Source organism: Cetorhinus maximus, chromosome 29 (genome assembly GCF_964194155.1).
Source record: "Cetorhinus maximus chromosome 29, sCetMax3.hap1.1, whole genome shotgun sequence".
Classification (NCBI taxonomy): domain Eukaryota; kingdom Metazoa; phylum Chordata; class Chondrichthyes; order Lamniformes; family Cetorhinidae; genus Cetorhinus; species Cetorhinus maximus.
Window position 1 is genome coordinate 12,763,119 of NC_135907.1, and position 144,179 is coordinate 12,907,297.

The 144,179-nt window shown below is 47.9% G+C and overlaps 1 protein-coding gene across 1 annotated transcript; it reads right to left on the reverse strand.

The window, feature by feature from the left end:
* Positions 1-11,044: 11,044 nt before the first annotated feature.
* On the reverse strand, positions 11,045-73,195 carry LOC144669266 (cytokine receptor common subunit beta-like). Its single transcript, XM_078531592.1, has 14 exons — positions 72,803-73,195; positions 50,383-50,538; positions 48,802-48,949; positions 46,818-46,987; positions 45,108-45,265; positions 42,322-42,517; positions 39,839-39,977; positions 36,649-36,806; positions 33,990-34,126; positions 32,173-32,356; positions 22,574-22,658; positions 21,332-21,401; positions 19,610-19,722; positions 11,045-14,520 (listed from the first exon to the last, which is right to left on the reverse strand). The coding sequence occupies exons 2-14, from the start codon at positions 50,453-50,455 to the stop codon at positions 13,383-13,385; spliced, it is 2,769 nt and encodes a 922-aa protein (XP_078387718.1). The 5' UTR covers positions 50,456-50,538; positions 72,803-73,195; the 3' UTR covers positions 11,045-13,382.
* Positions 73,196-144,179: the final 70,984 nt, after the last annotated feature.

Genomic DNA, 144,179 nt, shown 5'->3' on the forward strand with positions numbered 1-144,179 from the left:
TTAGCTACTCTCTTTCCTTTTATATACTTGTAGAAGCTTTTGCTATCAGTTTTTACATTTTGCGCTAGTTTTCTTTCATAATTTACCTTTGCTTTTTAAATTTTTTTTTAGTAACCCTTTGTTGATCTTTAAAAGTTTCCCAATCTTCCAGCCTGCCACTGACCTTTGCAATTTGGCATGCCTTAGATTTTGCCTTTAAGTTATCTTTAACTTCCTTGCTTAGCCATGGATGCTTTTTCCCCCTCTTACCATCTTTCTTCCTCTTTAGAATTTATTTTACTTGGGAGGAATTGAATATCTCTTGAAATATCTGCCACTGTTCATCAACTGTCCTACCTTGTAGTCTTCCTGCCCAGTCCACTAGGGTAAAATCTGCCCTCATGCCTATGTAGTTACCTTTGTTTAACTCCAGAACACTAATATGGGACTCAAATTTCTCGCTTTCAAACTGAACTTGAAATTCTAGCATGCTATGATCACTCTTCCCTGGTGGATCCTTTACTATAAGGTCATTAATTAATCCCATCTCATTACACAAAACCAAATCCAGAATAGCCTGCTCCCTGGTTGGTTTCACAACATATTGCACCAAGAAACAATCTCTAATACACTCTATGAACTCTCCCTCGAGGTTACCATTGCCAATTTGATTAGTCCAGTCTATATGCATATTAAAATCACCCATGATTATTGCTGTGCTTTTCTTACATGCTCCCAGTATTTCCTGGTTTATACGCTGCCCTACTGCTGATCTACTGTTTGGGGACCTATAGATTACTCCCACCAGGAACTTCCTTCCCTTGCTATTTCTTATTTTTACCCAGACTGACTCTACATCTTGCTCTCCAGTGCCTATATCATTTCTCACTATAGCACTGATCTACATCACCTCCTTTTCCTTCCTGCCTATCCTTCCGAAACATTGAGTACCCTTGGATATTCAACTCCCAAACCTGTTCTCCCTGTAACCACGTCTCAGTAATCGCCACCAAATCATACCTATTTATCTCTATTTGTGCTGTTAACTCATTAGTTTTATTCTGAATGCTACGCGCATTCAGATACAAAGCCTTTAAGTTTGCCCTATTGTCAATTTTCCCTACTCTTATATGATTCTTCGGTGCAATATGGCGTTCACACACTCTGTCCCTCCCTTTCACTTTTTGGTAACAATCAGCCTCGTCACTAACCTGCACTCTTACCCTCTCCTTAAACTTTGATTTTTTATATTTCCATGCAATTGAACCTTCCCCCCCACCCCCACTATTTAGTTTAAAGCCCTATCTACAACCCTAGTTATGCAATTCGCCAGGACACTGGTCCCAGCCTGATTCAAGTGGAGCCAGTCCGAACGGAATAGCTCCCTCTTTCCCCAGTACTGGTGCCAGTGTCCCATTAATTTGAACCCATTTCTCCCACATCAACCTTTACCTCTTTAATCTTATTGACACTGTGCCAATTAACTCTCGGCTCAGGTAGTAATCTGGAGATTATTACCTTTTTGGTTCTGCTTTTTAATTTAGCCCCTAGCTGCTCGTATTCCCTCAGCAGAACCTCTTTCCTCGTTCTACCTATATCGTTGGTACCTACGTGGACCATGACAACTGGATCTTTCCCCTCCCACTTCAAATTCCTCTGCAGCCCAGATGAAATATCCTTAACCATGGCACCAGGTAGGCAACACAGCCTTCGGGACTCTCGATCCTGGCTACAGAGAACAGTATCTATTCCCCTAACTATACTATCCCTGATTACAACTACATTTCTCTTTTCTCCTCCCACTTGAATGGCTCCCTGTACCACAGTGCTATGGTCAGTTTGCTCATCCTCCCTACAGTCTCCGCTCTCGTCCACACAGGGAGCAAGAATCTCGAACCTGTTGGATAAGGGCAAGGGCTGAGGCTCCTGCAGTGCTACTTCCTGGATCCCTCTATCTGCCTCACTCATAATCACACCCTCCTGTCCCTGACCACTGGCCGAATTTAAGATAGTTAATCTAAGGGGTGTGACTGTCTCCTGAAACACAGCGTCCAGGTGACTCTCCCCCTCCCTGATGTGTCACAGTGTCCGAAGCTCAGATTCCAGCTCATCAACTCTGAGCCGGAGTTCCTCGAGCAGCCAACATTTGCTACGGGTGTGGTCACCAGGGAGCACAATGGGGTCCACCAGCTCCCACATCATGCAGCTACAACACATCGCCTGGCCCTGCATCTCTATTTTATTTAATTAGTTTTTCAATTTGTTTTTAAATTTCCTACTGGTCTTTAGATTATCGATCTGTAAAATATTTCTCCTATTTACCTTTAATCAGAAAGCAAGTTAGAATAGAGATTCAAAATACACTTTCTAAAATCAACTGGAACTCGCTCTCTCTGCTGAGTTGAAGCTGACGTGTTAGGCCTCCGATCCTGGGCCCCAGTAGTCACCTTTAATCTGAAATCAATTTAGAATGGGTAGTTCAAACTAGCAGTTACTTACCAACCAATGAACTTACGATTTTCCTGTGATATCACTCTGTATTCTTTCACTCGGCAGCAGTGACTGCAGAGGACACTCTTCCCAGATTGGGCTGGATAACTCTTTTACAGCCAGCACAGACACGATGGGCTGAATGGCCTCCTTCTGCACCATAAATTTTTGATGTTCTATGTTTCCTCATGAGTAGGGAGTAAAGTGAACATCGAGAACACAAGTGCCAGTGGTTTCAGATGAGCTGAAGATTACGGAGAGCTGGAAATGGGAGGCCATCCAGGGGAGTACTGGGGTAATTGAACCTGGAGTTGACAAAGGCAAGAATGAGGGTTTCACTGGCTGGTGGACCGAGGCAGGGTGGAGGCGGGCGATGTTCTGGAGGTGGAAATAACTGGCCTCTGCAACGAAGAGAAGATGGAGCTGTAAGCTCAACTCAGGTCCAATAGGATGACTTTTTCTCAGCCAGGAATAGAGTATGGAATTGTTTATGGAGCCGCAGTGGAGCCAACAATTGACAGCTTTGGTCTTCCATTTTTATCTGGAAATTGTTGCCTATCCCAGAGCAACGAACGACCTTAACTCTGACGCACAAATCTACCACGAAACAAATTCAGGACCTCAGTCAGTGTAGTCAAGTCTTTCATGTGTTTTACGTCTCATTGCCATCCTACCTCATCTCCATCACCTCTTCCATCCAGGCCCTCCTGATCGTTAAGAACAATTTCTGTCTCTTATGGGAGAATTCTCCTTTGAGGAAGCCATCCCTCCTGAGGATTGGCAGTCTTCAACTACATACCTCTCAGGCACCAACACAGAGAGTGGAACTCCACATGGCAACAGAGTAGCAGGAACATCAAGGAAAGGTTTGAGAACCGCTGAAAAAAAGAGACCTGCTGTGGAAAAGTTTTGCCTTGCACTTACCAGGACAGCTGCAGGAATACCAAATTTCAAAGGGACCAACAATTCATACTGTATGAGAAAAAGAGTGCTGATTGGTTGGCAGGCGGACTCTGGTTGGTTGAGGCATTGCCATGGAGAATGCACTAGGGACCAGTTATTTCCCCAAGCTTTTGTTTAAATTCAAAAAAGGCAAGTTGACTCTGGTCGAAATGTTGCCATGGGGAATGCACCTGTGCTCCAAGCTTTTCTTTAATTAAAAAAGGCGCAATACCTAGGTATATTCCTTTTGCCTGCAGAGGACAAGCCTCTCTGTATGAATTGTACAGATTCCCTTAAAGCTTTTCATAGCAGGTGAAAAGTCTTTCGAGGAGTTTAACTCGAAGCAAATTAGCTCGAGTGGCAATCAAGCACTCCAGCACCCGGCAATGTTCACCCTCTCCCCTCCCGGCAATGTTCACCCTCCCCCCTCCCAGCAATGTTCACCCAAGTGGCGGCAAAGCTTCATTAAGGGGAAAGGTGTCATCACTCAGCTAGGCTTCCGTCAAGGTCACAATGCCAATGCAATCACCCAAAGTAAACTCCCTCCCGGCAATGTTCACCCTCCCCCTCCGACAATATCCACCCCCACTTCCCGGCAATGTTCATCCTTCCCCTCCTGGCAATGCTCACCCTCCCTGTCCCAGCAATGTCCATGCTTCCTTCCCGGCAGTGTCCAGGGGAGCTGAGGGAGGGAGGTGAACATTGATGGGGACGAGGGGGTGAACATTGTCCGGGAGTAAGTGAAGTCGGTGAGGGGAGTTTGTGCAGTGTTGGGGTTGACTGTCCCATTCCAAACAGTGTAAGTCAATGAAACGCAGACAGACCTTAAGGGGTGTGTCTTCAGTTCATGAGGAGAAAAGTGGGTGTGGCAGCACTGGAATTACAAACGCTACTCGGTTGTCCGACTCTGTTCGTCCCTGAACCCCCACTGGAGACGGCATCGGAAGGTACAAAGGCTCTAGGGTAAAATGCTAAGGGGGCAGGTTTAATCACAGTCAGCCTCAGACGCACATTCACCAATGCTGATTGGAAGATCTGGGCCAAAAAATGCGCTGCCACCTTGAAGTCAAATCTCGGTCAAAACCAGGTTGCCAATAACAATAACCCACAATCAAGGCACATATGGGAAGGACCACGGTTGTGTGTGAAGACATTCAGGAGGGGAATGTGGAGAGTGGTGGTGATTTTCAATCTCTTGTCAGTCCAAGGAGGCAGTAGTGGGTGAAGTGAGTGCGATTTGGAAAGAAACTGGCATGTCAGCCCTGGCCCCAACCCACTGATTCTCTCACGGGATGTGGGCATTGTTGGCAAGGCCAACATTTGCTGCCCATCCCTAATTACCCTTGAACTGAGTGACTTGCTAGGCCAACTGAGCGACTTTTTCAGAGGGCTGTTAAGAATTAACCACGTTGCTGTTGAGATCTGGAGTCACATGTTAAACCAATTAAAGGCCCTGCCCGTCCAACCTTAAGGTTGGCGGGCAGGCCAGGAGCCCCGGTTGGCTTCAGAAAAAACATGAAACCTCATCCACTGGCGGGATGAGGTTTCATGTCGGTTTTAAAAAAACTTTAATAAAGTTTTTGTGATATTTATTAACATGTCCCATCTCGTGTGACATTGTCACATGAGGGGGACATGTTAATAATTTTTTTATTTTCCTATTTTTAAAGTTTTAAACACTGTCAGCGATCTCCCTGAGGCAGCACTTAGCCTCAGGGAGATGTGCACTCTATCGCGCGCATGTGCAAAAGAGCGCACTCTGACAGTGGGGAATCCTCCCCTCGCCCGCACAGGGAGCGCATCCCTTAATTGGCCCTCCCACTTAAAATGGCGGCGGGCCCCGTTCTGGCGGCAGCGATCAGCTGCCCGTCAAGGGCAAAATTCTGCCCAGTGTGTTTATTTCTCCCAAAGATTACTGGTAAAATTGGTACTATGATAGATTTTTATTATTAGAGAGGTAAAGTCCAAAGACATGGGGCAGAATTTTGCCCTTGGTGGGTGTGCAGGCCCCAAAGGCTCGGTGGCGGGTGGGCAGCTGACCCCTGCCGCCGAAACGGGGCCCACCGCCATTTTGAGTGGGCGGGCCCAGCAGCCTGCCCGATGGGAAGCGCTATGCGCTTCCTGTGCAAGGGGGGAAGGGAATCCCCAACTGTCAAAGTGCGCTCTTTCGCGCATGCTCACTGCTCCCTGCGACTAAGTGCTGTCTCGGGGAGATTACTGACAGGTTAAAAAACTCTAAAAATAGAAAAATAAAAACATTATTAACATGTCCCCCGCATGTGACAATGTCACACGAGATGGGACATGTTAATAAGAAGCACTGAAACTTTATTAAAGTTTTTAAAAACGGACATGAAACCTCATCCCGCCAGTGGATGAGGTTTCATGTATTATCTGGAGCCCGCTGGGGCTCCTGGCCTGCCCGCCAGCCTTCAGGTTGGATGGGCAGGGTCTTTAATGATCTTAATTGATCCTGTCAATGGTCTCAATTGGCCATTGACAGGTCGGCGGGCGGACAGCTGATTGCGCTGTCCGCCCGCCTTCCTAAAAATTTAAAGGGACTGGGATGACGTCGGGGGTTCCTCCCAATGTCATCCCGCGTTATTTTCCCGTCGGCGAGCGGGCCCCGCCCCCAAATCGCCAAGGGGGAAAATTCTGGCCATAGCGAAACAATGGGAATTTGCATTCAAAGGGGGATTCTGTATAAAGGAGACGAGGTTGTGTGTAGGAAAGAAGGCATTCTGACATCTAACAAGTGTGAAAAGCCTCCAGCACCTAAGCCTCAAGCTGCTGTCTAAAGAAACCGAAGTTAAGAAAACTCACTTTGAATTTGTTATTTTGCCCGGGACTTTTGAAAACGTATGTTTTTACTGTTGCCTTAATGGAGGTGTAACTGAGAGTTAGATTAATCAGGGGAACTAGAAGTATTATAATAGTAATTTGTAAACCAATGTATGTGCTTAAAATCATTTTTTTTTATTTAATAAAGGTTTAATTTAGTTTTTTTAAGAAACCTATAAGACTTGGTGGCCTTCTTTTACTGAATTTAAAGCCCACATCATGAAATAAGTACAAATTGAAAAAAGTTGTGGCAGCTGCTTCAAGTTTCCCTCCGGGATTTGGGCAGCTTGGCATTTACCATCCACCTTCCATAACAAGCTTTAACAACGTGATCCAGTCACTCCTAGGGGCCAGGGAACACTAAGTAGTGGGAGACAGTAGAAAACGGCAAAAGAATGTTCCTGAATAGACTTCCAAAGAGGAGCTCAGGAGGGAATTGCCTGCTCGAGAGCTCAAAATCCTGGAAGTCCCTCCCTAACAGCACGGTGGGTGTACCCACATCACAGGGACTGCAGCGGTTCAAGAAGGCAACTCACCACCCACTTCTCAAGGGCAATTAGGGATGGGCAATAAATGCTGGCCTAGCCAGTGACGCCCACATCCCATGAACGTATTATTAAAAAAGCACACCATGGAGAGCACAAAACCTGAAAATTATATCTACTAGCAGCCTCTGCATTACTTGTATACCTTTGGCAATCAGTGTAGAAATCACCTTAGGCTCCTGTGCTGAACATATACACACATTGCACCTGTTTCAGCTAAACAGAATAAGTGTCAGCCACTCACTGACTCATTCCTCAGTGCAATGCCTTGACCAATCAGAGTCAAACTACCTTGTTTAAATTTCAACCAATGCTTGACAGTTAACTGTCAGTCACCATCACTGATGCATTCTTCACGGCAATACCTGTACCAGAGTCCACTTGCCAACCAATCAACACTCTCTACACACAGAGTATAAATTGTTGTTTTCCACTTATATTGACATTCTTGCCAAGTGTCCTGATGAGTGCAAGACAAAAAGCTTTTACATGTCTCTTTTTTTCAGCAATACTCAAGCTCTGTGCTACCAAATGACTAATTCAATCTTTACTATGACACAACCCTAATACAGGTGAAAGGACCAGGTTGGATAGGTAACCCTTGACATTGGGCTGAATTTTATGGGCTCCCTGGGGACAGGGATGACAGGTGGGGTCATGGGAGATAACCATAAAATTGGGGACCATACCAGCAATGCCAACTCAAGTGTCTACCCACGCACCATGCCCTGGCTGTAATTTTACCAGTGGCAGGGGAGGGTAGCCTGTCCATCGGCCAATTAAAGTCCTTAAATGGCCAATTATTATCCACACCAGGCCTCCTCCCACTGCTGCTGAGATTCCACATGTGCCTGAGGAGGCTGGTACCAATTGTCCAGCTCGTCCAGTGAAATGGGTCGGGCTGATGAGCAGGCAGGGAGTTTGCCTCCATTGCAGTCCCACATGCCAATTGGAAAACCACCCAAGCTTTTCCCCACCTCAAGTTTCTATTTGCCCCCTGCTCTCATTCACTCTGACCCCCCAATCCCCACTTAGGGCATGCCTGCCTTGCCCTTATGTGACCCTGGGCTTACCTTTGTTGGCCAGGGGCTGCAGCTGAACTGCTGACACAGGGAAAAGCAACTTTTGACCTCAAGTAACCTGAGTCCAGTCACTGGCCTGAGCCGGTTTGAAGTAGCTGAGTTTCTTGAAGAACAAAGGGAATGAGATAAGAAACAAGTCCTTATTTAGGAAAGGAGGAATGAGGTAATGCTACCTAAGTCTTGGAACAAAGCCAATGAGAATATGCCACAGGCTAGGCAAGCAGGCCTAAACCAACGGGAGAGAGACAGCACAGCTTGAAGAGATAAGATTCAGTATAAGACTGGAGGATTTTGGGCGTGGAGCAGCGAGACTCCGGAGACCAACCATCGCAGAAGCGGAAGAACCTACATCAGCAACGTAGAGACACAAGAGAGAGAGAACGGAACGCCTGGCCAGGGTCAGCTCTCCTTTTCGGGTATTAGCTTTTATATTCTGTGGCCCCTCAGGGAGTGTCAGAGAAACCTAGTGGGTGTGCGTTTAGATCCTAGTTTTGGGTATAAGACTGTATAACCTGCTGTAAACTGCATGTCTATATTTAACCAGACGCATAAGCTATATGTAGATGATCTAACGACGCGAATAAAGCGAATTTAGAGTTAAGAGAGAATTGACTCTTCTCCTCTTTGTACTAAGCCAACAACCGTTGCCGGTGACCTCCGGCAACACCTTGAAGTTTGGCTCCATTGCAGCACGTTTACCTCGGGGACCGCCGCAGTCCCAGCAGTGGCCATTTCTCCCGGTGGCGCTATTGGGACCAGAGAGCTTCTGGCCATTTGATTGGTGGGGGGTGGGTGGGGGGGAGGGTTCAGCGTTCCCGCCAATGGGGTTAGAAGTCATGCCCCAAGCCAATTAACGGCTTCATGACTATTAAAAAGCTGTGGGGCGAACTAAGCAATTGGGGAAGGGGGCTGGGGGCGGAGTTGGGGGAGGTGGTCCTTCGACCATGAATGTTACACCTGTCGGCCGGAGGGGTGACCCTCCCCCTCCCCCTCCCCCAGCAGAAAATTCGGCCTATTCTCTCCACTCCTGTAACGACCCAACAATTAACCTCTTTCCCCTTGAACTCTGCTGGCTTCAAAAAGCAACTATACAAGGTGTGTGAGGTTGTGCATTTTGGACCTGAACGTTTACAAATGGTGAAAGCATTCAAGCAGTGGAGGTCCAAAGGGACTTAGGGGCCCATGTACAGGATTGTTAAACTGAGATGGACAGGTACAATCATTAAAAAGGCTACAGCTATGCTGGGCTTTATATCTACAGGACTAGAATTCACAAGTTGGAAGTCATGCTTCAGGTATACAGAGCCTTGGTTAGATGTGAACAGTTCTGGGCGCCACATCTTGGGATATATTCACCTAGGAGTGAGTGCAGTGTAGATTTACCAGGATGATACTTGGACTCCAAGGATTAAACTGAGGCGATATTAAACAAACAAGGGCTGTATTCCCCGGAATTTAGGAGGTTTAGGGATGGTTTGATCAAAGCTTTCAAGATATTAAGGGGGACAGAGAGAGAGAATCTTCTTCTGTTGGTTGGAGAGTATAAGACTAGGGTCTAAAAAACCTGGCTGTGCCCTTCAGCAGTGAAATTGGGAAACATGGGGCGGGAGCGTCCCAGATTTGCACTGTGAGGTAGCTGGTGGGAAAACAATGTTTTTCCTTCCGGTTGCAATGGCTGTGTGGTCCCAAACCCGCCGCATTAATCAGGCATTCCCGGGATACACGCTGTTTCGATGGCGGGCAGGCTCCGATTCGCCTGCCATGCCACCACCTCGCCACTTCATTACGCCAGGCACCACATTTAAAGTGCAGCCGCGCTCAGTGCTTCCAGCCCAGGACTGCAGCAAAGAAGACATGGCCCCGAAAGGCAAGAAGGCAGCACCCCTCGAGCGCCCTTTGGATGCCGTGGAGGCTCCGCTGTGATGTCCTGTATCCCCGCTCTGGCCATAGGAGGGGCAGCTACATTACCACTCTGGCTTGGTAGGTGATGGCATTGGTGATCAGTGCCAATGCTGCACAGAAGAGGTTGGCCATCCAATGCAGATAGAAGATGAATGATCTCATCTGTGCAGCCAGGGCATGGAAACCATCTCATCACTCTAAACTCACACACTCAAAACCACCACACATTCACTGGCATCTCACTCACTGCCAGCTCAAGGGACATCACCACTCACTCTCTCTCGCACACCCTCACATCTCCATCTGGCCTCATCTCCTCTGGAGACTGCCTCCTTAGCCCTTACCCTCTTGAGCCACTTGCACAGATCAACATGTGCCCCCAGGCACACCCTACAATACCCACCTTCCCCAGCACAGCCCTCGTCCTGCAACCTCTTTTCTTGCCTGAGGCCACTTCTCCCCCTTCCCCAAGCAAGCCCTAGCCCTGCAGCCATTGACACATATGGTTGATCTGGTAGGTAGAGACCTGCCCATGAGCCCCGCATAAGTGACGTGGCGCTGCCTGTGAAGTCTGGCGCTGATGACTCCAAGCGCTGACCGAAGCAAGGTAGACAAACAAACCTTGAAGTCCCGAGTGAAGTGCAGCCCGCCAGGTGCACGCCTATTATATGTTGTTTTGAAGCACGTTGGCAAGTTTTCCTGCTGATGTGAGTGGATGATCCAGTGGGGGTGGGACGATTCCAGGGGGCTGGCCTTATAATGATATGCTGATGTATTACAATGAGGTTCCTGATGTCCAATGGCGGGGGAACGTGTCCCGCCATCGACGAGCTGAGCGAAAGATTGCAAACTGGTTTCACGACGTCATGAAACTGATTTCTGGCCTTCTCGCAATATCGTCCGCCCACGCCTCTGAACGCGCCCGATGCCAGCGGGCATGGAGAATCCCGGCCTTAGTGTGTCATAATTTGTGGAATTCCCTTCCACAAATGGCAATTGATGCTAAGGCAATTTGTTCAATTTAGATCTGGGATTGGTAGATTTTGGTTAACCAAAAGGTTATTCGGCCTAAAGCGATATTTGGAGTTTCGACCACAGATCAGTGATGATCTCATTGAATGTTTGAACTAGCTCGAGGGACTAAATAGCCTACTCCTGCTCCTATGTCCAGGAGAGAAACAAATATCCTTGGATCATCCAGTGCTCAACAAATTGGTTCAAATGTTATTGCCAATAAGTGAAATGAGATATCAAGAGTCCTGCTGAGAATATCACTTCGCTCCTTTTAATTTATACTTTTGTCACAACAGAAAAAGCGTACATCTTTTCATGGTTACCCAATAAGTTTACAAACTATTTTTGATCGAATTACATGCATGTTCAGTAATGCATATTGCCCAATGGTTTATTGACCTTGGTACCAAGAGGGTAGGTGTGGCCTCTCTTCATGATTCCTCGCAAGAATTCCTCATGTTCATTCCCAATATATGGAATCCCTGCTTGCCTGGATGAGTGTGGCGTGAACAACACTTAAGAATTGCTGAAAAAAGAGACCTTTTTTGGTCGAAGGTTTTGTCTTGCACTCATCAGGGCAATTCCCAAGAAAATACCAACGACAATACCATTGACAACTGCCAATTGTCCTGATGAGTGCAAGATGAAAAGCTTCAATAAACACTGTTTCTTTTTTTTCAGCAATACTCAAGTTCTGTAGTACCAAATGACCATTTGAACACTTAAGAAGCTCGGTATCATCCAGGATAAAGCAGCCTGCTTGACTGGCACCCCACCCACCACCTTAAACATGCACCTTTCAGTGCAGTACTGAGGGAACGCGGCACCGTCAGAGGTGCTGCCTTTCAGATGAGACATTAAACTGAGGTCTCATCCGTCCACTCAGGTAGATGTAAAAGATCCCTTGGCCTTATCCTGTAGAAGAGGTTCTCCCTGGTGTACTGAGCAACATTTATCCCTCAACCAATACTATAAAAAACAGATTATCTGGTCATTATCACAATGCTGTTTGTGGGAGTTTGCTGTGTGTAAATTAGCTGTCATTTTTCCTATAGTACCGCAGTGACTGTAGCCGGAATTTTTCGGCCCCTCCAGCTAGTGGGATCTTCCAGTCCTGCCGAAGTCAATGGACGTTTGAACGGCTTGGCACATCTGTCGCGGGGGAACCCACCATTGTGGGGCCAGAAATTCTGGCCTACATTTCCAAAAGTACTTTCGTGGCTGTGAAATGCTTTGGGACATCCTGAGGCATGACAAGTGCCCTATAAATGCAAGTCTTTCTTTCTTAGAGGCCCGTCTGTATTGACGTTCACCTACCAATGACCCACCCACGTACTTAATTTATCCAGTACATTGTGTCACTTCTTAGCTGCCTCCTCTGATTCACCTTGTGTGGGAAGGGGTCTCTCTTTCTTTGGCGGGTCCTCTACCCACCAGCGTCTGCAATGGGTGACACTGAAAATCAGATAGATGTCCTTGATAGGCGAATGAACAAGTCAGAAGGATGGACATGCATTTAGAATTGAACGATGGCATCAGAATGGATGCCTAGCTGCCTCGGGCACTGGTGGGCATGGCATGAGTTCATTGACTTCCAGTTGATAAATGGTGCATATTTTATTCCAACTATATTGCTGGGAGAAAGGTGGAAATTTGGGGCATCGTAATTCAACTAGAAGCTTTGATAAATACATTTTCACAGCTTGCAAAACAGAAATATCCAATTTCATCTTATAATGGTTTTAAAACAATGAAAACCTTCATGTCTACAAAATGTATATCGCTAACTTTAGCTGACATCATGACTAGAACTAACCGTGTTCAGTGAATTGCAAAGCTTGCAAGAACAATGTCACCTCTGCAATTTCAGAAATAATCCATCTGAAGAACTCGGAGCCACTGCCGTGTTGCATAGTTGGAGATTGTTATTGTTTATAAAACTCGGGCTCGTAAAAGAATTGTGAAGTAGCATTTGTCTTTATCACAGGTAGAGTGTCAGCATTCAGCTCAATCAACTGTCCGTGTTCTTGGCATCAATAACCTGGGTATTGAACCAAACAGCAGGCAAGGGTGGCATGGTGTCAGGGCCATGCATGGCCCATGCCATCTGGAAGAAGGAAGGTAAAGTGCAGGAGGTCCGACCTGCTGAGCAACTTTGAACGGTTGGGATGCTTTGCTACGTCAAGTGGAGTTAGCATTTGGAGTATCACAGAGAAGTACAGTGCAGCAGGAGGCCATTCAGCCCATCGTGATTGTGCTGGCTCTTCAGTTGAGTTATGCAACTAATTCTGGTGGCTGTTTACCAGCTGCCATCAGAAAGAAAATGCTTCCGTTGCTGTTTCACCTCTTCCTTTGCTTAATAAATAATACGCAATTGGTTTTTCAAGGCGGTTTTCAGTCAGAATACAGACTGTATGGTCTAAGGTGGACTCACGTTGTTACCTGTGGTATAGGTAGATTGAAATGATGGCATCACCTTTAAATCCTCATGAGGGCCTGAAGAGTTCATGGAATGCTGGTTAGCTGGTTCAGTATCTGCCAATGATGGTGGTGGCTGGCATTTGGTGAATCCATTTGCATTTGTAGGTCAGGATCTAGGAATGAAGCAATAATCTCCGATCTGCTGCAGAAGTAGTGGCTTAGCTCCTTGCTGGTAAAGGATTACATTTGGGGTTTCATTCTGCATGTTTGCAAGTGACAGTGCTTCCTCTTTAGTTATAGGTTTCTGTGGGTCAACTTGGAGCTTAGGCGGGTAAGGGTGTTCAGGGCCATGAATGGGCACCCTCCAGTTCAAAGGGTCAGAGACTCCACCCTGTTGACACTCAGCTGAAAGGCCATGATCTTTGTTTGTGATCAGTGTCGCCTGCTTGGGAGGACTGCTCCAGTGGGCCAATTGTTCCCCAGGCGGAGTTAACACATAGTTAACACTGTCGTCTGGTTGCCAAGGCGTAACTAGGGGCTTTTCTTGTGAGACGTCAGGCCAGCTTGGCGGTCTTTGTGTATTTCCCTCATCCACTATTGGAGCACCGGCCTCCGCCAGCGTCTCTGCTCCGCAGTTGGAAACCACTGGCCGCTGACCAGCCGTAGAGTTTGCAGTTGCGTCGGAACCTGGAACTGGGTGGCTGGAACTGGAAATATCTGCGCCTTTTGTGTGAACGTAGCCGCTATTAGCCCCTGGCGAGGAGGTTGGGTTAGAATTTGTCAATGGTGGACACAGGACATAACTGGAAACGGAAACGGTTGGTTGTTCCGGCATTGACTGCTTTAAGCAAGTTCTTGCAGTGTTATCCGTGTGAACGTGATAACCGGTTGCACTTGGTGAACTGGACATAGGCTGCGAAGGATCCAGAACATAAGCGGAAGTAGGCAGAGGCGGTGTTTGTTCATCATGTGCCTGATCCGGCACCTGTTGACTTTCAGAGGCATTCTCTGGGAGTTTCACATATCCAGGAGCCCCTTGACCACATTTGAAAGAGCTTTCATTTTGGTTAAATCCATTCTTTAATTCCAAACAGGGCTTTGACAAAGCTTGATAGTTGAATAAATACGGACCATTGTAATCAGATGGATCGCTCTGTATCACTGGAACGTTGAAAGGTGCTTCTCCAAAAGGCTCTGCTGTTCCAGTCTCACGATATAATTGCCCTTGACCAACTTGATCTCCAGTCATCGGAGGGGAAGACATGCCTCGTTCCTTCTTGATCTGGGTGAATTCTGCTTCTTCCCTGTTGTAGGAACAGGAACAAGCACACACAAGGGTAAATTTTACAAATGCATACAATCCATCATTTTCTATTTCCATTAATTTGAATGCAGGGACAATTGGCAGGTGCTCATCCAGGCTAATTTTAGCCTCCCGCATATTGGCGGCCACGTTTCCTACATTACAATGGTGACTGCATTTCATAAGCATCTAATTGGCTGGAAAGGACTTTTAAACAATTGGTGGTTGTGAAAAGCACTGTAGAAATGAAGGTTTTCCTTGGTTTTTAATCTTTGGAATTCCCTCCTTAAAGCTCTCTGCCTCTATCTTTCCTCCTTTAACACAGTCCTTAAAACCTCCCTCTCTGACTAAGCATCATCTGTCCTAATGTCTCCTTATGTGGCTTGACGTCAAATTTTGTCTGATTACATTCTTGTGCAGAGCGTTATGTTAAAGGTACTATATAATTTTAAAAAAATTCATTCATGGGACCTGGGCATCTCTGGCTGGGCCAGCATTTATAGCCCATCCCTAATTGCCCTTGAGAAGGTGGTGGTGAGCCGCCTTCTTGAACCGCTGCAGTCCATGTGGTGTAGGTACATGCACGATGCTGTTAGGGAGTTAGTTCTAGGCTTGTGACCCATTGACTGTGAAGGAACGGCCGATATATTTCCAAGTCAGGATGGTGAGTGGCTTGGAGGGGAATTTGCAGGTGGTGGTGTTCCCATGTGTCTGCTGCCCTTGTCCTTCCAGGTGGTAGAGGTCATGGGTTTGGAAGGTGCTGTCGATGGACACTGGGTGATTTCCTGCAGTGCATCTTGTAGATAGTACACACTGCTGACACTGTGTATCGTGAGTGATGGAGGGAGTGAATGTTGAAGGTGGTGGATGGGTTGCCAGTCAAGCGGGCAGCTTTGTCCTGGATAGTGTCAAGCTTCTTGAGTGTTGTGGGAGCTGCACTCATCCAGGCAAGTGGGGAGTATTCCATCACACTCCTGACTTGTGCCTTGTAGATACTGAGCAGGTTTTGGGGAGTCGGGAGGTGAGTTACTCACCGCAGAATTCCCAGTCTCTGACCTGCTCTTGTAGCCACAGTATTTATATGGCTGGTCCAGTTCAGTTTCTGGTCAACCCCCCAGGATGTTGATAGTGGGGAAGTCAGCAATGGTATTGCCATTGAATGTTAAGGGGGCATGGTTGGATTCTCTCTTGTTGGAGATGGTCATTGCCTGGCACGAATGTTATTTGCCTAAGCTGTTGTTGCAAGGCATTGTTGTTGCTAACTAAGGTCTGCCATGGGAGAATGCCTTGTGAAACTTATCTTTAAGAAAGATGAGGGTGACATCCTAACCTTGAGGCTTAGACAGTATATGTATATGTCCAAGCTGAGCTCTTACGGTTTTTAATTTCTACACCTGTTAGTGAATTGTGAAGGATATCAGTGATAGAGTGCACTCAGGGTTAGGTATAGGGTTAGGGTTTGGGTTAGGGTTATATATGACACAGCTTATCAGTGAAGCAGGGATTACATCTCACTGCTTTTGCAGTGTGCTTTGACCCCAGTCTCAAAAGTGTATCCAGCACTGGAGATTTGAGGCTTGTAGCCACTGGAGTTTAGAAAAGTAAGAGGCAACTTGGTTGAAACATATAAGATCTTCAGGGGTCTTGACAGGGTGGATGCGGAGAGGATATTTCCTCTTGTCGGAGTATCTAGTACTATAGGCCGCTGTTTAAAAATAAGGGATCGCCCATTTAGGACAGAGATGAGGAGAATTTTTTTCTCTCAGAGGATGGTGAGTCTTTGGAACTCTCTTCCTCAAAAGCTGGTGGAAGCAGAGTCTTTGACTATTTTTAAGGCAGAGGTAGATAGACTCTTCATAAGCAAAGGGGGTGAAAAGTTATCGGGGGTGGTTGGGAATGTGGTGTTGAGGTTACAATCAGATCAGCTATGGTCTTATTGAATGGCAGAGCAGGCTCAAGGGGCCGAGTGGTCTACTCCTGCTCCTAATTCGTATGTTTGTGTTTATGGCCTGAATCTTCAGCTCGGTGAGCAGGGGCGGGGCCCGCTTGCCGAGGCGTAAAATGATGTGGGGGTGACATCGGGCGGGCGTCCTGACATTACCGCGCATCGTTTAGATTTTCTGTTTGGCGGGCGCCCAGCTGACTTGGCTGCGCACCCACCGAACTGCCAGAGGCCTATTAAGGCCATTTAAATATCAATTAAACTAGTAAACTGAGCTGCCCGTCCAACCTTACGGTTGGCGGGGGTGGGGGGGCAGGCGAAGAGCCCAGGCGGCCTTCACATTTTTCATGGAACCTCATCCACGGGCGGGATGAGGTTTCATGAAGGGTTTATTAGCTCGATAAATTTTTTCATTAAAGTTCATTGACATGTCCCAGCTCATGTGACACTGTCACATGAGGAGACACGTTTTAACATTTTTTTTCCTTTCTTTATTAAAATGTTGGTAACTTAAACAAATCTCCCTGAGGCAGCCCTGTGCCTCAGGAAGATCTCCGTGCTCTTTCCTGCGCCATGCATGGAAGAGCACAGACCCCGACTCAGGGAATCCCCCCCACCTGCACAGGGAGCGCTCAGCGCTTCTGGGCGCACGTCATGCTGGGCGGGCCTTAATTGACCCATCCACGTAAAATGGCGGCGTGGTTTGTGCCCGCCCCCTGCACAACCTCCCCCCTATAGGGGGAAAATTCTCCCCCATATTTCTGTCACTTGCTGATTCTGGTGCTTTCATGAATAAGGTTAGCAACCTAGTACCCCAATGTATCATGGCCAATTCTGATCTGTGTACTCAAGAGTGTGTCTACATAAACCCATTGCACTGAGAGTCCTATAAAATGCAGAGTGACTGACAGCTTCACCTCACTAATTGGCAACATAAATGCAAAATCAGAAGTGAAAGGACTGTGTTTTCTGTGGAATTCAGATAAGAAACGACAACCTACATTTATATAGCACCTTCAATGTAGTGAACTATCTCAAGGCAGTTCACTCAGAGCGCAATCGGATAAAAATCGACACTGAGCCAAAGTGGGAGACACCAGTGCAGGTGGCAAGAGCTTGGTGAGAGACTTAGGTTTTAAGGACAATCTTAAAATGAGCAGAGTCGGAAGAGCAGATTTTTAGGGAAGGAATTCCAGGACTTGGACCTGTGAGACAGCTAAAGGCACAGCCTCCAATGATGGGATGAAGGAAGGCCGTGATGGACAAGAATCCAGTGTGGGAGGGTTGCAGAATTCCTGGAGGATTGAGGGACTGAAGGTTGTAGAGAAAGTGAAGAGCGAGTGTAAGAAATCTCTTTTTATTAGTAAAATGATTCCTCGCAGTTCAGGCTCGAATGTGTTGTCCAAATATCCAAGTGTTTCACTCAGACACAAAAATGCAGCGATTATTATAGCAATGAACACATGTCATCTGATTTTCTTTTAGACACAATCAGGTTCAGTTTCTGCAGGTATTTTAAGGCTGATTGTTGATGAGTTCTTCCCCTGTTCCAGGGAAACTCTGCCTATCCCTTGCTCAATGGCTTAATTGTTCTGTGTTCAATTATCTGAGTCTGCTTGACTGATCTATGCTCACTGTGCTTGATTGGTTAAGCCTGGGCGTGGACTCAGAGCTAAAGTAAACAGCAAGTCCTAGAAGCTGAGCTGTAAGCATGGGTGCAGACGTTTTGTGATTGCAGAGGTATTTTAAAGCACAGTAAATAAAACCTATTGCACACTTAGGAACTGGTGTCATCTCTGAATTGCTCTGAGGTAAATCCATTATATAAAATATAGAACAAACCAGCAAAAGGGAACATCCCTCCCTGCGAGTCCAGAACCTTCATTTTTGATGTCAAGTCAGGTCACCTGATGCTCAGAAATGTGTAAGAGAAAGATTTCTCTATGTAAGCTCCAGGCTCTGATATAATGGCTCTTTCTATGATACCAAGGAACAGAAGGCATTCTGCCTATTTATCCATTGACTTCCCCATATCCCTCCCTCCTTGTTACAGCCAAACAGTTATTCTAGCTTAACAAGTTCTGAGGAACAAAGGGACCTTGGCGTGTGTGTCCATAGATCTCTGAAGGTGGAGGGGCATGTTAGTGGGGTAGTGAAAAAGGCATATGGGACACTTGCCTTTATCAATCGAGGCATAGATTACAAAAGTAGGGAGGTCGTGTTGGAATTGTATAGAACCTTGGTGAGGACACAGCTGGAACACTGTGTGCAGTTCTGGTTGCCACATTATAGGAAGGATGTGATTGCACTGGAGGGGGTGCAGAGGAGATTCACCAGCATGTTGCCTGGGATGAAACATTTAAGTTATGAAGAGAGGTTGGATTGACTTGGGTTGTTTTCGTTGGAGCAGAGAAGATTGAGGGGCGACCTGATGGAGGTGTACAAGATTATGAGGGGCATGGACAGGGTGGATAGGGAGCAGCTGCTCCCCTTAGTTGAAGGGTCAGTCACAAGGGGACATAAGTGAGGGGCAGGAGGTTCAGGGGGGATGTGAGGAAAAACCTTTTTACCCAGAGGGTGGTGATGGTCTGGAATGCGCTGCCTGGGAGGGTGGTAGAGGCGGGTTGCCTCACATCCTTTAAAAAGTACCTGGATGAGCACTTGGCACGTCATAACATTCAAGGCTAATGGCCAAGTGCTGGTAAATGGGATTAGGTTGGTAGGTCAGGTGTCTCTCATGTGTTGGTGCAGACCTGATGGGCCGAAGGGCCTCTTCTGCACTGTGTGATTCTGTGTGATTCTTTGAACAAGGTCTCAGGGCATGAACAAATTGAAATGGATGATGGCTCAAAGTTGAGAATGATTGATTGGGAAGAATAACAAGGCTGATTCTAATAACGACCTAGCAGTGCTGGACAGTCATTTCCATGGTGCTGTAACATGGTTTATGTATTGAGGGGTTGTCTTAGATCCACTGACATCAACCTATAAGTGCTGATGTCCTCTGGCTTGTTGGCAATGGCAGTTTGTGGGGGGAGAAGAAACCTTAAGAGGAGCAAGTCAAACTCCATCTTGCTCTCGTACTTCCCAGTGAGGCGATTAGCAAGAAACAATAGCAGGAGCCTGGAGTTAAAAAAAAAGGACTTACTTTGAAATGAACTGGGGAGATGTATCCAATGATTCATCAGCCACAACTTGGCAGATGTTGCTTTCTTCCGGTGCTATGGTTTCTGCAGGGAACCAATACCCCAGCAGCCCTCTCTAAAAAGGGAAAGAAACATATGCATAGGTTACCAGGGAGCCCAGACTGAATTAAGCTGGTATTGCCAATGTGCCGTATGGTACATGCAGTGTCTGCCATCATGATGCAACCCAGATGATACGGCACAGTGTTTCAGGAGTGACTGTGCTTAGTGAGCAGGTTAGATCACAAGGAACCAAATGGCTTCCGCTTTGATGGTCAAGTCAGTTGGTGTCATTTGGAACAATGCAACTGGTCTTTGTCACGCTGCAGTTGATATGGGGCAAGCGGATATGGTCAATTGTCTTTGATTCATTCATCCATGGGCCGTGGGTGTCACTGGCAAGATCAGCATTTATTGCCCATTCCTAATTTCCCTTGAGAAGGTGATGGTGCTGACCTGCTTCCTTGGGCTGGCTGCAGTCCGGCATCATTTTCGAGACAGCTGACTGGCTTGCTAGGCCATTTAAAAGGTCGGTTAAGAGTCACCCACGTTGCCATGGATCCCGAGTTACACATAAAGCAGCTTCGGAAAGGCTGACAGATTTTCTTCAATAAAGGGCATCAGTGAACCAGATACAACAACCTGGTAGGTTGGTCAATATGATGATGCATTGTAAATTTATTTGATGAGCTGAATTTAAATTCTCCACCCGTCACAGCGGCATTTGAACTCTTGCCTTGGATTATTAGTCCAGGGCTGGGATTTTCAGGTCCCGCCAGAGGCGGGCATCGTCGCCAAGTCAATCTTTTGGCTGCTTTCCAAATCTTTCCATCCTGCCCGGGACGGTACCTGCCCCTGGAAAATCCCGGCCCCCTGACTCTGGATGAATGGTCCGCTATGTAATCACTGTGGGCAGGACGTTTAGTTCGTGGGGACGTAGGCGGGCCTGGGTGTGGCCGGGGAATAGGCCTCCAACCACGATCGGCCGCCGATCGCGATTTCACGCTGGGGTTGGCCAATTAGCGGGCAGCCAGTGTGAAACGTGCGCTGATATACTCGGCCCGGGAGGAGTGCGGGCGCTGACAGAAGCCTGGGTGTAGACCAGCGTGCAATGAAAGCTCCCCGAAGGAGCTTATTTGATTCAATTGGATGACGGAAACCCTCATCTCGCCCTTGGACGAGGTCTCATCGAAAATGCAAAGTCCGCCTGGAGGCCGCTGCCAACCGTGAGGTCGGACGGGCCATGAACAGTCGGAGTCAATTGGAACTTTACAGGGCTTAACTGTCCTCTTAATTGTCGGTGGGCGCGCTCCTGACTTCCGCGTCTGCCCGCCGGCCGCAATACCGGGCGAGCGGGGGATGACTGTTGGGATGGGACGCTCGCCGGACGTCATCACGGTGCCCTTTTACACTTGAGCAGGCCGGGCACATTGAGTTAAAAATTCTGCCCTGTGATACAGTGCCCAAGCCTATTGATGGTATAAAGCCAGAAGATGTATTGGATCAATGCTTCAGGTCCTGAAAGGCGTTCGAAATTCGTGAAACAGGCTGGGTGGTATCACCAGGTTAAATTTTACATGGATTTCACTGCCCTGACATCTGCGCATAGGGGTGTCCATGACTATGCCTTTACCGTATAAACCAGTAGAGGTCGCACTAGAGCAATGAAACAAGGAAACAATGACCTGGCTCTCTTTGAGGAAAAGTTTGCTCTTTGCTGGGTCCGGGATACTATCCAACCAGGATCTCTTCTTCCTTTAACACGTAGAACAGACGGACAAAAACAAAACAATCATGATTGAAGTTAGAAGATTGGAGGTGGTCAAAGTTCCGACAATACGTAGAATTGCTTTGAACGTACACCACAGAAACAGGCCATGTCGCCCAACAGGTCTATATCGATGGTTATGCTCCACATGAGTCTCCTTTCACCCAACTTCGTCTAACCCCTGACCTTTCTAATCCTTTCTGCCTCGTTTAATTATCTAGCTTTCACTTCAATGCATCTGGGCTATTCACCTCTACTGCTCCATGTGCTAGCGAGTTCCACGGCCTCACCGTTCCCTGGCTCAAGGGGTTTCTCCTGGATCCCTTATTCAATTTATAGTGATGACCCCTGGTTTTTACCACCCAAAAAGTGACCACGTTCGTCACTTAAAGTGCACAGCAGAGACTTGGGCCGGGATTTTCCAGCCCTGCTACTGAGCCATTCAAAGTTCCATTGACTTTGGCGGGATCGGAAGCTCCCACTGTTGGAAGGGGCTGGATAATCCCCTCCGCCCCCACCCCCCCTCCCCGGAAACTGTTTACATCCTCCAGATGCTTGCAAGGCGTTCCCTTTTTACCAAGGATTCCAGATGTTTCACTTGTAAGATGTTGGATACCTGAGAATTTCCGAAGAACTCGAACTGAGAGCTCACAAATCTATGTATAGGACAAAGGACACACTGACTGGAATCTAAGTGAGGAGCCTGGATGGTTTATTTATAACAGAAGGATACTTTGGAGTGAATTAGGCTCTTGAGTACTTTTTGTTTTTCCCCAGGATTTGGGTGTCACTGGCATTTATTGCCCATCCCTAATTGCCCTTGGGAAGGTGGTGGTGAGCTGCCTTCTTGAACCGCTGCAGCCCATGTGGTGTAGGTACACCCACAGTGCTGTTAGGGAAGGAGTTCCAGGATTTTGACCCAGCGACAGTGAAGGAACGGCCGATATATTTCCAAGTCAGGATGGTTAGTGACTTGGAGGGGAACTTGCAGGTGGTGGTGTTCCCATGTGTCTGCTGCCCTTGTCCTTCGAGTCAAGGTTTAATCAAGGCATTTAAATATTTTATGTGCTAAGTGTCAGAGATCTATTAGTGAGTTCCAATTGGAAATCTCATTGAGGGGACCCAGGCAGTTTAAAACATAAGGAATAATATACTTTACCTTTTTATTAGGCAGAAGAAGGGGCGAATTAAGATGATTAAAATCATCAGTATTACAACTGCTGCAATAACAATCGGCTTATGATCTAAATAAAACAAAAATAAAGAATAACAAAACTTTCATTAAATTGTTTCTTTGTTGCTTTTCTAAGAGAATCGTACTACAGTGTGGTCCTCAAAGCGCCCACTGAGGTCTGGTTCGTGCCATGATTATACTGAACAGGAGTGCTGTGTTTGGCTGCAGTAGAGAGCTTCAATTAGAGATGGGTGACTGAGGGAGTTTAAGGGTTAAGTTAAGGGATAAGTTCTATCTAAAGTCTCGTCTTTCTTTAACTTAGCAATTGATTAAAAGTTGCTGTTGGGGTTGGAAGAAGGTGAGTTTTAGAGCAGAGAGGAAAGGCCAGCGAGAGCGGGATAAAAGGGTGCGTGAAACAGAGGCCGAGATCGGAGAGGAGAGGCATACCCTCAGGACCTTCAGGCGGTGGAGTTTGAAGTGACGTCATGATTCAAAAAGTGACACGACGCAGGGGAGGCAGCTGATTGGCAAGTAGGGTCAGGTGAGCACTTCTACTTCCACTTTTTCTATTAATTAAACTGCTGCAGTCCATTAGCTTAAACAAAATAAGGTGAGGACTTTGGGCTGTAACGGGAGTGTCTGGAGCAGAATAAGGCCCCTAGCATAGTTAGTATTCTTTAAAGGGGGTAACTAATGAGCTTAATCTGAAGGGAAATCATGTCAGCAGAGCTCGTACCTGTGATATGCTCCTCCTGCGCTCTGTGGGAAGTCATGGACACTTCCAGTGTCCCTGGCGACCATGTGTACAGGAAATGTGTGCAGCTGCAGCTACTGGCTAACCGAACTTTGGAGCTGGAGCTGTGGGTGGATTCACTGTGGAGCATCCACGATGCTGAGATTGTCGTGGACAGCGCATTCAGTGAGGTGGTCACACCGCAGGTAGAGACTGAACAGGCAGAAAGGGGATGGGTGACCACCAGGCAGAGTAGGGGAAGGCAGGTAGTGCAGGAATCCCCAGCCGGGGCCGGCCCTCTAACAGATGTACCATCTTGGATGCAATTGAGGGAGATGACTTCTCAGGGGAAAGTAGCAGGAGCCAAGTCCATGGCACCACGGGTGGCTCCTGCTGCTCAAGAGGGGAGGAAGAAGAGTGACAGGGCTATAGTGATCGTGGATTCAATAGAAAGGGGAACAGACATGCATTTCTGCAGCTGCAAAAGAAACTTCCGGATGGTATGTTACCTCCCTGGTGCCATGGTCAAGGATGTCTTGGACAGGCTGCAGGGCATTCTGAAGGGGGAGGGCAAACAGCCAGTGGTTGTGGTACATATCGGTACCAACAACATGGATTAAAAGAGGGATGAGGTCCTACAAGCTGAATATAGGGAGTTAGGACATAAATTAAAAAGTAGGACCTCAAAGGTAGTAACCTGAGGACTACTACCAGTGCCACGTGCTAGTGAGAGTAGAAGTAACAGGATATATCAGATGAATACGTGGCTGAAGAAATGGTGTAGAGGGGAGGGATTCAGATTACTGGGACATTGTACTTGTCCCACCTTCCCCAGAACTGGTCCCAAACAGTACGGGTTGCATCTGGGCAGGACTGGGACTAATGTCCTTGGGGGGGACTGTTTGCTAGCGCTGTCTGGGAGGATTTAAACTAGAATGGCAGGGAGATGGGAACCTGAGCAGGGAGACAGAGGAGGGGGAAGCACGGATAGAAATGAAAGACAGAAAAGTAAGAAGCAAAAGTGGAAGGCAGAAAAAACGAGGGCGAAATGCAAAATAAAGCTAAGATGACTAACGAGGTTAAAAAGACAAGTCTAAAGGCATTGTATCTTAATGTGCAGAGCATTCACAATAAAGTAGATGAATTAACAGTGGAAATAGATATAAATGGTTATGATATAGTTGCAATTATGGAGATATGGCTGCAGGGTGACCAAGGATGGGAACTGAACATCCAGGGGTATTCAATATTTAGGAAGGACAGACAAATAGGGAAAGGAGGTGGGGTAGCATTGTTAGTAAAGGAGGAAATCAATGCAATAGTGAGGAAGGATATTGGCTTGGAAAATCAAGATGTGGAATCTGTTTGGGTAGAGATAAGAAACATCAAGGGGCAGAAAACATTGGTGGGGGTTGACTATAGGCACACAAACAGTAACGGAGATGTAAGGGAAGACATTAAACAGGAAATTAGAAATGCATGCAATAAGGGTACAACTGTAATCATGGGTGACTTTGATCTACATATAGATTGGATAAACCAAACTAGCAATACTACTGTGGAGAAGGATTTCCTGGAGTGTGTACATGATTTTCTTTAGACCAATATGTTGAGGAACCAATTGGAGAGCAGGCTATCCTAAACTGGGTAATGTGCAATGAGAAAGGATTAATTAACAATCTTGTTGTGCGGGATCCCTTGGGGAAGAGTGATCATAAAATTATGGAATTGTTCATTAAGATAGAGAGTGAAGAAGTTGAATCTGAAACTAGGGTCCTGAATCTAAATAAAGGGAACTACGAGGGTATGAGGCACGGGTTGGCAACCTTACTAAAAGGGTCGACGATGGATAGGCAATGTCTAATATTTAAGGAAAATATGCGTGAATTACAACAATTATTCATTCCTGTCTGGCGCAAAAATAAAACAGGAAAGGTGGCTCAACCATGGATTTCAAAAGGAATTAGATATAGTATTAGATCCAAAGAGGAGACATATAAAATTGTCTATAAAAAGAAGCAAACCTGAGGATTAGGAGCAGTTTAGAATTCAGCAAAAGTGAACAAAAAGATTGATCAAGAAGGGGAAAATGAAGGGCAAGTTTTTTACGCAGAGGGTAGTGAGGGTCTGGAAGTCGCTGCCAGAGGAGGTGGTGGAAGCAGGTATGATAGTGTTGTTTAAGAGGCAGCTTGACAAATACATGAATAGGATGGGAATAGAGGGATACGGGCCCTGGAAGTGCAAAATGTTTTAGTTGACGGGCAATATGATCGGCGCAGGCTTGGAGGGCTGAAGGGCCTGTTCCTGTGCTGTACTTTTCTTTGTTCTTTGAAGTATGAGAGTAAACTTGCAGGGAACATAAAAAAATGACTGTAAAAGCTTCTATAAATATGTGAAGAGAAAAAGATTAGTGAAGACAAATGTGGGTCCCTTACAATCAGAAACGGGGAAAATTATGATGGGGAAAAAAGAAATGGCAGAAGAATTGAACACATATTTTGGTTCTGGCTTCACATAAAGAGGACACAAATAATTTCCCAGAAATGTTAGGGAACCAAGGTTCTAGTGCGAGGGGGGAATTAAAGAACATCAGTATTAGTAAAAAAATGGTGCTCGAGAAATTAATGGGGCTAAAGGCTGAAAAATTCCCAGGGCCTGATAATCTACATCCCAGATTACTAAAGGAAGTGGCCCTGGAAATACTGGATGCATTGGTGGTCATCTTCCAAAATTCTATAGACTCTGGAGCAGTTCCTACAGTTTGGAGGGTGGCAAATGTAACCCCACTATTTAAAAAAGGAGAGAGAGAAAAAACAGAGAATTACAGACCAGTTAGCCTAACACCAGTAATGGGGAACATTCTAGAGTCTATTATAAAAGACGTGGTAACAGAACACTTGGAAAGCATTAACGGGATTAGACAAAGTCAGCATGAGTTTATGAAAGGGAAATCATGCTTAACTAATCTACTGGAGTTTTTTGAGGATTTAACTAATGGAATAGATAAGGGAGAACCAGTGGATGTGATGTATTTAGATTTCAAGAAGGCTTTTGATAAGGTCCCACATAAGAGGCTAGTGGGCAAAATTAAAGCACATGGGATCGGTGGTAATATACTGGCGTAAATTGAGAATTGGACAGACAGGGAATGGAGAGTGGGAATAAATGGGTCTGTTACTGGGTGGCAGGTGGTGACCAGTGGTGTACCGTAAGGATCAGTGCTTGGGCCCCAGCTATTCACAATATATATAAGTGACTTGGATGAGGAAACCAAATGCAATATTTCCAAGTTTGCTGATGACACAAAACTGGGCGGGGTTGTGAGTTGTGAAGAGGATGCAAGGAGGCTTCAGGGCAATTTAGACAAGTTGTGTGTGTGGGCAAACACATGGAAGATGCAATATAACATGGATAAATGACAAGTTATATGCTTTGGTGTGAAAAACAGAAAGGCAGAGTATTATTTAAATGGTGATATGTTGGGAAATGTGGATGTACAGAGGGATCTGGATGTCCTTGTACACCAGTCAACGAAAGTGAACAGGCAGGTGCAGCAAGCAATTAGGAAGGCAAATGGTATGTTGACCTTCATTGCAAAAAGATTTGAGTTCAGAAGTAGGGATGTCTTACTGCAGTTATACAAGGCCTTGGCGAGACCACACCTGGAGTATTATGTGCAGTTTTGGTCTCCCTACCTAAGAAAGGATATAGAGGGAGTGCAGCGAAGATTCACTAGGCTGATACCGGGGATGGCAGGACTGTTGTATGAGAAGAAATTGGTTTGACTGGGCTTGTATTCATTAGAGTTTAGAAGAATAAGAGGAGACCTGATTGAAATGTATAAAATCCTAACAGGGCTAGACAGAGTAGATGAAGGGCGGATGTTTCCCCTGGTTAGGGAGTCTAGAACCAGGGGACACAGTCTCAGGATACGGGGCAGGCCATTTAGGACTGAGGTGAGAAAAAATTTCTTCACTCAAGGGTCGTCAACATGTGGAATTCTCTACGATAGAACGCTGTGGAGGCCAAGTCACTGAGTATATTCAAGAAAGAAATTGATCATTTTTTGGATATTAGGGGCATATTAGGGGTATGGAGAGAAAGCGGGAATATGGTGTTGAGATAGAGGATCAGCCATGATTATATTGAATGGTGGAGCAGGCTCGAAGGGCCGAATGGCCTACTCCTGCTTCTAGTTTCTATGTTAACAATGTTTTAGGAACAACTGTCTAGATGATGTTTATAATTGTGTAGGTTAAAATGAACAATTTGCATTAAATTGCATTTTATGTGTGAATACACTGTGCATTAGAATGGTATTGAGGTGTTTTATATGCATGAGGTGGGAGGACCATTTTAACTTTTGGTGTACCTGACCATTTGGACTTTGCTGTCTGGATCCCAACTGGCACCCAATCCTGTTCACTCCTCACCCCTGTGTTGGCTGACCCCCATTGGTTCCCGCTCCACCAATGCTTCATTTTAAAAATTAACATCGATGTCTTCAAATCCTTCCACGGCTTCACCCCTCTTTACCTCTGTAGCCTCCTCCAACCCGACAAACCTTCCGAGATCTCTGCATTACTCCAATGCTGGCCTCTTGCACATTCCTGATTTGCACTGCTCCACCATGGCAGCTGTGCCTTTAACTGCCTCGACCGCCAAGCTCTGGAATTCCCCCCTAAACCTTGTTGAATTCTACCTCTATCTCCTCTTTTACTACGCTCCTTCAAGCCTAGTTCTTTGACCACCCCTGTCCTAACATCTCTTTATGACACCTCCCTCAGTGTCAAAATTGCCTACACTGCAATAAATGAAACATAAAAAGTGGAATATTTTTCAGTATTCTCAGAGTAAATTATCCTACACTTGTTGCATAAAGAGGAAAGACTTTGAGGGCCTTGTGTTTTTTTTCTATTATTCGTTCATGAGATGTGGGCATTGCAGGCAAGGCCATCATTTATTGCCCACCCCTTATTGCCCTTGAGAAGATGGGGTTGAGCTGCCTTCTTGAACCACTGCAGTCCATGTGGTGTAGGTACACTCACTGTTAGGGAGTAAGTTCCAGGATTTACCTAATTTATTCCATACGACTTTGAAAGTTATCAATTTTCACATTGCTTATTTACTTTGATGTGAAGAACCTTCATACATGTCTTCATTATCTCTAGACTCATCTGGTTCCAATGCACTCCTGGCTAGCCTCCCACACTCCATGCTCCATAAACTTGAGGTCATCCAAAACTCTGCTCTCTATGCCCAAACTAGCACCGAGGCCCGCTCCCCTGTGCTAACTGACCTACATTTGCTCCTGGTCAAGCAAGGTCTTCCTCATCTTTAATTTCAAATCCCTTCATGGCCTTGTTGCTCCACATGTTATTCAGCCCCACAATACTCCAAGATACCTGCGCTCCTCTAATTCTGGCCTCTTGTGCTGATGTATTTAATCGAGCCACCATTTGTCACCTTCAGTTGCCTGGGCCCAAAGCTCTGGAATTCCCTCCCTCCACCTTTCTGCCTCTCGACCTCACTTTAAGAATCCCCTTAACGCCTATCTCTTTGACCATTCTTATCTGACATCTTATGTTGTTCATTGTTATATTTTGGTTTATAATGCTGCTTTGAATCACTTTGGTACATTTTATCACATTAATGGTGCTATATAAATTTAAGTAGTAGGAGTTATTGTTATTGATAACTCGTTCATGGGATGTGGGCATCACTGGCTGGGCCAGCATTTATTGTCCATCCCTAATTGCCCTTGAGAAGCTGGTGGTGAGATACCTTCTTGAACCGCTGCAGTCCCTGTGGTGTAGGTACACCCACAGTGCTGTTAGGGAGGGAGTTCCAGGATTTCCCAGCGACAGTGGAAGAACGGCTGATATATTTCCAAGTCAGGATGACGAGTGGCTTGGAGGGGAACTTGCAGGTGGTGGTGTTCCCCATGTGTTTGTTGCCCTTGTCCTTCTAGATGGTAGTGGTCGTGGGTTTGGAGTGTGCTGTATAAGGGGGCTTGGTGAGTTCCTGCAGTGCATCTTGTAGATGGTACACATACCTCCACCGTGCGACGGTGGTGAATGTTTGTGGATGGGGTGCCAATCAAGCTTTATCCTGGATGGTGTCAAGCTTCTTGAGTGTTGTTGGAGCTGCACTCATCCAGGCAAGTGGGGAGAATTCCATCACACCCCTGAATTGTGCCTTGTTGATGCTGGACAGGATTTGGGGAGTCAGGAGGTGAGTTACTCGCCACAGGATTCCCAGCCTCTGGCCTGCTCTTGTAGCCACAGTATTTATATGGCTAGTCCAATTCAGTTTCTGGTCATGGTAACTCCCTGGACTTTGATAGTGGGAGACTCAGCGATGGTAATGACATTGAATGTCAAGGGGTGATGGTTAGATCCTCTCTTGTTGGAGGTGGTCATTGATTGGCACTTGTGTGGCATGAATGTTGCTTGCCACTTGTCAGCCCAAACCTGGATATTGTCCATGTCTTGCTGCATTTGGACATGGACTGCTTAAGTATCTGAGGAGTCGTGAATGGTGCTGAATATTGTGCAATCATCAGCGAACATCCCCACTTCTGACCTTATGATGGAAGGAAGGTCATTGATGAAGCAGCTGAAGATGGTTGGGCCTAGGACACTACCCTGAGGAACTCCTGCAGTGATGTCCTGGAGCTGAGATGATTGACCTCCAACAACCACAACCATCTTCCTTTGTGCTCGGTATGACTCCAACCAGTGGAGAGTTTTCCCCCTGATTCCCATTGACCCTATTTTTGTTAGGGCTCCTTGATACCACACTCGGTCAAATGCTGCCTTGATGTCAAGAGCAGTCACTCACCTTGCCTCTGGAGTTCAGCTCTTTTGTTCATGTTTGAACCAAGACTGTAATGAGGTCAGGGGCTGAGTGACCCTGGTGGAACCCAAACTGAACACCAGTGAGCAGATTATTGCCAAGCATGTGCCGCTTGATAGCACTGTTGATGATCCCTTCCATTACTTTACTGATGATCGAGAGTAGACTGATGGGCAGTAATTGGCTGGGTTGGATTTTTGTACAGGACATACCTGGGTAGATGCCAGTGTTGTAGCTATACTGGAACAACTTGGCTAGGGGCGTGGCAAGTTCTGGAGCACAAGTCTTCAGTACTATTGCCAGAATATTGTCAGGGCCCATAGTCTTTGTGGTATCCAGTGCCTTCAGCTGTCTCTTGATGTCACGTGGAGTGAATCAAATTGGCTGAAGACTGGCATCTGTGATGTTGGGGAACTCTGGAGGAGGCTAAGGTGGACCATCCACTTGGCACTTCTGGCTGAAGATTGTTGCAACTGTTTCAGCCTTATCTTTTGCACTAATGTGCTGAGCTCCTCCATCATTGAGGATGAGAATATTTGTGGAGCCTCCTCCTCCAGTGAGTTGTTCAATTGTCCACCCACCATTCACGGCTGGATTTGGGAGGACTGCAGAGGTTAGGTCTGACCCGTTGGTTGTGGAATCGCTTAGCTCTGTCTATCACTTGCTGCTTATGCTGTTTGGCATGCAAGTAGTCCTGTGTTGTAGCTTCACTAGGTTGACACCTCATTTTTAGGTATGCCTGGTGCTGCTCCTGGCATGCCCTCCTGCACTCTTCATTGAATCAGGCGTGATGGTAATGGTAGAGTGGGGGATATGCCGGGCCATGAGATTACAGATTGTGTTTGAGTATAGTTCTGCTGCTGCTGTTGGCCCACAGCACCTCATGGTTGCCCAGCCTTGAGCTGCTAGATCTGTTCAAAATCTATCCCATTTAGTGGTAGTGCCACACAACATGATGGAGGGTATCCTCAATGTGAAAACAGGACTTCATCTCCACACGGACAGTGTGGTAGCCACTCCTACTGATTCTGTCATGGACAGATGCATCTGCATCTGGTGAGGATGAGGTCAAGTTTGTTTTCCTCTCTTGTTGGTTCCCTTACTTCCTGCCGCAGACCCAGTCCAGAGCAATATCCTTTAGGACTTGGCCAGCTCGGTCTGTGGTGGTGCTACCGAGCCAATCTTGGTGCTGCACATTGAAGTCCCCCACCTAGAGCGCATTCTGCACCATTGCCACATTCAATGCTTTCTCTAAGTGGTATTTAACACGGAGGAGTAATGATTCATCAACTGAGGGAGGGTTGGGGGGGGTGGTGCGGGGGATACATGGTAATAAGCAGGAGGTTTCCTTGTCCATGCTTGACATGATTCCATGAGACTTCTTGGGGTCCAGAGTCGATGTTGAGGACTCCCAGGGCAACTCCCTCCCGACTGTATACCACTGTGCTGCCACCTCTGCTGGGCCTGTCCTGCTGGTGAGACAGGATATACCCAGGGATGTTAATGGTGGTGTCTGGGACATTATGTGACATGACTATGTCAAGCTGTTGCTTGACTAACCTGTGAGGGAACTCTCCCAATTTTGGCACAAGCCGAGGAGGACTTTGCAGGGTTGACAGGGCTGAGTTTGCCATTGTCGTTTCTAGTGCCTAGGCCGATGCTGGGTGTTTAGTCCGGTTTCAGTCCTTTTCAACTTCCTAGTGGTTTGATACAACTGAGTGGCTTGCTAAGGCCATTTCAGAGGGCAGTTAAGAGTCAACCACATTGCTGTGGGTCTGGAGTCACATGTAGGCCAGGCCGGGTAAGGGCAGCAGATTTCCTTTCCTAAAGGGATTAGTGACCCAGATGGGTTTTTACAACAATCGACAATGGTTCACGGTCATTATCAGAGTTTTAATTCCCGATTTTTACATTGAATTCAAATTGAGCTTGTTGATCTTGACCAGTGCAAGAAGAAACTCTATGGGGATTCAGTTGTATTTTGCCTACATACCAGGATCAGTTTCCAATGAGATCTCTTCACTCCAGTCACTCCATGGTCCACAGTAGGTAAAGGGACCTTGTCCACATTTCACCTTTGCTCTGATTCTTATTCTATACCTGCTGGAAAAGTCCAATAAATGCTTTGGGAGTTGGCAGGATTTGGTGTCTTGGGGAATCGCCTTCACTTCAGAATTCTGGCACAAGAGAATACAAAGGTTACTATATGTTGCAATGTGCCCTTGGTTTGAAATGCTGTTTGAATCTATCACCAACTTCTTTCAGAGCAATAATAGGACTTCCGATGTTTCAGGCTAACCACAGCTATGGGTAATCCTATATTACACTTGAAATTTCATGGGCCTAATTATTTGAACTGTAACCCAATCTTTCAATGGAAAACAAGCAATGATGCTGTGCTAGTATTTAATAACCATCTGCTCTTGTGATGCTATCAGGGCCCTTACTCTCTAATACACTCTCTGACACATACACATGCACACACAAATACACACACACACATGCACGCAAACACACTAGCTAAAACACACAGCTCATATATACAAATGTGCACACACACCTCACACACAAACACACACACTTTATATGTACATCTTGCATATGTGCACACCTCACACATACAAACACTTTACACATACACATGGACATTAAACACACATCATACCCAAACATACATGCGCTTTAGAGAAACCTCATACATATGCACATATGTACACACCTTTGGTGACCTATGTGCTGGAAAAAGCCTGCATTTCTTTTGTGTGATACCCCTTTAAGACCAAAGTTGTGGGGGAAGTGGGAGGGAGGGTGGGGTGGGGGTTATATTCTGAAAGCAGGTTAATTGGTTTCCTGATTATGATATCATTAGGTTCCAAGAAATGCCGATTTCAGCTGAGGTTGCTCAGGGAATGAACAGCTAAGAAGCAAAAGGTAAATAGAAAGCTAATTGTAGTGGGGTTGGGTCAGCCAGTGATTTTCTGTTTGGCAGTTCAGAACATACTGAGAATTCACGCAAGGTTGTCTCTGAATGGAATAGTTTGGCAATCTTCGAACAGATCTTGATGTTGAAGCAGGTCTTTGAGAATAGAGCAGAGATTGTGTTACTGTGTGTGTTATCCAGTTGGAAAAAATGGAGAGCTGAAGATAGGAGGGGAAGGGGGCTGTGGATTGCTGCAGTTTCACTGTTGCCAGAGATCACCAGACATTTGAAGGAGTTCGAGGAGAGTGTCTCAGAGGAATCTGTGCCATCAGGCCTGCCATGACCCTAGTGAGAGAGGGTTCGTAGACATGCACCTTATCGGTGGTGACTGTATCTGGGGACATTGGATGGAATCGTTGCTGGTAAATGTGACTGTAGGGCTGAAATGATTGAGTGTGAAGCGAACGACCCTACATAGCAGAGGTTGAGTTGGAAAGGCTGAGACTGTGTGGTATGTAGTGCCTCATTTGTGCAGGAAGTAAATGTGAGTGCTTGTAACTATGAGGTTTATGTTTGTTGTATCAAGTATTTAATGTGAAACTCACCTTTTTATTTTCACTATCCTTCACCCTTCATTAAATGTTTGAATTCTGTTGATTTTAGTTGATTTGTTACAGTAAAAGTTTTAAAAAGTGAAATCCTGTCTGTTGGTTTTCTTTCTGTTGGATTTGTGGGGATTACTTTCTTTACTGGTCTCTACAGGGAACATAACCAGTCTCACACAGATATACACACACACACACACACCTCACGCAGGAACTGACACATATGCACACGGGGTAGGCTGTCTGAAGACCTGCCCGTGTCACTGATGTAAGATCGCAACTGACCTCCCAAGAGTCTTCAGCCTTCTTGTAATGAATTTCATATTCTGACTGGCCATCGGTGTTCTTAGTAAGCCAGTTCAGTTGGTAATTGTAATCAGGCAGCTGTTTTATGGTCAGGTTGAAAGGGGCCTTGAATTTTACTAATAAGAAAAAGACAAAGAAATGAAATCATTTCACGATATGCTACGTTTTGAATTAAAACATGGGAGCGTAGGAAATAGGAGCAGGAGAAGGCCATTCAGCCCCTCCAACCTGCTGCACCATTCAATTGGATCATGGCTGATCTTTTACCTCAGTGTAATTTTTACATTTAATGGCATGATTATGATAAATATTAGCATGACTCCAAGCTCCAAGCTGTCTTCTCCAACATCCCCTCCCCCCGCCATCTTAGGTTCTAAATCAATTCCACAATATGGAAACTAAACACATCTGTTAATGGCACTTAAGTGGCCAGCAGGGGGCCTTTCCTGGGATCAGGAGCCCTGGGGGAGGGCAGAAGTGTTGCCCCACCACCCCCCTCCCCTTCCAGTGGGTTTCTGGCCAATCAGAAGCCAGCAGCTCTTCATTGCAGGCAGCCACTGGGGATGTGGAGGTTGGGGGGAGGAGGGGGTGGTGGGGGTGGGGGGGTGGGGGGGGGGTTGCTGGTGGGCAGGTGAGGGGCCAGTGGGGCGTGGTGGCAGCTGCTGGTAATGCACCCACTGGAGGCCCAGGAGCAGCGAAGGGACCCAGGCCGCAGGTGAGTGAGGGTAGGATGTGGGTGGTGGGATGGGAGCTGTGGGGGAGGGAGGGGTAGGGGGTTTGGAGGCAAGGGCGGGGAGGTGAATGTCAGCGGACCCCCCCCACCCCTTCACGTTAGCAGGTCCCTTTATTGGGGACTGAGTGCCTGACGCACTGAACCCCCTCCCCACCCCCTCCTTCACCCCCACCCCCAGCCCACCAATCGGGAGCCCACAAGTAAACATGCCAGGGATTGCCTTTTGGATTGCTCGACATGGAGCCTCCCCTGCCTGATGCTGTTTGAATACCAGCAACAGCAGGATGAGGCCCTTAAGTGGGCATCATATTCCAACCTTCATATGTCAGCCTGGACAATTAGTGTTGGCGAGCTATTCAAACATGGAGACCATCAGAGCCAATGCTTATCCTTTCCTTAGCCAAAGTCCACACCACTGGGCGGCCACCGAGAATTGGGGTTTTATATCCTTTATCCAGTGTAAAAGCGCTGAGGGTAAGTGTGGTGGTGGGTTCCATGGCTCATTTGTAACCTGCATTCGTAAAATGAGCCCTCAAAAGACCTCAGGCCCTTGATTATTGCTGTACATGGGTGAGGTGATTTGTATTTCTCCAGAGGAGTAGAAGTAAAGTGGGAGAATGCATCAAAGGAGACAACGTTAATATGGTCAGCCTTCTCTGGGCTTTGTTTGTTCCTTTAAAGCTCCGATCACATACAGCCATTACTCCTTAGGTGTGGCTCAGTGGGGAGCACTCTCGCCTCTTGGTTGGAAGGTAGTGAGGGTTCAAGCCCCACCCTAGAGCATTGAGTACAAAATCTATGCTGATACTCCCAGTGCAGGACTGAGGGTGCACCACATTGTTGGTGGTGCTGTCCTTCAAATCAGATGGTAGGCCAAAGCCTTGACCAACTCCAAACAGTTCTGATCGAGCTTAAAAGATCTTAAGCCATTATTCGAAGATGAGGGAAGTCTCTAAGTGTCCCGTGCTATGTCTCTCCCATTATCAACATCATCATAAACAGACCTCTTGCTTCTGGACTCGGGATCTTGCTGATTGAAAAATGGCGATTGTATTTATCTCCCTCGCAACATAGGGCTGTGAGAATCGATGAAATCACATCAACCGCAAACCTGCACCTTCAGGAAAAGAGGGGTGACGAGAATGGAAGGAATTTGGGATCCAAAATTCTGGCATCCTTGCTCGATCACTGAAAGTGCGGGTTGGAGGGAGGGACTTCCTGTTTCCACCGTGTCTTGGGGTTGACCCCATCCCAAATTAGTGGAAATGGGGTCGTTTAGTCAGTCAGGTGTGGGTGGCTCGTGTTTGTATAACCACTATTGAGTGGGGGGAATACCAGAGCTCTTTAACAAGTGAAGAGGTTCTCTCCCAGAGAGCAGCAAAGCTGGGCATCGATTCCCTCTGAAACTGGCTATCTTTTCTCTTCTGGACCTTTGATGTCTTTTTAACTCTCAGTGTGGAATATACACCTGCTCTCAGCAGGCCCGAGTTCTGGTGGGCCTAAGAAGGACATGGCGATGGGGTATACATGAACATGCAAAAATGATAGGCAGGAAGGGGAAGCAATTGCCCCGTCAAGCTTGCTGCATGCTCATGACTAAATACTCCCTTCGTCTCCCGCCTCAGCCCCTCCTCTTCCCTTCCCGCAGCCATCAAAATCTCCTCGGAGAGACCAGGCCCCAAAACCAAGGAAAGGCCCAGGACCAGTAAGAGGGAAAAAATTAGTCCAGAAAATTTCTGCTTAACCCCGTTCTCAGGCGATCCACACCAGTCAAGGGGATCACCTGAATCAAGTATTATCCATGAAGATAACCCAGGAATGGTTAAGACATCACGCCAACTGACAAATTCATTGGTACAATAAACGTGAAAACTGTGCTAAAGCAGCCCTAGTGGGTGAACTCACTGTTTCTATATGGTTCAAATATTATTGTTGGCTCTACGAGCTTCAGGAACACGTTATAGTCATTCAGGTCCTCCTCATCATCCACAGGTATGTTACAGCGATGAACGATGAGATGTGGAAAAGTGTGGAGTATCACCGATTGCTCACATACTTTGGTCCTGCAAAGTGAAAACGATTAATGAAAGGATAGTCATCATTAATGAACAGAGTCACATAGCAACAAAACAAAAAAATTGCATTTGCATAGCACCTTCCTCGAGCTCAGGACACCCCAAAGCACTCTGCAGCCAATGAAGTACTTTTGAGGGGTGATCACTGGTGTACAGCAGGGAACATGGCAGCCAATCTGTGCATAGCAAGCTCCCACAATTAGCAACGTGATAATGGCAAGATAACCTGCTTAGTGATGACTGAGGGATAAATATTGCCCAGGACTTGGGGAAAACTCCTGGTCTTTTTCTGGCTAGTGTGATCTTTTACCTCCACCTGTGACAGCAGACAGTGCCTCGGCTTAATAATCAAAAGACAGGACACTTAATAGTTCAGCAGTCCCTCAGTACTGCACCAGAGTGTCAGCCTAGATGTTTCACTCAAGCCTCTGGGGCAAAACTTGAATCCACAACCTTCTGACTCAATGATGTTCTCAGAGAGTGCTACCCATCAAGCCAGGTCTGACACTTTGTAAAGGAGGGTGAGGAGTGGAGGAATGAAAAAAGCTGATTTAACCCATCCAACTTATCAGCAACTTTGAGGCCCCTGCTGAAGTCCAACTGCACCCAGTAGAGCGTGAAGGTGTACACTTTCAGTTCCTACTCTGTGCTGAATTTGCTATTTTCTGAATGTCTACTTCCTTCAAGTATTCACAAGGGAAAGTAGAACCAGTGGCTTCAATATATGGCGTAGCATAGAGGAAATGTTACTGCGTCACTAATCTAGAGGCCCTGACTGATATTCCAGAGACATGAGCTCAAATCCCACCACAGCAACAAATCTGGAATGAAAAGCTAGTCTCTGTGGTGGTGACCATGACATAAGCTGTATAGACCAACCTGGTTAATAGCCTTCAGGGAAGGAAGTCTGCTGCCCTCACTCAGTCTGGCCTACATGTAATTTCAGACCCACAGAAATTTTGCTTGCTCTGAATTGAGCATGCCATTCAGCCGTAGGTAACAGCCACAGAAAAAATCAATAGCTCTGTGGGTGCTGCCGGCACCACATGGGTTTCAGTGGGTTCAAGAAATTGGCCCACCACCACCTTCTGAATGGCAATGAGGGTTGAGCCGGCCTTGCCAGTGACACTCATCCCATGATAAAAGGGACAACTGGGGAAAGCTTTCTGAGGAGTCAGGGACATTTTGTGTGAAATGTAAAATATCACAATTAGATGCTGTATTGTAATGTAGATGTGTTTTTAATGCAGCGATACATCATAGGGATCTATCCTGATAAGGTTAGTTGACCCTTAAAAAAACAATTGGTGATTGGTGATCACCAATGTGCAAGTACTGTCATGCATTACAGTATTTTTTTTCCATTAAGAATGTGCCAAAATGCATTAAAAATGTGAAAGAAATATCCAGTCAGCATCTACTGTCATGTTTTATGCTGTGATTTAAATTGACTGACAGCTCTGATTGTTCAAAAAAACCTGCCTTTGAAAGATGGAAAAAAAATCTCTGCACCTGGCCTCTCCATTGATTGATTCTGGTTTGAAATTGACATGGGACACCCTTTTGCTCTATTAATTTCTGGCAATGTAGCTGGAAGATTTTGTTATGGGGCAGCTGCAGTCATCATGAATGTTTGGCTGGCTTTCAAATGCTAATAATGGCTTCAAGTTAGCAGGTAATCTATTGATCCAAGAATGATGGGCCCTTTTAAGAAGCTGTAGTAACAGAATATGCCTTTGATATGGCTTCTTGTTTGTTTACAAACCTAATAGGGCTTAAAGGATTACAATTTTTCTAACACTGGAGTAGGTTTTCTTCAGTATCAATGATATTGGGTTTGAATTCAGGGTTTTATAAGATTGTTAGAGGTTTAATTTCTCCCCAGTTATGTTAAAATAATTTCCAATGCTATTGCATGGTCCCTGAAGACTATACCTAGTCCAGTGACTATGGAGGGTAGATGGGGAGGCATGGGGGTGACATGGGTGGGTTGGGTGGGGGAGGGTGAGGTTTAGGGGTCCTTTAAATGAGGTTGGGAGTTGGACTGCTGTGTTGGAGAACAGAGGTGGGCCTTCTAACAGGTCTGCCCCCTGCACCCACACTCCTCACACACTTCATCGTGGCCTGCAACATGCACTGTTTACCCTGATCCCCGTGTGAAAAGACAAAAGCCCCGGCCGCATGTCCGTTTCAGAACACGGCCCCCTGCTCCCCGACACCGGGTACACTTAAGACCTGAAGATGATGTACGACAGAGCCAGGAGGATGACAGCCCTGTCCCAGGGGTCTTAATGATAAAGAGAGGGTGAAGAGAGTTGAGCCCCTTTGCCTTTGGAAGGAGGTTATCTGGGAAGTAATCTTGTACAAGGTAAACAAGATCATAGGCAGCAACGAAATGGTTAATCTGGAAAGTTGCTCGAGATAACACGGTGAAAGCAGGGCAAGCGGTGGGGGTGTGGTTACAGTTGCAAAGATAAATTTAGGACCATAATAAGGGTATTTTTCTTTGTGCACACTGGGTAATCTTAACTTCTGTTGACAGTTTAAGGTGGCCAATTTTGGATCACTCGCCCACAATATACTTCTTTCCAGAAGTCAAAATTATCCTCAAATAGTGATAAATATATAGAAAAGGCTTTTTCTTAAATATTTCGCAGGATGTGGGTGTCCCTGGCTAGGCCAGCATTTGTTGCCCACCCCTAATTGTCCCTGAGAAGGTGGTGGTGAGCTGCCCTCTTGAACCGCTGCAATCCATGTGGTGCAGGTACACCCAAGTGCTGTTAGGGAGGGAGTTCCAAGTTAGGATGGCTTGTGGCTTGGAGGGGAACTTGCAGGTGGTAGCTCCTGGATTGGGTAGTTCAGGTAACACCCCAAAATTTGTTAAGAACAATTGGGATGTTGCATTGGAAGTACCTGAAAAGCAACATGGATGAATGAACTAAGATGGGCTGATGCATAATGGTCTTCAGATCTTCTACAATCAAGGTGGGGTTAGGGGCTATTTCAGTTAGGTTACTTACTTAACGCTATAGGCTTTTCCATAGTGGAGGTTGAATTTGAAATATTTACTGGACTCCCTTGTTACTTCCCAGGTACATTCAATCTCCTGGATGCCATCGTAGGTACACTGCAGATTTCGAGGCATCACCTCAGCTTCAGCTGTGAATGTTGAAGGCAGACAGTTAGCATTGAAATATAGAGCAAGAGTCTTAGCTCACGGCAGCATGGGTGCTGTTCAATGAGCTTGCTTTGATTATCAGCAACACGAGTTCACCTTTGGCACCATAGGGAAGGACTGAATGGAAACTAACCAATTGACCATAGAATTTACAGAACAGAAACAGGCCATTCGGCCCAGCAGGACCATTCCAGTTCTTATGCTCCCCATGAGCCTCCTCCTACCCTTTCTCACCTAACCCCATCAGCATATCCTTCTATTCCTTTCTCCCTCATATGGCCTCCCCTTCAATGCTCCTTATGGTAGCAAGTTCCACACATTCTCTTCAGCCTTTTGGCAGAGAGGGTTCTGCAAAATTCCGTGTTGGGTTTCTCCATGTTCAATGGAGTATTGGAAGCCCATCTGGCGAAATTGCTGCCAAACTCCGCTGGATGGTGCGTTCCACTAAGCCAAAATGATGGAGGTTGCAGGGACGCCTGAAGGAGGCAACGTTCCTTCAAGGGAAGCCTCACCATTAAGCACAGGCTAACTGCGGTGCAGCTTAGCTTTGGGAGGTTGATTCTATTTTTGAAACACGAGAAACCTTGAGTATGGAATATTGAGGGGAAGATGGAGAGGTGAGCAGGTTGAGGCGTTTGAAATGTTTAAAGAGTCTGAGAGGGTGAATACAGAGAAGCTATTCCCTCCTGAGAGTGACTTGAGAACATGGGGACATAGTCTCAAAATGACAGCAAAGCCACTCAGGAGCAAACTCAGGAAGGACTCTCTCATAGAAAGACTGGTAAATATTGTTGTAATATGCGTTGAAGAGATAGCAGCATGACATCACTAGAAGGGAAGTGTGTCATGTGACCCAGTCTTAGTTTCACTTTTGCTTTTGAGCAGAACACACACAGCTCTGCTGCTAATGCCTTCAAGCTTTCCACATGCAGAGTCTTAATAAATGAAACCACAACATGTTTACCCATTCCTTAGAAGTGATTTGTGCCTGTATATCATTATCACAGCATAGCATGGTGCTGGTCAAACAGCCTGGCAGCAAGATTAAGTACAAGTGCAACATGATGAACAGCCTGAAATCGTGCTACAAGACATGAGGTGACCCTTGACGTTTTGGCCAGACAGCTATGAAGCGGCAGTGTTGGGGAGTGTCGCAAGTGCAGTGCCCTGACTGCGCAGAAAAGCTTGAAGACATCAGCAGCAGAGCTATGGGTGTGCGTGTGTGCCCTGCTCAAAAAGCAAAAGTGAAACTAAGACTGGATTGCATGACACACTTCCCCTCTAAGTCATGCTGCCATTCCTTAAAAGCATATTACAACAAGTGTCTGCAATCTCTCTACCAAAAGGTGCTGGGACAATTGAAGCTTTCAAGACTGGGATTGGTCAACCTTTGTTAAGAAGAGATATGGAGCAAAAGCAGATAATCAATAATTAATAAATAATAAAGCAGGTCTTCGAAAAGGGAATTAGATTGCTACCTGAAAAGAGACAATATTCATGGTTACAGGGATAAGGCAGGGGAGTGGGACTAGGTGAAATGCTCTTTCAGAGAGATAGTGCAGACTCGATGGGCCAAATGGCCTCCTCCTGCACTGTAAAGATATTGTGATACTGCAATTGGCCTTGAAGTATGGATCAGCCCTGATCCAATTGAACAGTGAAGCAGGCTCGAGGAGATGAATGACCTACTCCTAGTCCTCTGTCCATATCAAGAAATCAACAATTGCATTTATATAGCTACTGATCAAGATCCCTCAGAAATATCTCAAAATGCTTCAGACACAATCAGCCACTCCCAGGTGTAGCCACTGCTGTTTTGTAGGCAAACAAAGCAGCCATTTCATTCGGAATAAATGACCCAGAAACACTTGACAGACAGCAATGGGGTGACTGAACAGTGAACCTGCTCTTGGTGCAGGGCAGAATGTTGGGCAAGACATCAGGAAAACACACCACTTCAATTCTTTCTCAGTTCGTGAGATATGGGCATTGCTAGAGAGGTCAGAATTTATTGCCCATTTTTAATTGTTGTGCCTTGGGCTACCTTGGCTCTAAGCTCTGGAATCCCCTCCTTAAACCTCCCCACCTCTTTTGCCTGTCTGTCTCTCTCTATCCTCCTTTACGACATTCCTTCAAATCTACAATTTTGACCAAGCCTGCCCTGATATTTCCTCACGTAGCTAGATGTCCAGTTTTGCTTGATAAACAGTTCTCCGACGTTGTTGCTATGCTAAGGGCGCTTTTTAGATGGGAGTTAAAATTGGAGCTCGGATTCCCCCGCCTGTTGCCTCCAGCTCCTCGTTAAACGTTTTCCGTGACAATTACCTGTTTGAGAGTGATTGGCATTTTCAGTGACGTCCCATTGGACCTCTGAGCTCCACTCGCTCCAGTGACCTCCGTAACCGTCCTGCTGCAGTGGCTTTGCCCGCACACACGCGACGTATGTTTCTGAAGTCACCAATGATGACTTGTTGATGTGAAACGGCCGATCGTCGCTTTGCACAGTCTCTGAAACCGAATTCTGCAGGGAGAGAGGATTCATCAGCTCGCACGCTATAGTCAGCTTCAAGCCTGCAACTTACTAACACGTGTAGGAAAATCTCTGCTAAAATTCATGCTTTTAAAAATATTTTACGATGAATTGCAAACATAAGAAAATAAGAACATAGGAAATAGGAGCAGGAGTGGGGGAGATGGTCAATGGCGTTGTGACAATATCACTGGTCTAGTAATCCAGAGGCCCAGATTAATGGTCTGGAGATTTGGGTTCAAATCCCACCGAGAGAGCTGTTGGAATTTAGATTTAATTAATAAATCTGAAATATAAAGCTAGTCTCAGCATTAATGGCCATGAAACTATCATTGATTGTTGTAAAAAAAGATCCACCTGGTTCACTAAACTAATGCCCTTTAAGGGGAGGAAATCTGCCATCCTTAACTGGTCTGGCCTACGTGTGGCTCCAGACCCACAGCAATGAGGTTGATTCTTAACTGCCCCCCGAAATGGCTGAGCAAGCGACTCAGTTCAAGGGCAATTAGGGACGGGCAACAAATGCTGGCCTTGCCAGCAAACGCCCGCATCTCACGAAAGAATAAATAGCCACTCTAGCCTGCTCCGCCATTTCAATCGGATGGTGGCCGATCTTCTGCCTAAACTCCACTTTCTTGCCCGTTCCCCAAATCCCTTGATTCCCTGAGAGACCAAAAAATGTTTATTCATCAATTCCCGAAACCCTTTGAGCAAAGAAATTTCCCCTCATCCCAGTCCTAAGTGATCTGCCCCTTATCCTGAGACTGTTTCACACCCTCCCACCATGTTTAGATTTCCTTACCAGCGGAAGGAGGCTCTCAGTGTCTACCTTGGTAAACCCCTTCAGAATCTTGTATGTGTCTGTGAGATTACCTCTCATTCTTCTAAACGTCAGCCAGTGCAGGCCCAGCTTGCTATAGAGGTACTAATAGAGTAAAAAGGTCTTAGCATTCCTACGCAACCCCAGAGAAGCTCAATTGAGGTTCGAGGAACAGGGCCTCAGTTTTCGATTTGGCACTACAAAGCCTCCCGGACTCAACATACGGTTCAACAAGTTCAACCACAGTTGCTACTTTTTTGGTGACGGTACTGCTGTTGCCATTTGCAATTCCTTCAGACCCATCTTTGTTTCTTTACTTGTTCCATTACCGCCGCTTAAATCACTTCTGCCTTCCGCCCTGTCTCGGGTTATCCCTTTAGCTCCTTACTCCTCCCTTCCTGGCGTCTGCACTTGCTTAAACACCTGGTAAGTGTTAAATTTATCTGGGACTGAATTTTTTAGCCCATTGGGCAGGCGGGCGTGCGCCCGACCCCACCGAGTGTAAGATGGCATCGGGGGGCGAGCATCCCGACCTCATCGCGCACTCGCGCGATATTTCGGTTGGCAGGGCGGGCGCCCGAGTCGGCAGCGTGCCCGCCAACAATTAAAAGGTAACAAAGGCAATTAAAAGAATCTTTTCGCTGCCCATCCAACCTTACGGTTGGCGGGTAGGTGAGAACGCCGATCGGCCTTTAGATTTTCCTTTTTTTGGGAAACCTCATCCACGGGCGGGATGAGGTTTCCGACAGCAAACGAAAAGGAGAATAAAAATTTTAAAATTTAATTAATAACATGTCCCCTGCTCAGAGTCACATGAGGAGGGACACGTTTGATGACATTTTGAACATCTTTATTTTTTTATTTTGAAAGCTCTTCATCTCCCTGAGGCAGCTCTGTGCCTGAGGGAGATTGTTTGAGCGCACACTCGCGCGCATGCATGAGGTTCGTGCTCGCTTCCTCCACCACCCCACCCCAACCCCACCCCCCCGCCCACCCCCCCACCCCTCCGACAAGGGCAAAATTCTGCCCCCCCGGAGTTCATACGCGGGTCAGCTGTAATCTCACTGAAGGGCCAGGACAGGCTCGAGGTGCCCTGGCTTCCTATACTTTCATTTCAAATCTCCAACTTCCTCCAGCTCTGATTAAAAAGCCATCGACCTGAAACCTTAGCTCTGTTTCTCTCTCCACAGATGCTGCCCTGAACTGCTGAGGTTTTTTTCCCCGCACTTTCCATTTTTAATCTCCGCTTTCCAGCGTCTGCCTTAGTTTGCTTGTGTTAGGATTAAAAGGCCTCCCTGGCAAAGGTTCCTGTCCCGGCACGCGAGGAGGTGGCACAAATTGCCTCAAAGGACACCACCACCCTGGCGCTGTGGCTTTGCCCGTATAAATGGCCAACTGCACTGAGCTGTGCTTCATGTTTCTGCGTACGGGAAGCTGGTGAATTGAGAACGCGTTGCATTACATTGCACTCACATCGCAGCGAGAGGCCAACCTCGCCCCCCACTTCCCCTTAGCCTCCCCTTCACCAGAGAAAAATGTGCCCAGTCTTTCCTGACGCTCATAACCCCTCCTTTCCCGATATAACCCCTTGTGGATCTTCCTCACATCTTCTGCACCGTTAGTCGCTTCAAACCGTGATTGTGTTACCAGCCTCCCAGCTTAGAGGCAGCCCAAGTCCCTCGCAATACTCCCGCGCGCCCCCCGAGCCAGGCGATTTTGCTCATTCATTAAAACTTTAAGAACGACATAACCAGTCTGTACCTCCCATGGCTGCCAGCTTCGTTTGTACTTAATGTCATACTGTAACTTTCCGAAGAGCTTATTGGACGAATTTGCCGTGTAGATTGTCTTCCAGGACAGTAAGTAATCCCCTTCCTCTGTGACAGCGACGCTCAGGTTGAACGGAGGTTGGGGTTTGACTGAGAATTGAAGCAGCAAATGAGAAAGAAGGTTAGCCGCGTCTATCGGAAGGGCAAGTCTTGCCTCTATTTCAGAAGGTAGCGATTCTTATTCAGTTCCCTCCCCGCCGAAAGGCAGGTCCGACTCACAACGCCACCCCCCCCGACCTCTACCATGGGCAGGGTAAGGAGGCAGGCCCTGTATCCACTCCAGCCAGAGTAGGGAAATCAAACACCAGGCTGTTAACATCAATCTGACCCACGCTGGCCGTCCAGTCAACTGAGCCAACCGGGCCCTCAATGAGCCCGAGTTGCCGTGGCAACATGCCCCTTTTCCATGCATGTTGTAGCCTGGCGCTGTGGATGCTGATGGTAGAGGCTCCAGTTTTCATTCCACCACAGGGCTGACCAGGAATCTCTCCCACTCTTACAGAATCGCAGAATCACAGAATCACACAGTGCAGAAGAGGCCCTTCGGCCCATTGAGTCTGCACCGACACGTGAGAAACACCTGACCTACCTACCTAATCCCATTTACCAGCACTTGGCCCATAGCCTTATTAGTTATGACGTGCCAAATGCTCATCCAGGTACTTTTTAAAGGATGTGAGGCAACCCGCCTCCACCATCCTCCCAGGCAGCGCATTCCAGACCGTCACCACCCTCTGGGTAAAAACGTTTTTTCCTCACATCCCCCCTAAACCTCCTGCCCCTCACCTTGAACTTATGTCCCCTTGTGACTGACCCTTCAACTAAGGGGAACAGCTGCTCCTTATCCACCCTGTCCATGCCCCTCATAATCTTGTACACCTCCATCAGGTCGCCCCTCAGTCTTCTCTGCTCCAACGAAAACAACCCAAGTCTATCCAACCTCTCGTCATAACTTAAATGTTTCATCTCAGGCAACATCCTGATGAATCTCCTCTGCACCCCCTCCAGTGCAATCACATCCTTCCCATAATGTGGCGACCAGAACTGCACACAGTACTCCAGCTGTGGCCTCACCAATGTTCTATACAACTCCAACATGACCTCCCGACTTTTGTAATCTATGCCTCGATTGATAAAGGCAAGTGTCTCATATGCCTTTCTCACTACTCCACTAATATGCCCCTCCGCCTTCAGAGATCTATGGACACACACGCCAAGGTCCATTTGTTCCTCAGAACTTCCTAATGTCATGCCGTTCATTGAATACTTCCTTGTCAAATTACTCCTTCCAAAGTGTATCACCTCACAATTTTCAGGGTTAAATTTCATCTGTCACTTATCTGCCCATTTGACCATCCCGTCTATATCTTCCTGACATAGCCCAAGACACTCAGCCTCTGGCCACCTGCCATTGCTGTGTGTTGGAAGGGTCTATGTTGACACTCAACCTGTTTGGCCGCGTTATGAGCGCATCTTCCTTGGCCATCAAGTGCTGGAGCGGGACTCAAACCCAGAGCTTCTGGCTCAGAGGCACGGCGCCACAAGACCTCCCCAAGATAGCAATAATGAATAATATAATAAGTGAGGAACTCCACCAGGAGAAGAAAACTGAAAGATTTAACATTGTTCAAACCCAACTTACTGTTTTCCAAAAGTCTGACGCGTTTGTTTAGCTTGACTGGTCTTTCTGGTTTAAAGACATAATTATATGTAAACGAGATAGCATGACTGGTATCCATTATGGTACACCTCCAATGAAGATCAGAGCTGGAAGTATTTTCTGGTGATCTTCTTGAGTTGCATTTCTGCAGCCTGAAAGCATAAAAATAACTTTTCGTTTTGATGCTTTGCTCCTATAGGCTAGATCAGTGGTTCTCAAGCTTTTTCGTCTGTGGCCTACGTAGAAGGAGGCAAAAGGTCACCTGGCAATCCATCACCACCCTCCCCCCTCCCCCTCCCCCCACAACGCCGCTTTTGCTTGCCACCCCAAAAACCCAATCAGAATTTATGGGAAAGAATGGCACTACTTTACCGTGAGACTCCAAGGTGGAGGGGTTCAGCAAACATGTCCGGCTCAGCACTCAGCCAGCTCCTCTTGGTTTTCAGTCCAACAAGTGTTGATAAACTGATCGCACGGTTGAATATTGTTGCTGCTTCAGAGCTGAGCCAATGAGCCCAGAACCCTTGGGCCAGATGCAAATGTCCGCCCGTCAAGTACCAGCTTCAGTGACTTGTATTCTGGACAAGCCGTGGGCCACCTGGAGGACCCTCGTGGACCACCTGTGGTCTGTGGACCATACGTTGAGAACCACTAGGCTAGATTAGCCGGGCTAGATTGCTACTTGTGTTAATATCCCAATGTGACTGAGCCACATTCCCTGTGCGCTAGCTTCATTTCTGGCCTTGCATCTTCTTGCCTGCCCTTTGCTAGCAATCAGGCTCAAAATGTTTCTCCAAGTCTTTGGACCTTTCTTAGGTGACACCGCAGGAGACCTGAGCAACCCTCATGAGGAGGTCCTATTGCCCTTGAAGTACTGTGTTTTCTGGGGACATCGACACAAAAGGGAATTTTTCTGTTTAGAATGGTCAACACCAAACTAACGAATGCATCTTGTGTTTCTGAGCCCACCCTAACCTCAGACTCGCATTGGAGGCTGATTTTTCTGATCGCAGCCAGCATGGTGGTGGGGTGTCGTGTTTGACCTCACGTTGACCTTTATCTTCTAATTCCCACCCTTTCTCCTCCGGTTTCCCTGGGCTCAAAGGGGCTGAAAATGCAAGTCCTTGGTGTCTACCTGCCCCATGTCGTGTTTTGGGCTTCAGCAGCGAGCTCACATTTGTGTAGCGCCTTTCACAACCTCAGGATGCCCTAAAGCGGTTCACAACAGCCAAATGAAGAATAGTCACTGTTGTCATGTAAGAAATGGGGGAGGCGGTGGCATAGCGGCATTGTCACTGGACTAGAAACCCAGGGTAATGCTCTGGGGGGGCCTGAGTTCAAATCCCACCATGGAAGATGGTGAAATTTGAATTCAATAAAAATATGTTGATGACCATTGGTGATTGTCGTACAAACCCACCTGGTTCACTCATGCCCCCTCTAGGGAAGAAAATCTGCTGTTCTTGCCTCTTAAAAAATGCCCCCTGAACAAGGGCAGTCAGGGGTGGGTAATAAATGCTGGCCTAGCCAGTAATGCCCACACCTCATGAGCAAATAAAAAAAAAAAGTACAGCAGCCAGTTTACACTAAGTGAACATCTACAAACAGCAACATGATAATGACCAGGCGATTTGTTCTAGTGGTGTTGGTAAAGGATATATATTGGCTCAGAACCCTGCTCTTCTTCAAATTAGTACCCATTGGAAGAACTGCACTGACCTGGGAGGGCAGACGTGTACGTGCCCAGGTCTCACCTGAAAGACAGCACCTCCAACAGTGCCGTACTCCCTCAGCGCTGGGAGTACCAGCCTAGTTGTGTTCAAGTCTCCACCGTAGGGACTGAACTCACGGCTTTCCGATCTTGAGGCAAGAGTGGTCCCCACCACTATCAGTAGGAGTCAGTAACTTCAGGACAAGGTAAAAAAGACTTGATTTATCATGCGCCAAAGAATGATGTAATACTAACGTGTAATTTCTCATCGTTCCTTGTATTTCCTTCTTGTAATATAAATCCATTGGAATGTATTGCCTGGCCATTGGGTCTTCAGCCCATTGGCACTCTATCTCCGAGCTGTAGTCGGTGTAACACTGCAAACTGTTGACAACATCGTATACTAAAAGCAAAAGCAAAATCAACTATCAGGAACAGAAGGGGAAATACCTCCTTGTCTAATTAAAAGCCTAAAGAGAAAGGTTCGCTTCTCTAAAGTGCCCTTCGTGACCACCGGACGTCCCCAAGTACTTTACAGCCAGTGAAGCACCTTTGAAGTGTCTTCGCTGTTGTAATGTCGGAAACCCAGCAGCCAATCTGCACACAGCAAGATCCCGCCAGCAGCAATGTGGTAATGACCGGGCCACCTGCTTTTTCGGCCACGTCGGCGTTGAGGGGTAAATATTGGCCAGGACACTGGGGCGAACTTCCCTGCTCTTCTTCAGAATAGTGTGGTGTGATATTTTACCTGGGAGGGCAGATGGCTCTGGATAGGGCACCTGACAAAGAGGGGCACTTAGATCACACTTGAGATTCTAAATGGGTTTTCTACGAAGTAATCATAAATCTTATTTGTGTTTTTTCTTTTGAGATGGCGAGGAGGGAACTAAATTGAGCATTCATCAAAACATGGGCCTGTCGGTGTTGACTTAACTGCAGGACAACTTGATTGAAACATTTTAGATCCAGAGGGGTCTTGACAGGGTGGATGTGAAGAGGATGTTTCCTCTTGTGGGAGAATCTAGAACTAGGGGTCACAGTTTCAAAATAAGGGATCTCCATCTAATGGTCTCCAGAAGAGGCCACATACACCCAGTCTGACATCCCCATTTCTGGTGCTTCTGTATCGCCTTAAGGCACAAAGCCCAGCTAGTGCTGTGCCCATGGCCATGGGCAGTTCAGTTGACTCTACCCAGCTCAATGAGGAACTCTTAATCTCTCCAAAGAAGAGACTCACCGCATCAATATGAGACAACCTCAGACCCATTTACACAAGGTAAGGTGTTATTCTCCCTAGCTCTGTACTGGCTAGAGAAGGGAAAGGGTGACCTGACAGATTGAGGGATTTAAGATTATGAAAGGGTTCGATAGAGTAGATGTACAGAAGATGTGGGTGGGTTGGAAACCAGGAACCGTCAATATAACTTAGTCACAAATGAATTCAACAGAGAATTCAGGGAGAAACCTCTTTACCCAGAGAGTGGTGAGAATGTGGACCTCGCTATCACAAAGGAGCAGCTGAGGAAAATAGCGTAGATCCATTTAAGGGGAATTGAGATAAATTTATGAGGAAGAAAGCAATAGGCGGATGTACTGATAGGGCGTGACAAAGTAGACGGGAGGAGGAGCATAAACCCTAACACGGACCGGTTGGGCCAAATGGTCTGTTTCTTTGCTGTACATTCCACGTAAGATGGCACCTTTACTCATTGTCTTGACAGAGTGGAACGGTAAGTGGAAGACAGACTTTGTGTAGTGCCTTTTCTCAAGCAATTTACACTCCAATCTACATTCAGGGAAAAAAGGATTATCTTTGAAAGAGGAGGACTTGCTTACCTGCACAGTGAGCAATGGTGAGGGCCAAAATGGAAATCGAGCACAAAAAGCTTGTTCTTTCTTTTCCAAACATGTTGAGACTTCCTTTAAGTTCTTTTTCCACAAATCACTTCTCCGAGGGGGCTTCAGCCTTTTGGTTTCACGTCCTCATTATCTCTAGTGATAGGAAAAAAAACAAGAAAATATCAATTCACCACTCTCCAAGTATCAATGAAGTCGGAGGTGGTCTGTGTTGATTGTGACCAGGGCGCGTTATCCCTTCTCACCCTCTTTTCAGCCCTTGACATAGTCGACCACATCTCCCTTCTGCAGTGCCTCTCCTCCACAGTCTAGCTCAATGGAATTTGCCTCATTTTTCCCCAGTCTTACCTGTCGCATCTTGGCACAGCATTTTAAAAAAAAAATATTCTTTCATGGGATGTGGGCACCACTGGCTGGGCCAGCATTTATTGGCTATCCCTCATTGACCTTGAGAAGGTGGTGGTGAGCTGCCTTCTTGAACCGCTGCAGTCCATGTGGTGTAGGTGCACCCACAGTGCTGTTAGTGTAGCAATGTCTAGCAATAACTTCTCTTCCCGTCCCTGTAGGATTAGCTCTGGAGTCCCCCGAGGATTCGTCCTTGGCTCCCTCTTTGTTCTCATCTATGTGTTGCCCTTTGGCAATGCCATCTACTGAAAAAGGGCATGCCTCCATATGTGTGCATGCAGGAGGCTGTGTGCACGTGTTTTGGGGTTAGGGGTGCTCTGTGTTTGGCTTGGGGGTGTTTGTGGCTCTACTTATCACAGGTGATAGGAATGTGTGTGCCTGTGAGAGAGTGGCTGTGTTTGGGATAGGGAAGTGCACATTTGGAGTACGTGACTGTGCACATGAAGGTATGAGCTTATTTCTGTTTACAGTGAATTTCCTTGGGCCTTCTCTTGATGTAACTTTGGTAGAAGTCCAAAAGAAATGTGATTATCCACATAAACTGCTGGACATCCACCAAAGCTACAGGCTGAACACAGCCTGTCTAGAGGCCTTTTGGAATAGTGATGGCGTGCACAGGTGTGTAGGTCAGTGTTTGGGTGCGTGGATGGGTCAGTGTATGAGAGTGTGTGAGTGTGATGTGCATGTGTATGCATGCGTGTGCACTAATATCTGTGTCTGAGTGTGTGTACGCATGACTGTGTGCATGTGTGTGCATGTGTACATGTGTGTGCTCATTTGTGTCTTTGTAGGCGTGTCTGTGTTTACATGTGTGTGAGCATGTGTCTGTATAGACCTGTGTGAGTGTGACTCTGTGGGTAGGTGTGTGCATGTGCGTGTACTCATGTACTCATGTATGCATTAGTATGTATATAGGAGTGTGTACACGCTCACATGCATGTGGAGCATGCTTAAGGTATATCTAGATGCGTTCACTGTACTTATGGTAGATGTGGGCGTTCTTTATATAAGTTCCTCTGCTGATGGACATAGGTAGATAACCATATCCATATGTGTATACAACTGGAATTTGTGATAACACCGTAAATAAAACAAATATTCTTAAAGGTGCTAAACAAACAATCGCATGGCCTGTACCCATGGCATCATGAGGAGAGCATGGGCGGAGTCATCCAAGATTTGCATTAAGTGCTGTAGCGGATGGGAAAAAGAACGTTTTACCCAATGGTTGCACTGGCAGCTTTTCACGCTGTATTTTCCTGATCCCGCCTCATTAATCATGCATTCCCGGGAACCACACTGTTTCGATGGTGGGTGGGCTCTCATTTGCCCACCACGAGATCACCTCACTGTTTGCTCATGCCGGGCGCCATATTTAAACTGCAGCCGCGTGCGCACATCTCAGTGCTTCCAGCCCAGGATTGCTGCACGGAAAACATGGCCCCGAAAGACAAGGGGACTGCAGCCACCCCCCACCCCGATTCAGTGATGCGTCCCTGGAATGCCTTTTGGATGCTGTGGAGGCCCACCGTGATGTCCTCTACCCCCACTCAGGCCGCAGGAGGGGCAGCGGCATCACCAGTCCAGCATGGTAGGCGATGGCAGTGGTGGTCAGTGCCAATGCTGCACTGAAGAGGTTGGCCATCCAATGCAGATAGAGGATGAATGATCTCTTACCTTCAGCCAGGGTAAGGCAACCATCTCATCACTCTAAATTCACACACTCAAGCCCATCAGACATTCACTGGCATCTCACTCACTGCCAGCTTAAGGGGCATTACCGCTCACTCTCTCACACATACCATCACATCTCCATCTGGCCTCATCTCCTCTGGAGGCTGCCTCCTCAGCCCGCACCATCTTGAGGCCACTTGCACAGATCAATGTGTTTCCCCACACACACCCTGGGATACCCCCTTTCCCCAGTACAGCCCTCGCCCTGCAGGCTCCTCCCTTGCTTGAGGCCACTTATCCCCCTTGCCCAAGCAAGCCCTAGCCATGCAGCCATTGAAAGGCCACCCCCGGCCTTACTGGCTGGTCTGGTAGGTAGAGACCTGCCCGTGAAAACTCCCCTAAAAGTGATGTGGTGCTACCTGTGAAGCCTGGCGCTGATGACTGTGAGTGTTGACCGAAGCAAGGTAGGCAAACAAACCTCAAAGTCCCGAGAGAAGTGCAGCTCACCAGGTACACGTCGCTCATGTACAGTTGTGAAACACGTCGGTGTCCAACCACGCCTATGTGCTCGGATGATCCAGTGTGGGGGGGATGATTCCAGAGCTGGACTTATAATGATACGAAGATGTATTACAATGAAATTTCCAACGCCCGATGGCGGGAAAGGCAGCCTGCCATTGATGGGCAGAGAGGGGCGATTGCAAACTGGCTTCATGACGTCGTGAAACCGATCTTTGGCCTCCTCGCCATATTGTCTGCTCAGGCCGCCAAACACGCTCGCCACCAACAGGCACGGAAAATTCCACCCAACATCACTGAAAGGGGCTGAAATAACTTTTGTGTAAGTTAGAATCTGCAGTTAGAGACACATTTAGGTCTCTAACTGCAGAATGGGAGGCCAGTGGCCAGAGATAAGTTTGCACTGCGAGGACGAGACCCTGGAAAATGGTCAGAAGTAAGGCACTGATAAAAAGTAGAAACTTGCTGTGGTATTGTTTGATGAATGTCTTGCCAACTTGCGGAAGCTCCTCGATTTGGGAGCAGAGACCACAATGACAGCAGAGGTAACAGATTAGCTGCATGGCTGCTTGCTGAAGTGGACATAGGAAACAGGGTAGGCTATTCAGCCCCCCCCAAGCCTGTTCTGCTATTCCAGTAGATCATACAGAAATAACTTGCATTTATACAGTGCCTTTTGTGACCTCAGGACATTCCAATGCATTTTACAACCAATGAAATACTTTTGAGTTGTAACTACAATTGTGATGTAGGAAATGCAGCAGCCAATCTGTGCACAGCAAGCTCCCACAAACAGCAATGTGAAAATTACCTGATTAATCTGTTTTGTGATGTTGACTGGGGGATAAATATTGGACTGGCCACTCAGAATAACTCCCCTGTTCTCCTTAGAATAGTGCTTTGGGATATTTCCAGCATTTTCTATTACTCATTTGGCATCTTATTGAAATATAAATTACTTTGTTTTAAATATAAGACATTTATTTATGTCAGTCAGGGTAATAAGGATTACGGATGCAAAGCAGGTGGATGAAATTAAGATACTAAACTGTTGTGACCTAATTAAGTAAAGGCTTGAGGGGCTGAATGGCCTCCTTCTGTTCCTACACAAGTCTTTTTCTTCCTTGGTACTCTGTTTCTTCCTGGCCATTTCAAATCACTCAGGTGGCAGTGATGGCATAGTGGTAATGTCACTAGGCTAGTGTTCTAGAGACCCAGGTAATTTTCTGGGGACCCGGTTTGAATCCCACCATGGCAGATAGTGAAATTTGAATCCAATAAAAATCTGGAGTTAAAAGTCTAATGATGGCCATGAAACCATTGCTGATTGTTGTAAAAACCCATCCCAATCACTAAGGAAATCTGCCATCCTTACCTGGTCTGACCTACATGTGACTTCATAGCCACAGTAATGTGGTTGACTCTTAAATGCCCTCTGAACAAGGGCAATAAATGCTGGCCTAGCCAGTAACACCCACATCCCATGAGTGAATAATGTTGATCAATGGTAAATTCTCACGGTATTATTCTTTTTTGTATATTACACATTTGCATCTGAACATTTTGAACGGAATTTTCTGTATCGGAACCCCTATTTCCAACCATTAACAGAGGGTGATCTTCCACCCTGAAGAACTCAACCAGTGCAGGAAACCTCGGAGAATGCAGCGGAGAGAATCCATGCGGAAGACACGCCCCCTTTTTACAGCACTAGCTGTGCCATATTCTGTAAGTAAAGAGTTTAACTGTTCCAAAGCTTCTTTGATAGCCATTACAGAGACACGACTGCAGGAGGACATGGATTGGGACCTGGATGTTATAGGGTATAGGACATTTCGGAAGGACTGGAAGCAAGAAAAAGGTGGAGGGGGTGGCTCTGTTAGTTAACGATGACATTAGCACAATAGAAAGGGATGACCTAAGTTCAGGAAACCAGGATGTGGAAAGGTTTGGGTAGAGATGAGAAATAGTAAAGGCAAGAAGTCACTTGTGGAAGCTGCGTACTAATTGTTAAAATTGTGTACTTTCCTACCTATCTCTGTGTCATCAGCAAATTTGGCAACCATCCCGTTCATCCCTTCATCCAAGTTATTTATATAAATTGTAAACATTGAGGTTCCGGCTTTGATCCTTGTGGCACATCACTTGTTATATCTTGCCAACCTGAAAAAGATCTACTCTATGTTTCCTGTTAGCTGGCCAATCTTTTATCCATACCAATATGTTACTCCCTACACCATGAGCTTTTATTTTACACAATAACCTTTGATGTGGCACCTTATCAAATGCTTTCTGGAAATCTAAGTGCAATACATCCATCAGTTCCCATTTATCCAGAACTCCAATAAATTGGTTAAACATGATTTCCCTTTCACAAAACCATGTTGACTGTGCCTGATTACCTGGAATTTATCCAAATGCTCTGCTATAGCTTCTTTAATAATAGCTTCTAACATTTTCCCTATGACACACGTTAAGCTAACTGGCCTAATTTTAACAACACGGTAGAATGGAACGTAAAGGAAGAAATAATGAGAGCTTGTCAGAAAGGTACGGCAATAACCATGGGGGATTTTAATCTACATATAGACTGGAAAAGTCAGATGGGCAAAGGTAGCCTAGATGAGGCATTCACAGAATGTTTCTGGGATAGCTTCTTAGAACAGCATGCTCTGGAGCCAACCAGAGAGCAGGCTATACTAGACCTGGTATTGTGCAAAGAGATGGGATCAATTAATGACCTTATAGTGAAGGCACCCCTAGGTAGCAGTGACCATAACATGCTCGAGTTTTACATTCAGTTTGAGGGAGAGAGGAGTGGGTCCGATAATATGTTTTTAAACTTAAATAAGGGCAATTATGAGGGCATGAAATCAGAGCTGGCTAAAGTGAATAATTGGCAAATTAGGTTAACAGAGATGCAGTGGCTAACATTCAAGGGGGTATTTCAGAATACACAGAATAGATACATTCAAACAAGTTAGAAAAAGTCCAAGGAACGGATAGACCATCCGTGGTTAAGTAGAAAGATTAAAGATAGTATCAAACTTAAAGAAAAAATATATAATTGTGCAAAGATAGTTGGAAGGCCAGAAGATTGGACAGAATATAAGGAACAGCAAAGGATGACTAAAAGATTAATAAGGAGGGATAAATTAGAGTGTGAGAGAAAGCTAGCCAGAAATATAAAAACAGATGGTAAAGAGTTTCCATAAATATTTTAAAAAGAAACGAGTTAACAAAGTGATTATTGATTGTATAGAAAGTGAGTCTGGAGAATTGATAATGGAAAACAAGGAAATGGCAGATGAATTGAATAGGTATTTTGTATCAGCCTTCACTATAGAGGATACAAGTAACATCACAGAGGCAGCTATAAATCAGGAAATGGAAGGGAGGGAGGAACTCAGGAAAATTACAATCACCAGAGAAGCGGTACTGAGTAAATTGCTGGAGCTCTGGGCTGACAAGTGCTTGGATCCTGATGGACTTCATCTTAGGCTCTTAAAAAAAGTGGCTAGCGAGATTGTTGATGCATTGGTTTTAATTTTCCAAAACTCTCTAGATTCAGGGAAGGTCCCATTCGATTGGAAGATAGCAAATGTAATTCCATTATTCAAAAAGGGAGGGAGACAGGAAGTGGGAAACTACAGGCCAGTTAGCTTAACTTGTGTCATAGGGAAAATGTTAGAAGCTATTATTAAAGAAGCTATAGCAGAGCATTTGGATAAATTCCAGGTAATCAGGCACAGTCAACATGGTTTTGTGAAAGGGAAATCATGTTTAACCAATTTATTGGAGTTCTGGGTAAATGGGAACTGATGGATGTACTGCACTTAGATTTCCAGAAAGCATTTGATAAGGTGCCACATCAAAGGTTATTGTGTAAAATAAAAGCTCATGGTGTAGGGAGTAACATATTGGTATGGATAGAAGATTGGCTAGCTAACAGGAAACACAGAGTAGATCTTTTTCAGGTTGGCAACGAGTGATGTGCCACAAGGATCAAAGCCGGAACCTCAACTGTTTACAATTTATATAAATAAGACCATAAGACCATAAGACATAGGAGCAGAAATTAGGCCATTCGGCACATCGAGTCTGCTCTGCCATTCAATCATGGCTGATAAGTTTCTCAACCCCATTCTCCCGCCTTCTCCCCGTAACTTTTGATCCCCTTACCAATCAAGAACCTATCTATCTCGGTCTTGAATACACTCAATGACCTGGCCTCCACAGCCTTCTGTGGCAATGAATTCCATAGATTCACCACTCCCTGGCTAAAGAAGTTTCTCCTCATCTCTGTTCTAAAAGGTCTTCCCTTTACTCTGAGGCTGTGCCCTCGGGTCCTAGTCTCTCCTACTAATGGAAACATCTTCCCCACGTCCGCTCTATCCAGGCCTTTCGGTATTCTGTAAGTTTCAATCAGATCCCCCCTCATCCTTCTAAACTCCATCGAGTATAGACCCAGAGTCCTCAAACGTGCCTTGGATGAAGGGATGAACGGGATGGTTGCCAAATTTGCTGATGACACAAAGATAGGTAGGAAAGTAAGTTGTGAAGAGGACTTATAGAGGCTATAAACAGATATGGATAGGTTAAGTGAGTGGGGAAAGATCTGGCAAATGGAGTAAAATTGTGGGAAAATGCAAAATTTTCCACTTTGGTGGGAAGAATAAAAGTGAAGCATATTATCTAAATGGTGAGAGATTGCAGATCTCTGAGATGCAGAGGGATCTGGGTGTCTTACAGCTGAATCACTGAAGGCTAGTATCCAGGTACAGCAAGTTATTAGGAAAACTAATAGAATGTTATCATTTATTGCGAGGGGAAATTAATATAATAGTAGGGAGGTTATGCTCCTATCACAACAAAGATATATCCCAATGAGGAAGAAGGATTCAAGGAATGGGATAAACCAACCATGGTTAACCAAGGAAGTTAAGGATAGTATCAAACTAAAAGAAAAGACATACAATGTGGCAAAGATTAGTGGTAAACCAGAGGATTGGGAACATTTAAAAAACCAACCACAGATGACTAAAAAAAAAGAGAGAGAAAATAAGCTTTGAGGGTAAACTAGCAAGTGATATTAAAACTGACAGTAAGAGCTTCTTTTAATATATGAAAAGGAAGAGAGAGACCAAAGTGAACATAGACCCCTTACATAATGAGGCTGGGGAAATAATGGGGAACCAGGAAATGGCAGAGGAGTTAAATAAAAACTTTGCTTCAGTCTTCATGGTAGAGGATACTAATAGCATTCAAAAGGTACTAAATAATCAAGGGGCAAAAGGGGGAGAGGAAATAAATACAATAACTATCGCTAGAGAAAATATACCAGGAAAACTAATGGGGCCAAAAGCCAATAAGTCCTCTGGACCTGATGGGTTGCATCTGCGGGCATTAAAGGAAGTAGCTGTAGAGATAGTGGATGTACCAGTAGTAATCTTCCAAGAATCCTTAGATTCTGGAAAAGTCCCAGACGATTGGAAAACTTCCAATGTAACACCCTTATTCAAAAAGGGAGGAAGACAAAAAAGCAGCTAGGTATAGGCCAGTTAGCTTAATATCTGTCATTGGGAAAGTGTTGGAGTCTATTATAAAAGATATAATAGCAGAGCATTTAGAATTACATAATCTAATCAAGCAGAGTCAACATGGCTTCATGAAGGGGAAATCATGCCTGATAAATTTATTAGAATTCTTTGAGGAGGTAACAAGTAAAATAGATAAAGGAGAACCAGTAGATGTAATATATTTAGATTTCCATAAGGCATTCGATAAGGTACCACTCATAAGGCTACTTAATAAGATAAGAGCCCATGGTGTTGGGGGTAGTATATTAGCATGGATAGAGGATTGGCTAACTAATAGAAGACAGAGAGTTGGGATAAGTGGGGCATTTTTGGGATGACAACTTGTAACTAGTGGAGAGCCACAGGGATCAGTGCTGGGCCTCAATTATTTATAGTATAAATGACTTAGATGAGGGAAGTGAATGTACTATCGCCAAATTTGTGGATGATACAAAAATAGATGGGAAGGCAAGTGGTGAGGATGACACAAGGAGTCTACAGAGGGATATAGACAGGTTAAGCGAGTGGGTAAAAAAGTGGCAGATGGAATATAATGTGGGAAAATGTGAGGATATGCACTTTGGCAGAAAGAATAGAGGAGCTGAATATTATTTAAATGGAAAAAAAACTGCAGAAGGCTGCAATACAAAGGGATTTGGGTGTCCTCATGCATGAATCCCAAAAAGCTAACATACAAGTTCAACAGGTAATAGGGAAGGCAAATGGAATGCTGGCCTTTATTTCAAAGGGAATGGAGTATAAAAATATGGAAATCTTGCTAAAACTATACAAGGCACTAATTAGACCTCAGCTAGAATACTGTGAACGGTTTTGGTCCCCCTATCTAAGGAAAGATATACTGACATTGGAGGCAGTCCAGAGAAGGTTCACTAGGTTGATTCAGGGTATGGAGGGATTTTCTTATTAGGAGAGGTTGAGTAGGTTGGGCCTGTACTCATTGGAGTTTAGAAGAATGAGAGGCGACCTTATTGCAACATATAAGATTCTTAGGGGGCTTGACAGGGTAGATGCGGAGAGGTTGTTTCCCCTTGTGAGAGAGTCTAGGACCAGAGGGGCATAATCTCAGAGTAAGGGGGTGCCCATTTAAAACAGAGATGAGGAGGAATTTCTTCTCTCAGAGGGTGGTTAATCTGTGGAATTCTTTACCGCAGAGGGCTGTAGAAGCTGGGTCGATAAGTATATCCAAGGCGGAGATTGACAGATTTTTCATCAGTAAGGGAATCGAGGGTAATGGGGAAAGGTCAGGATAGTGGAGTTGAGGATTATCAGATCAGCCATGATCTCATTGAATGCTGGAGCAGACTTGATGGGCCAAATGGCCTACTTCTGCTCCTACGTCTTATGCTTCAGTTATACAGAGCATTAGTGAGACCACATCTGGAGTGCTCTGTACAGTACTGGCAACTTTATTTGAGGGAGGATGTAAATGCATTGGAAGCGGTTTAGAGAAGATTTACCAGACTAATACCTGGAATGGGTGGTCTTATGAGGTAAGGCTTGTATCCGCTGGAGTTTAGAAGAGTAAGAGGCGATTTGATTGAAGCATATATTCCTGAGGGGACTTGATAGGGCGGATGTGGGGAGGATGTTTCCTCTTCTGGGAGAATCTAGAACTAGGGGTCACTGTTTAAAAATAAGGGGTCATCCATTTAAAACAGAGATGAGGTGAAATTTTTTCTCTCAGAGGGCCGTGAGTCTTTGGAACTCTCTTCCTGAAAAGGTGGTGGAAGCAGAGTCTTTGAATATTTTTAAGGCAGAGGTGGATAGACTCTTGGTAACCAAGGGGGTGATAGGTTATTGGGGGTAGGTGGGAGGCCGATTTGAGGTAACTATTAGATCAGCCACGATCTTATTAAATGGTGGAGCTGAGGGGTGAGTGGCCTACAACTATTCCTTGTTCATGGGTAAGGTGGTAGGGTGAGTAAGGAGATAGGGTGGATACAGTAAGTTGAGGGTGTCAGTGTGAGTGATTAGGTGGGGGTGGGTGCGGGGGTGCATCAGTTGTATAGTTATCCAGCTGTTAGGCTAGGTTTTATCTGTCCAATATTTTCTGGGTGGCGATCCAGGTAAGGAAGTTGGAACTGCCTGAAGTCTCCGACTCTAACTTAGAATCATTCTTTGTAGGGTTCCGGGGAGTTGGGGAATTGTCCATTGGAAATTCAAACTTCCCGGGCAATTCCCAAGGAGCCCTTGCATTTTGGCTTCTGAGGGGTCCTATAGCGCAACTTGGGGTGTACATCTGGTCTCCGACTATCTAGAGACTGGAAGATCTGGGCCTTTGTTGCCCTTTCTGCCCTCTCTGTTGGAGAGATTATAAGTTCATCGATTAATGGCTACCTGAGTTGTGAGTCCACATGTTAAGTCCCACTCAGTGCAATACACAACAATCGTGAAGGCAATTTGACATAATTCTGGAGTTAATGCTGGTTATTATGAGCATTTAGGGAGATTTTTTTCACTCGTTGTTGACAACAACACACTTCTCTTCTCAGACTGGTGTGGGGACAGGCTCTATGTATTAATGTCTATCCCTGGAGAATTGCCTCGACCCACCCCCTCTGAGCTTTGGGTTACTTGTCCCTGATGTAAACTCTGGCTCAGTAGGTCTCTGAGTCAGAAGGTCGAGGGCTCAAGTCTGATTCAAAGGTTTCAGTACAGAAGTCAATGACTCTGTTGCAGGAGGGTGGAGGTGCTGTATTTCAGTTAAAACTGGGTCCACCTACTCGCTCAGTGGATGTAAAGAGATCCTGTGGTACTATTTTGGAAGAAGAGAAGGGGCGACATCCCCAGTGTCCTGTCCAATATTCACCTCTCAATCAACACCACAAAAGCTGATTATCTGACCATTCTCCTATTGCTGTTCCTGGGAGCTTGCTGTGCACAAACTGGCTGTCTAGTTTCCTACATTGAAGTGTATCATTGGCACTGAAGCAATTTGGGATCTTCTGTGGTTGTGAAAGGCACTATATAAATGCAAGTCTTTAAGTGGCATTTACTAGTCCATCGGTGGAGGGCAGGGAGCGGTTAGCTTAGGTGGGGAGCATGTCATCCAGAGTAACACCGTACAGCGCAGGTGGAATTCCTTTTCCGGCTGTAGTAGACTTGGGACCTACCTCCTTGCCCTGACCCTTAGATTGGAAGGCAACCCATCAGTGACAAAAGCCACCAAGAAAACAGCTCAGGGTGAAGCATTAAGCAGAGGCATTGACGTAGTGGTAGTGTCATTGTACGAGTAATCCAGAGGCCCAGGCTAATGCTCTAGTGACATGGGTTCAAATCCCAACACGGCAGCTGGTGGAAGTTAAAATTCAATTAATAAAATCTGGAATATAAAGCTAGTCTCAGTAATGGTGCCCATGAAACTATCATCGATTGTTGTAAAGACACAACTGGTTCACTAATGTCCTTCAGGGAAGGAGATCTGCCATCCTTACCTGGTCTGGCCTACATGTGACTCCAGACCCACAGCAATGTGGTTGACTCTTAACTGAAATGGCCTAGCAAGCCACACAGTTCAAGGGCAATTAGGGATGGGCAACAAATGCTGACCTTGCCAGCGACACCCACATCCCATGAAAGAATACATTTGAAAAATCAGCAGACACTCATCACGTCACTAGTCTTTGCTATTGTCTACTCTTAACATGCAATTAAAATAATATTAACAGTTTCATAACCTTTAAGGTTTAAAAATGACCCGGGTTTCTGTTCTTTCTTTTCTACTAATAACAAGGAATGGAAAAATAATATCTCCCCCAATATTTGGACACGCATCACAGCCGGGATTGGTTGGAAAACGTGGAAAGGGAACTTGGGCTAGGAGCAACTCCTGATGCAAACCGGGTTAACACATGTCCTCAGCAATGTTGCTGTGGACTGGAATCAAGTGCAAAGTTCAACTATTCATAACTCTGACAAACAAATGAGTTCAAATTGGATTTCCCTGTGCTTCACTGACCTTTGTAAAGTCAAGCCTCAGTGGTTATGCAAATGAGGGGATGGTAGAATGTGCAAAGATAAATCAGTAGCAGTTGTTCAGGGACCTCCTAAACTCTCAGTGTTGGGTGTATTCACCCAAGGAGGAAACATTGGCTTAACCTCAAAATCAACACAGGCTCCTGACGCTATGAAACTGTTTGTGTAAATATTTTAATAACGACGCCGTGAATATCCAAATGACCTAATATTTTCAGTTTTATGTTATTTGTTTATCCCACAATATGTATTAAAAGTATTTTAATCTGATATGTGCTCAATTAATTCCCCCCCCCGGCATTGGTCTGACTCTTTAACTTATGTTTCTCCCTCCACAAACGCTGCCTGGTCTGCTGAGCATTTCCAGCATTTTCTGTCTTTATTCTGGAGTTCCGTCACCTGTGATGTTTAGCTTTTGGGCGACTCAATTAATCAGCCCACTGCACCATCAGGACCTTTCTCCTTTTTGTTCATCTGCTAGTTTAACGTCTAATTCTCAAAAGGTAGGGTTATGGCTTGGCGGGGAGTGGTGGGGTGGGGCTGGAGCTGGAATAATTGGACAGCCCTTTCAAAGAACCAGCACAGGCATGATAGGCAGAATGGCCTCCTTCTGTGGTGTAAGATGCTAAGTAAATTTGTTGACCTTCAAGGTCAAGTTGCGAGTAAACTGCTCTTCGCCATTGGCTAGTTCAGTAAACCAGGGGTGAAACAGTTAATATCTGAATTGACAGGAAACACATTTACTTGGTGATGGTACAAACACACTGGGGCAGAACTTCCTCAGAGATCCTTCCAGTTAACTTTGATGGAAGTGTGATGGAAACTCCGATTAACTGCAGTTCCACCGAAATGGCATCAGCTGGTGGAACTCCGAGGAAACTCCGCTGTAGTGAGCGTGCATTCCCCTTTGCGCAATGATTGGGAATGTCACAAAAGCTGATAGCCCCTGCTCTTGGCAAGGTGGACTTTAAAATCTCCACTTTACAGCAGTGTTCAACAGGAGGGATTGACTCGCAAATGAGAAAACTGATAGTAGCCCACATTTAGCGGAGATGAGACAAAATCCACTTTCAATAGCAACGAGGACTGGTAAATGGAGGAAGACACCAACTGCAAGAGGTCACAAAGATGGACGACAACATAGGTCAGTCATCGAACGGCCTGGGCTAATGAAACATGAACTCAAATCCTACCAGGGTAGGTGGGGGATTTCACAGAATCACAGAGTCACACAGTGCAGAAGAGGCCCTTCGGCCCATCGAGTCTGCACCGACACTTGAGAAAAACATGACCTACCTACCTAATCCCATTTACTAGCACTTGGCCCATAGCCTTGAATGTTATGACGTGCCAAGTGCTCATCCAGGTACTTTTTAAAGGATGTGAGACAACACCCTCCCAGGCAGCGCATTCCAGACCTCTGGGTAAAAAAGCATTTCCTCACATCCCCCCTAAACCTCCTGCCCCTCACCTTGAATTTATGTCCCCTTGTGTCTGACCCTTCAACTAAGGGGAACAGCTGCTCCCTATCCACCCTGTCCATGCCCCTCATAATCTTGTACACCTCGATCAGGTTGCCCCTCAGTCTTCTCTGCTCCAACGAAAACAACCCAAATCTATCCATCCTCTCATGTTTCATCCCAGGCAACATCCTGGTGAATCTCCACTGCACCCCCTCCAGTGCAATCACATCCTTCCTATAATGTGGTGACCAGAACTGCACACAGTACTCCAGCTGTGGCCTCACCAAAGTTCTATAAATTTAATCAGCTGAATAAACAGCTAACGTCATTAATGGTGGCCACAAGCTACTAGATCTAGTTCACTGATGTCTTTTAGACCAGGAAACTTGCTGTTGGGTAGCAATATGGTTAACCCTTAACAAAATTCTGAAATGGCCCAGCAAGTCACTCAGTTGCCTTTGAGGAGGTGCCACCACCTTCTCAAGGACAATTAGGGGTGGGCAATAAATGCTGGCCTAGCCAGCGACGCCCACATTCTAAGACACGACACAGACGAATAAAGCAATGAAGGATTTATAGTTGGAGCAAGCCAGACTTTAAGTGACTTTAAAGGAATAAAAACTGTGCAGGGCACAATAGAAGCAGCTGACCCACTGTCACCTGATTTGCTCTACTCCCCAAGTCAAATTTCTCACCCAGTAACACAATAATATTACTTTTAAAATGAATTGCCTTTTCTCTTTCAGTCCAGCTTACGTAGCAATCTAGGGCAGCAGTAGCTTGTGTCAGCAGCACAGCCTCATCTCTTGGACATCCCAGGTCTCCCACAAAGGTGTTTGAAAGACCCTGAGGCGACTTTCTCAACACTCACACTCTCTCCCAGTCAAACCTCTGTCTCATTCCTTTCACCATTATTTTATCTTCCCCTGCCTCACCCTCTCTCCTTGGCTCGTCAGCCTTGCTGTCTAAGTTTTTCCATTGAATACGAGTTGCCCACTGTCTAGTTGGTCAGTTGAATTTACCAGACCTCTCGTCCAGGCGCTGACCAAGGAGGACGGAGAATGCTTTCCTACAATTGGTATGCATTAAGGCCATTGTCTAGATCTCCACTTACTATTAAATGTAAAATATGAAAATCTTTCTGCTATATTTAAAAATGTTACTAATATATCGCAGGCAGAGGTAATCATATCTCCTAGTCACACCCCTTTAAGGACCAAACAATCAGAGAGCACAAATACAGAGGGCATCAAATAATGAGGATCACATTGAATTACATAGAATTTTACAGTACAGAAACAGGCCATTTGGCCCATCTGGTCAATGCCTGTATTTATGCCCCACACGGTCCTTCTTCCATCTTATTTCACCTCACCCAATCAACACCTCCTTCAATTCCTTTCCCCCTCATGGCAATAGTTCTAGATTGAAAGCAACACACAACAATTGGGTGACTATCTGAAGGGACAATAGTTGGAGGGCTAGAGGGAAAGGGAGAGCGGGACTAGCAGAGTTACTCCTGCAGACAGCCAGCATGGACACAATGGGCCAAATGGCCTCCTGCTGCGCTGTAACCACTCTAGGATTCAATGATAATTGCTTAGGCAATTAGAACAGTTCGGAAGAATGGAATGAATAAAAAGGAATCACTTACTTGAAATGATTGCGTACATACCCCAAAGACTGATGGCCAATTTCCCGTCATGAAGAGACTTAAAAGGCTATTCCTGCATAACCAACGAGGGAGAATGTTGACAGGGAGCATGGGGCTCACAGCATATGCAAGCGCCAAAGTTCCCAATCCCTCTTAGGCCATCTGAGATCGTGGGATCACCACGATCCATTTCCATTGCCAACACTAAATATAAGATTGGAGTCGTTCTTACCGTTCTGATGTTGTGTTGCTGTCACACAATGTGGGAACAGGGTAAGATTGATGTTATGACGTGCCCTTTTAGGTGCATCGAACTTTGCAGCTGGCACACCAACAGGCTTTCTCGAAGATTTATTGCAGTTAGCTGACGTAACTCTGCTCGGAAGAACAAATATTCCCTGGAAAGAGCAATTAAAACTGATACACTCCCAATACTCTTCTCCACTTCACTAACACCTCCTCAGCTCTGACTTACAAAGAAATTGTGCTCAGGGGATGGGGAGGGGCATTGCGTGGAGCAAAATTATTACAACACGATCCTTCCTTGAAAACTGGCATAAATCCAGAACACAAACACTCTGAGACTGTCCCAATTGCAGCACCTCCCCTTTCTCTACTGTCTTAACTCTTAAATGTGTGCCTGAGAATTATTTTTGATCCCCCTGCTCTAGGTATCAAGTCATAGAATCACAGAAGCACACAGTGCAGAAGAGGCCCTTCGGCCCATCGATCTGCACCGACACGTGAGAAACACCTGACCTCCTACCTAATCCCATTTACCAGCACTTGGCCCATAGCCTTGAATGTTATGACATGCCAAGTGCTCATCCAGGTACTTTTTAAAGGATGTGAGGCAACCCGCCTCCACCACCCTCCCAGGCAGTGCATTCCAGACCATCACCACCCTCTGGGGAAAAAAGTATTTCCTCACATCCCCCCCCAAACCTCCTGCCCCTCACCTTGAATTTATGTCCCCTCGTGTCTGACCCTTCAACTAAGGGGAACAGCTGCTCCCTATCCACCCCATCCATGCCCCTCATAATCTTGTACACCTCCATCAGGTCACCCCTCAGTCTTCTCTGCTCCAGCGAAAGCAACCCAAGTCTATCCAACCTCTCTTCATAACTTAAATGTTTAATCCCAGGCAACATCCTGGTGAATCTCCTCTGCACCCCCTCCAGTGCAATCACATCCTTCCCATAATGTGGTGACCAGAACTGCACACAGTACTCCAGCTGTGGCCTCACCAAGGTTCTATACAACTCCAACATGACCTCCCTACTTTTGTAATCTATGACCCGATCGATAAAGGCAAGTGTCCCGTATGCCTTTTTCACCACCCCACTAACATGCCCCTCCGCCTTCAGAGATCTATGGACACACACGCCAAGGTCCCTTTGTTCCTCAGAACTTCCTAGTGTCATGCTGTTCATTGAATACTTCCTTGTCAAATTACTCCTTCCAAAGTGTATCACCTCACACTTTTCAGGGTTAAATTCCATTGGCCACTTATCTGCCCATTTGACCATCCCATAACTCATGTTAGAATACAGGACCAATACACACTTGTTGCCTTTCAGCACCCTTTCTCTCCCTGGTAGTCTCTCAAAATGATGAGGACGCTCGCCCCAGATTGCAAGGGCCTGCATGTGGTGGCTGTCACACTGCAGTAATCTCACGGTTCTGGCTGACCAGGAAACTCTCTCGCTCTTACCGCCTGCCATCAGGCAGATTGGAAGGGTTTACAGGCTGATTGATCAACCTTGTTTGGCGTTTTGTGGATCACCAAGTCCTGGGGGAGGATTTCTCGCTCACCCGCTGGGCCTGGGCGAATGGGCCTGGGACCAGCCTGTGATCGTGGCCCCCTCGCCCCACCATGATTTCACCCTGACTGGCCAATTAACAGCCAGAAACATGTGCTGAGAACCTCAGCGCTGCCGGGGTGGGGGCGGGAGGAGCACGAGGGCTGAAGATCGTGCGAGTGCCGGGGGGGTGGGGGGGGTGGTGGGTAAGGGGGGGAGGGGTGAGGGGGGAGGGGTGAGGGGGGGTAGGGGTGAGGGGGGAGGGGTGCACTCAGTGAAAGCCCCCAGGAGGCACAGAGCTGCCTCAGAGAGCTGAAGATTTTGAAAGTGAAAAATGAAGATTTTGAAAATAAGGAAATCATGTTCCCCGCATGTGACCGTGTCACATGAACAGGGGCATGTGAAAAATGAGTTTAAAAATTTTTTATTATCTTTCACTTCTGGCTCAGAGGCAGTGATGCTACTCACTGCACCACAAGACCTCCGACAGTACCTTGCTAAGTGGCTATCTTCTATATGGGGAACCTGGACGGAGTATTAAACTACAGAGGCCTCATCTCTTCGCAATCTTCCCCTGGTCTTCATAGTTGTGCCAATCAACATACCAGGGGAGAAACTGGACAGCGCCGGCCATATAAACACTGTGGCTACAAGACTAGGTCAGAGGCTGGGAATTCTGCGGAGACTAACTCACCTCTTGATTCCCCAAAACCTGTCCACCATCTACAAGGCACAAGTCACAAGTCAGGAGTGTGATGGAATACTCTCTTATTGCCTGTACAATAGTGACAACCTCGTAATGAGCGCAGCTCCAACAATACTCAAAAAACTCAACACCATCCGGGACAAAGCAACCCGTTTGATTGGCACCCTAGCCACCAGCTTAAAAATTGAATCCCTTCCCCACTGGCGCACAGTAACAGTGTGTACCATCTACAAGATGCACTGCAGCAACTCACCAAGACTCCTTTGACAGCACCCTCCAAACCCATGATGTCTACCATCTAGAAGGACAAGGGCAGCAGATAGATGGGAACACCAGCACCTGCAAATCCCCCTCCAAGCCACTCACCATCCAGACTTGGAAATATATCGCCGTTCCTTCACTGTCGCTGGGTCAAAATCCTGGAACCCCCCCTCCCTAACAGCACTGTGGGTGTACCTACACTACAGGGACTGCAGCGGTTCAAGAAGGCAGCTCACCCCCACCTTCTCAAGGGCAATTAGGGTTGGGCAATAAATGCCGGCCCAGCCAGCGAAGCCCACGTCCCGTGAATGAATAAAAAAAAAGTGGTAATGTCACTGGACTAGTAATCCAGAGGCTCAGGCAAATGCCCTGGGGACATGCAGTAAGTCATAAGGGAAGCCCAGCAAGAGGGGGGGTCTTGAGCAGCCATTAGACCCTCTGCCTATGCAATTTTTAGGTGCAACCCATAGACCCATGTACAGGAGCCTTTGCCAATATGGCAGGCAGAGTCTTTGGCTCTGGAGTGTCCGCAGGTGTGCCCGCCTGCCATATTGAGGTGTAAGCATCCTTGCTTCATGGCGAAGAAAAAGGCATTGTGCCAACCAGTCTCTAGATATCATGTCCATAATCAGAAGCATGTCCACAATAATTTGCCTTCAACATAGAAAGACATGCGTCGGTGCTCCACTGGAGTCTATTGGGAAAAATATTGACATCGAGCCACATAAAGCGATATGGAGCAGGTAGCTGAAAACTTGCCTAAAGAGGTGGGCTTTGAGGGGCCTCTTAACAGAAGAGGTATAGCAGAGGGAGGCGGAGAGGTGGGTCACTGCACTATGCAATGAGCCACATTATAATAGATAAAATAGCAAAAAGCACTTAGTAGTTGGGACTCGTCCAAGTCTAATTTTTCATCTCTACATGGCCGTCACTACACTGCAGGAGGCGTGAGATGCTCTGAGACATGTTAAGACACGTTACATGAATGCCAGGCTTCTTTCCTTTACCTCTTTGAAAGAGTACACATATATACTTGAGTAAATCATGCCTATTATATTTTAGTTTCTCTTGTTGGACATGTAATTGAATTTAAATAATTTACCAGCATTAGCTGTTCATCACCATCAGCATTTAAAAAAAAACTGGATTACACCTCTTATCAGTTTGTTGTTGATGTGATAGTCCTTCAGCTGCTGGGTCACAGATACTACCAACCTCAGGAAGTTTCCATCAATGTCCTCCTACAGTAGTGACCCACCGCTCCACTTCTTTGACCACTCTTTGCTCTTCTTTCACCTTTAAAGGGGTCCCTAAACACTTCCTCTTTGACCATGCTTTTGGCCGCCTGTTTGAACATTGCTCTCTGCAGCCGTTGTCAAATTGTGTCTGATTTGGCTCCTAAAGCAATTGGAATGTTTCCCTAAGTTACACGTGCTACATAAATGCAGGCTGTTGTTGATGTGTAACGCTTCTGATTATAGACATTAGGTCTATCAATACCCTGTATGTGGCCGTGTCAGCTGTGGCTTAGCAGTTGCACTTTGACCTCTGAGTCAGAAGGTTGTGGGTTCAAGCCCCACTCCATGGGGCTCGAGTGCCTAATCTAGGCTGTGCCACCCCAGTGCAGTATTGAGGGAGCGCTTCACTGACAGGGGGCGCTGCCTTTTGGATGGATAAGATCCCATAAAATAGCAAAGGGGATTCTCCCCTGTGTCCTGGCCGACATTGATCCTCATCCAAGATCTCAAACAGATTGTCCGGTCGTTAAAACGTTACTGTCTGTGGAATCTTGCTGTGCACATTTCCTACTTTACAATAGTAACTACAACCTCAAAAACGTTTAACTCGGTATAAATCACTTTGGTGCGTTCTGAGGCCACGAAGGGTGCTATATAAATACAAATCTTTCTTTATCCAAAACCTCAAAATATAATTAAATCTAGCTGTGAGTTTAATGCAGTTGGCCTGGTCTTCCAAGCCTTCACTTGCTTTTGATCCTTTGATGGGGCTTGGTGAACTGAACCAACGCCAAGATCATCTACTGAGTGCACCATTTCTGGGAGTTGCTGTTGCTGGAGGTGCAGCTGAAGAGAATGGGAAGCTTTTGGAGCTGAATACCATGAGCCAACTGCGTGACAGGAAGACCGAAGGGTTCCATTGGGTTATATGGTGCTCGCTATCATGGACTTCCCGAGCTGAGTCTTTGACCTGTTTAGCCCAACAACCACACCAGTTGAAAACCTGTAACCTCAGCAGCTGTAGTGCAATGAAAAAAAATTGCGTTGGGATCTGATCCCTACATCCTCAGATGCTCAATGAACTCTGGATCAAAAACTCCTGAAGCTGTGTCCTCCAACCCTGACAGCTCTTTGACACTGTGAGGTCCCTCAGACGGCACACGGGTAGGAATAACCAGAGATCCCCCTGATACGAGTGGTTAAACACCCTGCTGGAATTGCACTCCCAGGAATATTTCCAAAACTAAAAGACATCAGTGTGAGAAAGGCAGCAATAAACCAAATAGGACATTAAAGAGAAATGTGTTGGTAAAAATGTGGAACTCTGCTATTAGTGTTCCCTCTGAACTACACTGGTGTGTAGCCACGCAGTGTCTGGAACGTACAGTGAAGATCAAAAGACAGTCAGCACAAAACCAACATTTCCTTTAAAATGGGAGCATGTGGAGCCGCTCAGCAGCCTTAAAGGGAATGAACAGGTCAACAAACAGACAACAAAGAAAAATTAGAGGGAACCTGCTTGCTGCTAAATGGTGTAGGTGAGAGAAAACAAAGACTTACATTAATATATTCACCTCAGGACATCCCCACCTTACTGAAGTACTTTTGAAGTGTAGTCACTGTTGCAATGTAGGCAACACGGCAGCCAATTTGCACACAGCAAGCTCCCACAAATGGCAATTTGTTAATGGCTGGGTAATCTGTTTTTGTGATGTTGAACGATGGATAAATATTGGCCAGGACACCGGGGAGAACTCCCCTGTTCTTCCTCTAGATAGTGCCACTGGATCTTTTACATCCACCCGAGAAGGCAGACAGGGTCTTGGTTTAAGATCCCATCCAAAAGATGGCACTCCCAACAGAGCAGCACTCCCTCAGTGTTGCACTGGAGTGTCGACATGGATCCCTGTGCTCAAATTGCAGGGCAGGGACATCATTCTTCTGATTCAGAGGCGAGAGAGCGTTATTCATTGGTCCACAGCTGACACTGTCCAAGTGTCACTGAAGTGAAAGAAGAAGCTAGATAAACACATGGACCTGAATCTTCTGGTTGGTGAGCGGGCGTGGGCCCTGCTCACCGACGCGTAAAATGAGGCGCGGTGACATCGGCCGCACTTGCCGACGTCACCGCGCGTCATTCTGACCCTCAGTTCAGCAGGCGCGCAGCGGAGTCGGCTGCCCCGCCCACTGAACTGTCAAAGGCCTATTGAGGCCATTAATTAACTCATTTAACTGGTTCTTGGGGCTGCCCGTCCAGCCTTAAGGTTGGCGGGGGGGTTGGGGGGCAGGCGAAGAGCCCAGGCGGCCTTCGCATTTATCATGAAACCTCATCCATGGGCGGGACGAGGTTTCATGAAGCGTTTATTAATTAAATAAATGTTGTTATTAAAATTAATTGACGTGTCCCAACTCATGTGACACTGTCAACCTATCAGCGCATCCTTCTATCCCTTTCTCCCTCGAGGGGACAGCTTTCTCCCCATCGGGCGGGCTGGATGGGAGCGGGCGCGGGCAGACATGTCCGAATTTCTTTTCTATTTTTTCTTTGAAGTTTTCGGGAAGCTCTGTGCCTCAGGAAGATTTTTGTGCTCTTTCGCATGCGCGTGCGCTAAAGGGCGCAGGTCCCAACTCTCCCTCCTCCTCCTCCTCCCGTGCCCGTACAGGGAGCGCTCAGTGTGTGTGTCACGCTGGGCGGGCCTTAATTGGTCCACTCAGGGAAACTGATGGCCTGCCTGCACCCAGCCCGCCCAACGGAGGGGGGGAAACTCTCCCCGTGAGGGAGAAAGGAATAGAAGGTAGGTAGGGTGGTAGGGTGAAGCAAAGAGGGTTGAGAGGAGCCTCGGGTGGAGTATAAACATCAGCTGAGCCGAATGGCTTGTATGTGTGCTGGAAACTATGTACTGGTTTGACAGTAGGGCTCATTCTCAGCATACTGTTGATGTGTTAGGGTGAAAGCTGCATGTGTGTTTTAAGGTGTTTCTAACCAATAAAAGACAGAGGAGCATAGAGGGTAAGGAGGACAGGCACGAGAGAACACAACATGATTTTGTATCGTGAAAGCCCCTCGCCAGAAAGCTGAAGCAAGTTTGTTTAAATGCTTACCTCCTCAGTTGCAGTCTGAAGCTCCCACTCCGATTAGTGTCCTGGCTGACGCTGATCAGATTGCCGAGGGTTTCCTCTTTGCTGCTGCCTCTGCAGCCTTTGACTCCGCACGCTACTGATTGGAGGGAAGTTTGCTCACAAGTCTCCAGGGCATACAAGAATAAATCTCAATATTGTTCAGGATTCCAGTGGTGAGGAGTTTGTCTTGGCCACGCATTAGCGTGAGAACATTTCCGAAAGTTTTGGCTTCTTAGCTAAGTTATAAAATTGTTCTGAAGCAGTTTAATTAGAAACACACAGTGGCGCTTACTGGAAGCAAACCGAGACAGGATGGAGGATTATTTTTTTGAGAAGTTGGGAAATTCCATGGATGGGTTTTGGCAGGAACTCAAGTGATTCAGCAATGCATGACCCAATACTACTCCTTGAATGTGGGTGGAGAAAAGGGCAGAATTATAGAGGGAGGGAACAAAAGGGTGTACAGACAAGGAACGGAAACACCGACACACAGGGAGAGACAAAGAGGTGTAAAGAAACTGTACTAAAGATGCATGACCAGTCAGGGAATATGGCTGGAGGGTAAAACAGTCACAGAATTTCAGGGAAATTGAGGCTTAGAGAGAGAGAGAGACACACAGGTCACAGAGGCAGGGAGAGAGAGAAAAACACAGAGGCAAGAGGTACAGATATACATGGACAGGCAGGGCACAAGATTAACTGTGAACAGAGGGACAAGGAGAAAAGGGATGATGGAGGGAATGCTGATATAAGTACATATGTATATAGTTAATTGAAATGTAAAATTCTGTCGAGGATTGGCAGGTCAGATGCTGAGAGACTGTTTCCCCTGGTGGGAGCTTCGAGAACTATCGGGATGACAGGTCTCAGGATAAGGCGCGCGGTTTTTCAGTTGGCGTGCAGGGGGCGGGCCCAACACGCCAACGCGTGAAGTGACACGCGATGATGTCGGGCATGTGTCCTGACGTCATCGCGCAGTCCCACGATGCGTTGTTTGGCGGGCATGCGCTGGAGTTGGCCGCGCACCCGCCGAAATATAAACATCGCATTAAGGCTATTCACCAAGCAACTATTGTAATTGTTAACATTGCCCATCCAACCTTACGGTTTGGGGGGTGGGTGGGGGGAGGGGCAGGCGAAAAGCCCCAAGAGGTCTTCGCGTTTTTTTAGGAAACCTCATCCAGGAGCGGGATGAGGTTTCCTGAAACTTTTATTAAATAAATAAAGATTCACGAATATAAAAAAACATGTCCCATCTCACGTGGCACAGTCACGTGAGGGGACACGTTTAAATACATTTTTAAATCTTTCGTTTAATCATTTTAATATCGATTCGATTTCCCTGAGGCAGCTCTGTGCCTCGGGGAGATTTTGGCGCTCTCGCCGGCACGGGCAAAAGAGCGCTGGCCCTGACTCCTCCCACCCCCCACCCCCCCTCCCCCACACCCGCACAGCTAGTGCTGAACACTGCGGCTCGCCTATTACGCAGGGTGGGCCTTAATTGGCACGCCCGCGTAAAATGGCAACCCCCGGCCAAGAGGTTGCCCATTTAGGGCTGAGATGAGGAGAAATTTCTTCCCGCAAAAGGGTTGTGAATCTTTCAAATTCTCGAGGGCCACGGGTTCTCCGTCATTTGGTACATTCAAAAGAAATATTTATGGAAACTGAAGAGAATTAAGGGATCTGAGGAAAATGGAGGAAGGTGCAGTGAGGCAAAGATCATCCATGATCTTATTGATTGCTGGAACAAGTTGGATGGCCGAGTCCTGATCCTAATTAGGAACTTAGGAACAGGAGGAGGCCATTTGGCCCCTCGAGCCTGTTCAACCATTCAGTGAGGCCATGGCTAATCTGTGGCCTAACTCCATAAACTCACCTTTGCCCCACATCTTCTAATACTGTTCGTTAGCAAAACTATTATAAAATTGACAATTGATCTACCATTAATTGCCAGAGAGTTCTAACCTTCTGCCACGCTTTTTTCGTATGTGGGAGCGTTCCCGAATGTCCCTGCCGAAAGTTCCGGCTCGAAATTTTGGACCGTGCCCCCTAGTCCAAGAATCCCCGGTAGAAATATTCCGGGATTTTCCCGGCCCCTGACGCGGTGGGACTTGTTACAGGCGGGACCGGAAAACGCGACCAACCACCCAAAAGCCCCTTGAACTTTGGCGGCGTCGGTAAACCTCGGCGGCGGGCAGGATTGGCAGATGGGTAGATGGGAATGTGGAACTCGGAACACAATTAGATCAGCCATGGTCTGATTGAGGGGCAGGGCAGGCTGGAGGGGCCGAATGGCTCCTGTTCGGTATGTTTGTATATCTTCTCTCCATCTTCCCGATCTGATCCTCGTAATATCTTGAAAACCTGGACCAAATCACCGCCAAACCGCCTGAATTCCATGGAATATGACCCGAGTTTATGTCATCTCTCTTTTGTAATTTAACCCTTGGAGTCCGGGCGTCCTTCTCATCTCTTAAGAAAGGCAATTGCCGAAATGGCATCCTGGACGTACAGATGTAAAGAAACCCAAGGTAACAGAAGACACTAAAGGCCGGGATTTTCCGGCCCCACCCCACCGCAGGGATCTTCCGGTAGTGCCGATTGCTCATGGCTCTCCCGCTGCATCCCCCACCCCACTCCCCACCCCCGCCCCCACCCCCACCGCAGCTTGTCCCACCATGACAGGCCTGGAAAATCCAGGCCCAACCAGAGGCACCCCAGTCCCATGAACGAATGTTAAAAGGAATTCGCAAGAGAAGGATGCTGTAAAGTGCCCTTGAAGCTTGGAGACCCGGCAAAAAGGGAAATCAGGGCAGCAGAGGTTAACGTGCTGCTCACTGAAGCACGCAATTTATAGGGAAACCTATTAGTAAATATACAACTCATTCCAATGATGCAAATAGCATTTGGTGGCTGCGCCACAGGTTCTCAGTCCTTGCCAGGATGTATTAGCATAAAGGAAACTCTACAAAGAGTTTTGTTTATAATGCGTCAGCCGCCCCGAAGCCTCTCAGCACTCAGAATAGCAACACATTCCAAATTGGACCACCAGTCTGGCCACAGGGTCGGTCTACAGCGCAGAAAAAGGCCCTTCAGCCCATCGAGTCTGCGCCGGTCAAACACGTACCTAACTATTCTACTCCCATTTTCCAGCACTAGGTCCATAGCCTTGTATGCCATGGCAATCGCAAGCGCACATCCAAATACTTCTTAAATGTTATGAGGGTTTCTGCCTCTATCACCCTTTCAGGCAGTGAGTTCCAGATTCCCACCACCCTCTGAGTGAAAAAAATCTTTCCTCATGGCCCCTCTAAACCTCCTGCCCCTTACTTAAATCTATGCCCCCTGGTTATTGATCCCTCTACCAAAGGGAAAAGTTCCTTCCTGTCTACCCTATCTATGCCCCTCATATACACCTCAATCATATCCCCCCTCAATCTCCTCTGCTCCAGGGGAAAATAACCCCCAAATAAATTCAACTAGCCACCATGTTGGGATTTGAACCCATGACCCCACAGTATTGGTCTAGATCACTGGGTTACTAGTCCAGTGAGGTTACCACTACAATACCGTCTCCCTGTGCCACACAGAAAAAGGAGGAGGAATTGCTGAGGATGGTGGTGTCCTGGAGTTGACCCCGACCGATGGAGAGACAAAAGGAAAGATGAAAAACTCTGGAAACGCTGGGGACCTCCAGCAGCACCTGTAGGGAGGGAAACTGAGTTAACATTTCAGGCCTAAAATAAAAGCAAAGTACGGTGGATGTAGAGTTCTGAAATGCAAACAGGAAGTGCTGGAGAAACTCAGCCGTTCTTGCAGCACCTGCGGAGAGAGAAACCAGGGCGAACTTTCGGAGTCCAATTTGGCTCCTCTGAAAGTGATCCAGATTGGACCAGAAACGTCAACTCCGCTTCTCTCTCCACTGAAGGTCTGCTGAGCTTTTCCAGCGCTTTCTGGCCAGGGTTTGATGACCCCACTGGCACCCGCCCAACCCGAACGGGCATGAAATCGCGTGAGATGATATCTGGGGGAGTGTCCCAATGTCTTCGTGCTCTCGCGCGATATTTTGCTCGGCGGGTGTGCAGAAGTCGGGAGAGCACCCGCCGGCAATTAAGCTTGTTAACGGCCCAATCGTCAGCGATTTTTCGTGGCCCGTCCAACCTTACGGCTGGCGGACGGGCCAATCGGCCAGGCGGGCTTCACATTTTTGATGAAGCCTCAATCCTAGGGTGGGATGAAATCTCCGTTACGGCTTAAACTTGGAAAGAAATATCCGGGTGATGAAAGCAAAATACTGCGGATGCCGGAAACCCGAAAAACTCTGCTGGAAAAAACTCAGCAGACCTGACAGCGTCTGCGGAGAGAAAGACAGAATTAGCGGTTTTGAGTCTGTATCGGGATCGGAAGCTCTCCGACTTTTGGGGGAGCTCAGCGGAAGCGCCCTTCCCGCCCCTCGCCGGCAGTGCTGAGCCTATCTCAGGGCACGTTTCACGCCAGCTGGCCCGTTAATTGGGGTGGGGGTGCCGATCGCAGGTGGAAGCGCATTTCGCATCTGCTCCCGGGCTCACCGATCGAGGGCGCCTGGTGAGGGTAGAACCGAGGCCTCCGGTTTTTGATGGACATTTCAGGTCGGCGACTTTTCGTTAGAACTGGTGAAAAGCTTCCTGCCCTTCTCTCCTCCTCGCCGCAAATCCTGGTCTCTGCTGAGCTCAATTCGAGTAGTAGCTAAAGCATTTGTTTCCTGGGATCTGTGGGGGGGGAAAAAAGATCAGTCAGATCACATATTTGTTGGCTACAATCAAAGATTTAACGGCAAGATTTCTGGTAGCATGCCAGGTCCACCAAAATCTTTGGCCTCACAATGGCATGGACCAGAAACCAGCAAGGTCCTGCCATACTGTATGAGGATGTTCTTGATCTCAAGAATACAGGTATAGGAGCAGGAGTAGACCATAAGGCCCCATCAAGCCTGCCCTGCCACTCAACGCCAATTCAATTCAATCCCCGTTCTTGGAGGCTTCATTCTACATATTACAGACTAGTGTGCCATCCATGGAAATGGAATGGGTTTGAGCTACATGATCGCTGCCCCTCCCACAAACTCTAATGTCGACTCCAGCCAATTTTTGCCTAGGCCCAAAAGCAAAACTGGTTCCAGTCACTTGTACTGTAAAGTACTTGCCTCAATCTGGCCCCAAGGCCTTACGTTTACTACGATGAAGTAATTTCCGCTTTTTGCGATGGGCAACAGGATAGACGTAGGAGGAATGTTTTCCCTGGCTGGAGGGTTTTGAACCAGGTGACACACTCTCAGGATAAAGCCTTATCAACCGCCGCAGACATGTCTCAAAGCCACTTTGCATAGAAAGAATCACTTTGCATGGTGATGACTGTGGTTGTGTGACAAACCTTGCGCACAGCAAGATCACACCATGAAATGAAAGCAGACTTGTCACACCCTATCTCTGTAACATCCTCCAGACCCACAGCTGTCTGTGATGTCTGTGTGCCTACAATTCTGGTCTCTTGCGCATCCCCAGTTTTAATTTCCCTGCCATTAGTGGCTATGACAAAGTAACTCTTTGTATGTGGAGTGGTTTTGAGGCATTTCTGAGGCAATCGATAAGGCAGCGTACAAAATGCAACCCTTCATTTTCTTCTGTGTGGTCAAGGACAAGGGCAGCAAAACAAAGCTGCAGTTGGGTGAGTAGCCAGGTGGCCTGGCATGGCTATGGCACAGCTGGCAAAAGTCAATGGTCAGCCACCCATTTGGGGAATCAAGAGTGGGGAGGAAGAAAAAGGGTTAAATAAATGGAGAAAAATATTAAAGCGTTTTAAGGCTGTTTTTGAGGAAGTGGTTACTGGGTTACCATGGTTCACTACCCTTGTCAGAGAGGTGTAAATATACAGTTATAATCAGTGATAGGTCTCCTTATCAACTGCTGTAAAGTCCCAAGCAACCCAGGCATTGAGGTGTGAGAAACTGGGTGGGAGACCATCACAAAAAGATAAGCAGAAGGTAAACATCCCAAGGGTTCACGGTGTGAACCCCTTCTCCGAAGGTTACAGCTATCCACTCTTCCTCAAATTTTTCCTTCCTTTTTTTCCCAGTTCTTTCTGGGGATGTGGCTGTTGCTGGTAAAGTTGGTACTTATTGCCCATCCCCCATCGCCATTGGGAAGCTGATGGGGAGAAAAGGTAAAATGTGGACAAGGTCCCTTTTCCCACTGTGGACCATGGAGTGACTGGAGTGAAGAGATCTCGTTGGAAACTGATCCTGGTATGTAGGCAAAATACAACTGAAACCCCATAGAGTTTCTTCTTGCACTGGTCAAGATCAACAAGCTCAATTTGAATTCAATGTAGAAACCTGCAATTAAAAGTCTGATGATGACCATGAGCCCCACTGTCGATTGTCGTAAAAACCCATCTGGTTCACTAATGTCCTTTAGGGAAGGAAATCTGCTGTCCTTACCTGGCCTGACCTACATGTGACTCCAGACCCACAGCAATGTGGGTGACTCTTAACTGCCCTTTGAAATGGCCTAGCAAGCCACTTAGTTGTATCAAACTGCCACGATAACTGGACAGATGACCTGGTATCGATCTAGGCACTGGAAATGACAATGGCAAACCTGTTGACCATGCAAAGTCCTCCTTACTAACATCTGGGGACCAGTGCCAAAATTGGGAGAGCTGTCTCACATAGTCATACTTACAGAATCATACCTTACAGACAATGCCCCAGACATCACTATCACCATATCTGGGTATGTCCTGTCCCATCAGCAGGACAGACCTAGCAGAGGAGGTGGTGGCACAGTGGTATACAGTCGGGAGGGAATTGCCCCGGGAGTCCTCACATCGACCCTGGACCCCATGAAGTCTCATGGCATCATATCAAACATGGACAAGGAAACCTCCTGTTTATTACCATGTACCGCCCCCCACAGCTGATGAATCAGTGCTCCTCCATGTTGAACACCGGTTGGAGGAAGCACTGAGAGTGGCAAGGGCGCAGAATGTACTCTGGGTGGGGGACTTCAATGCCCATCACCAAGAGTGGCTCGGTAGCACCACTACTGACTGAGCTGGCTGAGACCTAAAGGACATAGCTGCTAGACTGAGTCTGTGGCAGGTGGTGAGGGAACCAACAAGAGGGAAAAACATACTTGACCTCATCCCCACCAACCTGCCTGCCACAGATGCATTTGCCCATGACAGTATCGGTAGGAGTGACCAACGCACAGTCCTTATGGAGACGAAGTCCCGGCTTCAAATTGAGGATACCCTCCATTGCGTTGTGTGGCACTACCACCGTGCTAAATGGGATAGACTTTGAGCATATCTAGCGACTCAAGGCTGGGCAACTATGAAGCACTGTGGGCCATCAGTAGCAGCAGAAATGTACTCAACCACAATCTGTAACCTCATGGCTCAGCTTATCCACCACTCTACCATTACCAATGAGCCAGGGAATCAACTGTGGTTCAATGAAGAGTGCAGGAGGGCATGACAGGAGCAGCATCAGGCATGCCTAAAAATGAGGTGTCAACTTGGTGGAGCTATAAAACAGGACTACTTGTGTGTGCCAAACAACATAAGCAGCAAGTGATAGATGGAGCTAAGCGATTTCACAACCAATCGATCAGATCTAAGCGGTGTAGTCCTGCCACATCCAGTTGTGAATGGTGTTGGACAATTAAACAACTCACTGGAGGAGGAGTCTCCACAATATCCCCATCCTCAATGATGTGGGAGCCCAGCATTTTAGTGCAAAAGATAAGGCTGAAGCACTTGCTACAACATTCAGCCAGAAATGCCGAGCGGATGATCCGTCTCGGCCCCATCCAGAGGTCCCCAGCATCACAGAAGCCAGTCTTCAGCCAATTCGATTCACTCCACATGATATCAAGAAACAGCTGAAGGCACTGGATACTGCAAAGGCTATGGGTCCTGACAATATTCTGGCAATAGTACTGAAGACTTGTGCTCCAGAACTTGCCACGGTCCTAGCCAAGCTGTTTCAGTATAGCTACAATGCTGGCATCTACCTGGCTGTGTGGAGAATTGCCCGGGTATGCCCTGTAGCAGGACAAATCCAACCTGGCCAATTACCACCCCTTCAGTCTATCCTTGATCATCACTAAAGTGATGGAAGGGGTCATCAACAATGCTATCAAGAAGCACTTGCTTTGCAATAACCTGCGCACTGATGCTCAGTTTGGGTTCCGTCAGCTCCTGACCTCATTACAGCCTTGGTTCAAACATGGATAAAAGAGCTGAACTCCAGAGGTGAGGTGAGAGTGACTGCCCTTGACATCAAGGCAGCATTTGACCGAGTGTGGCATCAGGAGCCCTAGCGAAACTGGAGTCAATGGGGATCAGGGGAAAAATCCTCCGCTGGTTGGAGTCATACCTAGCACAAAGGAAGATGGTTGTGGTTGTTGGGGGCCAATCATCTTAGCTCCAGGACATCACTGCAGGAGTTCCTCAGGGTAGTGTCCTAGGCACAATCATCTTCAGTTGCTTCATTGATGACCTTCCTTCCATTATAAGGTCAGAAGTGGGGATGTTCGCTGATGATTGCACAATGTTCAGCACCATTCACGACTTCTCAGATACTGAAGCAGTCCATGTCCAAATGCAGCAAGACCTGGACAATATCCAGGCTTGGGGTGACATGAATCAAGTAACTTTCGTGCCACATAAGTGCCAGGCAATGACCATCTCCAACAAGAGAGAATTGAACCATCACCCCTTGACATTCAATGGCATTACCATCACTGAATCACCCAGTATCAGCATCCTGGGGGTTACCACTAACCAGAAACTGAACTGGACTAGCCATATAAATACTGTGACTACAAAAGCAGGCCAGAGGCTGGGAATCCTGTGGTGCGTAACTCACCTCCTGACTCCCCAAAGCCTGTCCACCATCTACAAGGCACAAGTCAAGAGTGTGTTGGAATACTCTCCACTTGCCTGGATGAGTGCAGCTCCAACAACACTCAAGAAGCTCCACACCATCCAAGTCAAAGCAGCCCACTTGATTGGCATCCCATCCACAAATATTCGCTACCTCCACCACTGACGAACAGTGGCAGCAGTGTGTACCATCTACAAAATGCACTGCAGGAACTCAACAAGGCTCCTTAGACAACACCTTCAAAACCCACGACCACTACCATCTAGAAGGACAAGGGCAGCAGATACATGGGAACACCACCACCTGGAAGTTCCCTTCCAAGCCACTTGCCACCCTGACTTGGAAATATATCGCCGTTCCTTCACTGTCGCTGGGTCAAAATCCTGGAACTCCCTCCCTAACAGCACTGTTGGTGTACCTACACCACACGGACTGCAGCGGTTCAAGAAGGCAGCTCACCACCACCTTCTCAAGGGGAAATTAGGGATGGGCAATAAATGCTGGCCTAGCCAGGGAAGCCCACACCCCTTGAATGAATAAAAAAAAAGAAAAAAGCATATATTTATAAATCCGGATGTTTTAAATATCTTTGGCTCTCTAAAGAAAACAGCAAGTGCCTGGCAATTTTCACCCCAAAACGAATATCAAAATTGCAACTTTAAGGTCGTTTTAACATTTTCCTGCTCTCTTTCTCTGTCTTTTCTCTTGATCCCTGTTGGGGATAGAATAAGTGAAAGCTCCTCCTGTCTCTCTCTCTGCCGTGAAGCAGGATGGACATCCTTATCATTCGGAAGCTGTACTTCAGATCCAGTGGCCTCAAACCCATGGGCTGGCTTTCCTCTTGATAAGAATTCTATTTTCCGGTGCATTATTGTGGTTTTCCTATATTTGTTTCCATTCCCACAAGAGTGAGCTACCTGTCATGAAACAGGAGAATGAAATTGGGCAGACACATGTAGAAGTTTTAACACAGAAACTGGCTATTCAGCCCAACCAGTCCCCTATTGCTGCTCTGCCTACAACCAACAGCAACCTGCATTTATATAGCACCTTTAATGCAAATGGCACTTCCCAGGAAAGGCATCAAACGAAATGTGACACCGTGCCACCTAGGAGATATAAGGGCAACGAGTTCAGTTTTAAGGAAGATCTTAAAGGAGGAAGGAGAGGTTGAGAAGTTTAGTGGGGGAATTCCAGAGCTTGGTGGGGGGTCCAGGCAACAGATGGCAGAGCCACCAATGGTGAAGCGAGTAAATAAATAGAGAATATTCGGGAAATACTCAGCATGTCAGGCAGCATCTGTGGAGAGAGGAGCAGAGTTGATGGGCTGTGTTTTCATGGAGTCTGGGAGACTCTGTGGAGGGGTGAAAATAGCAGCCGGGGCCTGATTCCGGGATTCCGACCCCATTCCCTGAGTTCCCAACTTTGAACAGTGCCTTTCAAGGGTGCAGGCTAGTTCAGGTTGTGAGCCAGCAGCCTGCAGTCCTGACCTGGCTAGCTTCATTGCAGGGATAGGCATGTCCTGGCCCTCCACAATTTTCCTGGAGGCGGGCCAGCTTTTCAAAGTGTCATGGTTCATGGCATCTCAAGGGTATCGTGTACTATAGTCTGCATGGAGGGGCCCTTTTGAAAGGTAAGTTCAAAGGTCCTCCTCATGCTCCCCATGCCAAGGCGTGCCCCTCACCCGCCCTCCTGGCCCCTCATGTGCCCCTTGCCAAGGTATACCCCCTACCCAACCCCATGGCTCCCATGGCCACCATGCCAAGCTATGACACGTCCACGCCCATTCGCCCACTATGCAAAGCATCCGGCCAATGAACCCCATGGCGACAATAGGTTGTGTAAATAAAATCTTAAAAAAGCAGTCATTCATTGATAACTTTTCACTTTCTTAAAAAAAAACTCTTTTCACTAGAGAGCAATAGATGTGTGAAGCATCCAGGCCCTTTAAAGTATCAATAGCTGAAACTGCAAGCACTTGAAACCTCCTTATCTCCAGTTAACAAGCATTGTGAAATTGACAGAAGAGATCAGGGAACCAGAGCTGTCATCAAGCAGTGTTTTCCCTGGGGCTCAAAGGTTTCAGCAGTCTAATGGATTTCGAGGCCCTCAGCCAAGCCTCAATATACATTTTTGGCTGAGAGTTCAGGCATCGATTGGCATGAGGGGCCATAGGGGGTGGGTTGGGTGCATACCTTGGCATTGGGACACGAGGGGCCATAGGGGGTGGGTGGGGGTATGGGGTGCCATGGGTGGGGCATGAGGAGTCTGCGGGGGACGAGGGCGTGTGAGTGGTGAGGACCTTTCTGTTTTTATTATGAATGGCATGAAGCCCAACAGCACTAAGGCAGATCTTTCAAACAGCCCGTCTCCGCACCCGACGGCTCTCGTGGCTGCCACCGAACGCCCAGCTCCAGCCCACACCTTCCCCCCCCAGCCCCCACCCCTCCCTCGCCTCCCCCACAATGAAAATCCCGCCCTCGGGGGCACTTTCTCCGGGAATGTCCCCGACTCCCGCGACTCGCCGTGAGGATGGAAACCCGGCCCAATGTTTCAGGCCGTGGCCTGTCAACAGAACCATTGGTACTGCCAAAGAGAGAGGTCGAGTGTGTTCATGTGGCGGTGCGCGGCACTGAGTGTGGAGCTCAGGATCCCGTAGTTCAAGGAGCATTGAATCTCTCCGAGATGTAAACATGGGCGGACCCTGAAACCAAGGGTGGAATTTCAGCTGGGATCCCTGTGGAATAAGTTGGAGCTGCAGACAATGGCTGAGAAAGGAAATGTGGTGGCAAAATCAGGAATTTGGTAGATTTCTGATCTAACATGAGAAAGGAAATAGAAAACAATGAAGGGTGAACAAGGTCAAAGAGACAAGCAGAAAGCCTCTCCGGGGTAACAGCAGAACTTCTGCAAGGTCATCGGCCTGAAAGGTTGACTCTGTGTCTCTCTCCACAGATGCTGCCAAACCTGCTGAGCATTTCCTGTTTTTATTTCAGATGTCCACCATCTGCAGTATTTTGCTTTTGATGTAGTGATTAAAATTGGGATCGCTCAACAAACCAGAACTGGAGGAGTGCTGAGATCTCAGAGGGGTTATTTTTAAATTCTTTCATGGGCCGTGGGTGGCTTAGGCCAGAATTCGTATTCTCAACCCACTCCAACCTTCTCAAAGCCTCTCCAATCTTCTCCAATCTTCCATAACATTCTCCAACCCACTCCAACCTTCTTAATGCCTCTCCAATCTTCTCCAATCTTCCCTAACATTCTTCAGCCCACTCCAGCCTTCTCAAAGCTTCTCCGATCTTCTCCAATCTTCCCTAACATTCTCCAACCCACTCCAAGCTTCTCACAGCTTCTCCGATCTTCTCCAATCTTCCCTAACATTCTTCAACCCACTCCAAGCTTCTCACAGCTTCTCCGATCTTCTCCAATCTTCCCTAACATTCTCCAACCCACTCCAAGCTTCTCACAGCTTCTCCAATCTTCTTCAATCATCCCTAACATTCTTCAGCCCGCTCCAACCTTCTCACACCCTCTCCAATCTTCCCCAGCCTTCTCTAACCTTCGCCAAATCTTCTCCAACATTCTTCAACCTTTGCCAAATCCTCTTCAATCTACTCAAAGGTACGATGTGAAACTCTTGATGAAAGGAGGCTGGATATAAGCTGCTATTATGCTTTATTTCGCAGACCTCAAGGGTAACATTCAAAGCTAATGCACTTACTTAACTCAATCTTACTTTTCTCCTTCAGATGGAAGGGACTATAATCAACCCAACAACCTGCCAGTTTCATGGACTGAATTGCTTCTTTCTTGGCATAACTATCTCTCTAGGGAAATTCTAATGATAGGAGCTAGCCTTGGCATTTTCAGCTTCAAATTCCAAGGCAAGAACTCTACCTTTCAGTTATATGAAACCTGACTGCCCTCAAAACATGAATTTTCATTTCTGATTACCCAAGGAGGTGGGGGTGGGGGAGGGTCTCTGAGGCCTTTCTGGACTGGGAGTTGGCAGCATGCTTGTCAATCAAACTAACTACCCTCTTTCATGGGATGGTGGTGGGGAGGAGGGGGGTTGGTGGGGTGGGTAGTGTTAAAATTGCCTCCAGAGATGTCAGGGGATGGGAAAGAGTTATGTAGATAACGATGGAATGAGGTACCCAGAGAGGCCTGAAGCCTACCAAGAATTGGGTGCAAAAACAGCAAGAGAAGAAGAGTCATACGGACTCGAAACATTAACTCTGTTTTTCTCTTCACAGATGCTTTCGGACCTGCTGAGTTTTTCCAGAATTTTCTGTTTTTGTTTCAGATTTCCAGCCTCCCGCAGTATTTTGCTTTTATCCAAGAATTGGGTGACTTGCCTGAGTGTTTCAGGCAGGCTCCTAGCCTCAACAGGCCTGCTTAGGGCACCCAGTTTCTGGAAAGGGTCCTTCAATGGGGCGTTAGGCCGTCAATGAACATTTTCCTAAAGCCTAACGGTTCCTTTAAGGGGCCACCTGATTGATGCTCCAGTCTTGCACCCCGATAAACCAGTGCAACACGCACCACAATTTCTACCTCGTTTGCCCTTATTCTCAAAAGCAAATAATTTACAGGGGCTACGGGGAGAGAAGGATGGCTGGGATTAATTACCACAGGGTCGGCACAGGAGTGGTGGACTGAATGGCCTCCTCCTGTATTGGATCATTCTATGATTGTGTTTACCTCTGGCAGACTCAGCATCTCCCAGCGCAGAATGAAACTGTCTTCAGTTGTTGACAGGGATTGTCATGTTTTGCAGTTCTGCTGTTTTGTGCATTGCTTCATGTATTTCCTGTAGAACTTCAGCCAAGTGCTTCAACAGGAGTTAAAAGAGATGCACGGATCTAACGGGTCCAACTTGAGAAACCTCAACTTCTTCTTTTCTAACTTTATTTTTTGACTTGTCACTGTTGTATCGCAACCTCATGTTTCCTTTTTTTATTGTGAAAGTTAAAGGCAGACAAATAACTCACAAAACACTGAAGAAGTCATTAAATTTCTTTGAATTGCTGCGATTGTTCACATTAATGTCAGCAAAATGGCCATTTTCATTTTCGCTTCACTCTCATTGGACTTCCCTTTCTTGTTGAAGTTGTGGGACACACAGCAGTAGTCAGCTATCTCTGGCCCTCTTTTAACCAGTTAACGCTGACTGGTTGCTTGACTCTGCTTACCTCCACAAGATCTCTGAGTGGAGATGAGCCATGGAGGGATCCCTGGCTGACTTTCCCTTCCCACCCCCCATCACCCGCCCCCACCCCACCCTCCATCCAGGTGCTGAGGCCAACTGCTCCACTCCCCAACCCCGCACAAGCCACAGGTCTAAGCTGGCATCTGCCTAGTCTCCATGGCTCAGTGCGTCTACTCACTGATAGCTGGGCTCCTTTTCACAAAATATGTTTTGAACAAACACATTGAATGCAACAATCCTTCCAATGATACGGAAATTGAAGAGAAGGGAAGAGAAGCGCTCTACAAAGTAAAACTCGTTCCTAACGTCCATGGGGAAGGCATCTTTGTGCAACATGCTCTCACCTCACTTGGCGCCTGCCCACGGATGCCCAATTTCTCTCACTGGTCAAGCGGTCGGAACATGGCTGCCAGCCCTTTCACCAGTACTGGTTTGCGCAGATGCTTAAGGCACGTGCGTGCTGACATTATCACTACCCGGCAATTGCGAGGTGATGTGACCCACTCACCGTGTGTTCCCTTGGTGGCCCTACTTCCCAATCGCTCCAACCCGCACCAGTGGGTTCTGATACCTTTCGAGCTGCAGGCCCGTTGATGGTCCGCGCCATCATTCATGCAAAGGCAACTGCCTCGGGCGTCACTAGCCTTGACATCACAGGCATTGCAACTAATGCATGGGCAGAATTTTACCACCCCCCCCCGTCGAGGTGGGGGGGGAAATTGATGGGTGGGCGCGTGCGGGCGGGTTTCCAATCAGCGCCCCCGATCAGAGATGCGGTGCCATTTTACGTGGGTGTGCCAATTAAGGCCCGCCCAGCGTGACGTCTGCCGGGAAGCGCTATGCGCTCTCTGTGCGGGCGGGGGGGGAAGGGGAATCCCTAAAATCGAGAGTGCGCTCTTTCACGCATGCGCACGAAAGTGCGCACTCATCTCCCTGAGGCTAAGTGCTGCCATTACTATTCTTGTGTTCCATTGCATCTTTGTCATTTAATTCCCCCCACTCTCTAAGCTATCTCTGGCCTTCTATTTTGCTCCATGTGCCCCTCCCTCTTTTTCAACAGCATAAAACCCATCACATTTCGACCTCCCCGCAGTTGCAAAGAAGGGTCATGTTTATTGGGGAGGCAGTGGGGTAGTGGTAATGTCACTGCACTGGTAATCCCGTAGGCCCAGGCTAATAATCTGAAGACATGGATTCAAATGGCAACTGGTGGAATTTGAATTCAATTAAAACCTGGAATTAAAAGCTAGTCTCGGTGACAGTGACTATCTAAACCGTTGTTAATTGTTGTAAAAATCACATCTGGTTCATTAATCCCCTTTAGGGAAGGAAACCTGCCATCCTTGCCCAGTCTGGCCTACGTGTGACTCCAGACCCGATGTCATTAACTCTTAACTGCCCTCTGAAACGGCCTAGCAAGCTGCTCAAATCAAGCACAATTATGGCTGGGCAACAAATGTTGGCCTTGCCAGCGACACCCACATCCCACGTGAACAATGTGAATCCCAAAGAATAAAAAAAAAAGACGTGAAATGTTAACTCTGTTTCTCTGCCCGTTACAAGAATCGAACACACACAGCCAGACTTGCTGAGTTTTTCCAGCACTTTCTGTTTTTATCTCAGGTTAACTGGCACTTGCTGTACAGATATAAGAATTTAAGCCACTGACTTAGAGGCATTTGAAACGAAGCTGGGAGTGCAGATGTTTAATGGTAAAATGGATCACCCCCGACTGCCTCCCACGGAGATGTGTCACCAGTTGGTGAGGTGGCTGCTAATTCACTGTAGATTTTGGCAGGGAGTTGGATGAACTCTTGGCTGGGGCAGAGAACGAAACATGTGAAGTGTAAATGTTTTCCTGTAACTGCCTCTTGGTTTGTGTGGCCTCATGGACTGGTTTCCATCGCCTGAGGAGAATTGCAGAGGAATTTCCCAGAGTATGATTTCCCCTTTTTACCCAGGGATTTTTTGGTCCTTTTGCCTCTCCCAGGGAATTACAGTGGTGGGTGGGGTGGAGAGAGTGGGCGGGGAGGTACGTTCAATCATGATGCTCTATCCACCGTGGCCTGCGGGCAGGCTTGAAGGGTCAGCTGGTCTTTTCTGGCCTGTGAATCTGCTCCCACCATCCATTACGGTTTAAAAAAAAGGCTTTCTTTGCCTCTGGTTCTTTGCCCTCTGGTTACTGACACACTCCTGCCATAGGAAACAGTTTTCCTCACTTACTTGATCAAAACCGCTCATGATTTTGAGCACTTCTATCAATTCAGCCTCCTGTTCTGCTCTGCTCAAAGGAGAACAGCCCCAGCTTCCCCAGTCTCTCCATGTAAATGAAGTACCATCATTCCTGTACAACCCTACCATCTCTAGGGCCCTCGACAGCCTTCCTAAACTGCAAAGCCCAGAGTTGAACGCAATGCATCAGCTGAGGACAAACTTGTCTTTTAGAAATGTTTAACAAAGCTTCCTTGCTTTTAAGAAAGAATAATTCCTGTTGTGGGAAAGTGGCATTGAGGTAGATGGTCAAACATGACCTAACTGAATGGCGGAGTAGGCTCGATGGGCTGAATGGCCTACTCCTGTTTCTATGTTCCTTACGGAAAAGGGCCATTGGGATAAAAGATGTTCTTCATGACCAGCAGATGGATCAAGACTTTGCTCTGATCTGTGGGGATAGGGTTCAAATATGGTTCAGGCAGATTGCTGGAAACATCCTTGCTTGCAGCTTCTTGTAAAGATCCCAATACTCAGTAACGTCAGTCAGCTTTACCCTAGTAACCAGTGGGAGGCTGGCCAAGAGACAGAATTATCCACAATTCCATATTAATCGGCACTCGCTCTCAGGGACCGCTGTGTAAATAGAACAAGCAGTGAGGGTTCTCTTCAGATTGGGATCGAGGCATAACATTGAGTCTATAGAGAGGGAGCTCACTCTCTCTGTTTCACACACTTCAGCACGTTTTATGCAGAATCCCAAAGGAACCCACAGAAACATGCCATTCGGCCCAACAAGTCAATGCTGATACTCAAGTCCCATTCGAGTCACCTCCCACTCTATTTAATCTAACCCTATCAGCTTATCCTTCCCTCCATTTTCCCTCATCTATGTATCTAGCTTTGCCTTAAGGGTAACAAGACTATTAAGCCTATCTTACTGACAGTGATTAATTTAGCAAAAGCCTATGGGCGTAGGTGGACTAGTATTCCAGAGGCTGAGGGTAATGATCTGGGGACCTGGGTTCAACTCCCACCACAGCAGATGGTGAAATTTGAATTCAATAAAAAAAATCTGATTCGCTAATGACTTTTAGGGAAGGAAATCTGCCGTCTGATACCTGGTCTGGCCTACATGTGACTCCAGACCCCACAGTGTTTGGCTCTTAGCTGCCCTCCGAAACGGCCTAGCGAGCCACTCGGTCCTCAAGGGCAATTCGGGATGGACAATAAATGCTGGCCTAGCCAGCGACACCTCCCCCGCCCCATAATTAACGGATGGTTAAAAAAAAAATCCAACCCCCTGGAAAATAACGACATCCTTGGTCTCTGCTGCTCTCACTGGGAGGAATCTTAACAGCCAAGGGGAGGCGGCTTTGGATGGGTAAGGGCGAATTTCTGGAAGTTGCCTGTGGGTTGGCCTACGGGATGGGTTCCCACCTCCGCATGGTCCTGCAGGAAGTGGGGTCAGACTGGCACTGGCTAGCCGCCTGGCATTGTTGGGTAGCCCAATAGGAGCGATTGAGTGCCCAGGGGGGGGTGGGGGGGGGCAATTTGGAACATCTGCCACCATGTTCCTGGCAGCGGTCGGGCCCAGAGGTTGAGGCCCAGAGGCGGCCTCCTGGGTAGGTCATTTACATCTCCTTTAAGCACCCCCCTCCACTCCTCGCCCGGCACCCCACAGGAGCCATGGGGCTCGGAGGGCCACAGCTGTGGCTGCGGGACGTCCTGAGGAGGAGACCCCCCTCCAACAGGACTGGGAGGCAGCTGTGGCCGCAGCTGATTTTCAAAGGCTCAAAAATATTCAGAGGGCGCCTGCATTTCGGGGTGCCCTCGCGGTAACCCACCTTACGTCGGCAGCGCCCACTGCTCCGAGTGGGATTGCCAGCTGGGAACAAGCCTCGGGCCCTCTGTTGGCCTTCCTGCCTCCGTGGCCTGTCCACCTTCCTTAATTGGACGGTGAAAAAGGAGGCGGCTAATAGATCGCGCAGGCAGGCAGAACCTTAGACACCATCAGGATCAGGACCTGGGAGTGGCTTAGGAGCGTGTTTGAAAACAATGTTGGTAAGATTCTGCCCATTGTCTTTTCCTGGCAGTCAGTTGAGCAATGTGCAGTTGGCTTCATTCTCCAAGCCATGAAGAAGCAAAAGAGATGAAGTCATTCATGTCAATGAACCCTACTGACCCTTGACCTCCCCCCCCACCACCCTGGCCCCCGTCCAACAGTACATTTAACATGCGCACTGCCTGTCTCTGAGTTCTTGTTAACAATTTCCTGTGCTCGGAATCCTTGCTCTTGTTCTGTTTATTTAGTTTATTTACGGCTGCTTTATTGCAAAAGATCCCTTGAAAGTCAGCAGCAGTTGCTTAAAGGTTACAGGATGTGGCAGATCCCATGGCCTGATGTGCCGATGTGAAATCGGGGGGGGGTGTTGGATGGGGTGGGGGATGGTGGTGATGTCATCGGGAGGGGTTTCGGGTATCGTCGCGCCACGCCGCGATATTTCGCTGGGCGGGCATGTCCGAGTGTTGTGAGTCCGCCTGACGTCAATCGAAGGGCCAATTCAAGCAATTAAGTTGGCAACGGGCTGCAATGTTAAGAGGCTCGTGCGTCTTTATGATCGGCGCACGGGCTGAACAGGCAAGCGGGGATCACACAATTTGCACTTTCTAAATCCAGGACTGGGTATAAGGCTGAGGGTGGATCTAGGAGCGTGGATGCAGGAATATACATTCCTTGTGTGCGTCTGGAATTCCCTGTGAGCCATATAGCTCATATCATATGTAGGTAAGGAGGCTTCTATTCTTAAAGGGGCATTTACAGGCTGGCCACAGCATTATCAAGTCAGAAGCTCAGCAATGCAGAAGGTGAAAAGTGGAGATTGCCCTCCCAGGCGGAGGTGAGGTGGAGAGGGCAAGAAGGGCGAGGAGGCCGGAGACATCGTCGGTGTTTCTGCCCACACGACCAAACTGCACACCCTGAAGGGGTTGAAGGCCAGCGAAGGCTTCCAAGGGAGAAGAGGCGGACGGAGGTGCCAGGATCCTGCTGGAAGGGGTGTACAGAGTTAGATGCAGCTTTCTGGACATGACTGAGGTGCAGTGTAGAAGAAGGTTCCGCCTCTCAATGGGGACAGTGACTTCCATCCGTGAGATGGCACGGTCTGAAATCACATCCAGCTATGATCCTGGGCACCCAATGCCATGGGCGCTGAAAGTGACTGCCGCCCTCAATTTCTTTTGCCTCAGGTTCCTCTCAGGGTCCCAAAGATTCAGGGTGCAGTTGAATGCACCCATGTGGCGATCAAGGTACCTGCTGGAGAGCTGGAGGCTAAAAGCTCCCAGCCGCTCAATGTCCAGCGAGTGTGTGCGATCACCAGCAGCAGAACCTCCAGGTTTGTACAAGGTATCCTGAGATCCCGCCATGGCCCCTGTATTCACCGCCATTCCCAGGTTCCAAGGCTTTTCACCCTCCCTGCACACTTGAACGACTGGCTGGTGGGGGATAAAGAATATTCTCTGAAAAGATGGGTTGGGGGCACCAATAAGATGTCCCAAGAACGCCCCACTGAAGAGAGGTACAACAGAAGCGGTGCCTCCATGAGAGCTGTAATTGAGGAGGTGATAGGCCCCCCTGAAGACGAGGGTTTCGTTGCCTGGACCGGTGTGGGGGGAAATCCCTTCAATATCCTCCGGAGCGCGTGTCACTCATTGTGGCTGTGCCCTGCACAACCTGGCTCTCTCGCGGGCAGACCGGATGGAGGAGGAAGACTGCAATGTGCAGCCGCAAACATTCAAGGACGATTCCAGCACAGGCTCCAGAGCGGTCATGGGGGCCATGCTGAGGACCAGCTTTTGGGGAGCCAGGGGGATGGAGGAAGCCCTGATTCAAAGGAGCTTCCAGTCGGCTTCTAAAGTCAACAGTCCGAGCGATTGAAAAGCTGCAGTGACCCCATCGCTCGGAGCTCATGAAGCTCTGCTGAAACCCTCTTTCTCTGGTGCTTCCTCCGAAAGAAAGCTAATGAGCTCAATGACTTTTTTTTGGCTTCGAGTTGCAGGCCTCTTATCTTAATAGCGCTGATAGCACAAGGAGGACCTGTGACACGAGGTGAGATTTTAATGAAATGACATGGAACAACAAACCACAGCAATACACAAGTCGCAAAGATAAAGATTTTACCCCCGATAGCCCTTGTGGGCAGAATTTTCCACGCCCTCAGGCTGCGTGTTCATCTGCAAGAGTGGACAATATGGCCAAAAATCGCTTTCATTGCGTGCAACCAGTTTGCGATTGCCCGCTCTGCCCGTCAATGGCGGGTTGCGTTCCCCGCTACCGGAGGTTGGGCACCTCATTGTAATACTCATTGTAATACACCTCATTGCATAATATCCCAGCTCGCCAGAATCATCCCCACCCACCCCGCCCACGCTGGATCATCAGCAACAGAAAATATAAGGCGTGCGCTAGGTGGGCTGCACTTTGAGGGGAACTTGGAGGTGGGCGCAGAGTAAGGTTGGGAAGCGCTCGCCAGGGTCGCCCGTTGGACTTCAAGGTCGAGGCCAGTTGGCGGACGGGCACGGGGTGCCCTGCGGTTGATGCTAATGGAAAAGCACGTGCAGGGGTTGTGGAGAGGGAAGCAGCCACGAGTTGGGGAAACCTTGTACAAAGGGACCGTTCCTCTGCAGCTGAGACAGTTCGAGCGCAGCCACATTGACATGCGTGGGGTTGGGCCTCCAATTTATCTGCCCACTCAAGCAACACAGAGGCATCAAAGTGCCACCAAGTGCTCCAGAGCTTTTCACCCCTCGGGCACAGGCTGCAAACTAATGAATGTATTAATGGACTGCAGGACAATTGGATGACTGGGCACATTGTACAATCTCCTTGCTGAAGCTGGGCCATGGAGCAGTCACTGGTGGAGACGCTCACAGCCCCTTACAATGTCATCATCCCGGTTTGGACCAGTCTCACCCAGGGTTCAAGCTAACAGTGCAGCCTTGCAGTGCGGGTTAGGAGAATGCCTGTGCCTGAGCTGAGAGCACAGCATGCAGTCCAGTGGGTAAAGCTGCCACTAATCGGCCGGGTGGAGTGGGGTGGAGGAGGGTGGAGTTTCGGGCAGCCTTGCAGGGCACTAAACTCTGGCCATCCAAGTGGTGGTATGCATCAAGGGGCCTTCAGACTTAACCAAGACAGGTTCTTAGTACACCCATGCTAACCCTCACGTCTTTCTCTTTCATCCTGCAGGAGGGGTACATCGGGGGCATGGAGCCTGGTGACCTAGCTTTATGCCTCATGGTGTACAGAGAGCAAAGAGGAGGGAGAAGAGATCGATGGAGGCACATGGCTGGGCAGAGGGAGAAGCAGCACCCTCAGGAAGCACACACTGCCAACGAGACACAGCGAGCCATCGCTGGTTGGTGCCTATATAGACCCAGGGTCTATAGACGCCACCTTTCATTCCTGCAGATGACCGAGAACAAGCGTCGCTGGAGACTGCGCATGTCTAGGGAACTGATCAGCCACATCTGCCAGCTACTGCAGGATTTGGTGCCATGGGGACATGGAGGGCATCCACTGCCAGTGGCCGTGAAAGTGACCATGGCGCTCAATCTTTACGCCCATGGATCCTTTCAGGGCTCCGCAGGTGACCTCTGTGGGATATTGCTGGCCTCCATCCACGGGTGCAGGGTGCGATTGACTGCCCTCACATGGCACTCAGATCTCCGTCACAACACACGGTCAACTACATCAACCACAACCACTTGCTGAATGTGCAGCTGGTGAGCGACCACCACAAACACATCCTGCAGGTCTGTGCACAGTCCTGAAACTTTCAAAGAACTCGATCCTTTGTCCACCTTCAGCCCCTGACCCCTTCAGGAGCACAGCGTCACTGGTCACAGATGCTCACGAGATGGGAGCCAATTCCACCTTAAAGGTGCTGAGAGCAGACAGAGAGAATGAGGAACTCGGTGATGCCTGCCCACGACATTCTGGAGGCAATTTCTAGCACCATCGAGGTGCAGGCATCAGTAATGTGTCCAGGGAGTGTGAGGCTGGACCATCACTTTGGTCTGAAGGCTTCTCAAAGCACAGGGAAGAGGCCCTGGACTGAGACACCTGCCTTTTATCTTGAGCAGGAACCAAGGTTTCACATCTGAGCGACACGAACACTGCTCATCAGAACAAGGAACCAAAGGCAGGGAAACATTCTTGGGAATCCCCAGGCTGTGCAACTACATCTTCTTAACCTTCCTGAGCCTGCTGCTATTTCTTGGTGCTCCTCTAACATTCAGAGTGTAGGTGGAGGCAGCCTGCTGACTGCTACGCTCTGCGTTGACCTTGGCGGGCATTCTCTGGAAGGCTGAGACCTGGAGGGCCCTGGCCTGCTTTCGGGGTCCTGCTGTGTGGCAGTGGCACCCTCCCCGGCCTGTGGAGCTGGAGCTGCTGGGGTCACAGGAAGAGGGGATTCGGACGGTCGGGCACTCCTGGAGTCACCAGGATATGTGGCCCCAGAGTGTGCGCCTGCCAATCCTCCTCCTAATGGACCCTTGATTGACTCCTTGAGGAGAAGGGGTAGCTGGAGTGAGTTCGAGTTGCCCATCACCTTTCTCACGTTGACACTGTTGGAGGCCAACTATGGCGTCAGTGATGGAGTTGAGCCCGTGCAGTAGTGCAGGAGTGATGTCCTGGGCCAAAGTCTCCATAGCGGCCGCCATCCTATCAGTGTTGGCCTCAGTGCGTTGTCATGCCAACGTTATCGCCTCAGCCTGAAGATGGACAGACTCCTCCACCGTGCCTTGCAATCTGAGGAGTGCAGCGAACATCCCTTCCTGTTGTTCCCGAGCTTGCCTTTGCAGCTCCAGCAACTGTGACATGACCCGGTCCAGAGATTCGTCATCTGACTCAGACTCAGCAGATTTCTGGCCTCCAGCAGTCCTCCGAGTGCTGGGGACCTGGGAAGTCCCTGCCTCCGGCCTGCTGTGGATCAACAGTGCAATGTGCTCACCAGATTGTGATCCTGAGGCTACTCTAAAGCTAGGTCCCACCGAGGTGTGTGTCTCTGCGCTGGTGCAGGGCGTGGGTGAGCGCTGTGACAGGACTTCAGTGGGGGGGGATTCCTTCAAATTCCTCTTCAGGGGTTTTTTTGGGGCTTGATTGGAGGCTCTGGGTCAGCTCTGTCGGCTGTTTCCCAGATGTGCCTGCAAAAGCAAGGAGAGATAATTAGTTCATGGCAGTGACCTGTGAAAGAGGGCACGCCACTCACAACATGGTTGTCTGATGGATGTTGTACTGTTGGATCCTCACTTGGTGGAGCAGCGCCAACCTCACGGTCAGCACAGGACCGGTCCAGATCCTTGCCGGCCAGCTGGATTTTCAAATCTGTGAGGACCTTGATTTCAGGCATCCCTCCACCAGTCTGCGACCTCTCACTTTGTTGTGTGCCAGCTTGTCCTGCATGAAGACAGAGGGAGAGAGCATAAGCAGGATGCCTGCCAAGCCAGATGATAAGCATGCCTGGCATGTGTGGATGGTGAGCAGTGCCATGGAAGGGTTGAGGATAATGAGGATGCATGTGAGACAGTGACTGGTGATCAACCTTGACCTGGCAGTGAGTGAGGGCCCTATGGATGTGTGATGGATTTGTGAGTATGTGAGTTGGAAGTGATGAGAGGAGTGGCTTACTTTGGTGAAATGGAGGAGACCACTCATCCGCTTGTCGCACTGGGTGGCTGTCCTCTTTTGCAGGGAGTTGGCACTGACCAACCCTGTCGCCACCTCCCAAGCCAGATTGGCGATGTTGCCGCCCATCCTGCAGCCAGAGCGGGCATAGAGGACATCATGGTGGGCCTGTACAGTGTCCAAAAGGCTCTTGAGTGGCCCGTCGTTAAACTGGGGGGGGGCTGCAGTCTTCTTGCCTTTCGGGGCCATGTCTTCCGTATGGCAGCCCTGGGCTCAAAGGACCGAGATATGTGCACGTGGCTGCGTGTGAGGAAGTGGCAAGGTGCTGGTGTGGAGGGCGAATGGGATCCCGCCCACCATTGAAACAGCGTGTTTCCCAGGAATGCATGACTAATGAGGCGGGATTGGGATGACACGGCGCGAAAGGCCGCCATTGCGGCCGGCGGATAAAACCTTCAATTTCCCGCCCGGCCGCACTTCATGCAAATCTGGGACCATTCCGCTCCGTGTGTGTACGAGTGCTTCGTCTTGGTGCTGCCCCTGTCGCATGGCAGCTGCATTGGGGGCAGGCTGCTAGCGTGAATGACCCGTTGGCCTGGAGGCCTTCGGCAGGCGCCCTCTGGTCGCCAGAGGCTGCGAGGGCACCGATTGGGCGGGAAGTCCTAAGTCATTGCGGTTTCTTCAGATGAAGAAGAGAGGGGTGGAGGAGCTGCTGTCATCATCAGGAGCACCCAGGGCCCCCCACATGCAGATAGCTGCCGCTCCCCTGCCAACATGAGGCTTGCCTGTAGCTCCCTGCTCACCATCGATGGAAGCGCAGCTCGCAGAGTCACTAGGTGCCTCATCCATCTCTCAGATTGGCAGTGCCCTACTGACGTCACAGCCAGTGTGTGGGCTTGCAGGGCTGAATGCAACCCCAGGAGCCCTTGATGGATCTCCTGGAGCTGGTGGTCCATGTGATTTGCCGACCTCTCCCTGGGGGATGCCGTGAGTTCGGAGCTGAGGGTACTCATTCTCCGCATGGACTCCTCCATTGTATGAACCATGGCATGCAAACCCTTAGGAATCTCTGCCAGATCTCCACATACAGGAGGCATCCAGCATTTGCTGGCATCCAGTATTTGCTGCCTAATGGACGACTCCTGAGGCTCACCACCTTCCTGGGGCTCAGCATCATCCTGGTCTCCAACACTCCTCAGACTGTCAGAGAGCAGGGAACTCCCTGTCTCCGACAGATCCCCGGGTGAATGGGACATGCCTTTCCCAGTGTGTGCAGCCATCTGTGCCAAAGCGCTAAACCCCACCGAGGTGCCAGTGTCTGAGGTGGTGCAGAGTGCAGAGTGAGGGTGTGACGCTACAGCATTGAGGGTCCATCCTCCTCCAAAGCTAATGGAGATCCAGCTGGATCCTCCTCTGCTCTGGAAGATGAACCATCTGATGGATGAGGAACAGCTGGAAGTATCCACGTGCATTAAAGGTTCAGAGTAGATAGTTGCAGCTACATCCTGCTATTGAGCTTAGCGCTATTCAAACATAAACTTCTGCAAGAACGTAGTGGAGCAGCGGATAGAACCTTTGGCCCATTGCCCTCCATTTCTGAGCCCCTCCCACAATCAAAAGTGTGCCCCCTTCACTCTTACCCTCCAGCCTCTCCTAGACCAATGGATCTCACTCCATGCTCCCAGACCAACTCCAATATGTCCTCCTCCATTGCAGTCAGCACAACCAGACTCAGGACACCGCCACCAGTAACGGCTTCGCTCGAGCGCTTTGTGCTTCCTCTTCTCCTCTGAGGGCAAGAGGGGATTCAAGAGTCCCTCCTCCATATGGCAAAAGTTTACATCCTCCTCCCCAGCATCGCTGGCCCAATGATTCTTTCATTCGTTCACGGGATGTGGGCTTCAAAGGCTAGGCCAGCATTTATTGTCCAAACCCTTGAGAAGGGGCAATAGTCCCAGGCAGCCCTTGTAGGGCAAAGAACAACTCGTGGTGGGATTTTCCACGCCCGCCCGCCGCCGGGATCTTCCGGTCCTGCCGCAGGTCAATGGACTTCCGGTTGGAGCGCCCGCCTCGCCCGCTACGGGTCCCACCCCCGACAGGGCCGGAAAACCCCGGCCTTGGTGGCTGGATCTGGTCACTTCGCACCTTCCAACCCCACCGAATGCAAGCCCGCGCGTCAACGTTGATTCAAGACCACCCCCCCCCGACCCCAGGGGCTTCCCCACGCAGCGGAGACGGTCAGCCAGCACCCCCTCCGACCCGGCACCCAGGCCCTTCAGGCGACCCCGCGCCCGCTGACCATGGCTGCCTCCTCTGTCTAGGGCTTGCTCGCTGACAACGTGGAGACCTCCTCTTACCGTCACCGTGGTCGCGATGTCGCACGGCGATCGCTTCCCTGCCCGCGCGCAGTCCTCCGAGAAACGAGGGGCTGCCCAGCAGCAGCCATTCCCATGCCCGCTTCCATGGATCGAGCCTCCGGATGCCATTCCTCAATTCCTGCCTTTGAATCTGGATGCAACCTCCCGCCACAGCACAACCTCCCAAATCTCCTCTCCACGACATTCACCGCTCCCTTACTTCCGACAATAGTGAAGGTGCAGGTGGGCGCTTCTAGCGAGCTCCCCGAAAGCAGACAGCTGCCTGCGGAGCTCCCTCAGGGAGCTGCAGACCCGGACAGATCCAACGGCAAGAAAAGAAATGCACCAAAGTGTGTCTATGCAGCGCATTGGAACACCTGACAGCGGAACTCAAAAAACATCAGCCCCCCAGATATCCTTTTTTTAAAATTATATTTCACCCCAGACATTTCATCCTGCCCTTGGATGAGATTTCATTAAAAACGTGCTGCCCGCCCACCCAGTTTGCCCACGCGATGAGCATGAAATTGCACGGGCAGAGTAAAATCGTGGACGATACAGCTTTCAATGGCCTTAATTGGCCCTTTAATTGTCGGCGGGCTCAGCTCCCACTCCCGCCAACCTCAATATTGCTCACCTGCGCAATGAGGTCAGGGCGCACTCCGCATGTCATTTCGCACAATTTCAAGCGCGTTCGGGTTGGGTGTGCGCCCGCCTGATCAATGTAAGATTCCGGCCCACGTCACCAGTGAGCCTATCAGCAACAAGTGTATGAGAGAAACAGAGCTGTGATTGGAGGAACAGGGAACACCTGCGGCTGTGACTGGGTGGAGGGAAAAGGAAGGGATTTCAGGAGGGGGAGAGACAGAGGGAGAGACTGCGGAGACAGTGTGGGGGGTGTTTGGGGAGAACTGATTGTTGGGCCTTGGTTGGTTTGGGGGGGGTGGGATGAGGAGACTCGCTGCCAGTGGGTGTGTGAGAGAGAGTGAGCGTGTGTGTGTGTGGGAGAGAGAATGAGTACGAGAGAGAGGGTGTGTGTGTGTGGGAGAGAGAATGAGTACGAGATAGAGGGTGTGTGTGTGTGAGAGAGAGAGAGAATGTGTTTGAGAGGGAGAGAGAGTGAGTGTCTGTGAGAGAGAGTGAGTGTGTGTGGGAGAGAGAATGAGTGCGAGAGAGAGGGTGTGTGTGTGTGAGAGAGAGAGAGAGAGAATGTGTGTGAGAGGGAGAGAGAATGAGTGTCTGTGAGAGAGTGAGTGTGTGTGAAAAGGAGTGAATGCGTAAGAGCGAGTGAGTGTGTGTGAGAGTGAGTGTGTGAGAGAGACTGAGCGTATGTGAGAGAGACAGAGTGAGAGAGAGAGAGTGACCATGTGAGAGGGAGAGGGTGAGTGTATGAGAGAGACAGAGATAGAGTATATGTGAGACAGAGGGAGAGTGAGTGAACATGTGTGTGAGAGAGAGAGAGAGAGTGAGTGAGCGTCTGTGAGAGAGAGAGAGAGAGAGTGTGTGTGTGTGTTTGTGAGTGAATGTGTGTGAGTGAATGTGTGTGAGAGAGAGAGAGAGTGAGCGTCTGTGTGAGAGAGAGAGAGTGTGTGTGTGTGTTTGTGAGTGAATGTGTGTGAGAGAGAGAGAGAGAGAGAGTGAGTGAGCGTCTGAGAGAGAGTGTGTGTGTGTGTGTTTGTGAGTGAATGTGTGTGAGTGAATGTGTGTGTGAGAGAGAGAGAGTGAGTGAGCGTCTGTGAGAGAGAGAGTGCGTGTGTGTGTGTTTGTGAGTGAATGTGTGTGAGTGAATGTGTGTGCACCTGGTTCACTCAGCCTCATCATCCTCATTCACCCTCACCCTCACAAACCAATAGGCACTCTCACCCAATCTCACAGCGGGCGAGGGTGAGTGAGTGAACACCCTGAGACTGGGAATGAGCCGGACACACATACTCTCACCTTATCACGCTCTAATGGTCATGTTTATTAATTATGCTGTTTCAAATGATCAACTTATTGATTTGACATTGCTTTATTTTTGCTCAGCAAGTTGGCTCTTTTGTTCATACCGCCATTCTCTTTTCGAAATTCCTGTTTAATGTTGCGCCAGCCCTTATCTTTCTGAAATTTGTCTATTGGCCTCTTGAGTGAGAAAAAAGTGGGAATGTGGCCTCTGATACGAAAAGGTTGGACAAGCCTGGTGTAAAGGGACAGAGTGTTTAGTCGCGATACTCCATGGGCAGAATCTCATGCCCTCTTCTGTGGTGAGTTTGGTGGCAGGGGTGTGTTGGATCCTATACCCTGGTTTGTTGGGACTTAAGGACCTGGGTTGCACATTTGTTTTGGGGTGACTGAGTTGATACCAAGACAAAGAAGATCAGTAGACCGTTCTTAGAAGAAACACATTCTGTTTATTTATAAAGGAACTCAGCAGTTACACGTGTGTGCTTACAACTCAAAACTCTGTCTCTACACTTCAGACTCTAACTCAAGACTATTGACTACAGAGGTAGCCCGTGCTACTCTGCTATTGGATACAAAGATCATGTGATCTTCCATTACAGCATTCGTCTTAAAGGTATATTACACATCAGATTACTACATCCCTCCCCCCCCACTTTACTCAGAAATACATTTTGCAGTTACAATGATAATTTTTCTCAAAATATCAAATTATTCACACAGATAAGTAATTTACAAATTCACTCTTCCTGGGGGCTTTCCTTACACGTGTAGAACGTCTCAGCTCTACAGCTTCAGAGGTTTTCCCCTGAACCTCCTTTTCTGGAATCGTCTGAGCGTCAGGTCCTTAGTAGGTGCCTCCAAGCCTGTTTCCTCAACTCTTACAGGTACAGCCGGCCCTTCAGGCACATCTGTACTCACAAGAGTTCTTTCAACAGGAGAAGTTGACTCAGTCACGAACGACTGGTGGAATCATTTCTGGGTATTTTGTTTCTCCTGTTCTTACATGATTCACTGTCTCCGCATGACTCAATCTCCCACTGTCACGTGGTAGGAAAGAAATTCCGTCACTGCACCTATTTTAGCAAACAACTACGTTGGTACCTTCTCTAAAATTCTTCACATACGCCTTCTCTCCTATTTTAAACGTCCGGTCACAACCGTGTCAGTCATGTCCAGTTTTCTGACTTCCCTCACTCCTTTCCACCTCCCCAACCCGCTAAGTTTGGCACAATTGGGCTCAATCTCAATCGGAGATACGTTTCATCAACAATTCGGCAGGTGTGACACTGCTGTTGTATGATGGGTGGCCCTATAATGGAAAAGAAAACATGCTAATTTAGTTGCTATAGAATCTCCAGATAATTTCTTCATACCAGACTTGAACATGTGAACCACTTTCACGGGAAGTCCATTTGAAGAAGGGTGGTGCGGTGAAGTTTTTACATGAGTGATACAGTTGAGGCTGATAAATCGGTGAAACTCATAAATACCATTCCATTGTCTGATAGGACCACTTCTGGTAGTCCGCTGATTGTGAAACTTTGACGTAGCTTGTCAATTGTAGCAGGAGGTGTTGGTGACTTCACCTCATATATGTCCATCCATTTGGAGTGAGCATCAACGACAAGTAGAAACATTGTTCCCATAAAATGTTCCACATAGTCGAGGTGTAATCGCACTCCTGGCCATTCCCAAGGGTGTAATGGAGATGTTGAAGGTAACTTTTGCACTTGCTGACACTGCACACAACTTCTCACTGAGCTCTCTATTTCTCCATCCATCCCAGGCCACCATAGATAGCTGTGTGTAATGGTCTTCATTCAGGAAATTCCTGGATGTGCACTGTGTAGTTCAGTCAACAATGGCTTTCGTTCTTTTGGAGGAACAATCACTCGTGCACCCCACAATAGGATACCTTCCTGGTTGGTTATTTCGTATCTTCTCTGAAAATCCGGCTTCAGTTTGTCCGATTCCTGTCCTTGTGACCAACTATGAAAAACTTGTTCTCGTATTTTGGATAAGACTGGGTCTCAACTTATCCAATCCCTGATCTGTCTAGCGCATACTGGTGATGAATCTAAGAAGTTCAATAATAAAACAAATTCTTGAGGGATTGGAACATCCTCATCGTTTATTTGCATGGGCAAACGGCTAAGTGCATCAGCGTTTGCAATTAGAATTCTAGGCCTACGAATGAAAGTATACTCATACGCTGCCAGGATCAACACCCATCTTTGCACTCTTGCTGAGGCTATGGGTGGTGTAGCCTTGCCTTTGCTGAACAATCCCAGTAATGGCTTGTGGTCCAATATGATGGTAAAATGACCACTGTGAACATACTGATAAAATTCCTTAACACCAAAGATGATTGACAGGCCTTCATTTTCTTTCTGTGAGTATCCCTTTTCCGCTGTATTGAGCGTTCTCAATACGTATCCTATAGGCCGTTCTGATCCATCGTCCATTCGATGGGAGAGCACTGCTCCCACTCCATAGGGGAGAGGCGTCACATGTCAACACCAACTCTTTCTTTGGGTCAAAATGTACTAGTAGGGTGGATGATTGCAACAACTGTTTCACTTTTGTGACAGCTTCTTCCTGTGGTGTTTGCCAAGACCAATGTTGTTTTTTCTTGAGCAAAGTAATACAGTGGGTGCCAGTTCTATCGACAAATTAGGCAAGAAACATCCGTAGTAATTGATCATCCCCAAGAATGATTTGAGTTTGGATGTATTCTTTGGCGCTGGTGCCTCTCTAATGGCTTTCACTTTTTCCTCAACTGGGTGGAGGCCCTGTGAATCTACCCTATGACCTAAGTGGATTTTGCTTGGAGTGTGCGCTTTTATTTTATTAAACGCCCTCCCACCCATGAGAAACATTTTAAAACTTCTTCCAAATTTGCCAAATGCTCCTTTACAGTAAGTCCTGTCACCAGAGAGTCATATAAATAAACTACAACTGATCTTCTCAAGTTCGCCCTTGAAGACTGAGGCATATTTTTGCAGTAGCTCTGATAGCCCATTAGCTCTCAGCTGGAAGATTTCAGCCCGTTCCAGCTTAATTTCTTTCAGCCAGTTTCGTCCAAGGAGACTAGGCCACTCGCTTGCTACCACCATCAAGGGTTATTTTACTGGTTGTCTTGTACTGTGACTCTACTTACACCCTTGACTTGTATATCTTCTCCCGTGTAAGTTCTCAATTGACATCTGTTTCTTCCAAATTTAGTTTACGTTCCCCATGATTCAGGTATTTAAAAGTGTGCTCACCTATCACCCTAGTGGAAGCTCCTGTGTCCACCTCCGTTCTGATAGGCTTCTCATTCACTCCTCATGGTTACATAGATAGGTTCTGTTCTTCCTACCTTTAAACTAAATAATGAATAAATATCTGAATCTGTTACTTCAGGCTTTTCAACATTGTAGATTTCACGGGCTTTTTGCTCTTGTTTGAAAGTCTGCCTGATTCTATCTTTAAAATGTCTCACGGGGTGACCATTTCGATGACGGTAAAAACTTTCGATTTTTTTAAAACTGTGATTCATAACAAGGTTGTCTGCTTCCACCTCTGTTAGCAATATTCCATGTTTTCGCTGCTATGTCATCTCTTTGTATTTGTCTGCTCGCTTCCTGCTTCTAAGCAAAGCCTTGCGCTTTTGCACCCTTTTTGGCTGGGGCTCCCCTCCCAATGTGGAGGACGGCGCCGTTTTGCGCTCCCTGTGTGGCTTTCGAGTCCCTCCCTGCGCCTTCCACAGCCAGTGCCATTTCCAATGCCTTCTGAAAATCCAAATTTGTTTCAGGGAGTAATCGCTTCTGAATCGCCTCTTCATTGCTACCGCACACCAAAGGATCTCTGAGCATATCATTGATAGATGTACCAAACTTGCAATATTCTGTTAACTGTTTCAGACTTGTCACATAACAAGCAACTGTCTCTCCTGTCACACTTGTTTCGAGATGACCGAGTTGGTGCCATAGACAGAGAAGATCAGTACACCGTTCTTGGAAGAAATACATTCTGTTTATTTACAAGAGGAACTCAGCAGCTACACGCATGTGCTTACAACTCAAACTCTGTCTCTAACTCAAGACTACTGCCTACAGAGGTAGCCCATGCTACTCTGCTATTGGCTACCAAGATCATGTGATCTTCCATGACAACATTCGTCTTAAAGGTATATTACACATCAGATGACTACAGGGTGGCATTTAATTGGGTGGGACGGTGATGGATGGGGACCCTGCCATCTCCCAGCCTCCACCCCGATTAAGCCCATGGCAGGAAGACATGGAGACAATATTCCTGCCCCAATGCCAATTGAGGCCCTTAAGTGGGAAATTAAGGCCCACGTAAAGGCCTGATCTCGCTACTGCTTACATTGCAGGGAGATGGTGGCATAGTGGTAATGTCAATGGCACTAGCACTCTAAGAGAGCTAGGATATGATCTGGGGACATAGGTTCAAATCCCACCACAGCATCTGGTGGAATTTAATAAATCTGAAACCTGGGGTAGAGTTTCCTGCTATGTGGGCAGGTGCACCCCTGATCAGGTCTGTGCCATTCTATGACAGGCACCCAGAAGTGCTGTGTGCTCCCTGTGCAGGTGGTTGGGGGTTCCCTGAGTTGGGGACTGCACACTTCTGTAAAAGAGTGCAGAATTCACAGAGGTGCCTTAGGGGGATTGCTTTCACTTATGAAACATTGTTTAAAAGTAAGAAAAAATTTTAAGGACATGTCCCCTTATGAGCTGGGACATGACCATTAATTTTATTAAAAACTTTCGAAACACTTTAAAAACGTTCATGAAACTTTATCCCGCCCGTGGATGGGGTTCCATGATAAATGTGAAGGCCGCCTGGGCTCTTCACCTGCCCCCCCCGCCCCCGCCAACCTGTGGCCTGCGATCCAGTGATGATCCTAGGCCTTGAGTGCGTGTCGTACCAATAGCAGCCAGAACGCGCCCCCCGGGACAGCGGGGGGGGCGGATTTGTGGCCTGGGATCCTGGGGAAAGGCCCACTCCTAAACTAAACAGGCTGTGGGCCTTCCCGAAAGAGCTCTCGCCAGCTCTCTCTAGCTGGCAGCTGAGACGCCCCGTCATCTCCTACTGTACTGCCTACAGAGGTAGCTCATGCTACTCTGCTATTGGCTACCAAGATCATGTGATCTTCCATGACAACATTCGTCTTAAAGGTATATTACACATCGTGGGGGGAGGTTGGGGGGGTGGCGGTGGGTCATGAGCGTATAGCAGGCATGAGAGACCATTTAGTGTTTCTCTTCTTGTCACTTCTGAATGCCCCGTGTTTCACAGGAGCTGGTTTTTTGGACTGGAGAATTTATACAGTGGAGCTCCCCAGGGATTGTTATTAGGACCATTACTTTTCTTGATCAATATTTAATGACAGTAAAGCACTGTAATGCTGGAACAAAAATAAAAATACCTGGAAAAACTCAGCAGGTCTGGCAGCATCTGCGGAGAGGAACACAGTTAACGTTTCGAGTCCGTATGACCCTTCAACAGAACTAAGGAAAAATAGAAAAGAGGTGAAATATAAGCTGGTTTAAGGGGGGTTGGGACAAGTAGAGCTGGATAGAGGGCCAGTGATAGGTGGAGATAACCAAAAGATGTCACGGACAAAAGGACAAAGAGGTGTTGAAGGTGGTGATATTATCTAAAGGAATGTGATAATTGAGGGTAGAAAGCAGGACAAGCAAGGTACAGATAGCCCTAGTTGGGGTGGGGTGGGGTGAAGGGATCGAAATAGGCTAAAAGGTAGAGATAAAACAATGGATGGAAATACACTTAAAAATAATGGAAATAGGCGGGAAGAGAAAAATCTATATAAATTATTGGGGAAAAAAGGGGGAATGGAAAGGGGGTGGGGATGCAGGAGAGAGTTCATGATCTAAAATTGTTGAACTCAATATTCAGTCGGGCCTGGATTACACATCCAAATTACTGGGACAGGATTTGAACACCTTGTCGTCCATACTCAGATGTGTGTAGTTATGATGTTACAGATTTTTGTAAACAAATACCGTACTCTCTTTGTAAAATGGACAAGGTGGGCCTTAAAATCGCTGCCAAGAGGCACCTGACTTTACAACTGCTATGTTGTCAAGCTTCTGGAAGGCTCCGAGCGGACTACAAGCAGACTTACCCAGAGGCGAAAAGACCTTTGAGTCCTCAAAGAGACGGTGGCTTTCTGCTTCTTCCTATGTCATCCAACCTGGGAGAACGAGGCTGTTCTGGGACATTTAAAATAGAGTCTGTGGAGAGAGAAGCGGGAAAGGGCGGAGTTGCCCCAGATTTGCTCCAAGCGCGGTAGCGGGCAGGAAATAAAGGATGTTTTACCCGCCGGCCGTGATGGCGGGTTTTCGTGCCGTATCGACCCATTCCTGGCGTGTCCCGCCTCATTAATTATGCAGTCATGGGGTACACGCCAGATCGATGGTGGATGGGCTCAGGTTTGACCACCTCACTGTGACCTCAGTGCTCCCTCGCTCCGGGGTCCATATTTAAAGCGCACCAGAGCACAGCCGACTCCCTGTCTACAGACCAGGACTGCTCCAGGCGACAGGTACCCCCGAAAGCAAAGAAGACGGCAGCCCCCAAATTTAGTGACGTCTCTCTCTGGGGTGCCTGCTGGATGCAGTGGAAGGCACCGGGATGTCCTCTACCCCTGCTCTGGCCACAGGAGGTCCACCAGAGTCACCAATCCGGCCTGGGGGATGGTGGCAGTGGTGTCAGCGCCAGTGGAGCACAGAGGAGGTCAACCATCCAGTGCAGGAAGAGGATGAATGATCTCATCCATTCCACCAGAGTAAGTCAATCACCTCATCACTCTCAACTCACACACTCACAAACCCATCACACATCCACAGGGATCTCACACCTCAAGGGGCAACACCACTAACTCTCACACACACCCTCACATCTCCATCAGGCTCATATCCTCTCAAGCTCACGTCCTCATCCCGTCCATGGCTCCGCTCACCACACAAACATTCCACTCAGTGCCCTGTGTCCTGCTCACACTCTCTCCATCTGTTTTCATGCAGGAGAAGCTAGCTTACAACAGCAGGGAGAGGTCCCAGATCGGGGGTGGAGTGGCCCACATTAGGCCCCTCACTCACATTGAGGAGTGTGCCATCGTGCTGACTGGTGAGGGCATGGACCCTGCCTGTGGCATTGGTGAGATGAACAGGGAACACCCACATGAGGATTCTGCACCACATCATCCCTCTCTTAAATCAACTGTGAGTGTCTCTCTCTCTCTTCTGCTTTTGACTCTGCTGCCGTGCACTAATTATCCCTACTTTGGTTCACAGGGAGCTCTGCCAAGCAACTGACACCCTCAGCCAGCCAGACCCTCAGCTCCATCCACATCCTCACCTCCAGCCAAGAGGACACCTCCTCCATTGAAGAGCTGGAAATAAGCAGCCTGGAAGACCCATCACAGCGCTTACCCACACCCTCCACCAGCGCAGAGACACACACCTCGGTGGGACCTAGATCTAGAGCAGGCTCAGGTTCACAATCTGGTGGTCACCACACGGACACGTGTCCACAGCAGGAGGAGGCAGGTTCAGCCGAGCTCCCCGGCACTCGGAGGGCTGCTGGGGAAGAGGCATCTGTGAGGTCTGGGTCAGGTGACGAGCCTCTGGATTCGACCTTCCAACTCATCCTGGAGAGTCAGCGGAAGGCAGGGGAACATCACACGGAGCTGTTGGAAGCCCTCAACAGAGTGGCATGCGAGTCAGAGAAGTGTGTCTACCTGCTCACTGATGAAGTGGTGCCCACATGTGCGCATATGGAAGTCTTCATGGGAAAGATGGCAGACACTGTGGAAACCCTGGTCCAGAGGAACAGGGAGATGTGCGTAGACCTGTTCTCCATCACGGTAGCCATGCCCCTTTTGCCTGTGATTCCCCTCAACTTGTCATCAGAGGCAGCGGGGCCGACCATTGCACAGGCTGTTTCCACCCCTGCCGCGGATGTCAGGGCAGCACCTAGAAGAAGTGTCAGGGTCAGAAAAGTTAAGAAACTCTGATCACAAGAGGTTGCACTGGTGAACACATTTTGTCACTTTATAATCTGAAAATATATTCACTCTCACTGAATAATGTGTAATGTTGTCTTTCAGCTTCATTTGAGGGCTTTGCGAGACCTCCCACTGCATCCCCCCCACTAGCAGTTCAGCTGCTCACAGCCGGACCATGAGTGATTCTGGAGGGAGAAGTGTGTGTGTGTGAGTGTGTGTGTGTGTGAGAGTGTGTGTGTGTGTGTGTGTGTGTGTGAGAGTGTGTGTGTATGTGTGTGAGTGTGTGTGTGTGTGAGTGTGTGTGTGTGAGAGTGTGTGTGTGTGTGTGTGAGTGTGTGTGTGTGTGAGTGTGTGTGTGTGTGTGTGAGTGTGTGTGTGTGTGAGAGTGTGTGTATGTGTGTGAGTGTGTGTGTGTGTGTGTGTGTGAGTGTGTGTGTGTGTGAGTGTGTGTGTGTGTGTGAGAGTGTGTGTGTGTGTGAGTGTGTGTGTGTGTGTGTGAGAGAGTGTGTGTGTGTGTGAGTGTGTGTGTGTGTGTGTGTGTGAGAGTGTGTGTGTGTGTGTGAGTGTGTGTGTGTGTGTGTGTGAGTGTGTGTGTGTGTGTGTGAGAGTGTGTGTGAGAATGAGTGTGTGTGTGTGTGTGTGTGTGTGTGTGAGTGTGTGTGTGTGTGTGAGAGGCAGGGCCTTTCGGAGCCTTGTGCAGATTCTCTCCCACACCCACGGAGCCCTCCTCCATCACACTCATCTCAATGTCCTGGACATTTTCAATGCTGCCTGTTGGGCCTCTTTTCCAGTTGTCCATCTGAGCTGACCTATAGCTCCCCTGCCCGGCTGCCTCTGAAGGTACGGTGTTGGAGGGGGGACCCCCCCCCGCCCCCTTTACCGTGTGGTCTGTGGCTGCTGCTGCTGAACTCTGGAGGGCAGGGATGGACTCTAGGCCTGCCTGGAATGCTGCCCTCTGCCTCCCACCCAGCCTGCCTCTGTGATGCTGCCTCCAGGCACCAGTACTGGCCTCCGCTGCCTGTGGAGAGAGAAACAGAGCTAAACGTTTCAGTCCGATGACCGCCTGGACATCAAAAAAGGCCATCGGACCTGAAACGTTAATTCTGGTTTCTCTCCCTCCACCGATGCCGTCTGACCTGCTGAGTGTTCCCAGCATTTTCTGTTTTTATTTCAGATTCCCAGCCGTGTTTTGGGACGGGGCTTTTTAACGTGAAAGAGCGCGTGGGTTTAAGTGCAAGATGAAGGGGGGGATTATATATTTTGCATACGTCAAAGCGTCCAAGGAGCTACCTCCAATCACCTCACGGGCTTCCACGATTAGCTTGTGGGCTTAGCCGCATGCGCGAAACCTCTGGGAGAGACAGCTTACCGATTAGGATATTTGAATGAGTGAATTGCTGTGGTAATTCAGACCGTATTTGAATTTAACAGGACTTGCTTGCGTTTGTCAAGCTCCCAGGAGCCCAGCACTGGAAACAAGGCTGGGAGACTGAAGGATGATTCATGGGGCCCAGAGGCATTACAACAGCAGTGAATACTCAGCGCTTTCTCACCTTCCGCTAGGAAGGGAGGGTCGTTCAGAGTGCTTATGCTGAGAGGTTCCATTTGTGCACTTTGCAATATTGAAATTCAAGGTCAGTGTTGGCGGTGCCGACTGTTGTAGACTGGACTCCAGACAAGGAGCGAGATGCCCATCAGGAACAATAACAGCTTGCGAGGGAGAGCATGCAGCTGGGGTGAGTGGCGTATGTTGGCTAGCCTAGCTTTGGAATAATTACTGAGACCTTAGTATGCTCAAACAGCAATTGTTTTATTTTATACAATTGAACAATGTATCCATGATTAAGGGCTGAGTTTTCCAGCCCCTCGTGCTGGTGAGGTCTTCCGGTCCGGAGATTTCAATGTCTCGCCAGCCCCGCCGCCGGGGAACCCGCCATGGGGACTGGAAAATTCCGCCCTTGGTGTTTACACTGCTGAAGCCATGAGCATTCTCCCGCTCCTCCCCTAGTCATGTGTTCTCTTACATCATCATTATGGGAGGTGCTATTTACAGTCCCACACATTGTCCCACGGAAAACCTAATGCTACAGTGAGTCGGGGGGGTGGAGGGCATCAGAGAGGGGAGCATCAGAGAGGGGGGGCATCAGAGAGGGGGGGCATCAGAGACAGGACATCAGAGAAGGACGGTGAAGAGAAGGGGGCATCAGAGGAGGGGGCAAAAGAGAGGAGACAGCAGAGAGGGGACAGCAGAGAGTGGGGGTAGCAGAGAGGAGACAGCAGTGAGGGGACAGCAGAGAGTGGGGGTAGCAGAGAGGAGACAGCAGAGGGGGGGGCGCTAGCAGAGAGTGGGGTGGGGTAGCAGAGAGGAGACAGCAGAGAGGGGGTAGCAGAGAGGAGGCAGCAGAGAGGGCCTGTGTAACATGATGTACAGGTAGAGGCTCAGCCACCTTCACCTATTGGAAGAGTAACGTCTCTCTTGTCTTTTTGGTGGGGGTGGTGGGGTGGGGGACTGAGTTCGGTGGGGGTGGGGAGCAGGGTGCTGACATCTACAGCCTCCTAGAAGAAGTCCTGTTCCCTGCTGAGCCTGGTAACCACGTGTTACCAGTGACTGTTAAAGTTATCACCGTCCACAGCATTTTATCCTTTGAATCCTGCCAGGGCTGCCGGAGACAGATCCAGGGTCTCTCAGGTGGTTGCCCACATAAGCATAAGGCAGGTCCCGAAGGATTATGGAGGGTATTTGACACAGAAACACTCCTGAAATCAATTTAGCATCACTGAGTGTTGGATAACATGTAATTCACTGGTATTTAATTGTGTCACCAGGTAAATGGGAGGGTCCCATCTCCCCATCTCCAATGACCAGGGACACTGAAATGCCACAAATCTCCAGCCCTTCCTCCTCTAGAGTTATTAGCTTGGAAATCTCTGCAGGAAATCTGTCTGGCTTGCTTCACAGTCTCCTGTGCTTTCTTCCGCAAGAACAGGGGAAAGAACAGACCTATATTGGTGTGTGTTTCCCTATTGGTGCAATGTATTTGGTGACAGTCAGGGAGAGGCACGATATTACATTAGGATGAGTGTGAGTGGCGGTGATGGATGGAGAGGGAGGAAGTGCAAAGGCAGAGGCAGAGAAGGATGGATGTGCCTTCAAAGTAAGTGGGTATGTGGAGTGATGTGATGGAGTAGGCTCACCAAGGCAGAGAAGGGGTGAGTGATGGGCACAGCGGGATGTAGGTTAATGTGCAATTGTGCTTAACTTCCCTGACCTGGTTAGATCGTTAAGTTCCTTCCTGTATTGAATTCAGGAGTGTGGCTGAATACTCCTGCTGCTGACCTCTTGGAAAACCTCCAGCCACACATTCTTCATCTCCAATGCTCTTTTGGCCAGCCTCCCATTGCTGGGGAGGCCAGTCTCTCTATAACTCCACACTGCACTGAGACATGTATCGGGGGGGTGCGTTGTTAAATCATGGCGCAGCTCTTGGTGGTCCTGAATCTGCGATGAGCGTTCACTGTCTCTTGGCTCAAATTCCTCCAAATGCCATTTTTAGATTGGCCCTTTACGTGCCCAGTTGAGATCGTGCCACGAGATCCTCATCATGCCCGCTGCTACTCATCCAACGCCAAACCCAGAAGTTATAATATAAGGAGGTGGTCGAATTAAAATGCCACAAACAATTGGGCTGAAAATTCTTCCAGGTTCCCATCTGATATCGCACCCCTTGTTCCCAATGTGCCTTGATCAGGATTGATATCTTGGTGAGGGGCCCAGAATATTGAATAAACAATCTGTCCGCTAATTATTTTTAGCTATTGCAATTTTCCTGTGCCTCCATTGTTTCTCCCTCCTGACTTCAACATCAGCAACTTGCATTTATGCAGCGCCTTTAACATGGTTAATCATCCCAGATTGCTTCAGAGGGATGAGAGGGCTGTCCTATGATGAGAGGCTAAGTAAATTGGACTTATATTCTCTGGAGTTTAGAAGATTGAAGGGCGATCTCATTGAAAGCTGCCAAATTCTGAGGGGTTTTCTAGGGTAGACACTAAGGGTTGTTTCCGCTGGTCGAGGAATCTAGAACAAGGGGCCGATCATTTAGGACTAAATCGAGGAGAAATTTTTTCACTCAAAGGGTCATCAATCTTTGGAATTCTCTACCCAAGAGCGTTGTGAATGCTCCATCATTGAACACAATTGAGGCTGGGGTAGACAGATTTTTGGTCTCTCAGGGAATTAAGGGATATAGGGAACGGGCAGGAAAGTGGAGTTGAAGCCCAAGATTACCCATGATCATATTGAATGGTGGAGCAGGATCGACAGGCCGTCTGGTCTACTCCTGCTCCTATTTCTTCTGTCCTTGTGAGCCTGATCGGGCAAAACTTGAAATCGAGTAAATTGACATATTAGGACAGATTAGCACAAGTGGTCAAAGAGGTAGGTCTTAAAGGACAAGAGAGAGTTCGAGAGCTGGAGAGGTTTAGGGAGGGAATTTCGGAGTTTAGAGTTTAGCAAAATGGCCGCCAATGGCGGAGAGACTAAAATTGGGGATGTGTAAGAAGCCAGAATTGGAGGAGTGCAGGTATCTCGGATGGTTGTGGGGCTGGAGGAGATTTCAGGGTTAGGGAAGGAGCAAAGCCATGGAGGGATTTGAAAACAAGGATGAGAATTTTCAAACCGAGATATTGTCAAACCGGGAGCCAGTGTTGGTCAGTGAGTAGAGAGGAGATGGGTGAAAGGGAATTGGTTTGAGGGCAGCTATTTGAAAGAGTCCAAGTTTATGGAGACTCCCGGATGGAAGGCTCACCGGGAGAGCATTGGAACAGTCAAGTCTGGGGGTAACAAAGGTGTGGTCGAGCGTTTCAGCAGAGGCTGATCTAGGGGGCAATAAATAAAACAACACGACAGCAGGATTTATTTTAAGATTCAGTCATGCAATGTAAATGACAAAAGCAGAACGAGCAAATATTGTTCCGTTTTTTCACAGTGGAAATGTTTGCACCTCCCTTTTTAAAAATTCTGTCATGGGATATGAGCATCGCTGGCAAGGCCAGCATTTATTGATCATCCCTAATTGCCCTTGGGAAGGTGGTGGTGAGCTGCCTTCTTGAACCACCGCAGCCCATGTGGTGTAAGAAAATTGCTGAAAATTTACAATCTAAATGCTTAGCAGCTGCCTTATAAATAATTTTGTCGTCACTTTGTTCCTTTCTTTACAGTCCCTGTCTCACTCAAAGCTACAGTTCCTTATATGTCTCTGAAAACTGCAAAAGATAATCTTCTGTCCTAACATAACTGAATGAGATAAGTTCTTTGCAAAGAGAGCTGGGGGAGCTGAGGAGACTTGTTTTTCATTGTGAGTGATGAATGCTCTGTCTGAAAGAGCGCTGGTAGGAGATTCATAACTAACTCTCAAAGGGGGAATGGATATGCACTTGATAAAGAAAAAACAGTTGCAGGGAACAGTGTGGGAGTGGACTTAATTGGGTATCTCTTTATTAGAGCCAGCAGAGGCACGATGGGCTGAATGGCCTCCTTCCATGCAGAAAGATGCTATGATTTTTGGTCTTGTGGCACAGTGGGTAGTGTCCCTTTCTCTTGGCCAGAAGCTCTGGGTCCCACTTCAGCACTTGATGGCCGCAGAATGTGCGTTCATAGCGCGAGCAAGCAGGTTGATTATCAGCCTGTAAATCTTTCCGATAGGCCTGATGGCAGGTGGTAAGAGCGGGAGAGTTTCCTGGTCAGCCATACTGCAGAAGGCAACGGCAAACCACTGCAGTACTTTGCCAAGCATGAGCATGGACCAATCCAATGGAAGCCCATGGCTGCCAACAGCCTCTTAGGGTATGGTACCTGAAGGAGGAAGAAAGGTAGTATGATGGTTATATTACTGGACTAGTAATTAAGCCTTGACTAATGATTCAGAAAACTTGACTTAAATTCCCACGTGACTTCAATTCCCACCATAATATTTGGTTTATAAACATGCATGGGCATAATTATATGTTCAAGGACATAAACATCCTGTAGCATAGAATATGATAATTTCCTCTAACACAAGGCAGTTCCTGAAAAACAGGAACTGTCCTTTACATCACCTCAGCAAGGCATTGATAAATTGTAAGATACCACAATCTAACAATTTAACCTTAAGGATGCCCCTAAATTACTTATCAACTGAATCCTGGAAACTAAGTGTAGTGACCACCACCAGCACCTCTAATTATCCTGTTTGCCTGAGGGGGATTAACTGAAATGAAGGGTTTTGACTAAAAACAAAGGATGTTGTCCAGCACAAGTGCGTAACATGGTTCCTGCTAGTTTAGCTCTTTTATGGTGTAAAATTGGAGCCACACAGTAGGATCTTTAGTTTTATTGGATTCACTCCAGCATTGCTCAAAGTAAAGATATAATCTTTAAAGATTAAAGATCTAACTGCTGTAGTGTAGCGATGATAGTTCTCCTCTTTACAGGGATGGAGGTATCTCGCTAGTCTTAGTAACTTTCTACTCAGGATTAAAGGTGGATATAAATGTGGATGGATATCTTAAATATCGCTCGGTAACATTGTTAAGACTCAGATTCTCTAACAGAAACAAAATTATACTTATTTTTCCTAGAGTTATCAATGTTGCAATTGCCATCAAAAGTGAATTGCATGTTCGATTCTTTAATAAACTTTTATTTCATTCAGAAAACATATTGGCTCACATAATCTTCTGTATCCAAGCTCAACAACCCCTCTCTGTACACTCTTCAGTAGGGAGCTACATTGTTGAGGAGACTGTAAGTTAACTGTAAACAGAGTGGCCAAACTTGATGGACACCCAACATCGAAGATGGACGAATTATATCTTAAATTGGCAGGGGGCATCACATATTCCAAACTCGACATGAGAGAAGACAAGAGGCCCAGGAGGCTAGACATGATGGTCATAATCATGAAAGAAATTTCACGATGGGAGACAGTTCTCGCGAAGAACTTTGGAGATGGGCCCGATTGGCTATTAGGCGAAGCGAGGACACTTATAATATTCGGGTTATAATCTGGCTAAAACGTGTTAAAAAAAGGCTATCCGAAGGATGGTAATATTCACTGCTGATTCCTTTCCTCCTTCGGGGAGAGTTAGATTAGTACATTAGACCCATTCATGTGTCTGTGAGGTCTGTCGTTCTCAACCTTAAGTGAGGGTGATCATCCGGGGAGCATGCCTGATCCTGAATAGTCCCGAGAGGGCCTAGGACAGTGTCTCATTTCCACACAAATATTTGAAGGAATGACAGGGGAAGCAAGACAAGGAGTCAAGTCTATTTTTAAAAGCTGGAATACAGCAGTGATTGCTGTGAAAATACAGGCTGACATCGCCTGTCACCACACCCCTACATCTAACCCCCACCAAGATAATCATTCACAAAAAATATGAATTGCTGCAAAAATAAAGATTGAGGTAAAGTTTCAGGTAAGCTAATGGCAAAAAGACAGAATTAAAGCTTATTTATCTGAAAGCATGCAGCATTCTTAACAAGATGGATAAATTAATAGCACAAATAGCTGAACTCTTGAGGTGAGAGTGACTGCCCTTGACATCAAGGCAGCATTTGACCGAATGTAGCATCAAGGAGCCCCAGCAAAACTGGAGTCAATGGGGATCAGGGGGAAAAATCTCCTCTGCTTGGAGTCATACCGAGCACAAAGGAAGATGGTTGTGGTTGTTGGAGGTCAATCATCTCAGTTCCAGGAAATCACTGCAGGAGTTCCTCAGGGCAGTGTCCTCAGCCCAACCATCTTCAGCTGCTTCGTCAATGACCTTCCTTCATAAGGTCAGAAGTGGGGATGTTCGCTGATGATTGCACAATGTTCAGCACCATTCGCGACTCCTCAGATACTGAAGCAGTCCATGTCCAAATGCAGCAAGACCTGAACAATATCCAGGTTTGGGCTGACAAGTGGCAAGTAACATTCACACCACACAAGTGCCAGGCAATGCTCATCTCCAACAAGAGAAAATCTAACTATCACCCTTTGATGTTCAATGGCATTACCATCACTGAATCCCCCACTGTCAGCATCCTGGAGATTACCATTGATCAGAAACTGAACTGGACTAGCCATATAAATACTGTGTCTACAAGAGCAGGTCAGAGGCAGGGATCCTGTGATGAGTAACTCACCTCCTGACTCCCCAAAGCCTGTCCACCATCTATAAGGCACAAGTCAGGAGTGTGATGGAATACTCCCCACTTGCCTGGGCGAGTGCATCTCCCACAACACTCAAGAAGCTTAACACCATCCAGGACAAAGCAGTCCGCTTGATTGGCGCCACATCCACAAACACTCAATCCCTCCACCACCGACGCACAGTAGCAGCAGTGTGTACCATCTACAAGATGCACTGCAGGAATTCACCAAGGCTCCTTAGACAGTACCTTCCAAACCTACGACCACTGCCATCTAGAAGGACAAGGGCAGCAGATAGATGGGAACACCACCACCTGGAATCTCCCCTCCAAGGCACTCACCATCCTGACTTGGAAATATATCGCCGTTCCTTCACTGTCGCTGGGTCAGAATCCTGGAACTCCCTTCCTAACAGCACTATGGGTGTACCTACACCACAGAGACTGCAGCGGTTCAAGAAGGCAGCTCACCACCATTCTCTCAGGGGCAACTAGGGATGGGCAATAAATGCTGGCCCAGCCAGCGAAGCCCACATCCCATGAATGAATTTAAACAGAATGGTGGGTAAAACGATGTTTTACCTGTTGGCCGCAATGGCGGCTTTTCACACCGTATCATCCCAAACCCACCACAATATTTATGCATTCCTGGGATACACACTGTTTCCATGGTGGGTGGGCTCTGATTTGCCCGCCAAGCTGTCACCTCACCGCTTTCTCACTCCAGGCACCACATTTAAAGTGCAGCCGCGCTCAGTGCTTCCAGCCCAGGGCTGCAGCCAAGAAGACATGGCCCCGAAAGGCAAGAAGACAGCAGCCCTCGAGCGCCATTTGATCACCTTGGAGGCTCTGCTGTGATGTCCTGTGTCCCCGCTCTAGCCGCAGGAGGGGCAGCAACATTACCACTCCGGCTTGGTAGGCGATGGCAGTGCTGATCAGTGCCAATGCTGCACAGAAAAGGTTGGCCATCCAATGCAGATAGAGGATGAACGATCTCATCCATGCAGCCAGGGTAAGGTAACCATCTCATCACTCTAAACTCACACACTCAAGCCCATCACACATTCACTGGCATCTCACTCACTGCCAGCTCAAGGGACATCACCACTCACTCTCTCACACACACCCTCACATCTCCATCTGGCCTCATCTCCTCTGGACACTGCCTCCTCAGCCCTCACCATTTTGAGGCCACTTGCACAGATCAACATGTGCCCCCACACACACCCTGGGTTATCCTTCTTCCCCAGTACAGCCCTCACCCTGCAGCCTCTTCCCTTGCCTGAGGCCACTTCCCCCTCTTCACCAAGCAAGGCCTAGCCCTGCAGCCATTGAAAAGCCACCCACATTTGGCTGATCTGGTAGGCAGAGGCCTACCCGTGAGCCCCCCGTAAGGGATGCGGTGCTGCCTGTGAAGCCTGGCACTGATGTCTGTGAATGCTGACTGGAGCAAGGGAGGCAAACAAACCTTGAATTCTCGAGTGATGTGAAGCCACCAAGTGCACGTCGCTTATGTGCTGTTGTGAAACACTTTGGTGTGTTTTCCCACCGACGTGGACGGATGATCCAGCTGGGGGGGTTACAATTCCAGTGGGCATTCCTAATAATGATATGCTGATGCATTACAATGAGGTTCCTGACGTCCGATAGCGGGAAACGTAGCCCGTGATCAGTGGGCTGAGTGGACGATCGCGAACTGATTTCACGCCGTTGTGAAACCGATCGCGCCATGTTGTCCGCTCACACCACTGAATGCGCCTGACATTGGCGGGTACAGAAAATCCCGGCCCATGCTCTCATAATTGCCCTTATTTAAGTTTAAGAACTTAGTCTCAGACCCACTCCTCTCTCCTTCGGACTGAATGTAAAAGTCAATTACGTTATGGTTGCTGCTACCTAGGGGCGCCTTCACTATGAGGTCATTAATCGCTCCTGTCTCATTGCACATCGCTCGCCAGGGTCACTTGTTGGACCTCAAGGTTGAGGCACCGCACATTCAGGTGAGGGCAAGACGCATTTCCCCGGCTGCCTGACAGTGCGGTGCCAGGGCATGGGCTGCCCTGCGGTTGAGGCAAGTTACGGCTGGGGCAAGGGCAGCACTCCAGTGGAAGCAGGTTAGAGGGTCAAAGGGCAAGTGCTGCCCTGCAATTGAGTTGAATTGAGGGGCGGAGGCAAGGGCTGCCCTGCAGTTGAAGCCATTTGGAGGGCGGTGGGTGGGAGTGGGGAACAAAGCCTGCCCTGTGGATGATGGCAGTGCAAATGCATGTGTGGGGCTGTGGAGAGGGAAGCGGCCACACATTGGGGAAACCTTGTATAAAGTGACCGTTCCTCTGCAGCTGAGACAGGTCAGGAACAGCCACAATGATAGGATTGGAGTCGGGCCTCTAGCTTCTTGGCCCACTCAAGCAACACAGAGGCATGAAAGTGCTCCAGAGCTTTTCACCCCTCAGGCACAGGCTGCAAACTAATGAGGGTTTTAGTGAACTGCAGAGCAATTGGACGACTGGGCACGTTGTACAATCTCCTTACTGAAGCTGGGCCATGGAGCAGTCACTGGTGGAGACGCTCACAGCCCCTTACAATGTCATCATCCCGGTTTGGACCAGTCTCCCCCAGGGTTCAAGCTAACAGAGCAGCCTTGCAGTGCGGGTTAGGAGAATGCCTGTGCCTGAGCTGAGAGCACAGCCTGCAGTCCAGTGGGCAAAGCTGCCACCAATTGGCCAGGTGGACTTGGGCAGAGGTGGGTGGGGTTTCGGGCAGCCATGCAGCGCGCTGAACTCTGGCCATCCCAGTGTTGGGCCAGCACTCTCCGGGATGTGTTAAGGGGCCTTCAGACTTAACCAAGACAGGTTCTTAGTACATCCACGCTAACCCACGCTCCTCTCTCCTTCATCCTGCAGGAGGAGTACATCAGTAGCTTGGAGCCTGGTGAACTAGCTGAATGAGAGCAGAGACGAAGGAAAAGAGAGCAGGAGAGGCACCTGGCTGGGCAGAGGGAGGAGCAGCACCCATAGGAAGAAGGGGCAGCTGGGGCCCCCGAAAACACCGCTGAAGAGCCACAGCGAGATGCCGCTGGTCGGCGCCTAACTAGGCCCAGGGCCTATCGATGCCACTTTTCATTCTTGCAGATGACCGAGAGTCAGTGTCGCCCAAGATATGCATGTCTAGGGAACTGGTTGTCACAGCTGCCAGCTACTGCAGGATTTGGTGCCACGGGGACATGGAGGGCATCCAGTGTCCGTGAAAGTGACTGCAGCACTCAATTTGTACATTGGTGGCTCCTTTCAGGGCTTCACAGGTGACCCCTGTGGGATCTCACAAGCCTCCACCCACCAATGCATCCATGTGGTCACGGATGCCATCTTCACGAGGGCACACAACTTTCTGCGTTCCGCCAGGGACCAGGAAAGCCAGGATGCCAGACGGCTGGATTTGCCCAGATCCTCAGGTCTCCCACAGGTGCAGGAAGCCATCGACTATACTCACATGGTGCTCAGATCTCCATGGGAACACGCAGTCAACTACATCAACCACATGGGCTTCCATTTGCTGAATGTGCAGCTGGTGAGCGACCACCACAAACACATCCTGCAGGTCTGTGCACAGGTTCCAGGGAGTGTCCACGACTCCTACATCCTCAGCAGGTCTCAGATCCAGGGTCCACAGGGGCTGCAGGGGTGGCTCCTCGGGGACAGAGGATGTGGCTGATGACACCTGAGTGGTGGCCTCAGAGAAGCTCTTGCAGTAGAGAGAAGGTACATCAAGGCTCATGCTGCAACTTGCGCCTTGGTGAGTGTTGAAAATGAGGTTCCTGGACCGGCCTGGTGGAGCCCTGCAATACAGTCCACAGAGGGTGTCACACATCATCGTCACCTGCTGCACCCTTTACAACCTGGCACTGCAACGGGGAGAGGAGCTGCACAAATCCTCTGATGAGGAGGACGTCGACGGGGATGAGGGTGAAGAGGTCCTCGCAGGTAAGGATGATGGTGATAAGCCCATAGCTCTGGCCAGACGAGGCAGGTGCGCGCTGGAGGCCATCATAGCTGCTATGTGTGTAGAGGATGTGCCAACATGCAGTGAGGAGGCACTATAGACACCAGACTGCATCTGTAAACGTTTGACTCCAGTCTGGCTGATGCCCTCTGTGATAAATCTCATCTTATGGAGACGCAGCGGGGGCCCTAATAGTCTCTAGATTCCAGGAGGATGATGATGACATGCAGCGAGGACACTCCATAGATCTTCGCATAGCCTCTGAGAATGTCTGACTCCCAGAGGGCAGCTCACATGTGCTCTGTGATCAGGCTCATATCATGGAGATGCAGCTGTGAAAGTTTAGAAGCATCTGATCCTTTGTCTGCCTTCAGCACCTGATCCCTGCAGGAGAACAGCGTCGCTGGTCACAGATGCTGAAGAGATGGGGGGAATATGAAGCCGGACCAGCACTTTGGTCTGAAGGTTACACACTGCACAGGGAAGAGGCCCTGGACTGAGACACCAGTCCAGGGGAATTCTCTGTGCAGTGTAGAAAGGTTTCACATCTGAGTAACATGAACACTGCTCATCATAACAAGGAGCCAAATGCAGGGAGACATTCTTGGGAGTTTATTTACAATAGTGAACATTATGTACAAGTGATTAACACTCGTGCCCAGGCTGTACAACTACGTATTCTTAACCTTCCTAACCCTGTCGCTATGTCTTGGTGTTCTCGGGACATCCACGGCAGAGGTGGGGGTAGCCTGCTGACTGCTACGCCCTGTCTGTGATGATGTTGACTGGTGTCCTCTGGAGGGCCAAGACTTTGAAGACCCTGGCCTGATTTCGGGGTCCTGCTGTGTGGCAGTGGCACCCTCCTCGGCCTGTGGAGCTGGATCACCTTGGTTCACAGGAAGAGGGGACTCGGATGTGCCGGGCACTTCCGCAGTCAGCTGGCTGTGCACCCACTGATCCTCCTCCCTATGGGTGCCTGAGGGCCCTTGGCTGACTCCTTGGGGAGAAGAGGAAGCTGGAATGAGATCGGGCTGCCTTGCATCCATCTCACGTTGACACTGTTGGAGCCCAACTATGGTGTCAGCAATGGAGTTTTGGCCCGCGCTGCAGTGCAGGACTGATGTCCTGGACCAAGGTCTCCATGGCGGCCACCATCCTACCAGTGTTGACCTCGGTGCGTTGGCATGCCGGTGCTATAACTGCAGAGTGAAGGCAGACGGACTCCTCCATCACGCCTTGCAATCTGAGGAGTGCAGCGGACATCCCTTCCCGATGTTCCCGAGCTTTCCTTTGCAGCTCCAGCAACTGAGACATGACCGAGTCCAGAGGCTCATCATCTGACTTGGACTCAGCAAATTTCTGACCTCCAGCAATCCCCCCTAGCGCCAGACACCAGGGAAGTCCCTGCCGTCGCCTGCTGTGGACCAGACTGTGCGATGTGCTCACCAGATTGTGATCCCGAGGCTATCCTAGAACTAGGTCCCACCGAGGTGTGTGTCTCTGCGCTGGTGGAGGGTGTGGGTAAGCGCTGGGATGGGTGCTCAATTGGGGTTTCAGCAGGTTCCTCTTCCGAGGTCTCTTCGAGGCTTGAATCAAGGATTTGGGCCGTGGACTCCATCGGCTGTTTCCCAGATGTGCCTGTGAAAGCAAGGGGAGAGAATTAGTGCAGGGCAGTGACCTGTGAAACAGGACACATCACTCACAGTGTGGTTGTCTGACGTATGTTGCACTGCTGGACCCTCACTTGGTGGAGCAGCGCCGAACTCACCATCAGCACAGGAACGGTCCAGATTTCCGCCGGCCAACTGGATGGCTCTGTTTTCCAAGTCAGTGAGGACCTGGATTTCAGGCATTCCTCCACTGGTCTGTGACCTCTCACTTTGTTGTGTGCCAGCTTGTCCTGCACGCAGACAGATGGACTCAGTGTAAGCAGGACGCCTGCCGGGCCAGATGATAAGCATGCCTGGCATGTGTGGGTGGTGGGTGGTGCCATGGGCGGGGTGAGGACAATGAAGGTGAGTGTGAGGGAGTGAATGGTGATTAATCTTGAACTGGCAGTGAGTGAGGGCCCTGGTGGATGTGTGATGTGTTTGTGAGTATTTGAGTTGAGGGTGATGAGAAGAGTGACTTACCCTGGCAGAACGGAGGAGATCATTCATCCCCTTTTGGCACTGGCTGGCTATCCTCTTTGGAAGGGCGTTGGCGCTGACAACCACTGCCACTGCCTCTCAAGCTGGATTGGTGCTGTGGCTGCCCATCCTGTAGCCCGAGCAGGGGTAGAGGACATCAGGGTGGGCCTCCACTGTGTCCAAAAGGCTTTCCAGGGATGTGCCACTGAATCCGGGGGCTGCAGTTTTCTTGCCTTTTGTGGAGCGGTCCTGGGCTGGACTGAGATGTGTCCGCGCGGCTGCACTTTAAATATGGCGCCTGGCTTGAGGAAGCGGCGAGGTGACAGCATAGCGCTTGAATGAGAGCCCGCCTGTCATCGAAATGGTGTGTTTCCCAGGGATGCATGATTATTGGGGTGGGTTTGGGATGATAGATGATGCCAGTGATGCCCATATCCCATGAAAGAATTTTTTAAAAAGCTTGCATTTCTATAGTGCCATTAATGCAGCAACATGTCCCAACAGGCTTCAGGGGAATAATCAGACAAAATTTGACCATGCGCCACATAAGGCGATATTGGGAGAGGTGAGCAAAACGTTGGCCAAAGAGGTTGTGGAGTGGCTTAAGGAGGGTGAGATAGAGAGGTGAAGAGGTTTAGGGAGGGAGTTTCAGAGCTTAGGGCCCAGGCAGCTGAAGGCATAGCTGCCAATCTTGGCTCAGTGAAGTTGAAGGGAGATGCGTGTGAGGAGGAAATGGTTTTACTGCTCCTAATGTTGAGTCCATCCAGAGTTCTGGGGGCAGATAGCTCTGGAAGGATGTCCATGTTGCCTCAACGCAACAGGGGGTTTCCAAACCATTGGGGAAGGGATGGGCGGGGTGGGGGGTTGGGTGGGTGTGGGTGGAGGAATGTCATCATGGAGTTAACTGACCCGGCTGAAGACCTGGAGGTTTCAAGTATAAATTCCCTGCTTCCCTGTGGAATTCCCAGGGAATAAATTCCCTGTGTAAAAGGTGGTTTCCACACTGTAGCAACAACATGAAATTCTAGCCCTGAATTCTGAAATCTTCAAAAATCACAACAGACCCCCTCTACCAATTGCCTGTGGTGTGAATAGTCCTGTAATGCAAGCACCACGCTCCAGTTCCATCAACATTTCTGAGGAATATAAGTCACATCTGTTCTTTTGCGCAATTTCTGAATGTACGCCCAATTCTAAGAAATGTTTATTTTAAAATCCTTTTTGTTTGTTTATTGGTTCATGGGCTGTGGGTGTCGCTGGCCGGGCCAGCATTTGTTGCCCATCCCTAGTTGCTCTTGAGGAGGTGGTGGTGGTGAGCTGCCATCTTAAACCGTCACAGCCCACGCGGTGTAGGTAAGGCCACAGGTAGGTGCTGTTAGGGAGGGGTTCCTGAGGTGTCTTGCTCGGCCATTTCAGAGGGAGGTTCAGTGGTCCCCCGCATTGCTGTGGGGGTGGAGTCACACGTGGGGCCAGGGTGACCGACAGTCCCAGGTTATCCAGGATTGCCTCCTAACCATCCTGCGGCTGGGAGGCGATGGTGCAGCGGTAATGTCGCTGGGCTGGTCGCTCTGGGGGGGTGGGGGGTGTGGGTTCAAATTTAAATTCAATTAATAAAACAAAAATGTGGAATTAGAAACTCGCCTTGGTAATGGTGACCACAAAGCTATCATTGATTTGTTATAAAAACCCATCTGGTTCACTGATGCCCTTAAGGGAAGGAAATCGGCCGTCCTTACCGGGTCTGGCCCTACACGTCACTCCAGGCTCTGAAATAGCCCAGCATGGGACCGCTCCCCGTGATGGGGCCGCGGGCGCCACCTCACTCCGAATGACCGATTGACGGGCAGCAGGCGGGAACCACGCGCCGCAGGGCTGCCTGTGGCTGGGAGGAGGAAGTTCGTGCACGCGCGCGGGCGCGCTCAGTTAATCCCTCCCTCAGGCACGGAGCTGCCTCCGGGACTCTTGAACGTTAAGAAATAAAGAGTTTAAAATGTTGGTAACGTGGTTGCCACGTGAGGAGGGACGTGTTACAAATTAGTTCGAAAAATTGTTACTCATTTTTTTTTTAATCGCTGGACGAAACCTCATTCCGCCCGCGTCACCAGCTTTGATTTGTTAAATGGATTTAAATTTCACCGGCTGCCATGGCGGGATTTGAACCCACATCCCTAGAGCATTAGCCTGGGGGCCTCTAAGTTACTCGCCCAGCCGCATCGCCGTCTCGCCGACGCAAGATACAAAATGGCTGCCCAGCTTGCGCTTGGCAACCGTGGATGGTTACAAAACGCTTTCAGTTCATCGGAAAGGAAGTTGTCGCGTAGCAAACACAGCGCAGTGTGTCATGGCAGAAGATGGCAATTGCGCCCTCGACGGACAAGGGGACCTAATTCTAGGCTGATTCATCCTCAGTAATCGTTCGCTCCCCTCGCGGACGAAAATCGCGCGAGAGTCTTTCGGGGACGCAGACTGGCGTTGATGCAACATTCACTTCAAGAAGGGTTTCTGTTAATGTCGTGTGTTTCACAACCCTCAGGGCCTTCCGATGGGTTTTTACATTCAAGCGAGGATATTTTTGAATAACCCTCTCCCATGACAGTATGGTGCTTCCCGCAGAGCTTCACCGGAGCGTCAGCCCCGGTTTACGGGCCCAAGCGTTTTGGAGTGGATCTCGGACACACAACCTTTCCGCTCAGATAATTATTAAGAAGTGAATGAAATGCTTGACCTTTATGTCGTGAGGTTGGGATACAAAGAGGTTGACGTTATGGGATAGATTTACCCCATGGGCCTCAGGACTCCGATGTCAGGGTCAAATGGGTGGGGGGGTTGGGGTGGGGTGGTGGTCAGAAGCCTGAATTGTGTGGGGAACAGTCGCCCAGTTTTGATTTTTTCCCCAATTTGGCAAACTAGCAGCTCAAGGAGGGCGGTCCAGCCTTTGAAGATGGTGGGCAAATGGGAGACGCTCCAGCACTGAAGAAACAGCGGGCTGTCTTCAGGTAAGAGAGTGAGGCAGAGAAAGAGAGAAGGGCGCCTCCATTGTGAGGCGGCCCCTCTCCCATATTTTAGAGTTTTAAATAAAAAGCACCTGGGGCCACCTTTGTTTCGGGAGATCCCCTCTAGAGGGCATCCCTGCAGCTGAAACCAAGCAGGCAGAGAGGGCCCCAACGTCTACAACAGCCCCTGGTGCCCGGGTCGGTCTCTGGGAGGGCACTTCCAGACAGTTGGGCTAGTCCCTGACGTCTCTGGGGTCCTGGAGGCTGACTGGAAATTTGCAATCGGCCTCTGACAATAGGCTTCAACAGCCCTTCAAAGAGCCTTAATTGACCATATGTGGGCAGGTTGTCCTGGGGCTCCCCCAGCCCCCACTCCCGCCATCTTGACTGGGGGACAATGGTCCAGAGGCAGGCTACCACCGGCAAACCGAGGCGAACCTGCTCCCGCCCAGCCTGGTGTTTGCCTGCGTTCTGGCCTCAGCTGTGCGGAACTCTGGGTTAGGCTCCAACCCAAATATCCTTTGTTCGCCTTTAGCTGTCATTCTTATACTTGGAGAAGGAATGGATGCATTGATGTAGCGCCTCTATTCGGGCGTCTTTACCAAATAACGAATGAAACAGCCCAGCGAGATTCCAGTCCTGTGAGTCTCTGCGACCCACAGACGGCTGGGTAGAAGTTAAACAGCCTTTTCTCATTACCGGGCAGCTGTAAGGTGAAGGAAGGCCTTGTCCAAACTCGGTTTCATAAGCCTTTGTGAAGCACGAATTTGCATCATTTTGGAACAGGGCCTCAATATCCCAAGAAGGCTACCACGCTATGCACTCCTTGGCCAGGATTTTCACCTCAGAAACATAGAAACTAGGGGCAGGAGTAGGCCATTCGGCCCTTCGAGCCTGCTCCACCGTTCATTACGATCGTGGCTGATCGTCCAACTCAACCTTGCCGGGTGGGTGGGCCCGGGAGCGGCCGCTGCCCGCAATCAGGCCCCGACATCGACTTCGTGCTGACGAGCCCATTAACGGGCAGCCCAGCGTGAAACGCGTTGCAGCTCTGCCAGGGTTGGGGGTGGCAGGAGGAGGGCGAGCACAGAAGTTTGCTCATGCATGCCGGGCACGTGCAGTAAAAGCCCCCCGAGGCTGCTGAAGATTTATATAACACTACAAATAAAAAAGTTAGCGATCTTAAAAAGATGTTCCCTCGTGTGACTCTGTCGCCCGAGCAGGGGCGCGTTATGAATGAATTTTTAGAAAACTTCATTGAATTTTTATTTGCTGTTGGAAACCTCATCCCACCCGCGGACTGGAGAATTGCAAACATTACGCCCTTGTTCAAAAAAGGTCATAAGGATAAGCCCAGCAATTACAGGCCAGTCGGTTTAACTCCAGTGGTGAGCAAGGTTCTAGAAACAATTATTTGGGATAGATTTAGCAGTCCCATGGAACAACGTGGAATGATAGGGAAGAGCCAGTATGGATTTCTAAAGGGGAAATCATGTTTAACTAACTTGCTCAAGTTTTTGAAGAGGTAACAGAAAAGGTCGATGAGGGCAATGCTGTTCATGTGGTGTACATGGACTTCCAAAAGGCATTTGATACAGTAACACACAACCGACTTGTGAGAAAAGTTATTGCTCAGGGAATATAAGGGACAGTAGCAATGTGGATTCAACATTGGCTGAAAAATAGGAAGCAGAGAGTAATGGTCAATGGATATTTTTCAGGCTGGAGGTTCCCTCAAACATCATTTGGAACTTTAATGGCCTTAACGGGCCCGTTAATGGCCGGCGGGCACTCCTGCCACCCGCAATATCGCACGGGTGGGCGATGACATCGAGACATCCGCCTGACGTCATCGCGCGTCATTTTGCTGCTCGAGCGGGTGGGGCACGCGCCTGCCCGCTCAGCGCTAATTCCTGCCCCTCGTTCACTAAAGGGAGGTGGCGTTTTTTTTTTGTAATGAGAGGTGATGCAACCGAAACATATAAGATCCTGAGTGGACTTATCAGGGTGGATGCTGAAAGGATGTTTTCCCTTGTTAGGGAGTCTAGAGCTAAGGGGCACAGCTTCAAAATAAAGGGGTCTCCCTTTGAGGGTGGAGATGAGGAGAATGTTTTTCTCTCAGGGGGTCGTGACTCTGTGTGATTCTCTTCCCCCAGAGAGCAGCGGAGGCTGGGTCATTGAATATATTTAAGGCAGAGTAAGATAGATTCGAGACTGACAGGGGGGTCAAGCGGGTATGTGGTGTAGACAGGAAAGTAGAGGCCATAACCAGAGCAGCCATGATCTTATCAAATGGCGGAGCAGGCTCGAAGGGCCGAATGGCCTACTCCGGCTCGTAATTCATATGTTCTTCTTTCTTAATGCTGTAGGCCTAGAGTGCATCGGAAATAAGAGAAATCACACACTACTACTGAGAAAGCCGCATCTGAACAAGGAACTGAAAGTTCTGGAAATACTCAGCAGGCCATAGGCAGCGTCCATGGAGGGAGAAACAGGAATAACATTGGTGTCCTGTGCGAGAAGGAGGATAGGTCATTCGTCTGAAACATTGGCCTGGATTTTAACCCTCGAGTGGTGGCGGGATTTGGGATAATTCCCGCTCGCTCTGCCGGCCTCAGAAGAAAGTGCCGGATGAGGTGAGGGTTCAGTGTGGCGGCTGCGGGAGCGGGGGGAGAGCAGGGAGGCGGTGTCAGCAGACATTATTAAAGTGTCCTAACCTTCCACAATTGTGGCACTCTGCTCCCCACTGCGGGACATTTTTCCCGCTTGTACAGGGTTTCCCACCACGCCCGGGGCATCTCAAGATGGCGGCTGTGTATTTTTTTCCCCCCGGATTTGTGGGCTTTTCCGTCATTGCGCTTTCTTTGTCCCGAGAGACATATTGAAGGGCTTCACCCACTTTTTCCCAGGGCTATCACTTTCCCCAACAACAACCATTCTGTTTAGCCTCCTGAGCTTGGTCTGTGCAATTTGCACTGCCTTTGTGAGGGTTCAATCTTCTTTTGTTTGCACGAGATCTGATAGAGTTTCATCTAAGACCCCAGCTACTATACGATTGTATCTTAATTAGTCTCTGATGATCCCATAGTTGCAATTCACTGTGAATCTGTACAGGTCATTTATAAATAAATCCATGTGTTCACCCAATTTTTGCCTCCTCTTATCAAATTTCACTCAATTTTTTCAACACTGAAGTGCACATCGAATACCTGCAGAGCTGCATCATATGAGCTTGAAGCCTTATCGACTCCCTGTCTCACTATTATGTCATCTGCAATAGCCCCCGCTGTATGGAGTAAAGTACTGACCCAGTCCTTTGGTCCCTTCTTAAGCAAACCTGAAACTGTTCTGTATGTGGAGAATCTCTTCCTCCAATTGTCTCAATGTTGAGCCTGTTGTGAGCCTTCAGTGTTTCGGAATGGTTCTGGGAGCAGCAAAGTAGATTTCATGCTTGTCCTAAGCTCTGGATCTGTTACTGCGTTAGTAGTTTGGCTTGTAGATTGTGATCTGTACTCACTGCTGTTTGTCAGCTTGCACCAGCTGCACCCTTGATACTCCTTTCTCGTGTGAGTCTCCAGTCTTTTCTCTACTTGTCCCTTTTCCAAGGATTTGTAGGTTTTTTCAGTCTTTACTTAGAGTTTTTCAGGGTTGTTATACACTCTGTCCGCTGCCACCATGTTTTTGTCTTGATTTCAGGGTAGAATGGAGCTTCTTTATGTACACATTTCAGTACTCTAATGAGGTTGTACTTCTGCTTCCCTCCAGGTCTCTGTTTCTTAACCATGTAGTATAGTTACATCAGTATCAGGTGTCCTGCAGTTAAAAGAGTACTTTTTAAGAAGGTATAAAGTTGTCACTGAATGACTGCTATTTTCAAAGCCTTTTTTCACTCACCCTACTGTCACTAAAGGGTTCATTGGTTAAAAAATGCAGAAAGACATTGAAGCCCGAAAGTTCCTGTTGGGAGGTTTCATGCAGTACAGTGGGTGGATATGAACATATGAACATAGGGAATAGGAGCAGGAGTAGGCCATTTGGCTCCTCGAGCCTGCTCCGCCATTCAATAAAATCGCGGTTGACCTGTTTGTGTTTCGAGTTCCACGTTCCCATCTACCCCCGGAAACCTTTGATTCCCTGGCCTAACAAGAATCTATCTAACTCTACCTTAAAGTGACCCCCCCCAACCCCACCTCCATTGCGTTCTGAGGCCGGGAGTTCCAAAGTCGCACAACGCTCTGAGAGAGAAAAACTCTCTGTCCTAAAAGGGCGACCCCTGATTATAAAACAGTGGCCCCCTCGTTCTAGGCTCACCCACAAATGGATAGCCATGGGAGTGCCATAGCTTTGTATGAGAGGGGTAGTGGGGTTGTTTGAAACTTTTAACCTTTTTTTGAAAGTTCAGGCGATGAGGTATTCTGTGGCCGGCAGCTGTTTGGCTGTTGGTGGGTAAGTGGAGGTGGGGAAAAAAAAATACAGCGAGACATTGAAGCCCGTAAGCTCCTGTTGGGTGGTGAGCGCACAAGGGCTGAGGGTAGCTGCAGAAGAGCTGGGCCTATGCAACTCCAGTGTAGGGCAGAGGAGAAGCCCGGAAGGATGGGTGGAGTTAGCGGCCACTGTTTACAGTGAGTAAGCAGCAAGGCAGAGTGCATTCATTCACAGCTCAGCTCAATATAGAGGAGATTGGGAAACTCAGCAGGGGGAAATCAAAGCTACCCTTGCTCGGAGCCGAGAATTTCCAACAATGAAAACTGAATCTATGGAAGTAGGCCGGGCGTTGATCCAGTAGAGAATAGACTCAATAGAAAGCAGTGGCACTAGGTGGAGGGCGCGATGAGACAATAAAAGCTGAGCTGTGAATGAATGAACTCTGCCTTGCTGCTTCCTCACTACAAACAGTGGCTGCTAACTCCACCCATCCTTCCGGACTCCTCCTCTGCCCTACACTGGAATTGCATAGGCCCAGCTCTTCTGCAGCTACCCTCAGCCCTTGTGCGCTCACCACCCAACAGGAGCTTACGGGCTTCAATGTCCCTCTGTGTTTTTTTTTATTATTGTGGCCAGCAGAGAAATGTTCTTTGGCCTAGATCATTCCAGATTTCCTTCGGCCTGCCATTAGTCCAGGACCCAACACAACAGCAGAGCAAAACCGAGAAGCCAGCGGTGATCTGAGGTACAATCCTGAACCTCGATGAGCAACAGTAGAAGGACAACGGCGGGGGGAGCTGGGCATTGCTTGGGGGCTGGAATAGGTTCTTAGTAGAGGTTGAAAAGTGTCATGGCAACCGAGGCCTTCAGTAGCTGGGGAGCCCGGGCAGCAGAGGAGTCTGGGAAATTGGAGGTGAGAAGTGGGTTGCGAAGAGCTAAGCAAGGACTCACAAGAAGCCAGGCAGTGGGAACGGGCAACGTGCTCTGCATGGGGGAGCTTTTCAATGTCTAACTTAAGCTGCTAGGTGGAATTAAATGCACTCTTTTTTTAGAGACGGGGGCTGCATCTTACCTACGTCGGGAGGGCTGGGTGGGAGTGGGCGGGGGCGAGCGCAGAGCCGATCACCGCCCGCAATCGGCTGCGTGCCGCCATTTTACACTGGACGGGCCAATTAAGGCCCACCCAGCGTGGCCGGTAGCGCTCAGCGCTCCCTGTGCGGGCAGGGGAGGGGCGGCAGGAGGGAGAGTCGGGGCACGGAGCTGCCTCAGGGAGATTAAGTTGATAAAAAAACGTTGTTACAAATAAAGTACAAAATTATTTAAACACGCCTCCTCATGTGGCAGTGTCGGTGTTTTTATATTTAGGAAAGTTTTTCATTTAATTAATAAAAGCTTTAGGAAACCTCTCGTGGATGAGGTTTCCCAAAAAACGCAAAGGCCGCTTGGGATCTTCGCCTGCCCCCCCGCCGCCCGTAAGGTTGGATGGGCAGTGATGTTAACAACTTTAATTTGTTTTTTAATGGCCTTAATAGGCCATTGACAGTTTGGCGGGCGTGCAGACTCCTCCAACGCGGGTCTGCTGAACGATATATTTAAACGACAGGCGACGAAGACAGGATGCACGCCGTGGCGCGTTGTTTTGCGTGTTGGTGTGTTGAGCCCTCCCCCGCACGCTGAGGGCAATATTCTGGCCAGGATACCTTGTTAGTGGAGGAGGGTGACTGACTAAGGGTAAAGGAAGATCACGGATACTGTTGCAAAGAAGAGGGCCTCAGTAAAGAACAGGCCGCCTTGGCGGAAAACACTTTTTAACCAGCCAACAACCAACACTTGCATTGATCTGGCACCTTTAACCCAGTAAAACCTCCCCCGCAGTGGCTTTGAGGCAGTGATCATCAAACAAATTCTGACACTGGATCGCACAATGAGATATATCGGGACAGGACAAAAGTTTGGTCATTTTTTAAAGTGCGCTGCAAAGGCGGAGAAAGAGAGGGCTGCAGGGGTCGGGTGGTCTAGAAAGGAATTCCGGAGATTCGGGACGAGGCAGCTGAAGGCGTGGAGGCCAGCGGAGGGCTGAAGGAAATCGGGAACGATCAAGAGGGCAGAATTGGAGGTTATGCAGGTCCGAAAGAGGTGACAGAGATAGGGAGGGGCGATGCAGTTGACAATGAGGATGAGGATTTGAGAATCGAGGAATCGCTGGGCGCACAGCTAAGGCCAGCGGACACAGGAGCCGACGGGTGAAGAGTTCGCATAAGGGCAGCCCAAGTTTAGGGAGGGTGGGAACTGGGAGGTTGGCCAGGAGGAGCCGAGCTGAGAGGTAACCAAAGGCAGGGGTGAAGGTTTCAGCAGGAGATGAGCTGAGGGAATGGCGGAGAGGAGCCAATGTTGTGAAAGAGGATAAGAACGGAAGAACACTTGCTTCTTCAGGAATGAGTAATTAGGAGGGCAGAAAAATGCTGCGAGGCTCCTGTTTTTGGACCTGGAAGATTGAAATGGGTGCGCTTTGTCAATGCACAATAGGAATTTGCGTCATAGTTTGTGGAGGAGTTGAATTAATGAATCATCAACTCACTTCATTCAAATTTTGCAAGTTAGTACAAATCCTAGTTATAAAATCCTGGGCAACAGCCAGGTAGATGATGCCTTCACAAATGTTAATCTCTTCCTACGTTCAGGAACTAACAGCTAACTCTATTTGTTTGTAAAAAAAGCTTTCGAAATATAAATAATTTAACAAGATCAACTTGATGTTGACTTTCCTGGAGGGACAGGCTAGCCAAGGTGTCTGTATTCATTGCGACCTTCCTTCCTTATCGTAGAGGGGGTGTTAAGGAAACCCCGGTCGGGAGATGGACTGAACTCCCAGGCAAGTGAATTAGAGACACACTCAACAGCGCAGAAATCGGGTGCGGGCTACTTCAACTCACAGGCCTTAGTAAAGAAAGAACTTTCATTTACATAGCACCTAGCAGGATCTCCCAAAGTTTAGGCACCGTCGTATGGTAGGCAGGCAATTTTCACTCTGCAAGGTTCCATCAGCAATGCTCAAATACCCGTGTATTTTCTTCAGTGAGGCTAATTGAGGGATAAGTATTGGTCAGGGTGGTAGGGTGCCATTGTGTGCCTGCCATGTGGCTCAGTGTGTAGTATACCCACCTCTGGGTTCAAGTCCCACTATCGGGATTCAGTGCAAAAATCAAGGCTGATGTTCCAATGCAGTAGTGAGGGGGGTGCTGCACTCCCTCTCAGTTGACATGTTAAAGACCAAGGCCCCAATCTACCTGCTTGTGTGGATGTAAAAGATCCCATATGGCACTGCTTGGAAGAAGAGCAGAGGCATCCTCCCTGGTGTCCTGGCTAATATTAATTCCCTCAATCGACATCACAAAAACAGATTGTCTGGTCATTATCACATTGCTGCTTACTGTGCGCAAATTGGCTGCTGCGATTTCTACCTATTAAAGCAGTGACTACATTCTGTTGGATGTAAGGGGGTTGTCATAAATGCAATTCTTTCCTTTTTTCTTTTGGGGCATCAATGAAAGCTCTCCTGACCTTCTTCAAAATAGTGCCGTGGGATCTTTTAAGTCTGCTTGGGGGACGGACAGAGCTGTGGATTAAATGAATCATCCGTAAAACGGCACCTCCAATTGTGCGGCACTCCCTCAGTACTGCACTGAAGCATCAGCCTGGGTGTGTGGTCAAGTCTCCAACTGTCCATGCGCTGATTACAGGTTCTAGGCAGGAAAAGGATCAAACCTGCACGGCTGGTTGGCCTCTTGCTGACACAGGGAAAAGGCGCTTGTCACGAGGTAAAAAAATCTGCTCAGGCTCGACCTTTCGCTCCCGAGCCAGGAGTGCAGAGCCCGTGAACCCACCTCGGGAGGAAGTGCCCCGGATGGTCTCACTTTTGCGCTAGGTGGCCCCTTGTTAAGGGGAGTTGGGCCTGCTGCCCCGGGAGGGAGCCTGGAGAGGGCCATACCGGCTGCCGGGCGCGGAGGCAGACTGGGTGAAAGGCCCGCCTCAGCGCTCGGGGACTTCGCCCCAGCTGTAAATGAAACAGTAAAACACAAAACCCCCCCTCACTCCACCAGACACTGCCCATGCCCCATCCATGCCAACTCATGCCCCCCAACCACCCCCATGGCCCATCATACCTTCCATTCCAACCTATGCCCCTCCACCAAACTCTCAAGGCCCTTTACAGCCTCTATGCCAACTTATGCCAATCCTTGTCCCCACCCACCCCCCCCCCTCCACACCCACCACTCTTTGCCCTTAAGCCGTCCATGCCAACTCACCTGGTATCCACCATGGGCAGACCTCACAACCCATGCTGAGATGAAATAAAAGAAAGTTCTATTTTAGTTCTATTTAAGTTCTATTAAAGTTCTAGTTTTTTTTGTTTATTGCAGATTTTACTTAAACAATTTCATTCATAAAAACCCATTCATTACATTCACATCCCTTCAACTACATAATCTGCTTAAAAATAAACATTTCATGCAAGTGCTTAATCCATTATAAAAGCCAGTGTTTGTATTCGTAGCCCCACATCAAAGACTTCATAACCCCTTGCTGTCATTCAAGCCGTCAGCTAACAGGCACCCCGCTGTGATAATAATGGGATGTGAAATAAGTCACGCAGCACAAATCCTATAATGGTAGCACGCAGACTTACGTCAGCAGACAGTGTGAAATGGCAAGCACTGGTTTATTTTTTTAAACTGCAGAATGTGTTTTTTAAAAACATTTAAAGGCCGAGAGATTTAAATCCATTGACAGCTTGGCAGTTCCAATCAGCTTGACAGCTCCAGAGGGTTTATCCACTTTTTACACACCTTCATGTCTATTTTTAACTCTCCCAAAGGGCACTTGACCTCTCCCAAAGGACAGCTGACCTTCCCCAAAGGACACCTGACCTCTCCTGAAGATTGTCCCTGGACCTATCCAAAAGGGTGCCCTACCACTCTAAATAACTCCGGTAAGTTTAAACCTTCTCCTGAGGAGTGCAAGGCCCACAAGTCGTGCTTTAGACATCCCACTAGCAAAAATTGGATCTGTTTGAAGGCAGCTGCAAGTTGGATCCTGATGATGTCATTGGGACCTGACCGCTATTTTAACTCAGATCTGAGCAAGGAATCCACTGCGATTTTTCCTGCTGTGCTGAAGCTTGTCAATGATGGATGAAAAGGCCAAATAATAGGTGAGTGTTTCACCTTCCCCTGAGAGGCCAAGGAGATAGGCATGTTCCTCCAGGCCCATGAGGAAATTTTATGCCTCCACTGCCCTGGGATGTTCCTCCTTCCCAAACACAAGACCCCTACAGCTTTTGCCTCCACCTATTCCCACCAGTTATTTGTATGGTACTCATACCTTCTTAACTTGGCACTAGACAGTGTCCTGATGGGAATAAGCACATTGTAGCCATTATAGTCCAATGTCCTCGCTTAGATTATTTTGTTATTCTTTGTGGAATATGCTAGGGGGTCTGAATTTAAAAGCAACCTTTTATTACCACACCAAATTGAGGCCTGAAATTTTGTAAAGGTTTTGATATAAAGAAGGACCCCATTGGTTTTTGACGGGTGTCCTCACTGCCTGTTCTGACGAACACGTTAAAGTTGTGGTTGGCGACACCTGATATGCACCAATGAAACAAAACTTGGACTGAGGAGCTGGTTGGGGGTGGGGCATTGGTGAGCGGTGGGGTGGGGTTCCGGATTTGGGGTGGGTTTCAACATGAGAGGGTGTGGGGAGGAGGTGGGGGGGGGGGGGGTCTTGAGGCCATAATGGCGGGGCAGAGGGGGAGGGGAGAGCGGGGGAGAGGTTTAAAATCAAATAAAAGTTACAACTCATCTCACTGAGTCACAACATTATCATCTCTCTGTTGGCCAACTCACTCAGTTGAGTCACTCAAATTCACCCCAGAGTCTCCCAGGATCAATTTCCCATGTGCTTTCCTAGAAATACAGGACAAAAGACGTCCCTTAAGGGACATGGGACAAAGAGTCAAAATAAAGAGCAAACCCTTAAAATATGGGATGGCTGGTCACCATTCTGATGATTCCTGATTTGCCTCCATGGGTTGATCAGTCTCAGCTGATCCTGACAATAACTTTGTCTTTTCCCACTCATTCAAATCCACCCCTAAGGTTCTGGAAACACAAAACTGAGCAATTTGCAGCTGCGGCACCCGTGTTTTATTTACATTTATTTGAATTAGGGGCATTGGGACCGGACAGGTGGATTGTAGCAAGGACCAAATCGCGTTAGGAATCTATGGAATTCTCCAACCTTGGGACAGGAAACCCAATTTTCTGTCCAGAAATGTGTTATCCTGATTTAATGCTGGAGAACTGCCAGAAATAGCATATTATTTTAGCACCAAAGGACAGGGTCATGTGAAGGGGTTCAGGGTCCCGGCCACTGGCTGGAGAGCTGGCGAGACCCCCACATCGCTTCCTTTCAGGAAGACCTGCCACATCTTGTGCCACTCAGGCGCCTAACAGGCCAGCAGCGGGCCTTCCCCTGGGGCCAAAGACCCCAGAGTGGACGGCCCACCCGCCGAGAGCTGCCAGCCTCTGATTGGCCAGCAGCACTTCTGTGCTCAGCAGCGTCAATGGGAGGCAGTGGCTGCTTTTGGTACAACACCTACCCTAGGCCTTGGATCGAGGGGGGACCCAGGCAGAGGTGAGTGATGGCGGGAAGGGGGTCGTGGGGTGTGGATCAAAGGGGAGGGTGGCCGGCAGCAAGGGCAGGGGGTGGCTTTCAGCAGGCCCCTCCCCCATGTGATCTTGCCTAACAAGCATTATTCTTAAAGGTACATTATACACCAAATAAAACCACAATTATTACATTCCTCCTCCTTTAATTCGGCTATACATATTATAATTACAAGTGCTTATTTTTCAAGACAACAAAATATTTACACTGGGTAAGGAATTTACAAGTTCAGTCTTTCAGGTGATTTCCTGGTACGTGTGGAACGTCTCAGCTCCACAACTTCAGATTCTTGGTCAGGTACCTCCTTTTACGGAGTTGCCTGAACATCAGGTGCTTCGGTGGGCACTTGCAGTTCTGTATCCTCAACTCTTACAGGAATATCAGGCATGCCAGTGGTAACAAACATATTTTAAATTTTTTCTTGGACTGTGCCTTTAAAAACTACTACGGCTGCAGTTTAAAAGAGATGTTCACCAGATCAGGAAAAAGAAAATCTACAATGTTGTTATCTTCTGGAACAGTGTGTGCCAGGTTGGACAGAATGGTGATCGAGTGAAGACCTGGTTTAAGAGGGCACTGCCTAGCAACAGTGTTTTGATTGGCTCCTGGCCAAGTAGCCAGGTTCTGTGTGAAGATAGTGCAGCAGATCAGCTCCTAGCCTGAAAAGAGGAAAGGCCTGAAACCTCTCTCTCCTGTGTTTTGTAAGACTCCAGTAATCCTGCCATAGTAGCTAGCTGGTTATTCCTGACATCACTGTATCCTGCTTTCTTTGAGAGATTCCTGTCAGGAGGAAAAGGGGAAAAATCACCAGTAGAGACATTAAAAGCAAGTTTCAAACAAAAAACCACAGACTGCAAGTGCTGGGAGACCACCTCCTATCAGCCACAACAACCTGCAAGAAATTTGGAAGAAAGCAATCAAAGTCAACCCGTCTAATCCTGAACTCCGGATTGGTGTTATTGAACTGTTTTATCTCACCCTTAAAATCCATGTTTTGTGTGTCTTATGTGTGTGTGTGTATGTGTGTGTTTGTCTATAGGGGTTTAAGGAGGGGTAGAGTTTAAGTTATAGAGTTAAAAGTTAGCTGTTCATATTTCTTTCTTTTGCCACTGGTTACAGACAATTTGTTTAATAAATAGTTATTTAATTATTAAGTTTACAAATCCGGTGCCCGTATTCTGTTAACCTGAATTAAACAGTTAGGTAGAATTGGGGCAATTTGTCAATGAATCAAACTTTTCACCTTGGTCTCGGCTCAGGGAGCAGAGGGACTTGATGTTACAGCGCGTTATCCCCAGTGAGTCATGACAAAGCTTGGGGTCTCAGGTTGGGATGTTTTAGAACAAAAGAGACAATGACGATTTAGGTGTAGATTTATTAAGTAATAATAGATGAAAGGCAACATCAAGTTTGTACTATCAAAAATAAGATGGCACTGGAAACTACTAAAACCTTCCTGCAAGGGGAAGAGATGTCCCTGACGATTTTTCAAGGGATCCCAAAAGCCAGGTTAATCGAATTGGCAAGTAAATTAAGAGTAGAAACAAAAACAGAAATACCTGGAAAAACTCAGCAGGTCTGGCAGCATTGGCAGAGAAGAGTAAAGTTGACATTTCGAGCCCTCATGAACTAGTTCTGTTGAAGGGTCATGAGGACTCGAAACGTCAACTTTGCTCTTCTCCGCCGCTGCTGCCAGACCTGCTGAGTTTTTCCAGGTATTTCTGTTTTTGTTTTGGATTTCCAGCATCCGCAGTTTTTTGTTTTTATAAATTAAGAGTAGAATTGCCTGCCAAAGCGAGGAAGGCAGAGGTAATCGAAGAGATGGCACAGCATTTGAACTTGAAAGGAATACCCGAGAGACTGAGTTCTCCAAGGGGTGGTTCATTGGGGATGGGCTCAAATTCAGTGGCAGATAAAAAAAATTGGAACTAGAGGCAGCAGTAAAGGAAAGAGAAAGGGCATTCCAAAAGGAATTAAAAATAGTGAGGTTAGAAGAGGAGGAAAGAAAGAAATAGTGAGACGGAGAATTCCAGGCAAGAGAGAAGGATAAAGCAAGGGAATACCAGCTTAAAATGCTGGCAGTTCAAAAAGAGCCACTAGGTAGTGAGGCAGGACTAATGTCCAGATCAGAACCCAGTGGAGAGATGTTTAAATTTGTACAAGCTCATCCAAAATTTGAAGAAAGAGAAGTTGAAGCGTCCTTTATTTCATTTGCGAAGATAGCTAAACAGATGAATTGGCCAAAGGAAAACTGGACATTACCCATGCAGAACACATTGACAGGTAGAGCACTGGAAATTTATGCCTCACTGTCGGAGGAGGTTTCTAGGGATTATGATGTGGTGATAAGGGCCATTTTGAGTGCATGTGAGTTGGTCCCTGAAGCATATAGACATGAGTTTTGAAATTTAAGGAAACAGCCTGGGCAAATTTGTATTGAATTTGAAAGACTTAAACAAAGTAGTTTTGACAGGTGGATACATGCATTTGGAGTTGAAACTACCTATTAAGTTCTCAGAGAGACCATTCACTTGGAAGAATTTAAAAGCTCCCTACCTTCTGTAATAAGAGCCCATGTGGAAGACCAAAGGGTTGCAACTGCTAGACAGGCAGCAATAATGGCTGATGATTATGAGCTGATCCATAAAACCAAACCTTTTTTCCATCACCTCCATGAATTTGAAAAGGATAGAAAGCGGGAGAGTGAAAGGAAGGCGAGTACCCAGGGTAAAAAATGGATAGCTGGGAATACCTTGGGATCTCCTCCCAAGATCAGGGAGGAAGGTACTGAGGGTGGAGGTGAAACTCAAAGGCCAAAGTTACCACTGTAATAAAATAAGACATATTCGTTCAGAATGCTGGGAAGCTAATGGAACTTATTGGAGTTTGTAAGAGTCCAAAAAGGGAACTCAAAAAGAAAATGCCATGGGCCAAATTGTAGCTTTAACTACAAATAAGAGTCTGGGGGTATACAGTGCTCTGAATGCAGGTGAAGTGAATAAGGCAGATGAGAGATATAAAGGGTTTTGTCTAAAGGGAAGATAGCCCCCGTTTCAGCAAATGATGCAGCTAAACCCATAACCGTATTAAGGGACACAGGAGCTAGTCAAACTCTTTTGCTGGAGAAGGACCTAGTTTTCCCTTCAGAGAGTTCAATGAAAGCTACAGTATTGGTAAATGGGATAAGTGGAGAGTATATCCCGGTTCCATTATACAAAGTGCAGTTGGAATGTGATTTGTTGTCTGGATCGGTGGTTGTAGGAGTGGGTAAGAAATTACCCGTGGATGGAGTTGATTTACTCCTGGGGCATGATTTGGCAGGAGTGAAGGTTATAGCTTCACCCATAATCACAGAAAGTCCGAGAGAGGCTAAAGAGACAGAGCAGCTACAGGAACAGGTTCCTGGTATTTTTGCATCATGTGTGTGATGACCAGAGCATTGGTTAAACAAAGTCCATCACTAGAGGTCAACGTAATACCACAAGCAGATGTTAGAATAGCTGAAACTTTATTTAAGGATGAGGAAAATTCAAAAGAAATGTTTGGTATGTCTTCCTTAATTGAGGCTCAGAAAGCAGATCCAGAGTTAAACAAGTTAGCACAGTCAGCTCACACTGAAGCTGAGGTGAAGGGGTTCCAGAGTGCTATTACCTTAAAAACTTAGTTCTGATGGGGAAGTGGAGACACCCTCATGGGACTGTGGATGAGGAATGGATGGTTGTTCAGCAGATGGTGGTACCACCCAAATATTGTAAGGAGGTATTGCGAGTAGCACATGTTATTCCCATGGCAGGACATATAGGAATATGGAAAACCCAAGCATCGATAAACAGGCATTTTACCTGGCCAAGACTTCATAAAGATGTAGTGCAATTTTGTAGAACATGCCATACATGTCAGGTAGTAGGTAAACCTCAACATGTAATCAAACCAGCACCTTTAATACCCATACCAGTTTTTGAAGAACCATTTAGTTGGATATTAATAGATTGTGTAGGTCCATTACCCAAAACAAAAACAGGAGCATGTAAATTAGCATGAGAACAGACTAAGGGAAAAGAGTTGGAGAATCAAGCCAGGTCAAAATCCAGCACACGTGACTCAAAGCAGAGTAACAGTAAAGAGGCAAAATTCAAAAGTAGGGATCACAAACAGAGTAAAAGCAAAGAGAGAGCAAAACGAGCCAAATCGAAATCTAAAGGTCAAGAATGAAGCAAAAGCAGAGAGCGAGAAAAAAGGGGCCAAATCAAAATCCAGATAGAGAACAGAGTAAAGACAATGATAGAGGGAAAACGGCCAAATCTAGAAGCAAAGATTGTCAACAGAGGGGAAGTAAAGAAAAAGGAAGGTGAGGCAAACCTAGAAGTTTAGATAAGGTAAAAGAAAAAACAAAGAAAGAGAAAAACACGCAAACTCAAGAAGCAGAGGCAGGGAACAAAAACGCCATGAGAACTGGGTTAAATCCTATAGTAATGATGCGGAACAGGGCAAGTGTAAAGGTCAGGGAAAAAGGGCAAAATCCAAAAGCAAGGAAAGGGATAGAAGTAGGAGCAAAGAAGGTCAAAGGAAAAGAGATAAAGAACAGAAAAAAGGAGGACGATAGTAAAGAAACACTAATCTACACTGACCATAATCCTTTGGCGTTTATTGAGAAATTCAAAACTCGAAATGCTTAGGTGGAATCTGTTGTTTCAACCATTCAATGTAAAGATTGTTCACATCGCCTGTAAAGATAACGTGATTGCGAATGTGTTGTTATTTCATGTGTTGAAGTATGGTTTCATTTCATCAGGTACGGGCTGCTGTGATCAGCCCTGTAGTACTTGTTCTCGTAATTGAGATAGGACTGGGTCCTGACTTGTCCAGTCTCTGATCTGTTGAGCACAAACTAGTGAGGAATCTAAGAAATTTAACAGTAACATAAGCTCCTGTGGAACTGGGACATGCTCACCATTCTCTCGTAAAAGCAAATAAAGGAGGGCATCAGCGTTTGCAATTTGATTGCCAGGTCTATGTACGAAAGTGTATTCGTATGCAGCCAGAATTAAAGCCCATTGTTGTATTCTTGTTGAGGCTACGGGTGGTGTAGCCTTGTCCTCACTAAACAATCCTAGCAATGGGTTTGTGGTCAGAAATGATTGTGAAATGGTGGCCGTGTATACACCGGTGAAATTTCAAAGATGATGGACAGGCCTACTTTCCCTATCTGCGAGTATCCCCTTTCCGCTGCGGTGAGTGTTCTTGATACCTAACCTATTGGCCATCCCGTGCCATCATCCATCCGATTAGAGGGCACTGCTCCCACTCCATAGGGAGATGGATCACATGTCAGTACTAATTCTTTCATCTGGTCAAAATGCACTAATATATTGGACAAGTGTGACAACTGCTTCACCTTTATGAAAGCTTCTTTCTGGGGTGCCTCCCAAGACCAACGTTGGTTCTTTTTGAGTAGAGAATGCAGGGGGGGCCAGCACTGTAGACAAATTGTGTAAGAACCGCCCATAATAGTTGATCATTCCTAGGAATGATTTGAGCTCTGAGGCGTTCTTTGGCGCAGGTGCCCCTCTTATGCCTCTCACTTTCTCTTCAACCAGGTGGAGAACCTGTGAATCTAGCTGGTAACCCAAATAGGTTACCTCCCTCACTTGGAATGTGTACTCTTCTTTTTTTAAACACACTCCAACTTGCGAGAAACGTTTTAAGACTTCTTCTAAGTTCGCCAAATGCTCTTCTTCAGTGAATCCTGTCACCAATACATCATCTGAATAGGCTACAACCTGGGGGTGTCCCTGCGGTAAACTTTCCATTGTTCTCTGAAAGACGGCGTAAGCTGAGGAGACACCGAAAAGGCAATTGTTTATATTACCCTTTGTGGATATTAATTGTGACAAATTCCCAGGGGGCATTATCCAACTCTAGTTGTTGAAAAGCATGACTCATGTCAAGCTTCATGACCCTCCTGCCAGCTTGGCCTACAGATCTTCAATTTTTGAGATGGGGTGCCCGTCTAGCTCAGCTATTTTATTAACCGTCAATTTGTGGTCTCCACAAATTCGGATGCTTTGACCAGGTTTAAGGACGGGGACTATGGGTGCTGCCCTATTCTGAGAACTGCACAGGTTGTATAAAGCCCAGTCTCTCTAGTCTGCCCAGTTCAGTGTTGACGTTTTCTCGCTGTGCGTATGGTACCAGTCTTATGAAGCGAGGGGTTGCTTCCGGACCCACATGAATTTTTGCCCGCAGCCCCTGGATTTTCCCAAATTGGTCCTTAAAGGAGGTGGCGTACGTTCAAGGTAGCTCTGGTAGACCACTTGCTTTCAACTGGAAAATTTCAGCCCAATCGAACTTAATCTCCTTTAACCAATTTCACCCCAGGAGGCTTGGCCCCTCGCCTGTTACCACCATCAAGGGTAACTTTGCCGACTGGGTTCCATTATGGACAGTTACTCTGCTTATGCCTGTTATTTGAATGTCTTCACCCACGTATGTTGTGAGTTTGGCAGCTGTTCCTTCTAAGCTTAATT

What these genes read in the sequence shown, in the direction of transcription:
- LOC144669266 (XM_078531592.1), bottom strand. Translation starts at nt 50,455, where the DNA reads ATGTTTGGAAAAGAAAGAACAAGCTTTTTGTGCTCGATTTCCATTTTG. An exon ending in GGAAAAGCCTATAGCGTTAA is followed by an intron (nt 36,807 to 39,838) that starts GTAAGTAACCTA and finishes TTCACTTTGCAG; the next exon opens with GACCAAAGTATGTGAGCAAT. An exon ending in TTCTTCTGCCTAATAAAAAG is followed by an intron (nt 21,402 to 22,573) that starts GTAAAGTATATT and finishes TACGTGTTAAAG; the next exon opens with GAAGAAGAGATCCTGGTTGG.